This window comes from Callospermophilus lateralis, chromosome 7, assembly GCF_048772815.1.
Source record: "Callospermophilus lateralis isolate mCalLat2 chromosome 7, mCalLat2.hap1, whole genome shotgun sequence".
NCBI lineage: Eukaryota > Metazoa > Chordata > Mammalia > Rodentia > Sciuridae > Callospermophilus > Callospermophilus lateralis.
The window spans coordinates 2,057,348-2,167,678 of NC_135311.1; the positions used below are offsets into that span (position 1 = coordinate 2,057,348).

At 40.3% G+C, this 110,331-nt stretch overlaps 2 protein-coding genes across 3 annotated transcripts; both read left to right on the forward strand.

Annotated features, from left to right (window-relative positions):
• Window positions 1–10,754: 10,754 nt before the first annotated feature.
• On the forward strand, window positions 10,755–71,730 carry Vps45 (vacuolar protein sorting 45 homolog). 2 transcript variants are annotated; one of them, XM_076861728.1, is made up of 15 exons: window positions 10,755–10,962; window positions 11,551–11,685; window positions 14,319–14,379; window positions 18,953–19,032; window positions 20,850–20,918; window positions 21,033–21,170; window positions 21,619–21,729; window positions 24,175–24,309; window positions 24,707–24,820; window positions 25,456–25,623; window positions 35,159–35,317; window positions 35,530–35,637; window positions 36,652–36,773; window positions 47,078–47,209; window positions 71,098–71,730. In XM_076861728.1, the coding sequence occupies exons 1-15, from the start codon at window positions 10,870–10,872 to the stop codon at window positions 71,183–71,185; spliced, it is 1,713 nt and encodes a 570-aa protein (XP_076717843.1). In that variant the 5' UTR covers window positions 10,755–10,869; the 3' UTR covers window positions 71,186–71,730. The 2 variants fall into 2 exon arrangements, with proteins under 2 accessions (XP_076717843.1, XP_076717844.1); XM_076861729.1 differs by lacking the exon at window positions 25,456–25,623.
• Window positions 71,731–76,034: 4,304 nt separating this feature from the next.
• Window positions 76,035–83,806, forward strand: Plekho1 (pleckstrin homology domain containing O1). Its single transcript, XM_076861730.1, has 6 exons — window positions 76,035–76,187; window positions 76,674–76,820; window positions 80,254–80,394; window positions 81,040–81,144; window positions 81,493–81,594; window positions 82,976–83,806. The coding sequence occupies exons 1-6, from the start codon at window positions 76,158–76,160 to the stop codon at window positions 83,678–83,680; spliced, it is 1,230 nt and encodes a 409-aa protein (XP_076717845.1). The 5' UTR covers window positions 76,035–76,157; the 3' UTR covers window positions 83,681–83,806.
• The last annotated feature ends 26,525 nt before the right edge of the window (window positions 83,807–110,331 follow it).

Here is a 110,331-nt window from a genome sequence, read left to right on the forward strand (position 1 = left end):
TGTGAAGAGAGAGCCTACAGAATGGGAGAAAATCTGGTAAATGCATCTCAGATGGAGCATTAATCTCCAGAACTCAAAAAACTCAACACCAAAAAATCAAAATATCCCAATCAATAAATGGGCTAAGGAACTGAACAGACACTTCACAGCAGAAGAAACACAATCAATAAATATATGAAAAAAATGCTCAACATCTCTAGCAATTAGAGAAATGCAAACCAAAACTATTCTAAGATTTCATCTCACTCCAGTCAGAATGGTAATTATCAAGAATACAAGCAACATGGGGCTGGATTTGTGGCTCAGTGGTAAAGTGCTCGCCTAGCATGCATGAGGCACTGGGTTCAATCCTCAGCACCACATAAATGTAAAATAAAGATATTGTGTCCACTTAAACCTAAAAAATAAATATTAAAAAAAAAGAATATAAGCAACAATAAATGTTGGCTAGGATGTGGGGAGAAAGGTACACTCATACACTGCTGGTGGTGCAACCATTATGGAAAGCAGTCCTTAGAAAACTTGGAATGGGGGCTGGGGATGTGGCTCAAGCGGTAGCGCGCTTGCCTGGCATGCATGAAGCCCGGGTTGGATCCTCAACACCACATACAAACAAAGATGTTGTGTCCGCCGAAAACTAAAAAATAAAATATTAAAATTTCTCTCTCTCTCTCCTCTCTCTCTCTTAAAAAAAAAAAAAAAAGAAAGAAAGAAAACTTGGAATAGAACCACCATTTTACCCAGCTAGCCCACTCCTAGGTTTATACCCAAAGGACTTAAAAATCAGCATACAACAGTGACACAGCCACATAAATGTTTATAGCAGTTCCCTTCACAATAGCTAAACTATGGAACCAACCTAGGTGCCCTTCAACAGATGAATGGATAAAGAAAATGTGGTATAGATACACAATGGAATATTATGCAGCCTTAAAGATGAATGAAATAGTGTTTGCCAGTAAATAGATGGAGCTGGAGACTATCATGCTAAGCAAAATAAGCCAATCCCAAAGAACCAAAGGCCAAATGTTTTCACTGTTGTGTGGATGCTAATTCACAATAAGTGGGAGGGTTAGAGAAGAATAGAGGTACTTTGGATTAGACAGTCAGGAGCGAAGGGAGGGGAGGCGATATAGGGGTAGGAAGCATGAATCAGACATTATGACCCTATGTGCATATATGATTATGCGACCAATGGAATCCTACATCAGGTACAACCAGAAGAATGGGAAGTTATACTCCATTTATGTATGATGCATTCTATTGTCATGTACAACTAATTAGAACAAATTAAAAAAATTTTCATTTGCTTCAAGTGGGAAGATATATAAATAATTTGCAACTTTTTATAATATTAAATATTCTTTCTAGTGAATAAAAAGTGATCTTGATCAAACATTTGATTGAGTTGATATTAAGTTATTTCTTTTTTTAATATTTTTTAGTTGCTGATAGATCTTAATTTTTTTAATAAGTGGTGCTGAGAATCGAACCCAATGCCTCACACATACCAGGCACGTGCGCTACCACTGAGCCACAGCCCCAGCCCCAATAAGAAGTCATTTCTAATGGAATAATTTCTTTAAAAAAAAACTTTTTTTGTAGTTGTAAATGGATAGAATGCCTTTTATTTTGTTTATTTTTATGAGGTAAGGATTGAACCCAGTGCCTCACATGTGCTGGGCTCTGCCATTGAGCTACAGACCCAGCCCTAATGGAATAATTCAATATGAAATATATCACACTCTAGACTGCTTTATCCCTAATGAGATTTAAGGAGATATTAGAATATGAACTTTCTTATACTTAAGTCATATGACTTTCCTGGTCCCTTGAAACATTACCTAAGATTTTAAAAATAATTTAATCACGTTTATGGTTCTTTACATATCTAACACCACGGAGCAGCCCAACGACAGAATCATGATTCTAGCAATAATCAAACTTGATACATTTTAAGAAATTAGGAACTGAGAAATTCTTAGCATCCACCTACACATTGGAGTGTTAACCTTATGCTTTCTGGATTTGCATTGAACAGGACTTATACTTCCCCAAATCACTAACATGAAGTCATTGTGTTCTGCAAAGTTTTGCTGATCACTGAGGATAAAGATTGTTAGTGGCTCAGAAAAAAAGCAGGCCAGCCTTTCCCAGTACGGCTCACCAGGACACATTCCTACTGTCATCTCTAGACAATGCTGAATTGATGAACTAGCAACGGATGAGCCATCCTTGAAGGCTGGGATGAGTCATGACATGAACTGCCGCCTTTGTAGATGATTCTAGGGGTTGCTCTCAGCAAGCAGCGAGTCTCTGCCTCCTCTGCCCTCGGCTGCTTCTCCTTAGGGTTAGATCTCTGCCTCAGTTTCCCTCTGGTTCCCTGATAAGGCTGGATTTTCCTCCTTGAGTGGCTGAATAAAGTCCAAAGAACTTGCTGATCACTCTTCAGATTCTGCAATCAGGAGTCCACCAGTCTTCACGCAGACCCTTCTTGGCAACATGCAAAATATCAAGGCCTGTGGGAAAGGGGATGTGTGTCCTTCTCTCCTGCCGACCTCTTGATCTGGATAAGTCAGTTCTGACCCTGATCCCACCTCTCCACTGGCAATTTCATTCTTTTCTTTTTCACCCTCTGCCGCTGTCTGGCTGGGCACAAGATCACAAGCCACTCAAACAGGAACAAACTTTATTTTTGAAACAACCGCCAAATACCACGTTTGTGTCCAGGAAGAATCCTGATCCACCCACGCGGCGTTCCGCCGGTCCCTTCCCGGACCCCCAGCGCCAAAACTTCCCCCGGAATTCCCTCCTACTGCACTTTCCCAACCAATGGGAACTCTCCAGGAGTCCCGCAGCAGGCCCAGGTAAACAGCAGGAGTCCGGTATCCATATGAATGTAATTTTTAACATAATCATATCATCTCAATGGCTAGCTGGCGTCACCTTTCAATCAAAAATGCCATGCATCATATTAATTGGCTGTGGCTCCCAGCAACCCTCCACAACTTTAGTTTGGATCATAAGTACTGCTATTTCACAGCTGCAGCCGTGGGCTGTGTTTCCACCCTGACCTTTGTTCTCCTTGCTCTGTTGTGTTCTGAATTCATGTTGGAGTTTTCTCTGTTCATAGTCCCTCTTTACTCCAATGTTATTCTCCTCCTGAATGTGGTTTTCTCCATCATGGGTCAGTGCTGGACATTTGTTTCCTGAATTATCAAGATGTACTGAAGTATCCAAAAAGGACTTTACCCAAAAAATATAAGAGAATGACTGGGATGGTATGTCGGCCTTCCTTCTGACTTCAGATATTGCTTACCACCTGGGGTCTGACACTACCCATCTGGATCTACTTTAGGCTATCTTTCCTGGTTTTAACCTCTGCTGGAATCGGGGCTTTCATTTAATGTTACAATAAAGCATCTTTGAGCGGTTGTGGATTATGGCCCTTAGAGAAGTGAAAATTATTCTGATTTTTTTTCTTTCTGAGAAAATGATAGAGTCACATTTCTCTTCTCCCATTGAAGTTCAGCATGTGACTTATTTTACCCAATAAAATGAAGCAGATGTGATGATTGCTACTCCATGAATGAAACCTGGGCTCATCCCCTGCAGTGATAATGTAAGCCCATACAGAGGAAGGGTCTCTGTTGCCTAGGTACCTGAAAGATCACATATTATGAAAGAGAAACATCATTGTTTGAATTAAGAAGTGAAAAGTGGGATTACTTGTTTTGGCAGCACAACCTTGCCTACCCTTATGGATTCAGTGAACTGAAATGGATCATACCCTGTCTCTGGGCTATACTTGATTCACTTGTAAAAGGAATAGTTGGATTAAACTATCATTTATGTTTATCTCGTCTCTTTGTGACATTCAAAGACTCTAAGTCTTGCCTGACAGCATCCAGGCAAGATAGTAGACTCATCATTTGTTCCCCTTGGAATCTTTCCACAGCACTCAGGAATGATTAAGATGTATGTCCAGATAACACCCAGCAGCAAGAGAAGGAGACAGCTGGCTAAACAATTGTAAACCATAACCAGGGTGTGTACTCCAGATGCTCAAATATTATTGTTAAATGTCCAAATAAATGCCCATCAGTATTTGGAAAAAAAAAAAAAGAAATTAGAACTTATTATGAGTCTCCTTAACATTATAAGGCATTTTAAAATTTATTTCATGGATTTTTCATAATTCCTCAGGAAAGCAAGAATATAACAAATGCTTTATATTTAGTTTGTAGATGAGGAAACATAGCAAAACTAAGCATGGTATAAAACATTTGCTAAGAAAAATTAAAGCTAGGCCAAAGACTGTATGTATTATCTCAATTCTCACACTAACCACAGTAGCTGTTATTTTCTCCTTTCAAAAATGAGAAAACTAAGGCAGAGAGAGGTTATGTAACTTGCCAAATTCACACAGAAGAATTTAATCCAGGTTGGTTTATTCCAGAGTCTGGAACTTTAATCTCTATCTTATGTTCTATTACTTAAAAATAATAGTTTTCTTAAAAATTTATGTGTCCGACACCAGTATGTGATTGAATAAATAAATTCTTCTTTACAGAAGAGTTTCAATTTATTTATTTATTTGTTTCTTTGTTTATTTACTTATTTATGGTACTAGGGACTGAACCCAGAGGCACTTAAACACTGAGCCACATCCTCAGCCATTTCTGTATTTTTTAGAGAGACAGGGTCTCACCTCGCTGAGTTGCTGGGGCTGGCTTTGAATTCATGATCCTCCTGTCTCAGCCTCCAGAGCCACTGGGATTATAGACATGCGCCACCGTGCCCAGCAAGAAATTCAATTTATAAGTGTAGAAGAAATAAGGAAAATAATCCCTGTTATGTAAACATTGGTTGTTTGAGGCAAGACCTATTAATGGATTGCTGATAAGATTAAACAGCGAAAAATATGAGAAACAAGATCTTTTCATCATTTTATTAAGTACATTTGTCTACATGATAAATACTTATTACAAGGAGATAAGTAGTTTACAGTGGAGAAACCTAGCAGATACCATCTAACCCAAGTGATCAAAGTTAGCATCATCAATAATAAGAAATAAACATTATGCTCTTCCTGTATTGAAAGTACATAATTTCTGTGATGATTCTGCCAGAACAACCTTACTCTAATAATGAGAAAACATTTGATAAATCTATACTGATATTTTACAAAACAACTGACCTTTGACTCTCCAGCAGTGCCATGAAAGGCTGAAAAACTGTCACTGATTGGAGAAAACTAGAACATGACGACTAAATGCAGCATGGGATTCTGGACTGGTTCCTGGACCAGAAAAACCTTAGTTGGAAACTGTTGAATTTGAATAAAGTTTTTAATTTAGTTCATGGTGTTTTGTTGATGTTAATTTCCTGGTTTTGATCTCTGCGCTATATACAAAAATCTTTGTAATATATTAATTTTAGGAAAGATTGGCAAAGGTTATAAGGGAATACTATTTTTGCAACTTTTTTCTAAGTCTTATTTCAAAATAAAAAATTGAAAGAGAAACAATTTTCTTAAAATTCATGATTCAACCTTTACTAATTTATCTTCCTCTGTCTCCTCAGAGAGTCCAAATTGGTAAATTCTTCCGTGAGGTGACTAGTGTCACTGGGAGAGGAGCTAAGAAGAATTATCCAAGGATCAAACCTGTCCTTCATGTACTATATGCTTCTTAATGAGACTGGATGATGACATTATCCAATAAACTTGTATATATAAATTGTAAAACCAAACATTTCAAAACTAAAGATCTGCTGGGTACAGAGGCACAAGGAATCTGAGATAGGACGATTGTGAGTTCAAAGCCAGCCTCAGCAACAGCAAGGTGCTAAGCAACTCAGTGAGACTCTGTCTCTAAAAACAACAACAACAACAAATCCAAAGATCTCTTTCCTAGATTAGTATCCATAAGTCTCCAACCATGAAATAAAATCATTGCTTATGATTCTGAAATTTTGTGTTTTAATATAAGACATTATACAGTGAAATAACACTGTTAAGCTTTGCTTAATAAAGTACATTTCATTATCAATATGCTTTATACATGTTAACTCAGTAATATTTACTGTAAGAATGTAGAAATAACTGTGTAAGGCCCATAAACGTGAATAAACAAATTTATAGTTATCTAACATTATAGCTACACCCAAAATGTATTAACCAAATCCAAAGAAGAAAAGTAAGTGTGAAAGCACTTCCCTCAGGTCCTTAGAGTATCATTATGAGTCCATTTCATGAGCAGATACTAGCAGAAATGGACCAAGGATTATGAAGCAGAAGGTTTAGGGGAATGTAATAGTATTATTAGTATTATTATTATAGTTGTAGATGGACAGCACTCCTTTATTTATTTTAATGCGGTGCTAAGGATTTAACCCAGTGCCTCTCACATGCCAGGTGAGCACTCTGCCTCTGAGCTACAGCCCCAGCCCAGTTGTTATGGTTATTATTATACCAGGGATTGAAGCCAGGGGCACTTTACCGCTGAGCCACATCCCAGGTCTTTTATTTTTTATTTTGAGACAGGGTCTCACTTAGTAGCTTAAGTCCTCAATAAATTGCTGAGGCTAGCTTTGAGCTTGTGATCCTTACCTCAACTTCCCAAGTAGCTGGGATTATAGGTATGGACCCAGCGTTTATTCTCTTTCTTTAATGCTCAATCTAGTTAGGGGAAAACAAACATTCACTATGTTTATCAGCGTAAACTTAAGCTTAACTACACAACATAAACACAAATGATTGAACTAAAAGTGGGAGGGATCAATATGGATTGCGTGATCAGTTTTATCTATTTGACATTTCCAAAAGAGCAACAACAGGAAAAAAAAAACTGCCTTTTTTTGTCTTTTGCTATTGTGTATTTTCAGTATTCTCAACCATTTTATAAAGTACAAGTAAGGAAAAAATCAAAGGATAGACGTAGGGCTGCACATTCTTATTTAAGATTTAAGTATAGAAATACCACATAAGCAGTGGCTCCTTCGGAGTTTCAATGCTTTTTTCCACATATATTTTTTTTTTCCTATAGGTATCATCCAGGGCTGAAGGACTTACTCAGCAATAAACACCTATTAGGGGATGAACTGTATCCCTTTCAAAATTTATATGTTGAAGTCCTAATGTCCAGTATCTCAGAATGCAACATATGTAGACAGGCTCTTTAAAGAAACAATTAAATTTAAATAAGGTCATTGGGGTAGGCCCTAATGCAACAGACTAGTATTCTTCTTATTATTTATTTTTTTTTTAGTTTTTGGTGGACACAACATCTTTGTTTGTATGTGGTGCTGAGGATCGAACCCGGGCCGCACGCATGCTAGGCGAGCGCGCTACCGCTTGAGCCATATCCCCAGCCCCCAGACTGGTATTCTTATAAAATGAGGAGATTAGCAGACATACACATTGGGAAAGATCACCCAAACACTGGGAGAAGATCACTATCTATAAAAGACCTCAGATGCCTTCATCTTGGACTTCTAGCCTCCAGAAATGTGAGAAAATACACTTCTGTTGTTTAAGCCACTCAGTCTGTGGTATTTTATTACAGCAACCCTAGCAACTTAATATAGCAACTAAAAAAGTATGCAATAGATATTTATTTAAGGAATGAATGTTGTATTTTTTTCGGCACTTAATTCTGCTCAAAGCTGAGGCTGGTGGCTGACTTTCCACCAGTAAGGCTGAGGAAACATTTTTAATGAAATAAAACATGTTGAGAGCCACAACCAAGTCAAGATGGCGCCTGGCATTTTGCCAGAAGGAATGGTTGAGAAGTAACGCCAGCGAGCCATTAAGATGATGATAATTAAGTTAAGCTGTGTATAATTATTAAGATAATGACTGATTGCTATAACTGGATGATGCTAAATTGAAACAAGCTGTGTATTCAGTTGTGTATATAAACCTCTGCTGTCCAGCAATAAGGCGGCTCCTGTTACCTCGGGCGCCCACTACTTTTGAGTTCCCGTTGAGTTCTCACAGATATTGTGTCCATCTACAGCTAAAAAAATATTTAAAAAAATATAGTATCAGTATTATAATTGAAGGACTCTGTTCCGATCGCCAGTTGTCACCCTCTTGCTCCCACTTTAGACACAACCACTAATTTGAATTTGGTTATAATTTGCATGCAGCATTTCTTTGTACATTTTTCTACAGGCCTCTAGTCCTAATCAATATGCTACTGCTTTTTGCTTGCTTCCCAATGTTATGTAAATAACACCATATTCTACAAAGACTGTGTATGCTGCCTTTATCCCCCTAGCATTTTTTTTGAGATTCGACCACAAGGATGCCCTTAACTCTGGTTCATTTAAAACCACTGAATATAGTATTTTATTATGAAACTACTATTTGTTATAAATAGGATTTATTTATTCATTCTTCTATTGATGGACATTTATTTTCAATTTAGGTTACTTTCAACTTTTTTACTATTATTAGAAATACCGGTAAGGACATTTTTGTACATGTCTTATAAACATGTAAGAAATCCTATAATCCCAACAATTTGGGAGGCTGAGACAGGCGAGGGTTTGCAAGTTCAAGGCCAGCCTGGGTAACCCAATGAGACCTGGTCTGAAAACTTATAAAATAAACAAATACAAAAGGCTAGGGATGTAGCTTGTGTGGGTGTGGGGAGAGTCCCTGAGTTCAATCCCAGGTACTGAAAACACACGAGAATTCTCAAGAGCAGTGAAATTTCTTTTGTGACTATACACACTGGGAAAACACAGGTAAAGGACTAGGGCTGTTCAGACAGTGGAGACCTGCTCAGGGACTCTAGTTGACTCAAGTCCTGCTTGGCCACTTTTGACATAACATTAAGGAAGGAAAGCTCTGTTCTAGATGTGTACCAAGAGTAGAATTTTTGAGCCCAAGAGTGCATTGTCAGCTTTTTAAGATATTTCCACTTGCTCTTCAAGACATCACACCAATGTTTACACTCCTCCTGGCAATACATTGTTTTCTACATTTTCTCCAAACTTCTGTCCAAGAAAATTTTTCTTACTCTGAGCAAGTGTTCTTTTCTACCTATGTTGGCTAGGATCCTCTCTGGAACAATAAAGTACATTCTATATTATATATTAGAATTACTTACAAAACTACCATGGTCCACAGTCTACATCTTGAAAACTGCTAACCTATACAATAGAATTGGTTAAAAAGTGAACAAGAAAACATGAATTACATTCACAATAATTCCAAATCCATAGAATCAAAATTTCACTCAGACTAGATCATTTCAGCCCTGGTAATGCAAAGGCCTTATTTAAAGGAATTTTAGTTACTTGGCTCTTTCAAAATATTGATGGTGTTTCTGTGGATAGGAATGGTTCTTGCTGTGGGCTTGTTCCCACACAGAAATTCAGCTTCTTTGGTAATCTCAAAATCTCAAAAATAAATAAATAAGCAAGCAAGCCTGATGCAGTGGTGCACTCCTGTAATCCCAGAAGCTTGGGAGGCTAAGTCAGGATTTCAAGTTCAAAGCCAGTCTCAGCAAAAGCAAAGTGCTAAGCAAATCAGCAAGACCCTGTCTCTAAATAAAATACAAAATAGGGCTGGGGATTTGGCTCAGTGGTTGAGTGCCCCTGAATTCAACTCCCAGTACCAAGAAAAAAGAAAAAAAAAAAAAAAAAAAAAAAAAAAACACAAACGAATTTATTTGTAATCAAAACTATGAATTCAGGATTATTACTTGAAAAAAAGCCTGCACGGATTCCACAGATGGTTGGCCGTCATGCTATACAAACTCAGCTAAGCAATACAACCACTCACTAGGACTATTATCAATTAACTTACCCAGAAAGCTGGAGTTATTGATTGTGCAGAAAGAACTCTTTATGCAAATAATTTTTACTTAATGATTGGAAGGTATTAATACTTTCACTGAGCCAACTGGGATGAAAATTTTACAAATTATTTGATTCTAAACCTTTAAAATCAGTTGAAGCACAATTTTTTCCCAAGTTTTGCCTTCATAAAAATTGCATGCTTTACAAATTATGATGGAGTGGGCCAAATCCTCCCATGCATATTTCTATTATTGTAATAAAACATTCAACTTCCAGTAGAAAAACCCGAAAAGAATGCATTCTTCAAAATTTCGGCGATGACAAAAGTTTCCAGTTTCCAGTGACTTCTGGTGTGCTCTCGAGGATCTGGAAATTGGATATGCTGTACAGTATCAGCCCGATTAAGGCCCTATCTTAATTGACTACTTCTTACGATAAACTGAAATAACTTACTCGTTAATGCTGGATACACTGATTAAACCCATCCCCAAACGCTGGCCACTGTCTTAGTGGAAATACTCAGGAGCATCCATAGTCCATCCACAACGCGCGGGGCCGGCCGCGGGCCGGGGAGGCCTGCCGGCAGCACCGGGCCCCTCCGCTCGCCCCGTCCCCGCCGCGCCCGAGAAGGCGCGCAGGCACGCGGCGACCACGGCCACGCTCGGTCCTTCTCGCCTCCGAGCCGGCCTCAGAGTGAGGCGCCATCCTCTACCCGCGCGGGAGAGGTTCGGGCCGAGGCCCGGGTAAGGCACCCACTGCCCGGAGGGGTCTGAGAGCCCAGGCTGCCGACCCCTCCGGGCGGAAGGAAGCTCGCGCGTCAAGCCCGAGCGCCGCACCTCCCGCGCTCTCACCGTGTTTTCCCACCCCGCGGAGAGGCTTCCCCGCCAGGACTCTACAGCGGAACTACAACTCCCAACGCGGTGGCCGCCCGGACTCCCGGAAGCCGAGGCCTGGCTTAGCGGAAGCCGCTGCGACCCCGCCAACAGGCCGGGTGTTAATTCAGCTAGAAAAAGGGGGCGGGAAGGGCTGCGGGGCACCTGTCAGCTCGCCACCATGAACGTGGTTTTCGCTGTTAAGCAGTATGTCTCCAAAATGATAGAGGACAGCGGGCCCGGGATGAAAGTGCTTCTCATGGACAGAGAGACGGTGAGTTTGCTTTCGCTCGGTGTTTGTGTGTGAAGGAACCCTCCTTTCACAGAGGGTTTAGTATTTAATGCAGATCCCAAGGCTCGGTTCTGCGTGGGACTGAAAAGTTGCATAAAGCTTCGCAGTGGGTTTCCAGTTAAAGGGCTTTCACTGCTGCCCGCAGACTTTTGTACCTGGAACCGCGTCTCTGCCAAGAAGTCATTCCTGGAAGAGCATTGGGAACCTTCGGGGTGCCTGGCATTTCCGCTCAACCTTGCACTTTTAAAATAAAGCTGTCGGAGGCTCAAGTTGATGCCTCAGGGTTTTTTTTGTTGGCCACAGATTTAAAAAAAAAAAAAAAAGAAGAAAAAAAAAAAGAACTCTAAGGCTACGGAGAAATTATTTTTGGAAATTTATGGATTGTTTGTGTTCAGAGAGATCGTGTTTTTCATTCTGATACATTACTATACTTTTTGGATGTTCCGTAGATGTTATTCCGTATGTTAATGTGTAAATTACCCTAAGTACTAGTGGGAAAAAAAGATATAATATTGATGCTTGTTTTTATTATTCTGAGCTAGCATAATCTTAGTTCATTCTTCTTTGCAGACTGGCATAGTGAGTATGGTATACACACAATCTGAGATTCTTCAGAAGGAAGTGTACCTTTTTGAACGCATTGATTCTCAAAATCGAGAGATCATGAAACACCTGAAGGCAATTTGTTTTCTTCGACCTACGAAGGTACTATGTAAATCGACCTGCTGTCTGCTTAGGCAAATGCAGAACTCTCTGTTCTGAAAGCCAAGAAGGCAAAATAAATTTGTATTATCATCATTTGTGGCATCATAATTTTCATGGTTTGTCAAGAGTTATAACCTTCATTGTTCTCATTTCCATAGCTCAGTTTACCCCTTACAGCCACTTCTTATTTCAAGATATCGTTTAGGTTCACGATTATTCCCAAAGTCATAAGCAACTCTAAGAACCACATCACTTTATTCCTGGACCGACCTCCATACTTACTACTGAACACCATTTCCACTTAGTCTTATACACAACTATTAGTTTCTTGAGCTGTTACCATTTCATTTACGTCTATGTTCAGGAAACGATAATGGCTCAATTTGATTTCCATGATTAGTAGTTTAGCAAAGTTCTTCCTTCAGCTGGTTTGGTCTTCCCTTACTTATCCTACCTTTCTATGTACTGATTTTCTTCCTCCACTCGAACCAACTAGGCCTTTTTATCATCCCTAGACATGGTCATTCCTGTCCCTTCTTTCTTTGTTTTCCCCTAATCAAAGGATCTTTAGCCATTTGTCAGTTTTTGTTCATCAGCTTCTAAATCTAGCTTGAGTATCTCCTTTAAAAATTCTTTCCTATTTCAATCCCAGTTTGTACATTCTCTTGCCTCATTCATATTCTTAAATTCTAATGCACTTTTATCACATTTGTATTTTCCAAAATGCAAATCTGATCATGTCATCCCTATTTTAAATCTTTGAATGACTTATTATTGCTTTTATGATAAAGCAAAACTTCTTTCTTTTTTTCTACAAGGCCCAATATAGGTCTAAATCCTACACGGTCTCCAGTCTCATTTCAAATCATTTCCCTTTTTACACCCTGTACCTTAGCCACACTAATCTTTTAGTTCACACTATTCTCCTTGTTTCATCAGGCCAGAGGACCTTTGCATAGTCTCTTCTCATCCCTAAACAAACCTTTCCTGGCCTTCCTGACCAAGTAAAACCCCTTTTATAAGCACTTCCAGCACCCATCTTCCTCTCTCATCACTTGTCATGATAGAAGTTGTGAGGTATAAATGATTACTTAATATCTGTCTCACCTACTAGCAGTAAGCTCCATGACAGCAGAGATGTTATCTGTTTTTCTGACTTATATGTCCCTCATACCAGACACTCGATAAATAGCTGCTGAATTAATGAATACATATTGAGTTATGGTGGTTTCCAATTGTTTCACATTTGTACTCACGAAACTTTGGCTTGAGAGGGATCTTAGAGATCATTTAGTTCATTATTTCCTACATTTTTAATGAGAAAATATCATTCACAGTTATATATTTTCTCTCAAACTCTCAGGCTTTGTTATTTTTATCTAGCATACTATGAGGAAGTAATATTAAGTTTAAAATATTTTTATTAAGAACAGTTTGTTCTTAAGATTATATCATAAAATTAATTTTTAATTTATTTTAAGTCTAAATGATAGTTAAGCTTGTTTCCATTTAATAAGCAATGTTCATTTCTTTTTTGTTTTGCAGTACTGGAGATTGAACTCACAGCTCTTTACCACTGAGCTACATTCTCCAATCTACAGTCTTTTTTTTTTTTTAGTTGTAGATGGATACAATACCTTTATCTTATTTATTTATTTTTATGTGGTACTGAGGATCCAACCCAGAGCCTCACACTTGCTAGGCAAACGCTCTACCACTGAGCCACAACCTCAGCTCCTACAACCTCAGCTCTTTTTTTTTTTTTGGAGACAAGATCTCACTGAATTTCTGAGGTTGGCTTCAAATCCTGCTTCGGCCTCCTGAGCAGATGCAATTACAGATGTACACCACTGTTCCCAGCTAAAATGTGCATTTCTTAAACTAATTTTAATACTGTATATTCATGTGATATTTTTTAAAAATTCAGGAATTATATATCATGTTTACTTTGGAGGCCCAATTTATAGTGAAATTTAACTATGGGTACTACAAAAAAAAACATGCAATTTGATATTATGTAATTGGAATTCTCATATTTCAACCACATAAAAATAACTCATTTTTTTGCTTGTAACACTCATTTTATTTTAAAATAATACAATTATAGAAAAGGTCTTTGCCTGATGTTGCAAATATTTACAAATATTGCTGTTGTTCAGACTCTTAGGTCCAATAAGTTAAAAGCCGAAGTGAATATAATTAACTATATTTTCTCTTGAATGTTGTTGAAGGACCAGATGCATTTTGATGTTTGGGGTGGAAATTTTTTCATCAGATGAATATAATTTATAGACAAGCAACTTGAGGCAAATTTGAAGAAATATTACTAATTTTATGTTGTATTTCAATATGTGGCCTTTATATATTTAACTTAATTTGGCCAGGATAATTCAGCTAATTAATATTTTACATTAATTAATATTACCTGTTTCCTATTAAATCATGTGTATGATTCTGATCATTATGTTTAATGTAGCTCTTTTTTTGTCCCCAGTCCTCACTGCCCAACATACACACAGTCTCAACCTCAGCATACAGTAGGCTCTCAGAAAATCAATGAATGAATGGATAATACTTGTTATTTTTTTATTTAAGCAACTCCCCTCATAATTTGTTTGCTCTTTATTTTCTAGGAGAATGTGGATTATCTAATTCAGGAGCTTCGAAGACCTAAATACAGTATATATTTTATTTGTAAGTATGTTAATTCACTTTTTCAATCATATACTTATATCCCCCTACTATGTTCCACTGAACACTTCATATCAAGTTCATTGAATTCATCACCATAAAAGTCTAGTTTAGTTAGTGTTCAATCAAAGTATTATAAGTATTGTGACCAGCATTCTCTTTCAGAGAACTAAATATGGTTTTCATTCATTGATTGCCTTGATTTTAAAAATTTAAGTGTTTTTGTGACTTTATCTTATTTATTTATTTTTATGTGGTGAGAATCGAACCCAGTGCCTCATACATGCTAGGCAAGCACTCTACCACTGAGCCCCAATCACAGCCCCTAAAAATTTTAAGTTTTATTTGCCTTTCAAGATGCTTCATAAGTCAAAAGTTGTAAGTAGCCAAATTTTATATCCCACCTCCATCAAAACAAAGTCTATATTTATTCCTATTTTTCACTTATGAATTGAGGTATATAAACTGATTTATTTATTTGGGAGAGGATATACTTGAGTTTGTGGGAAAACCAGAGGTTTCTTTATGTACCAGATGAAAACATCCCAATTCTCTTTGCCACTTTATCTAATTCATGAAAGTATAAACCATCAGGAAGTTATCTCTTATGTGTATACCTTTTTTAGGTAGAGGGTGCATAGGGAAACTATAGAAGTAAACTAAATTTATGTTTGCTATACAATTTATATGGATTTTTCTGATCTAATACATTCTGCTATGGAAATTACATCTGTTCTCCTCTAGATGTCATTATTGATCTTTGTAGGAAAGCTATAACCTATTTGGTAATGTTTCCAAAACCAAGAACAAAACATAACACTCACTTAACTTACTTAATAGTAAGCAGGGCATTTGAGAGGTTTTAAAAATAACTTAAAGGCTTTAGAATTTTAGGGTTTAGACTATAAGGCATACATATTTTCTTTAATGATATCCAGGGGGCCAGGGTTGTGGCTCAGTGGTAGAGTGCTTGCCTAGCATGCCTGAAGCACTGAGTTCGATCTCTGTCACCACATAAAAATAAAAACAAATAAAATAGAGTTATATCATTTTATTTCATTTGGCTCTTTGCAACATTCCAAGAGGTAAAAATAGGTTATTTTATTTGTCTCTCATCCTAGGTTTTGTTTAGGGCTAATAGTCACAGGTTTTCCTTCTTTCTTCCTTTCTTCCTCTTTCTTTCTAATTTTCCTTCTTTCTTCTTTATTTGCAGTACTGATGATTGAACCTAGGGCCTTACCAATGCTAAACAAGTTTTCTGCCATTGAGCTATATCCCCAACAGACAATTTTACTTTTGAGATGGTCTTGCTAAGTTGCCCAGGCTAGCCTTCAACTTGAAATGCTCCTGCCTCCGCTTTCCCAGTTTCTGGGATTACAGCCATGGGCCATTGCCCTGCAGCTTTCCTTTTTTAATTAAACTTTTTATTTTGAAATAATTGTAGAGTTACATGTGCTATGGTTTGAATATGATTTATCCCCTCTAAAACTCATGTTGAAATTTAATCGCTGTAGTAGGATATTAAAAGGTAGGAAAATTTAAGAAGCAATTGATATAAACTTTAAGAGGTTATTGATCCATTTATGTGATTGAAGTGTTAATGTGTTATTTGAATGGATCTGCTTTAAAAGCTTAGATGGACTAGGTCTCTCCGTCTTACCATGTGATGCCTTGCACTGCCTCAGGACTATACCAGCAGGAAGGCCATCCACAGATGCTGCCCTAATCTTTGGACCAGAACCATGAGCCAAAATAAATTTCTTTTCCTTATAACTTACCCAGTTTGAGGTATTGTGTTATTAGCAGCTGAAAACTGACAAAGATAACATGCAGTTGTTAAAAATAATACAGAAATCTCATATCTTTTACCCATTTCCCCCTAATGTAGCATCTTACATGACAATATTGTGTACAAAATCACAACCAGCATATTAACATTGATACATTCAGGTTACAGAACATTTCTGTCTCCACAAGGTTCTCATATTGGGCTTTTATGAGCCATGTCCACTTCTTTCCTACCTTAACCCATCATTAACCCTGGGAACTATTGTTCTGTTCTCCATTCTGTAATTTTGTCATTTCAAAAGTATGGAATAAATGGAATCATACAATATGTAACCTTTTGGGATTGGCTTTTTTCACTTAGCATAGTTCTCTGAAGATTCATCCAGGTTGTTGTGTATATCAGCAGTTTGTTTCTTTTTATTGCTGAGTAGTATTTCATTGTAAATTTTATTTAACTATTCCCTGTTTCCAGTTTTGACTACTACAAATAAAACTACTTTAAATATCTTTATATAGGTTTTTATGTGAACATAGTCTTTATTTATTCAGATAAATAAAGCTTAGGAATGCAATTGCTGGGTCATGTGGTAGTTATTTGTGTTTAGTGTTTTAAGAAACTGCCAAATATTTTCCAGAATAACTACAACATTTTACATGTCCACTAGCAATATACTGGTGATCTGGTTTCTTTGCATCTTCTCAGGCATTTGGTATTATCTCTGTATTTTATTTTAGCATTTTTTAGTCTTATCACAAGCTAGGTCCTCTGTTAATATATATAAATAAAATATCAACATATATTCATGTATGTATGGGTGTGTAATATACATGTATATATTTGGCAGCATAGAGAATATCTATACATATTCATATATGTATATAGAGAATATCTATACATATTCATATTCTCTATGCTGCCAAATTTAATTGGATATATAATATAAATACTGTTTTACTAAGACTCTACTAAAAATTGAAGGGGGTCATGTGACAAAAGACCATTTTATCCTGTAAAGAGAGTTCTTTCATGCAACAATTGAGATTAAGGATAGTAATGATAATTAAGAGTATTTACTGGGCTGGGATTGTGGCTCAGTGTTAGAGCGCTCACCTAGCATGGGCGGGACCCAGGTTCGATCCTCAGCATTACATAAAAGTAAAGGCATTGTGTTGTGTCCATCTACACCTAAAAAATTAAAAAAATAATAAAAAATTTAAAAAGAGTATTTACTCTTCTGCTTCTAAAGATTGCTTAATTCAAGACATAACTATGAAGTGGAAGAAAAAAATTATATTAGTTAATACTAAATCTATGAAAAATAGATTTGTTAAAGTAAACTAAAATATGTTTTTTATACTAATTTTGTGGGGCAAGGTACCAGGCAATGAACTCACAGGCACTCGGCCACTGCGCCATATCCCCAAGTCCTTTTTCTATTTTATTTAGAGACAGGGTCTCACTTATTGCTTTTTGCTAAGGGTGGCTTTGAACTCCTGATCCTCCTACCTCAGCCTCCTGAGCTGCTGCGAATACAGACGTGTGCCACATAGGCAGCTATTGGAATTTTATGCATTATAAATTTTTAGCACAATTTATATTGACACTAAACTGTCTTTTGTTTATCTTTTTTCTTATCATTTTTTGGCATGTTTTAGGCCTACTAAATTGGTTATATAACCAGCTCTTGCTCTTATTAAAAAACTTTTTATTATGAAAATTTTCAAATGTATAACAATATAACAAATCTCAGAGTACCCATCACCCAAGTTCAACAATTATTGAGCCATGCCCAATCTTGTTTTAGCTATGTTGACACCTTCTCCTCCATCAATATTATTTTGAAGCAAATCTAAGACATCATACATTTCATCCATAAGTATTTCAATATGCCTCTCTAAAAGATAGATTAATTTTTATAAATACTAGTATTTTAGACAAATAAAAAATGAAAAATAATTCCTTAATATTTTCAAATACCCATTCAGTGTTCAAATTTCAAATTCTCTAATGTCTTTTTTTTCATTGTTTGTTTGAATCAGGATCAAAATAAAGTTCACATATTGCTATTGGTCAATATGTTGAATTTCTTTAATCTTCTATAGGTCCCTCTCTTCCATTCAATTTATTTATTGAAGAAACTAATTTTTCCTCAGCCTGAATCTTGCTGATTGTATTCCTGCGGGGGTAGTTGTACATGTTCCTTGAAATTCAAAATATTCTTCTTTCCTTGTACCTATAAATTTGTAGGTCGATATGGAGCCTTATTTAGATGTCTCAGTTTCCTTTTGGAAAGAATAATTAAGTGATGTGGTATAGTTTCATTGGATATTTCTTCTTGTGATACTAGCAGCTGTAGATAAACAATGCTTAGATCCATCTACTGATTCATTAGGGGCTGGAAAAATTGATGAAATTCTAATTATTAACATTCTTTCTTTGTTTTTTAGATGGAATATTTCCATAAAGAAAATCTTTTCTAGTTTCTTTTTTGGTTCAATGTCTATATATAATAGAGGATAAGAGCTTCTTTCTTTCCCTTTAGTTGTTATTTTCAATGTAATAACTTGGTTCCCTGATATCCACCAGTCATAGCCCCCCTTTTTCAGTCCTGTTATTAATTTATGCATTTAAACACCTTTATGCTTCTCATTCCAATTTGAAGCAGTGTGGTTTGGCATATACCACAATATGTATCAAACATTGCTTGTTCCTTAGGCTTTAACTCTCAGGCCCATTTATGTCTTATTGCAGCAGAGATGATCTTGCACACTCATGTGTCTGTTTCAGATTTCAGTAATGTGATCAGCAAGAGTGATGTGAAGTCATTAGCTGAAGCTGATGAACAGGAAGTTGTGGCTGAGGTTCAGGTAAACATGTTGGTCCTGTAACACTGTCTTATTTGGCCCTTTTAAAAGATCTTAGTCTAAAAATAAGGTGAGCTGGAGTTGTAGCCTAGAGGTTGAGCGCTTGCCTAGCAAGTGGTTGTGCGCTTGTGAGGCACTGGGTTCAATCCTCAGCTCCACACCAATAAATAAAGATAGTGTGTCCATCTACAACTAAAAAACTTTTTAAAAATAAATAAATAAAAATAAGGAAGGTGCTATCTCAATTTAGGACGCTATTGACTAGATGGAATAACTATGCCAGACTACTTATATTCAGAAAGTTTGGAAGAGGTATCAAATTGGATAAGAACAATTAAAGGAATAAGTAAAAAGGAGAGAGGGCTAATGAATTGATAGGAAGAGTTTCACTGGGTTGAGGACAGTCAAGTATGTCCTATGTTAGTTTTATGAACCACACTATAAAAATGTTCATCAACAGGACTATACTTAATGGGAAGAGAATAACAAGAATGGTTGTGAATGACATTTCTTAAAGTTCTATTTGTGGTTATTATTCTTTGGGAGGTAATGGATGACTTTTGTCATTAGGTTAAAACTTGGAAACTCCTAAACATTCATTCTGCATGCTATATAATACAGCACTAAAAAACCAGGACATATTATATTACCTTTCCTTCTTGAATACTGTAGTATTCTTAAATACATTTATCACAAAAGTGTGAATATATTTATCACGTAAGTGAAAAATATTGTCTTCAGGGGCAGCAAATAAATTAGTTTTGAATTTTTTAGAAGAACTGCTAGGTGAATTGTTATTTTTTTATATTTTTGGTACTGGGAATTTAACCCAAAGGTACTTTACCATGGAGCTACATCCCCAGTCCTTTTTATTTTTCATTTTAAGGCAGGGTCTCACTAAGTTGCTGAGAGCCTCACTAAATTGCTAAAGCTGTACTCAAACTTGCAATCCTCCTGACTCAGCCTCCCAAGTTGCTGAGATTATAGGCAAGCAACACTATGCCTGGCTGATAAATGAATTTTTCAAATGACCAATTTTTTTTTTTTTTTTTTTTGGATACTGGGGATTGAACTCAGGGGCACTTGACCACTGAGCCATCCCCAGCCCTATTTTGTATTTTATTTAGAGTTGCTTAGTGCCTCACTTTTGCTGAGGCTGGTTTTGAACTTGTAATCCTTCTGCCTCAGCCTCCCAAGCTGCTGGGATTATAGGTGTGTGCCACTGTGCCCAGCTAAATGACCTATTTTAAATCATATTCTTCCTCATGAGAATGTATTAGCCGGGTGGAGTGGCCCTCGGCTATAATCCTAGCAGCTTGGTAGGCTGAGTCAGGAAGATCGAAGGCTCAAAGCCAGCCTCAGCAACTTGGGGAGGCCCTAAGCAATTTAGTAAGACCCTGCCTTACAATAAAAAGGGCTGGGAATGTGACTCAGTTTTTAAGGGCCCCTGGATTCAATCCCTAGTACCAAAAAAAAAAAAAAGGGATACATTAGATAGCAAAGCTCTTTTTAATCTGAGTGTAACTTTGTGTATCCTATAGCAGTGTTTTATTTTTACTAATTGATATGTGTATAGAGGTCTCCTGAAATATAATGTGTATACTGCTATGACTTTTGTTTTTTTTAAATTCATCATTATTGCTGGTGGTTTATAATTATTTTAATTCTACCACACTATTGTTACTCAATTTTTATTTGAACATTTCATATTTCTTTATACCTGTGTCTTACCATTTGTTTATATCCTAGTATTTTATCACATATAATACTTGTGCTTTATAGAATTCATGGAATGACTAATCTTGATGCTTTATTTACAGGAATTTTATGGTGATTACATTGCTGTGAATCCACATTTGTTTTCCCTCAATATTTTGGGTTGCTGTCAGGTATGAAGTGAAAGGATTTAAAAAATAATTTATTGGGTGGAGTTAATTCAGCAATAAATTGGACTTGTAAGAGAAATAAAATATTTTCTCTGAATGTATGTTTTTAACACAAAGGGTCGAAATTGGGATCCAGCTCAACTATCCAGAACAACTCAAGGTCTGACAGCTCTTCTTTTATCTCTGAAGAAGTGTCCCATGATTCGTTATCAGCTTTCATCAGAGGCAGCAAAGAGACTGGCAGAATGTGTAAAGGTATGGCATTCCCTGTGCCTGGCTCCAAATCATCAAGGCCATTTATTTCCCTTTTGTATTTTAGAAACCATCAGGAATATTTTCTCTACAGCCAAGGGGAGGTTGATATGTTAGGTTTACTGGCAAAGAAGAATGTCTATATATAATTCAAAACAAAAAAAGCAACAAATTAGAGCTAAGTTTGGATCTAACCTAACAAACATTCACAAGCTTTTTGGATAAACGACTGGTAGAGTTTCAAGTCTTAAGCTTTTACATAGTATGCTGCAAAACTTGTAAAGTTTAAAAAAAAAAAAAAAAACTTGTAACGTTTTAAAATCCTTTTATGGAAGGCCTATGAGGGTATGAAGAATGGCTGAAAGTGATTTTATTTATCAATTTTCTATTTTTACCATCTCTATCTACAGCTAATTAGTTGTTCAAACCTTCTCTCTCTCTTACCCTACAGCAAGTAATAACTAAAGAATATGAGCTGTTTGAATTCCGTCGGACAGAGGTTCCTCCATTGCTACTTATTTTAGATCGCTGCGATGACGCCATCACTCCATTGCTCAACCAGGTGTAGAACCCTTTGTTAGCATGATATAAGGATGATTTTAAGTGACATTCATCCAACTGCAGACATAGTCCCTTCACTTGCCTCCTTTTCCCCTCTGTTCTTGTTTCTTTGCCTAGTATTTCTTGGTGTTTTGGTATCACTATTTTTCCAACCACAGTCACGGTCACTCCCTCTTCCGCCTCTTCCTTCCTATCCCTTTCTGCCACTACTCCCACCCCTAATCAAGGATTCTTGTTTGTTTGTTTGTTTGTTTGTTTCTTTGTTGTTGCTTTTGTTAGAGCATTATAATTATATGTAGTATTTAGTTTAATTTTGACAAAACCACGCATGTAAGGAATTTGATTTTAATCCCCATTCCCCCTCCCTCTTCTTTCCCTCCTACCTCCTCTTATTTTCTCTCTTCTCCTCTATTGATCTTTCTTTCTTTATTTATTTTTGCCTAATCATGGGTTCTCATTTCCAGTGTTTAATTCTATATGCTCTTTTCCATTATTATTGTATTGCCTTAGTGTAGACCCTAATCTCTTATAGAAACACTGCAATAGTCACCTGTTTGGTTCCTTTCTTTTAATTTCTTTTCACTCGAATATATTCCACAAACACGATGTTATTGAATTATTTTTCCTAAGCCCAATTCCAATCCTATTATTTCTGGCCTAAAACTCTTCATTGGTTCCCATCTGCCTGCTGGGTTAAAACACAACACACGCACCCCTGACTTTGGCATACCGGCTTCTTAACAGTGTGTACTAAACCTCATATAAAACTGATAGCTCACTGCTACATAGACGCCACATGTTTTCTTGACATCTTGCTTTTGCTGTGACCACTGTCTAAACTCTGAAATGTTGGAATACCTTCTCTTCCCATCTTTATTTATCAAAATTTTCTCCCTTAAAACCACTCATAAGTCACATAACATCTTCTTGAAGACTGTGTCCTTTTATTCAGATAGGTTCTTTTATCCCTAAAATCACTGTGGAACTGTGTCTCCACTGTATCTGGACCTGCACTGAGTTCTGTCTTTGGTTGTTTTTACCCTTCCCTGGATTACATGATCTGTTCAGGCAAACTGTGTCTCACCAGTGTTTATTTTCTTTCAAGTAAAAGCACAGTTCCTTGCACTTAGTAGGTGCTTGATGGCTCTCCATGAATAATGACTTTGGATTTATAAGGAAAAGCAGAATCTGTTTCAGTTTCTGCCCAGCTTATAATGTTGATGCTAAGAGAAATCTGTAGCTGTGGAAACTTCTTTATTGTATAAGATAATCCTGTATTTCTAAAATTGAAAGTAACATATGTTTACTAAAGAAATCTTTGATAATATAAAAAGTTAGAAAAATAATTGCCTATAATTCTGTCTCACAAAGTAAAGCAACCATTTGTTCAACAATTTTCACTAAGAATCTATTATGTGCCACACACTAAACTAAGTACTAGAGATAAAAGGTCAGGAGATGCAGTCTTTGCCTTCAAAAAACTCAATGGCCCAATGCGGAAAACAGAAAACACATGGCTTTATTACAGCGTAAAGTGGTGTGGTAGAGCCAAGTACAAAATATGACATTATACTTATTTTAAATGCCCTAATGGAACTTGTTTTATTAAAGGTTCCTTTGGCAAATGTTTTAGGAAATAAAGCACCTTCTTTTGTTAATTTATAAGTTATTTATTAATAAATCTAGTTTGTTTGAACTAAAATATATTTATATAAAAATTTTAGCATTTGAATTCTAGATTTAAAAGATAACATGCTGGAAATATTTAGTTTTATGTAATGGACTTATGACAGAAGTAATCCATTCTCCATTAGTGGTGAGAAGGCAAAATTTGGAAGTGTTTTCTTTTCAGTTTTACCAGATGAATTTACATTTGAGTACCAATCTTCTTTGTAATTTGTACTAGGTAAAAATATAAAACAAAGTGGATTGAGAGGCAAGTTTTCTGAATATGCCAGTGTTTTGACCAACTCACAAGGTTTCTTCTGATAATATTAGTGTTCCCAGGATAAATATAGCATCTCTCAGATCTGCAAGAACACACTTCTCATGCTGCAGAAAACCACAGAAGCGTACAGGAAATGGCACAGCTTGTCACTGCAGTACCGATATAGCCCTGTCTGTGAAGCCAAAAATATACTCAATTCACAGGCGAAAATTAGAGCTAATGATAAATATAATTTGTTTTCTTTCTATCAAGAATATTAATCTTGTTGTCTTTCTTCCAAAAGTGTGAAATCTAAAAGTATTTTGACTTTTGGGTGTTTAACCAATTAAAATGATAATATTAATGCTTATTATAGCATAAACTATTAATAAAATTTGAACAAAATAGAGAATCTTCATGTAAGCAGACTAGTTATCAATTTTACTTATTTTCCTGAATATGTACTATATCCATGTTTTGTTAATAACCAATTTTTTTTTGTCTTAATTCTTTATTTAGTGGACATATCAGGCCATGGTTCATGAACTACTAGGCATAAACAACAATCGGATTGATCTTTCCAGAGTGCCGGGGATTAGTAAAGACTTAAGAGAGGTGGTTCTGTCTGCTGAAAATGATGAATTCTATGCTAATGTAGGTGGTGTTAAATTTTTAAAATTTTGTTTGTTTTTATGTAACAAGGTCAATATTGACTTGTTAGAATGGGGACAGGTATGGGATTTCATGTAAAAAAAATGATAGAAGCATACCACAGATAGGTTGCATCTCAAAGGAATGCAAAAGACTTGGATTCTGATCCTCTAAAATAATTTTTTTCCATAGATATCACATAGTTATTTACTTCCCTCCCTTCCAGTGGCTCTTTGTGAGAATAATAATGGTATTCATCACTGGTGTCCTGGCTAATGTCCAAATTTGGTAATTAAAATGGAATTTTCCCTTCAATTCTGTATTCAGGATTCTTTTTCACTTCTTTTAAATTATCTGAAAGACTAGTTCATGAACTGTCTTCCAACTTCCTTTTTCACAGAATATGTACCTGAACTTTGCAGAGATTGGCAGCAATATAAAGAATCTCATGGAAGACTTCCAGAAGAAGAAACCAAAAGAACAGCAAAAACTAGAATCAATAGCAGACATGAAGGTAAATTGAATACACACGTGATTGACTTACATGTGACACTTTGGAATTATTCATGTAAACAAGATTCTTGGAATTTCTGGACCTGATTTCTATCTTGGTTCATCTGGTTTTGTTGAGACATTTTCTGTAATGTGTCTCTTTAGAAAAAAATATCGTGAGAAGTTCATAATAAGCCTTGTGCTTCTCTCTGTTGTTTAGTCATATTTGTATTCTTTAAAGACTTAGTCTATGGGCTGGGGATGTGGCTCAAGCGGTAGCGCGCTCGCCTGGCATGCGTGCAGCCCGGGTTCGATCCTCAGCACCACATACTAACAAAGATGTTGTGTCCGCCAATAACTAAAAAATAAAATATTAAAAAATTCTCTCTCTCTCTCTCTCTCTCTCTCTCTGTCTCTCTCTCTCTCGCTCTCGCTCTTCTCTCTATCTTTAAAAAAAAAAAAGACTTAGTCTATTGCCATATATCAGTTTTTCTCTCAAGCATCACAAAATGCTGTATGATAGAGAGCTGTAGGTGCCTTAGCCTGTGCAGAAAAACAACTCCTGGATTTTTTAATTATTATTATTCCTTCTTCATATATGTCTATTCTCAGTCAAAAAATAACAGAACCTTTCCCATTGATGTTTTATCATGGCAGGCCTTTGTTGAGAATTACCCACAGTTCAAAAAGATGTCTGGGACTGTATCAAAGCATGTGACAGTGGTTGGAGAACTGTCTCGGTTGGTCAGTGAGCGGAATCTGCTGGAGGTTTCAGAGGTTGAGCAAGAACTGGCCTGTCAAAATGACCATTCTAGTGCTCTTCAGGTCAGTCCAATTTGATGAGCACCCACTATGTGTAAGACACTGTGCCAGGCAGAGCAAGAGATGCAAAGGCAAGTACCTTCTTCATCAACGTGGAATTCCATTTATCAAGAAGTTAAGACAAGGACATAAATGAACACCATTAAGATATTAAGATAGATATTATAAGAGCTACAGAAGAAGTATAAAGTGCAGTCCCCAAGGTTCAGTCAGTTAATTATTTATGAGAGCAGCCTCATTAACTAGAAAGAGCAGTAGACTAGAATTAAGTTCTGGATATTAGTGTTTGGTTTACAACTTACTGGCTTTGTGACCTGGAGCTATTGACTTAATCTCTGAGCCAGTTTTCTCATTTGTGAAATGGATATAATAATACTTGTTTCACAGGGTTGTTAAGAAGACCTTGACAGATAAAATGCATTATCTAAGTTTTTAAAAAATTATTGAAGATTGCTTTTCATTCCACAACATGTGAATGCCTCTTATATGCACATACTGCTCTGAGGATCTAGGAGTACAGAGATGAATAGATACCATCCCCTTCTTCAATATGCTCACATTATGGGAGGTAAGGAACTATAATACCATGCAGTAAGTGCTATAATAGTGGTATTTCCAAAAGAGTTTGGAAATACAGAGGAAAGACAAGGGTGAGGCTTGTTAAAACTTCCTAGAGAAATGTGACATGAAAACTGGGTCTGGACAGCTAAATAACTAGGAGTGCACAAGGCCGAGCAAAGGGAGAAAAACATTCTCAGCAAAGAGTATGCAAACATGGAGGGGTGTGTGTATGAACAGAGAGTAGTTCAGTGTAACTAGTGTAGGAATAGAAGCTGAGGAGAGGTTTTAGATAAGCTAGAAAGACATATTAGGGTTAATTATGGCCATTGAAATGAGGTTGAGCTTTAATTTTAAAATGATGAGAGCTACCAGAGGATTTTAGAAGAAAAGTGACATAATCATACCCTGACCTCAAGAAAGTTATAGTCTATTATAAAACTAAATTTATAGTCTACTATAAAACTAAACTAAAGCAAAAGAAATAAATAATGTTTATTATTAAATTAGACAAAACTAAAGCACAAGAAATAAATATTGTTTCAAGATAATATTTAATTAAGTTAAACTTATGATACTAACTATAATAGGATTTTAGGTTATTAGGAAGACTTTCTTAGTGAGGGCAATATGAAGATGAATCAAAAGAATGAATAGAATTCAGAGGAGGATTTCAGTCAGGAATAACAACAAAAGAAAAGATGCATAAGTATGCAGGGAATAATACATAGCTTCACTGTTGAGAGTGGGCGTGAAAGAGAAGATGAAGTTGGACTGATAAACAGGAATCAGTTTATAAAGAAGCGAGTAAGAGGAGTTTTTTATTTGCTGAGATAGGCGAGAGATCCAGTGCAGATCTTATGTAGAAAGTTGATGGTATGAAGCCAGTGTTTTAACCTAGTGAGGATGCATTACGGTGAAAAAACTGAGAGGCTGTAGACTTATCGTGATATTAATGACAATGTATAATAAGGGGAAATCTAAGAGACATTACAAAGGGAGAAAACAATTAAATGACAGATTGGATGTAAGGATTGAAAAAACAAATCAGACGTAATTCTAAGGTTCATGAGTAAAAAAAAAAAAAAAAAAAAAAAAAAATGTGTTGTCCCCAACAATTAATTTAGGAGTGAGTCCTTTGGGAGATAATAATTTCTAAGCCACCTGTAAGAAGCACATTTCCTCAATAATAGGATTTTATATGCTAAAACTTAGTTTTACTTTCCCCACTGCAATTCTACTTGATTTCATAAAATTATGGGTTAATAAACCCAGTCTGGTATATCGGAAACATCACAGGCTTTGGAGCCAGGCTGTCCTGGCTGGTATCTTATCTCTACTTGCCAAAGTTTTTTGGGAAAAATTCCTTACTTTGTCCAAGCATTAAAGATAGTGATTTCAAACTTTCAGATTGTTATAAAGAATCAGTGTGATAATAAAATCTTTCATATATGATAGGTGCTTTGTAAATATTATTTCCCTTCCTCTAAGCATAATATTTTTTGCATGGTATAATCAAAAGAAGGAAACCCGCCTATGGGTACTCTGTTATATCAAGATCTTTATTGAGATTTTTAGTTTTTAGTTTTAAATTTTTAAAATGTTTATCAGGATTTCTCAGAAAACACCTTCATTTTGAAAATTATAAAGTTGCTATTTGCTTTATATTTTATTTTTATGTAAAGTGCTTCTCTATCATTGTTTTATTTTGTACCCGTGTTTCTAAATCTTCACAAAGGACTCTGTTCTTTAGACTGACATTATTTTAATAGTGTATTAACTTTTAACTCTTAAATAGATGATATAAGTATTTGGTAAAAGAGGTGCATAGTGAAAACTGAGTCTGTTTTATATGTATCCTTTCAGTTCTCCATGTATATGCAAGGCTTGGTGTGTGTGTGTGTGTTTTAATTAAAATGTTACCATACTAGACACAGAATTCTGCATTTTTTAAAAATATTTTTTTAGTTGTTGATGGACCTTTATTTTATTTGCTTACTTAAATGTGGTGCTGGGAATCGAACCTACTGCCTCACACATATGAGGCAAGCGCTGTACTGCTGAGCTACAACTATAGTGCCCTACAGTTTTGTGTTTTTTTTAACTTTGTATTTCAGAGACTGTTTTATATCAGAACCTAAAGTCTCCTTCATTTTAATCACTAAATAGTATCTTTTATAAAAATGTATTAAAATCTATTTTACCAGGGCTAGGGTTGTGGCTCAGTGGTAGAGCGCTCACTTCTCACGTGTAAGGCACTAGGTCAGATCCTCAGCACCACATAAAAATAAAGTAAAGGTACTGTGTCCACCTACAAACAAAAAATATTTTTTAAAAAATCTGTTTAACTTTGCCAATTTATTTTAAACAACCCTACTAATAGTTTTTAGTTGTTTTGTAGGCCTAACAGAAATGTTCCTATCTTTATCTCAATAAAATGAGTTTTCTGCCTCTTATTAAATAAAAACAAAACTTTTTCCAATAACCAAATACAATTTTTCTTATGTTTATCACTTGATTTTTCCTTTTAAAAGGATAGAACCAAATTTAGCCAGGTGTAATGGTACATATGTGTAATCCTAGCACCTTGGAAGCTGAGTTAGGAGGATTGGAAGTTCCAAATCAGCCTGAGCATCTTAAGGAGACCAGTCTCAAGATAAAATTTTAAAAGGGCTGGAGATATAACTCAGAGGTAGAGCATGTCTGGGTTCAGTCCTCAGTGTGGAAAGGAAAAAAAATATCAAAGCTTTATCACTAGCCAATTTCAGTGTCTTTATTTGTATCTCTCTATCATATGGAAAGCAGTTAGAAAAATTATTGTAATTCCTTCTTTGAAACTTTGTTCACTTTAAAAGTAAATATTTAAAAATGTGAACCTGATTTCTGATCTACTTTTTATTTCTAAAACTTATCTTTTGAAGACTTTCTTGTCCAGGGTTTTGGGGTTTTACAGTAAGCAGTAGATTCGGACTCTCCCACCATAAAGGATTTCTTTGGCAACATGATTTAAATAGTCTATAAAGGGAACTTTTGTTTGATAGTAAGTAGATGCCAGGGGCCTGATCCCTAAATGGCTATAGCATTCCTTGGCTTGACCTTAGAGAATAATACGTCATGAAGCAATGAATTGAGGTTTTGAGTAGAGATGGGTTGTTTTATTAGTAGTAAGTATATCTTGGTTAGAAAAAGAAAAGCTCATACATTGCTAAAAATTAACCTATAAATTGCTGCTTCTTCTATCCTACAGGTTAACAAAAATATGATTTATAAAGAATTTTATCAGAACCAAAGTGCAATGTACTACTATTGAAGCACATTCATATTCTCAAAAAAAGAGATTGATTTGATTAGTAATGAAGATTTTTTCATATCATTAAGAGAAACATCTGCAGAAAGTGAGCAATCCCCACCCTACTCCCACAGTCCCGCCCATGTTGTCATATCACAACTTTTTATTTGGGAGGAGGAACTGGTCTATTTTATATCCTTTTTTCCTGATCTTGCATGAAAGATCTTAAATCATACTGTTAATGACACATGGTAAAAACTCAATAAATATTTATTAGAAAAATGAGGAGAATGAATCCTTTTTGAAGCAATATAGAATGGTGGCTTAAAGCTTGGACTTTTGATGACTTGAGTTTGGAAATGATTCTTAACTACCCTGAACCCCCGTCTTTATCTCTAAATGTGGGGAAATAACAGTACTTAATTCAAAGATTGTGGTGAGGATATAATGTGCTAATACATGTAAACACTTAATATGTACCAGGTACGCAAAATTCTCAACAAATATTGTCACCACTAATCATAATATTATTTGATGGTACATTCTATTTTCATTCTGGGATTGAGAACATGTTTTTTTAATCCACAGGTGACTTTGGATCACTCCCCACTTTCAGAAAGGTTTTTCTGTAAAGTTATAATAAAACTGCTTGGAACACATTGGACCATTTTATTTTAATCAATTAAGAGTAAAAATCACCCTTTTTTCTCTAAACCACCACTTAACCAGTATTTCAGAAATAATGTTGACCCTCAGGAGATCTACTAGAAAGCTAAATTTTATGTTAGCTAGTCATTAAGAAAAATAATAATACTGACTCACATGTATTTATCAGTCAGTAGTATTGGGTTCTGACTACTTTCTATTATTTTTCCTAAATAAGCTCTTTATTGTTCTACAACACTGCTAGATCAGACTCATTTTTATCAAGATCAACATATTGAATACCTCTGCCAATTTCATCTTCATATCCTAATCTCTTATTATTATTATTATGATTATTATTATAATACCAGGGATTGAACTCAGGGGCACTTGACCACTGAGCCACATCCCCAGCCCTATTTTGTATTTTATTTAGAGAGGGTCTCACTGAGTGCGCAATGCCTCGTTTTTGCTGAGGCTGGCTTTGAACTTGTGATCCTCCTGCCTCAGCCTTCCAAGCAGCTGTGATTACAGGTACACCACGGCACCTGGCCCTAATCTATTACTTTAATTACTTATTCATTAACTGTTTACTACATTATTGTGATGGTAGTTAGCAAGGAAGGAATCCTGTTCTTTAGGTTAAACTAAAGTGGCGAGTGTCGGGGAAGGAGATTCTTTCATTACTGAGTACTCTGTAATTTGTATAATGTATGTATGTCATACAAAATTTTTTTCTTTTTCTGTGCTGATTCATCAGTTTTAATAGAAGAAAACAAAAAGCAGTCAGCTAGAAACAATGAAAGAATCTCTAAATATTAGAAAATAATTGTTTTCTCATTACATGTGGATGTTAGTGCCTTTTGGAAACTTTACCTCTAAAGACAGTATTTTTGCTTTTCTTTTCCTGTTTCTTGATTAGACCTATACAAAGTTTGTGAATCCTATCTTCTTAAGTAGACACTCGTTTTCTGTTTTGATCTATTGTCATTATGAGGCAGTGTCCTTTTCTCTCTTGGTAGTTTCAAGGCTTGTAGAAATTTTATCTATCGGTAGTAGGAATTGAACTCAGGGGTCCTCTACTACTGACCTGCATCCCCAGGCCCTTTCATTTTTATTTTTGAGACAGGGTCTCCCTAAGTTACCCAGGCTGGCCTCAACTTGCAATCCTCCTGCCTCTGCCCTAACCACCCCAACCCTGTTTCCCCACCACTACTCAACACTGCACCCCAACCAATAGCTGGGATTATAGGCATGCACCACCACACATAGCAGCTTATGGAAATTTTATTGAGAAATTAGAAATTTTAAAATTTATTATAGAATTCAGTTATATTTCCAACATATAAATACTACCATATGGCACATACCAGGTCTGTAGTTAAAAGTCTCTCTAATTATTTTTCCTCCTCTTCTCTGGTTAGTACTCTGGAATCTCAATATAACATATGCCATTGTCAGTCAAGTTGATGAGTCAAGTAGCCATAGGGAGATAGTTTAAAATCAAAAGATAACATGGGATCAAGTCAGACAAAAAAAGCCCTGCTTTTTCAAGGACTGACATTGCTGAAGGAGAAGAAAGAACTCAACTTGTACCTACAGGTTTCTTCTCATGAGGAAATAGGTAAGTCTAGCCAGATCATGGATCTGAGCCCTGAGTTGGGTTCTAAGAACTCAAAAGTAGGCAAACTAATCTACTCAAAGTAATCCTAGGTCAGAGCTGGTCAAAGTCAGGGAATCTACATACCAGTACCATATCTCAAGAAAATAGGAGTGGATTCTTTTATATTTTTTAATCTGTTCTAATTAGTTATACAGGACAGTAGAATGCATTTTGATACATTGTACACAAATGGAGGAGTGGATTCTTTTTTTTTTCTTTTTTTTTTATTGATTATTCAAAACATTACAAAGATTGCAGAATCACATCGGTTACACATCCACATTTTTACATAATGCCATAATAGTAACTGTTGTATTCTGCTACCTTTCCTATCCTCTACTATCCCCCCTCCCCTCCCCTCCCATCTTCTCTCTCTACCCCATCTACTGTAATTCATTTCTCTCCTTATTTTTTTCCCATTCCCCTCACAACCTCTTATATGTAATTTTGTATAACAATGAGGGTCTCCTTCCATTTCCATGCAATTTCCCTTTTCTCTCCCTTTCCCTCCGACCTCATGACTCAGTTTAATGTTAATCTTTGAGGAGTGGATTCTTAAATGGGAAACAGAACCCAGAGTCAAGATCCAAGTGAAGGTAATTAGGAAGGAAGCAAGCAGGAAGGGTATTAACTGATTGCTGCAAATAGTCTTTAACTTTTTGATGCCAGTTATCTGGGTTTATAGTTACATGGGTATCTCATCTCAGATTTGTTTTCAAGTATAGAGACAGGTCAGCCAGAAATTGAGCAGATTATATATGAAAGAGTGCAAGGGCAGGAAATGAAACATTGTGCCTGAAAGAAAAGTGACAATAGAGATTCCAAGGTGGGATTTCTTAATGTTTTAAATTTATGCCCAATTGATTAAAATATATGTGAAGTTGTACATAAATACTTGAAGAATAAACTGTACCCTATCATGTCTTTATATTATGATAGAAAATAGTAGAACACTTGAGCACGTATTTTAAATAAGCTATATTCCATGGTTGCTCTGTGGAAAACATACAACAAAGGGAGAAAAAATTAAATTTTCTTATGACTGTGGGTCTAAAGGAGAAATTTCTTCCTTTTTTAGTCTCTTAAGGATGATGATAATGAAATATTAACCAGAAAAGCCACAACAGGAGTCCCTCTCAGAGAACTTTCCACTTGAGAGCTCCTGGGGAGGCTCCCATTATCATCCTCGTCGCTACTCGTTATGTACAGAGAGATTCTTAGACGTTGGACATGGTTGTTGTGGGACACCAAAATGTGTCTGACAGCATCGTATACATTATAAAGTGCCACACAGACGGGGTTGTCATGTCCTCGGAAGCCGGTGCCCTCCCAGTTGCTTGCCACTCTCACCTTCTTTCCTCTGCTTTCACATTCCTGTTCGGGATGACACTGCTTTCATTCCTTTGTACCAATTCCAGCTGTTACTGATTCTTTTGCAGATGTCACCTCCGTTGTGAAGTCTTTCCTGTTTCCTTAACAATCAGATGTACTTTATTTTTGTCTTTTCTCCCCTCCCCATGGCACTGATTTTCAGCCTGTTTTCTATACATATATGTCTGTTACAACGCCACATATTTGTTCCTGAAAACTCTTATTTTCTACAAAACCATGCATTAAAAATAAACAGATTGTGGGAAAATACAGTTATAAGCAGACCACTTAAAAATCTAAAAAAAATAAATCTATATAACTTTATAATCAGAGCACTAATAAAAATAGTGACAATCCTAATAAAAATACTAGCAAAGGAAATCTCCACTGGAATTTGCACATAGAAATTGAGCCAGTCCACATTCGCAGCCTTATTCCTGAGGTTCCTGTTTTCTTTAAGATCCAAGGTCTTGCTGGGTGCAGTGGCACATGCCTATAATCCCAGCAGCTCTGGAGGCTGAAGCAGGAGGATTGTGAGTTCAAAGCCAGCCTCAGCAAAAGTGAGTCACTTAGCAACTCAGTGAGACCCTGTCTATAAATAAAATGCAAAATAGGGTGCTGGGGATGTGGCTCAAGCGGTAGCGCGCTCACCTGGCATGCGTGCGGCCCTGGTTCCATCCTCAGCACCACATACAAAGATGTTGTGTCTGCCGAGAACTAAAATAAATGAATATTTTTTAAAAATGCAAAATAGGACTGGGGATGTGGCTCAGTGGTGGAGTGCCCCTGAGTTCAATCCCCTGTAAACCCCCACCCCCACCACCAACAGATCCAAGGTCTTAAAGACATTTGCCTCTCATGGAGACTAATTTCATCAAAATTGAAAATACCATTTGAGGTAGCCTTCTTCATTCATCAATTTTTGCTCATCATTTTGTTTTGTTTTGATTTTTAACAGTGAAATGTCTTTGAATCCTTTCCATTCGCACTTGCTTCTTCTCCAGATAGTTTAACAGAGGAAAGTGCAGCAACTCCTAAAACCAGATCCTTCCTGTAGAAAATATTTTTGTAGCATTGTCATCTTTTTTTTTTTTCTCTTAAAATTTTGATAAAGCTTCTTCTTTAATCATCAGGAAGCCTGTCCATGCTGTAAAAATTACATGTGACTCAACATGCCTTCTGATATACCATTTTTACTGTTCTCGTAAAGCTGAAGTACATTAACTAGACATGCTTTGTAACAGAATGGATTGTACTCATTTCACCTCTCTTTACCCCATTGTCTGTGTACTCGCTGAGGACAGAAATTGGCTCTAAATCTGTGTTTCCCTAACAATGCCTGGCATAGTGCCTGATGGGACTTAAAAAGTTGTGGTTTTTTTTGTTTTTTTTTTTTGTTTTGTTTTTTTTGCTTAAATGGAATTATTTGTTCTGTATAATAAATATAAATCTGTACCATATGGAAGACCCTTAATGTGAGAATGGAAAAATCTAAACATGTTTTCTTTTGGCTCCTTTTGCTGTCTGTATCTGTACTTTAAGATCATAAATACTCAATTTAGAGATTGCATGCTTTACCATCTTGAGACATATTGTTACTTCTGATGTTTCTTGGGGATTAAGTTTAGTCCTATGTAAAATTCTATCAACTTGTCTCAGTGTTTAATCAAAGCAAAGAGAAAACAGTAGAGTTGCAAGTCAACTGCTCAGTTCTATGTGCCGTATTGACTAAAGTGGTGGAAAATAGTATCTGTTCTTATTTCAGCAAGGAAATGATAACTTGGGTTATTAGAAAACAGGAACAATCCAGTATTAAATTCATTTTTTCTAAAGCAATTATAATGGGAATATATTTCCTTATTTAATTCTTATCATGAGACCTGGGCATTGTCATCATCGCCATCTCATGAATTCAGATGTATCACTATCACTCAATAATTATTAACTCTAAACCATTATACAAGAGATCACTCATGTGAAAGGGGATAAATATCAGTTCCTTCTTCCTTCAGAATGTAAAGAGGCTCCTACAGAACCCCAAAGTGACAGAGTTTGATGCTGCTCGCCTGGTGATGCTCTATGCTCTACACTATGAGCGGCACAGCAGCAACAGCCTGCCAGGACTAATAGTGGACCTCAGGAACAAAGGTGTTTCTGAAAAGTATCGAAAGGTAACCAATTTTACATGTTGAGCCCAATAAGTAGGAACCAGTTCTGTCATATTCTTAGCACCAACCAATGATAAATCATACCATTTTTATTTATAGAACTGTATAATTCTGTCTTGTCATGTCTTCATTTCCTTAATAAAGGTATTTTTTATTAAATGGGCTTGCTGATTCCTAAGCAATAAAAGATAATTTCTATTTTCTTCTTTCTATAGCTCGTGTCTGCGGTCGTTGAATATGGTGGTAAACGGGTTAGAGGAAGTGACCTTTTTAGCCCCAAAGATGCTGTGGCTATTACCAAACAGTTCCTCAAAGGATTGAAGGTATAGACATCTCTTCTGTGCTGAGAAACAGTCAAAGCCCCTAAGGCAGAAAGTACATGAACATGATCTTCAAATTAACTTCAGGAGTGCTGCTGGTTTAGTACTAGATCAGTTAAATGAAATTATATCAGCCATCTCTTGAAAGCTTTTTCTTTCAGTGCTTTCTTGTATTGGAGTAGTATCAGCACTGGCTCAAATAGCCAAGCAGGAAATAGCTGAAGATATTTCCAGGAAGTACTCAAGAATAAAAAGACAAACAATTCTGTTAGTTACAGCTATTTTTCATATTCATTTGTTTATAATCTGGGATTTAGATAGTTTCTCTTTGAAGGACATTAAAGAGAAAGCAAACAATTTTGATCTTTTAAAAATACTAACCAAATTTTTTTAATGGTCAAAAATTAGTTTTAATTTGCTAGCCTTTCTCTTATTTCCTGAAGTTTCTTTCTTTTTTCTTCCATGTTTACAGTCTCCTTTTCTACAGTTCTTTCACAACAAAATGAGCAAGACTCATTAAAGACATGATAAAAGATTTAAGCAACTCCAGTTTTAAAATTCTTTTATAATAGTTAGCATTAATTTTAGTATTTTTATGAGATTAGAACATTTCTGATTAAATTTTTGAGTAAAATATTTTTCTTTCTTTTTTTTTTTTTTTTTTTTTGGTACCAGGGATAGAACCCAGGGACACTTAATCACTCAGCCACATCCCCAGCCTTTTTTATATTTTATTTAGACAGGGTAGCGATCAGTTGCTTAGGGCCTCGCTAAGTTGCTGAGGTTGGCTTTGAACTCACGATCCTCCTGCCTCAGCCTCCCAAGCCTGTGGGATTACTGGCATGTGCCAATGCACCCAAAGAAATAAAATAATTTTTAAAATATCATAAAATTCCTATTTGAATCTATCCCAGGAAATATCTATTGAGTATATGTCCTTTTCTAATGTGAGTATTATAAGCTGTTGTATTGCTAGTTTTCCCAAAATGACCTAAGAACCATTTTCCCCTGTTTTAGGGAGTAGAAAATGTATATACTCAGCATCAGCCTTTCCTGCATGAGACCCTGGACCATCTCATCAAAGGAAAGCTTAAGGAAAACCTCTATCCTTATTTAGGCCCCAGCACACTCAGAGACAGGTAAGGTAACAAATATATTAATAATAAAAACCAGAAACACTCTGAGAATAGGACATTTAGAGTAATGATAGGAACAGACACCAAAGTTATGTCATGTCCACCTTCCTCTGCTTGAGTTCAAATATTCTTTTTGTTTTACATATGTGAATATTAGATATGAATTCCCCTGGTAAGCCTGAAACATTTATGTACTTGGGAATAAAGAGACAGGTGTTTTGGAGGGTCTCGATCCTTAATATTCTGTGTTTTAGTAGCAGACTAGTTTACTTATGCCATGTAAGGTTCAGTTCTATGGCATCTGGCATTTGGAGTTTCAAACATTAAAGCCAAAAATAGATCTGGGCTTGATTGCCATCAGCAGGTTGTTACTATTTTTGGTGAGGACTGGACTTTGCCAAATGTGGCCAGCACACAACCTGAGAGACCTAATTAACAAAAGCCATGTGTTACAAAGGAGAAAGAGATAGGCTCTCTTTTAGTTGTAATTTCAATCCAGTAGGTAATAAATTTTAATAAATATAAAAAATATGTCCAGAACAATTTACTAATATCAGCCTGAAATTTTAAATATACACAAATTCTACTAGTTAAAAATACATTCCTATATTTGTTATTTGGACCGCATGTTATACAGGACCTACTATATATAGCTGAACTCTATCGGGCAGTTTAATGTGAAAATTTTATACTCGTAGTATAATTCTTCTGTAAGAATTATACTAATTATACTAATTATTATTATAACTAATAATCTAAGAGTCTTGGGCGGGGTAGTATTTTTAAAAATGAATTTCTGAAAAGGGAAAATGTTTTGAGGTTCAGAAATGACTCTTTTATATGATGAAATATATTTCTTCACTCTGTCCCTTTAAAAAAAATCTCTATAATTTGATACAAAACAGAAAAAAGATCATCTTTTTAAAATCCAAGGTTGAAAGGCAATGTTAAATTAAGAGAGTACATTCATTCAAATAAATGTTTAAGGTCCTTGGCATCAAGATTCAGAAATGTCAACTAAGTGGGAAGAATGAAAACCAATCCAAGATATTTGTCTGAGAGGATTTTCAAAAAAATGTAACTATTGTTGAGACTTTTAATTAATTTGAATAAAGGAAAAATATTAATTTGCTTATGATATTTATATAAGAATTGCTGAAGAAGAAATCAGCTACTCATTGCTAGAGGGAAACCATAGGCTGGAAGAATACATTGTGTATGATTAGTGCACAACAACAAACCTTTCTAAGTTTCATGGTTCATGCCCAAACAAAGCTCAAAATAATGCTCTTCATCCAAAATACACATTTATCAATTGTTGGCAACTGTTAGCGTGTCACTATAGTCTAAATATGTGTATAGTTAATAATTCAATCACTTCACTCTTTTATACAGATGCTTATTTAATGCCTTCAATATGTTAACTGTTTTAGATGCTAGGGATACAGAAGTGGCAGGAAAGAAAAGATACCTGCCCTCAAGGAACTAAAATGAAGGAGACAGAGTAAATAAGTAAAAAAACCTAAGTGCTATTAGGATGTAAATAGGATAATAAACTGCAAAGTATCTGTGGAACTACTATAGATGGAGAGAGCCTCTCTGAGGAAGTGATACTTAAAATGAGTTTTGAATCACAACAAAGCCAGTCACATAGTGATTAGGAGAAAGAGCATCCCAAGCAGAGGCAACACCAGATCACAGTCTTTGAAGAAAGGGAGAACTTGGCAGGTAGGTAGGCCAGAAGGAAGCCCTGTGTGGCTAGAGTAGAGTAAGGAAGGAGGAAATTGAAGAAGAAATTGAAAAGATAAATAAGAGCTGGATCACAGAGGGCCTTGTAGGCCCTGGTTAAAAGTTTTTGTTTGATTTTTTATTTTAATATAATATAGGAAACCATTGAAAAACTTGAGGAAAGAAGCAATGTGAACTGAATTATGTTTTAAAAGTTCACTTTGTGGAGCAAATGAATTCTTGAAGGCAAAAAATAGAAGGAAGAGATGTCTATAAAAGTCAGAAATCAAAGTGGGTTGGATAGGAGGCTGAGGAAGAAAATAGAATCCATAGATTTATTTAGTGGTATAGATTGATGGAACAAAGGTAAAAGAAGCCAAGAATAATGCTCAGGTCTTGTTAATTGGAGATGCCTATTAACCAAATAGAAATATCATGCTGAATTGAGAGTTAACAAGATATTAGTGATACCTAAGCCACAGGATTAGATAAGATTACTTAAGGAGAAAGCATAGAGAGAGAGGAGAAGGTCAGTGGGGTCACACACTGTCTGGAGAGGAGGAGCCAGAGTGGTAGAAGGGAGTCCAGGAGAACATGGTCAGAAAGGCATTGAGTGAGCAGGGAATGTAAGAAGGTGAAGGAAGTAAAGAACCTATCAAGGTGGCAATATAAAGAAGGTCTTTGATGTTCTTATTCCTACGTTTCAGTGAGGTTAGAAGCCAAATTAGGTTTACAGGATATAAAATAAAATGGAGACATTTATATGTAACACTTTTTAAGAAGTTTTGCATAAAGGAGACAGAGAAGTAGGATGGTATCTAAGAGATTGTGAGTTCAAAAGACAGATTCCAGAGCATGTTTGTAATCTGTTGAGAGTTATCCAATAGAGGAGGAGAAATAGATGATGAGGAAGAGCTGCAGAAGTAAAATCCTTAGCATAACTAGAGCACAAAGGAATTGCCTTTGATAGTGGCAAAGGTACTTTCATTTTAACAGGAGAGAAAACAATGTGTATAGTTACACCAGGTTTGTAGTTCATTTTTTGTTTGTTTGGTATCAGGGATTGAACCCAAGGGCACTCAACCACTGAACGACATCCCCAGCCCTTTTTATGTTTTATTTTGAAACAGGTCTCACTTAAGTTGCTTAGGGCTTTACTAAATTGCTGAGGCTGGCTTTGAACTGTGATCCTCCTGCCTCAGCCTCCTGAGTTGTTAGGATTGTAGGCATGTGCCACCATACCTAGCCACCTTAGGTTTATAGTTCTGTTCATGAGAACATGGGCTCATCCTGTCTGATTTTCTCTGTAAAATATGATGGTCAGATTATCAGCTAAGGGAGGGGGTGAAAACAGAAAACATTGTGAAGTTGTCATCTTGCAGGCTAGGAATCAGACTTGTCAGGGGAATGTTAAGTAGACCTTCTGGGCAAGGTAGAGTGCCTATTAGTGGTCACTAATTTAAAATAGTGAGCCTGGTTGTGTGGTTTTATCCAGCAACTTTTAGATACTCTGGGTTAAATGTAAAGAAGGGAGACAGTTTGGTTTAGCCAGCATTTTGGAAAATGGAAACAGAAAGATGGTACTGGATAGTGAAAAAAGTATCAGTGATGAAGTCACAGAGTTATTATATTAGGGCATTTTTGTAGTTGAGTTAAAAATTGAGAGGTGGTTATTAGACAAAGAGGTGTTAAATTGAAGATTCTTGTAATGAAGAGTTGGTTGTAATCAAGAATGTAGGTGATTGATTACAGGGGATGGAATAAAAAAATCAATGTGAGGGAGGAGACCAGGATGTGAGACGAGTAATCTACCTTGATGTCAGAGTCACCGAATATCTTGAAAAGAGAAGGAATAAAAAGGAGGACAGTAAGCCAGAGCTAAATACTTTAGAGAGTAAGAGTGACCAGGAAAGGAGGTCAGGAGGAAACAGTGGGACTGAATCACAAGCTTCTGAAATTGGAGAGATTTTGGAGGAATACAGAGAAATGTTTATGAAACTATAACTATCTACACCACCTCCTGGTTCTGCTTCATAGAAATAAGACTGCAGAAGACTTGAAGAGACTCCTTCCTGATAATTTCACTTCTAAAAGTTCACCCTACAAATATACTTGCACAGGTATACAAAAATATGTTTACAAGGTTGTTCACTAAAACATTATTTGTAATAGCAAAATCTAGGAACAAGTTACATGCCCACTAATAAAGGACTGCTTATCTAAATTACAGTATATTACTCTGCATTCTTGTTTTAAAATGGCATAATGCTTTGTGAGGTGATATGCAAAATTTTTTTTATTATATAGAAAGAAAGATGCTGTCATATCCCTTTTAAAAATATGTGAGCATAAATGTGACTGTGTGTGTATAAAATAAGTATATGCTTGAAAATAAATATGTATGCAATATATATGTATAATACATATACAAACATATATGTATGCATACAGTAACCTTTTTTTGGTACCAGGGATTGAACCCAGGGGCACTTAACCTTATTCAGCCACATCCCCAGCTCTTTTTTTATATTTTATTTAGAGACAGGGTCTTGCTGATTTGCTCAGGGCCTCGCTAAGTTGCTGAGGCTGGCTTTGAACTTGAAATCCTCTGCCTCAGCCTCCTGAGCCACTGGGATTACAAGCTTGAACTACTGTTCCCTACAGTAACTATTTCTATTTTTTTTCTTTTTCCTTTTTTTTTTTTTTTTAGTTGTTGGTGGACCTTTATTTTATTTATTTGTATGTGGTGCTGAGAATCGCATCCAGTGCCTCACACATGCTAGGCAAGTGCTCTACCACTGAACTACAGCCCCAGGCCCCCTACAGTAACTATTTCTAAAAGAATAAATAAGAAATTATTGGTAGTCCTTATCTCTGGATATTGAGACAGTAGTTAATTGTAATATACATATCTATCCTTTCTATTAGCTACTATGTTAAGTATTATAATATTGAAATAAGAATTATGTTTTATTAATCTTTGAGGTTTTCACAACAGTTAACATGATACTTTTCAAATAATAAGTATGCAATACTTGTTCAGTAAATCATGTAGACATGTATAGCAGTTGATTTGCCAAGATTCGTGTTTGGAAAATTTAAACCAAAGGATAAATTTAGTTGATGCTACAGAAGATTTAGATTTTTGCAGGTTGCTATTAACTCTACATAATATTTTAGCTTTGCAACTACTTGGCCCCAGTGTCAGTTCTGTCTACTTTCTTGGCCCTGGTACATCACATTGAGAAAAGTTATTGATTTTGGTCATCTTTATAATGATTTAAATCTCATGGTAGAACATCTTGGTTTTATTGGTGTTGTAATATTGGAAAATGTCAGAGGAGATGTAGCAGGAATATAACTTTATAAAGCCAGAACACTTGTAGAAATTTCCTAGCCCTTAGCTATTAAATTAGTGGTTAACCTGTTTGGCAGCATAGTCACTTCCATAAATTGGGTTTGATCTTTATCCTACAGATGGGATTACCACATGTAATATTATTAGGCTAATTTTTTTCTCTCCAGAATTGCTAATTTCCCTGATTTAAAAAACAATAATAAGTGCCCTCTTCACTTGGTGGTAAACGGAGCTGTGTGATCATGCATTCCAGAGTCAAAGAGTTCAAGGAGATGCCTCCGTGTTTTATGATTTTAACAGACTCTTATCACAGCCACTTGCTTTTGTTTCTATAAAGGCAGAAGTCCTTTTTACTGGCTTTTTTTTTTCCTGCAGTAAATGCTCATAAGAATTTTACCATCTGCAAGTATTTTAAAAATTTGAATTTTAGACATAAATGTAAAGGTTCACAAATTAGACAAAATATTGCCTTTTGGAGTTTGTTTTTCTAACTTATTCACATATAGGAATAATTATTTGCAGAAATACTGTACATGAAAAATTTTAAATTTTTCTAACAAAGTAAGATACAAATTGGGTTCTTAGGATGTCCTTGTATAGCTGGCTACAGTATAAACTGGCTGCTGTTTTCCAGTGTTTGCTGTCTGCGTTAATTAATGCCTTTGGTTGCTATGGTGAATTAAAGAGCACAAGAAGATGTACACAAAGAATTGAACTTGTATTTTCCACTTAACTTTGACCATCATATAAAACATTTTGCTGTATATTTTACCATTGGCTTCATCAGAACATCTGCTTTTAAAATTCACCGTGGAAAGGAAAAACATCAGAGAGATTAAAAACCCTTTTTCATAGATACTCTTCTGTAGACCAGATTGAATACGTAGAGGAGGCTTATTTGTGTTTCCATGATCAGATGCAGCGAGGTCATCTTTGTTAGGTACGCAGTTGAGCCTAGCACTCAGTCCCTATCCTAGTATTTACGTTTTGTCCACACATCTGTATAACCTGCACCCACAGATAACTATCCATGACATTTTCTTCCCTCTTTAAAAATACCCTGGCACCCTGCAATTATCAACTAAAGGACAACATTCTAGAAGTCTGCTTGAGTTATTCTCTCCCAGTTCTCATTTTTCTTTCCCATAACAAACAGCTGTTTTCTTGAGGTAGATTGAGGTAGATTAGTTGTAGTTGTCAGTACCTTTATTTTTTTATGTGGTGCTGAGGATTGAACCCAGGGCCTCACATGCGCTAGGCAAGTGCTCTACTGCTCAGCCCCAGCCCTAGCCCCAGCCCAACAATCTGTGTAATTCATCAGTGTTCAAATAAACCCATATGATGGACCTCAGTAGTGTTGTCCCTCACCATAAGGGACATTGCACATGGAATCTTACTGTTACAAAACACTCAATTGGTAGAGTGCTTGCCTCGAATGCACAAGGCCCTGGGTTCAATCCCCAGCACCACCACCAAAAAAAAAAAAAAATACTCCTCCAGGTGTGGTGGTAATCCCAAAGACTTGAGGCTGAGGCAGCAGAATTGTGAATTTAAGTTTAGCCTCAGCAACTTAGCAAGACTGTAAGCAACTCAACGAGACCCTGTCTCTAAGTAAAATATCAAAAAGGGCTGGGGATATAGCTTAGAGGTTAAGTGCCCCTGGGTTCAATCCCTAGTACCAAAAAAATAAATAAATAAATAACTCCTTTTCTGATAATATATTGTCTGTATTCTCTGGTCTCTCTTCTTTCTTCTTACTTAGCCACCAGTATTCAGTCATGGGAGTCCACCCTGATAACTTTATCTAACTCTAATCAGCTCCCAGAGGTCCTGCTTCTAAATGCCATAGCCCCCTCACCAAGGGAATTAAATTTCAGGATATGAACCCTTGGGGGACACCCTCAAATAATATCTAAACCCTAGCAGGTAGCCACTAGCTACATGTGGCTATTGAACACTTGAAATGTGTCTAAAGGTACTGAGGAGCTGAACATTTTTATTTTATTTTGTTTTAATTAAGTTAAATTTGAATAACCATATGTAGCTAGTAGACACACTATTAGAGCAGATCTAGGGAGTATGTTAGGTTAGGAAGGAAGAAGAACCAATGACTGGACTCTGGGCACTATATCATTAAGAGATTAGGGAGATGAAATAGAGTCATCAAGAGATACTGAAAAGTAACAGCCAATGGAGTAGGGAGAAAACAAAGAAGGTGTGTCCTGGGAACTAAGTCAAGAAACTGTCCAGGAGGAACAGTGATCAACTTAGTCAAAAGTTGCTGACAACTGGACATGATGGCCCAGGCCTGGAATCCCAGCTACTCAGGAGACTAAGGCAGGAAGGTCACAAATTCAAGGCCACTCTGGGCAACTTAGGAAGACCCTACCTCAAAATTAAAATAAATAAATAAAAAGGGCTGAGGTTGTAGCTCAGTGGGAGAGCACCCCTAGGTTCAATCCCTAATACCAAAAGAAAAAATATTTAAGGAAAATAACTGAAATGAGAAAGGACCTTATTTTTCAGTGTAGCCTTTTGTATTTTATACTATGTGCATGCATTTATTCTTTCAAAATCAATTATTTTTTAAAAAAACAAACATGATTTTAGATAGATACACAGCAGTCTAACTTTTTAAGTGATATGGTGCTAGTCTATTGTTTCAGGTGGGTAGTCTTGAATGATGTTATTTTGTCTTAAACAGTAAACAGTCCTGTCAGTGCCACATACCCATAATCCCAGTAACTCAGGAGGCTGAAGCAGAAGATTGCAAATTTGAGGCCAGTCTCAGCAAGTTAGTGAGGCCTTAAGCAATTTAGCAAGACCCTGTCTCAAAATAAAAAATAAATGGGCTAGGATATAGGTCAGTGGTAAAGGACCCCTGAGTTCAATACTCAGTACAAAAAAAAAAAATGCAAATTTGGAAGTTGGGTACAGTGACACACATTTATAATTCCCACTACTTTGGAGACTGAGACAAGAGGATTACAATTCAGTTCTTTTGTGTCTCATGGTTTTAAGTCCCATCCATATAGAAATGTAATAATTGACTCTACTTTGTTGATTGCATTTCTTCATAATTGGGAAATTTCTGCAATGTGAAGACTATCTGAACATCCTTAAATAGCTACAGTACCTGATTCTGTTCTGTGAAGTTCCACTAAAACAAATACCCTCTACATTAATTAATTAATTCCTTCCAGGTGTCTTAGAAAGAGAGAGACAAACAGAAAGGAAATGTAGTGTTGGAGTTTTATTTGAGATTTATACATAAGCATGTGTATCTCTTAATTAAAGATGTTTCTGGTTGAGTATTACGTTATAACCTCCAAAATGGGTGCTTCTGCTTGATGTAGTTTTAAATGGTGTCCAATGAGTAATTTAATAAAATCACTTTCCTTCTAAGATAAGGTAGTTTTATCTTTCTGATGGCACAAGGAAAAGAAAACAAGACAAATAATAGCTTTAAAAAATAAGATGAGGGAGCTGGCTCTGAGTTGGAGCCCAGAGCGCTTGCCTCATACATGTGAGGCACTGAGTTCCATCCTCAACACTACATAAAAATAAATAAACAAAATAAAGATATTGTGTCCATGTGTGTGGTGAGCCGCTTCTGCAGATTATGGTCGCCATTGCAGGATGGCGCTGGCTCCACTGTGGTCTGTGACAAACAACTCCTTGTTTGGGAGAGTTGGTGCATGGTTTTTCAGCACCCTATGAGAAAGTTCCACGTGGCAGCTTCGCATTGGGGCTTGGGATGCTTTATTAAGGCTGGGAGGGGCATCCGACCAGGAATTAGAAGAAATATCAAGGGCCTGAATAAACTGCTGAAAGAAGATTCCTGAGTTGCGTCTTCCTTGCGGGCAAGGGGTCGCGACACATGTGTAATTAAAAAAATATTTAAAGAAAACAACATAAGGGGCTAGGGTTATAGCTCAGTGGGATAAAACACTTGCCTAGTCTGGTGAGGCACTGGGTTCCATTCTTAGCACCACATATAAATAAGAAAAACTTAAAGAATTAGAAGTTTAAAAAATAATAATATGAGGGACTGGAGTTGTGGCTCAGTGGTAGAGCATAGCATGTGTGAGGCACTGGGTTCAATTCTCAGCCCTGCATATAAATAAATAAATGAAATAAAGATCCATTGGCCAGGTTTGGTGGCCCATACCTGTAATCACAGTGGCTTAGGAGGCTGAGACAGGAGTATCAGTTCAAAGCCAGTCTAGCAGCAGTGAGGTACAAGGCAATTCAGTGAGACCCTGTCTCTAAATAAATACAAAATAGGGCTAAGGATGTGGCTCAGTGGTCAAGTGCCCCTGAGTTCAATCCCCAGTGCCCTCCTTCCCCCCAAAATCCATCAACAATTAAAAAAAAAAACTTTTTTTTTTTTAAATAGTAATGAGTTTGTTGATATCTACAAAAGAAGCTCATAGGAGAATCATTCATTTATTATGAAGCCATTTTAATAGATTGAAACACAGTAAAACAACCTAGTGTCCCCAAATTAAGCTAGTGGCTGAGCTGATATGTGATATGTCAAGATGTCCAGTATCAAAATTACACCCACTTTTTGTTGTTGTTATTGTTTCCATGGTTTCTTTTTCTTGCTTTACCAAAGGATTCCAAAACAAAAAATTTAAGAAGAGGTGGAGTTCTTGGAAGTGCTATTAATTTATGTGTTACATTCTTTTTCTGTACTCAAAATACTAAATGTTTCTAGTTCGAGTGTTATGGATATCCAAATATACTATTACTTTCCGAAATGCTTTGAGGTCCTTGGACAGAAACCATTGTAATAACACTGTACCAACTATTTGACACAAGGTATACATGAAAGGAGATTCATGATACAAGTCCAAATTAGTGCTGATATCATGTCACAGTATGGTATTCTGCAGCCTCTTGATTATGAAAGATTATTTCTACATTTGGTTCCAGCAAACACTATTGTGCTATTCTGAAATCCACAGCACAAAAATTATAAGACATCCGCTCATACACAGAAAGCAAATCACTATTCAGCATTTCCTGCTCTGTTTCCTGCCAATTTCAGATAATTAAAACTTTTTTTAAACCTTTTATTCTATTCTGCTTTAATTCTGCTTCCTCCACCAAAAAAGAAAGATTAAGAAATTAAAACTCTATATAATAACAACAACAAATCTTTGCCCTAGTTTTTTCTTATCCTGTGACATTATCTCTGTCTAAATTTTCTCAGACCTCAAGATATCATTGTATTTGTAATTGGAGGAGCCACCTATGAGGAGGCTCTAACAGTTTACAACCTGAACCGGACCACTCCTGGAGTGAGGATCGTCCTGGGAGGAACCACGGTGCACAACACAAAAAGGTAAAAGACAACAACCATCCCTGCGGCTCTCTCCCTTTTCCCAGAGAATAAAGCTTAAATTCCCTGTAGGTTGGAGAGATTGGTCAGTGATGACCAAACTCCTATTAACCAAATGCTCTGTGTATGCAGCATCAGTTCATAGAATAATTGATCACTTGTGAGATGAAGGTTCTATAGTCCCTTAGTTCATCGGTCACTTTATTAGGTCAAAGACCTGGAGAACCATCCTATGCTGTCAACAATTTGTGTGTTCTGTGTTCAAATAAAGAGAAACCCAGTAGTCATAGGCTGGCATTTTAAAAATAGCTAAGCATAATGGCATTGAATTGACAGTTTTTCTATTTTGTCATTAAGTACATTGTTTAATAAGTATTTAGTAAGAAGACTACAAAGACAAACTGAAGATCTTGTCTCAAGTTAGTCTTTGTCTATTAGGAAAGACAGAACAAAAAAGTAAAAAAATAAGTGCCTGGAGAGACAGAGAAAAGACTCATGGATTCTTAAGAGTGGCTATAGGAAAACAGCAAACGTTTCATGGAAAAGACAGTATGAAAACTATGCCTTAGGCAGAAAACTGGCATATGGAAAGAGAGTATATTCTAGGTAGAGCTAACCACAAGGACAATTTGTGAAAGCTGTAGACAACAAACATACACAAAGAACAGCAAGTAGTCAACTATCTGGAAGGAGTGTTAAAGTAAAAAGATTGTTATAATTATGGAAGGGCTTAGATGCTAGGCTAAGTAAGGAATTTGTACTTTTTTATGTAGAAAACTAGAAAATATTAAAGGTTTTTAAGCAATGAAATTTTAAAAGGGTCACAGTACTTGAGGAAGATTCATTTGTCAGCAAAGGGTAGAGGAAAGAGAAACTGGAGAATTGTGGCAAGATGATTAAATTTAGTGATTGGGGCCTGAGAGAGCAATGCATGGATAACTGGGAATCATTAAAGATATTCGTGTATTTTTCTTTGTATGTTATTGTTTGGTTTTAAAAAAATACAACTTTCACCTTTACTATGATATAATATATGCTTATTCTGAAATTTGTGTTTGTTTTTTAATTCAGGAAGCATATAGAAAATAAAACCTACTATAATCTAACCACTGTTACATTTTGATCTTTTCAGACTTCTTCTAAGCCTGTATAGCCATTTGTGTTGAGTGTATGGGCAGAAATAGTTCTCATTGTACAGTCTGCCTTATGAGTTTCATTTCACAGTTTGATAGAAACACCTTTAGTGTTATATATGTATATGTTTTTCCCCCACTCAGGTAAATTACCCAATATCTTTGTCAGTGTCCAGAGCTCATTGACCATTTGTATATTTTTTGGGTGAATTACCCATTCATATTCTCTACCCATTGCCAGGTATTTTTTCATTTTTATGAATAATTTTTCAAAAATTCTGTATATATAATTAAAAATTTTGTCCATTCACATTGTATTTTACAAATCTTTTTCTTCTATTTGATGTTTTTATTTTATTCAGTGTTTTGCAATATGAAGGTTTTCTTGTTATTGTGTTCATTTTATTTAGCCAAAACGACCAGCGATTTCTGCCTTTGGTATTATGCTTGGAAAGTTCCTTCTCAATCAAGATTATACTAACCATACTAACATCCATTTTTCCATTGCTTTTAGAACTCATATTTAAATTTATATCTTCATAATCTATCAGAATTTTATTTTGGTTTAAACTGTTCTGTAGAGTTTTCTTTTAAAACTTTGAAAGAACTATTTCTTCTTACTAAAGCATATCCTGTAGTAATTCTTTCAGCTACTGGTCAACCTGGTATTTTTGTCTAAAAATGTCTTAGTTTAGCTAAGTTTAGAATTCTAGGTTGATAATTTTCTCTCAACACTTAAAATCAAGATGAAAATGGACTATTAACTGTTGCCATTAAGAAGTTTGCTCTCAATATCATTATTTTCCTTTTGTAGATAATCATCTATGATTCATTTTTAATATTAGTCTTTAATATTTTGGCTTTAATATTCTGTATCTAAATGTTTATATATTTTTATTTATGTTACTTGATATGAAAATTTGTGTTTGGCATATTTTTGAAAGTTTTCCAGTCACATTTCTTTGAGTATCGCCACTCTTCCATTTCCTCTTATCTCTCCTTCTAGAACCTCTTATGAGATATATATTGGACATTCTTCTGTTCTTCGGGCTTCTTAACCTTTCATTTATATCACCTATCTGTTTTCTCTATTTGCTGCCTTCTGTATAATTTTTTCAGATCAGTATTCCAATGCAGTTAAACTCTCTCCAGCTGTATCTAATTTACATTTAATTAAATTTTAATTTAAAATAGTTACATTTTTTACCTATAAGTTCTATTTGCTTCTCATTCAGATTTGCCTGATATTTTTAATACTGTCTTTTTTTTAATTAATTTTTATTGTAGGTTGTTCAAAACATTACATAGTTCTTGATATATCATATTTCACACTTTGATTCAAGTGGGATATGAGCTCCCATTTTTACCCCATATACAGATTGCAGAATCACATCAGTTGCACAACCATTGATTTACATATTGCCATTCTGGTGTCTGTTGTATTCTGCTGCCTTTCCTATCCTCTACTATCCCCCCTCCCCCCTCCCCTCCCCTCTTCTCTCTCTACCCCCTCTACTGTAATTCATTTCTCCCCCTTATATTTTTCCTCCTTTCCCCTCACTTCCTCTTGTATGTAATTTTGTATACCCCTGAGGGTCTCCTTCCATTTACATGCAATTTCCCTTCTCTCTCCCTTTCCCTCTCACCTCTCATCCCTGTTTAATGTTAATCTTCTTCTCATGCTCTTCGTCCCTACTCTGTTCTTAGTTACTCTCCTTATATCAAAGAAGACATTTGGCATTTGTTTTTAAGGGATTGGCTAGCTTCACTTAGCATAATCTGCTCTAATGCCATCCATTTCCCTCCAAATTCTATGATTTTGTCATTTCTTAATGCAGAGTAATACTCCATTGTGTATAAATGCCACATTTTTTTTTTATCCATTCGTCTATTGAAGGGCATCTAGGTTGGTTCCACAGTCTTGCTATTGTGAATTGTGCTGCTATGAACATGGATGTAGCAGTGTCCCTATAGTGTGCTCTTTTTAGGTCTTTAGGGAATAGACCGAGTAGGGGAATAGCTGGATCAAATGGTGGTTCCATTCCGAGCTTTCCAAGAAATCTCCATACTGCTTTCCAAATTTTCCAATTTGCAGTCCCACCAGCAATGTACAAGAGTACCCTTTTCCCCACATCCTCGCCAGCACTTGTTGTTGTTTGACTTCCTAATGGCTGCCAATCTTACTGGAGTGAGATGGTATCTTAGGGTGGTTTTGATTTGCATTTCTCTGACTGCTAGAGATGGTGAGCATTTTTTCATATACTTGTTGATTGATTGTATGTCCTCCTCTGAGAAATTTCTGTTCAGGTCCTTGGCCCATTTGTTGATTGGGTTATTTGTTATCTCATTGTCTAATTTTTTTAGTTCTTTGTATATTCTGGATATTAGGGCTCTGTCTGAAGTGTGAGGAGTAAAGATTTGTTCCCAGGACGTAGGCTCCCTATTTACCTCTCTTATTGTTTCTTTTGCTGAGAAAAAACTTTTTAGTTTGAGTAAGTCCCATTTGTTGATTCTAGTTATTAACTGTTGTGCAATGGGTGTCCTATTGAGGAATTTGGAGCCCTACCCCACAGTATGTAGATCATAGCCAACTTTTTCTTCTATCAGACGCCATGTCTCTGATTTGATATCAAGTTCCTTGATCCACTTTGAGTTAACTTTTGTGCATGGCGAGAGAAAGGGATTCAGTTTCATTTTGTTGCATATGGATTTCCAGTTTTCCCAACACCATTTGTTGAAGATGCTATCCTTCTTCCATTGCATGCTTTTAGCCCCTTTATCGAATATAAGATAGTTGTAGTTTTGTGGATTGGTTTCTGTGTCCTCTATTCTGTACCATTGGTCCACCCGCCTGTTTTGGTACCAGTACCATGCTGTTTTTGTTACTATTGCTCTGTAGTATAGTTTGAAGTCTAGTATAGCTATACCGCCTGATTCACACTTCCTGCTTAGCATTGTTTTTGCTATTCTAGGTCTTTTATTTTTCCATATGAATTTCATGATTGCTTTCTCTATTTCTACAAGAAATGCCCTTGGGATTTTGATTGGCATTGCATTAAACCTATAGAGAACTTTTGGTAATATCGCCATTTTGATGATGTTAGTTCTACCTATCCATGAACAGGGTATATTTTTCCATCTTCTAAGATCTTCTTCTATTTCTCTCTTTAGGGTTCTGTAGTTTTCATTGTATAAGTCTTTCACCTCTTTTGTTAGGTTGATTCCCAGGTATTTTATTTTTTTTGAGGATATTGTGAATGGGGTGGTTGTCCTCATTTCCATTTCAGAGGATTTGTCGCTGATATACAGGAATGCCTTTGATTTATGCGTGTTGATTTTATATCCTGCCACTTTGCTGAATTCATTTATTAGCTCTAATAGTTTCTTTGTAGACCCTTTTGGGTCTGCTAGGTATAGAATCATGTCATCTGCAAATAGTGATAATTTGAGTTCTTCTTTTCCTGTTTTTATGCCTTTAATTTCTTTCGTCTGTCTAATTGCTCTGGCCAGTTATTCGAGAACTATGTTGAACAGAAGTGGTGAGAGAGGGCATCCCTGTCTTGTTCCAGATTTTAGAGGGAATGCCTTCAGTTTTTCTCCATTCAGAATGATGCTAGCCTGAGGCTTAGCATAGATTGCTTTTACAATATTGAGGTATGTTCCTGTTATCCCTAGTTTTTCTAGAGTTTTGAACATAAAGGGATGCTGTACTTTGTCGAATGCTTTTTCCGCATCTATCGAGATGATCATATGGTTCTTATTTTTAAGCCTATTGATGTGGTGAATAACATTTATTGATTTCCGTATATTGAACCAACCTTGCATCCCAGGGATAAATCCTACCTGATCATGGTGCACAATTTTTTTGATATGTTTTTGTATCCGGTTCGCCAGAAGTTTATTGAGGATTTTTGCATCTAGGTTCATTAGAGATATTGGTCTGTAGTTTTCTTTCTTTGAAGTGTCTTTGTCTGATTTAGGAATCAGGGTGATGTTGGCCTCATAGAATGAATTTGGAAGTTCTCCCTCTTTTTCTATTTCCTGAAATAGCTTGAAAAGTATTGGTATTAGTTCCTCTTTAAAGGTTTTGTAAAACTCTGCTGTATACCCATCTGGTCCTGGGCTTTTCTTAGTTGCTAGTTTTTTGATGGTATCTTCTATTTCCTCAATTGATATTGGTCTGTTTAGGTTGTCAATATCCTCCTGACTCAATCTGGGCAAATCATATGACTTAAGAAATTTATCGATGCCTTCACTATCTTCTATTTTATTGGAGTATAAGGATTCAAAATAATTTCTGATAATCTTCTGTATTTCTGAAGTGTCTGTTGTGATATTGCCTTTTTCATCCCGTATGCTGGTAATTTGAGTTCTCTCTCTTCTTCTCTTCGTTAGCGTGGCTAAGGGTCTGTCGATTTTATTTATTTTTTCAAAGAACCAACTTTTAGTTTTGTCAATTTTTTCAATTGTTTCTTTCATTTCGATTTCATTAATTTCAGCTCTGATTTTAATTATTTCTTGTCTTCTACTTCTTTTGCTGTTGTTTTGCTCTTCTTTTTCCAGGATTTTGAGTTGAAGTATTAGATCATTTATTTGTTGGTTTTTTCTTTTTTTAAGGAATGAACTCCAAGCAATAAATTTTCCTCTTAGAACTGCTTTCAATGTGTCCCATAGATTCCGATATGTTGTGTTTGTGTTTTCATTTATCTCTAAGAATTTTTTAATTTCCTCCTTGATGTCTTCTATAACCCATTGATCATTCAGTAACCTATTGTTCATTCTCCAAGTGATGCATGATTTTTCCTTACTTCTTTTATCGTTAATTTTCAATTTCATTCCATTATGATCAGATAAGATGCATGGTATTATCTCTACTCCTTTATATTGTCTAAGAGTTGCCCTGTGACATAATATATGATCTATTTTTGAGAAGGATCCATGTGCTGCTGAGAAAAAAGTGTAACTGCTTGATGTTGGGTGGTATATTCTATATATGTCAATTAAGTCTAGGTTATTAATTATGTTATTGAGCTCTATAGTTTCCTTATTCAACTTTTGTTTGGAAGATCTGTCCAGTGGTGAGAGAGGTGTGTTGAAGTCTCCCATGATTATTGTATGGTGGTCTATTAGACTCTTGAACTTGAGAAGAGTTTGTTTGATGAACATAGCTGCACCATTGTTTGGGGCATATATATTTATGATTGTTATGTCTTGTTGGTGTATGGTTCCCTTGAGAAGTATGTAGTGTCCCTCTTCATCCCTTTTGATTAACTTTGGCTTGAAATCTATTTTATTTGATATGAGTATGGACACTCCTGCTTGTTTCCAAAGTCCATATGAGTGATATGATTTTTCCCAACCTTTCACCTTCAGTCTATGTATGTCTTTTCCTATCAAATGCGTCTCCTGAAGGCAGCATATTGTTGGGTCTTGTTTTGTGATCCATTCTACTATCCTGTGTCTCTTAATTGGTGAGTTTAAGCCATTAACATTTAGGGTTATTATTGAGATATGGGTTGTTCTTCCAGCCATATTTGTTTATTTATGTTACTAAACATGGTTTGTTTTCCTCTTTGATTATTTCCCCCCCCCTTTACTGTACTACCTCCCGCTGTTGGTTTTCATTGATATTTTCCATTTCCTCTTCCTGTAATATTTTGCCGAGGATGTTTTGAAGAGATGGTTTTCTAGCTGCAAATTCTTTTAACTTTTGTTTATCATGGAATGTTTTAATTTCATCTTCCATCCTGAAGCTTAATTTCGCGGGATACACAATTCTTGGTTGGAACCCATTTTCTTTCAGTGTTTGAAATATGTTATTCCAGGATCTTCTAGCTTTCAGAGTCTGTGTTGAAAGATCAGCTGTTATCCTGATTGGTTTACCCCTAAATGTAATCTGCTTCCTTTCTCTTGTAGCTTTTAAAATTCTCTCCTTATTCTGTATGTTGGGCATCTTCATTATAATGTGTCTAGGTGTGGATCTCTTATGATTTTGCACATTCGGCGTCCTGTAGGCTTCTAGGATTTGGGATTCTGTCTCATTCTTCAAGTCTGGGAAGTTTTCTCGTATTATTTCGTTGAATAGATTGCTCATTCCTTTGGTTTGGACCTCAATACCTTCCTGTATCCCAATGACTCTTAAGTTTGGTCTCTTTATGTTATCCCATATTTCTTGAATGTTCTGCTCATGGTTTCTTAACAGCTTTGCTGAGCTGTCTATGTTCTTCTCCAGTTGAAATACTTTGTCTTCATTGTCTGATGTTCTATCTTCTAAGTGTTCTACTCTGCTGGTAGTATTCTCAATTGAGTTTTTAAGTTGGTTTATTGTTTCCTGCATTTCCAGGATTTCTGTTTGTTTGTTTTTTATAACCTCTATCTCCCTGTATAATTGATCTTTTGCTTCTTGGATTTGTTTATGTAATTCATTGTCGAAGTGGTCGAAGTGGTCTTTCATTGTCTGATTTTGCTGTCTAATGTCTTCCTTGAGACTCCAGATCATCTGAAGCATGTATATCCTGAATTCTTTATCTGACATTCCATCTGCTGCAGATATTACCTCTTCTAAAGTTGAGTTGACCTGCATTGCTTGTGGTCCTTTCTTTCCTTGTCTTTTCATACTGATCGCGTTTCTTTCTGCTTGGTGAAACTGTTGTGTTATTGATTTTTCCCCCTATATATTTATATTGCTCTTGTATAGTTGCAAAGTCTCCCTCGCAGGCTTTGGCGGTGGTTTTGCCCCTCCTCCAATTGAGGCAATGTGCCTACCACGCCGGAAGGCCGCTGTGCCTGTACTTTCGATGGGCCTGTTCTTTCGGTGGTCACAGGTCCGCCTACCTTGTAGGCGTGAGCAGCGGCTTTGCCCCTCCGCTGGCCGCTAGGCCTGTTCTGTCTGTCGGTTGCAGGTCTGTCTGCCTAAAAGGCGCTGGTGGCGGCTCTGCCCCTCCCCCAACCGGGGCGATGTGTCTGGCGGGCCACTGGGCCTGTTTTGTTGGTGGTCACGGTTCCGCCTACCTTGCACGCGCGTGGAGCAGCTGTGTCCCTCCGAGAGTTTCTGGGCCTGACCTGCCGGTGGGTGGCAAATGCACCTACCTTGCAGGTGCGGCGGTGGCTCTGCCGCTCCTCGGTTGCTGGGCCTGATCTGCTGGTGAGTCCTTAATACTGTCTTTTTTTGTGTTTTCAACTCCTTCATCATCTTTCAAAGCCCATAATTTTTCTTTAGAAATTACAGGAGTACCTACAGAAGTTAAGTACCTCTATAATCTAAAGTACTTGGAGGTGTGATACTAGTATTGTATCTGCTAACATTAGCTCACAACGAGTCATTTCCACATGTTCTATTAGTTTGAACCATAAGTCATTTTAAGCAGAGTTTTATTTATGGGACCCAAGAGGCCTAAGTTGAAGATATATTTCTCCTGCATAGTTTTCCATTCACTTTGGCTAGGTATATCAAGAACATTATCAGTCTGGAATCATTTTTATGTTTATTTCTATATAGTACTTGATGTTTCCTGCACTGTTCAAAACAGTGCCAATTTAGGTTCAAACTTCCTTATTATCTCTCTGTACAGATAGATTTTTTGTAAATCTGCTTTTTTAGTATGGTCCTCTACGTTATATGGGAGTCTTGATTCTAATTCCTCTTCGTATTGAAGGGTATGCCTTGTTTCCTGACCCCATGTGGCTTTTAAAACACAATGCCCTTGTTTAATAACACTAGCACACGTCTATCAGGTAGCCATAGCATTGGCTCATACTTACCAACTAGGTTCTGACTCCGTTTTTGTGATGACTCTGGAGACTTCGTTTCTCCTTAAGAGGTTAGATATTCCAGAGACTAGTTATTTTAAAGGGAAAGGAAGGAAGGTGAATGTATTCGCCAACAGGTCCTGAGACCACCTGAACAATCACCTGTCCTGCAGTTTAGCACTTCTTAAGACATTTGGGGGTTTTTTTGTTGTTGCTGTTTTACATTTTTTTAAAGTTGTAGATGGACTTACTACCTTTATTTATTTATGTTTTTGTGGTGCTGAAAATTGAACCCAAGCGCTCCACCATTGAGCCACAACCCCAGCCCCTTCTTAAGACTAGATGACCCCAAATCAGCAATCCTCTTACTCCCAGATTTAGGTCAGTAATAATGACTGCACGTTATAGGTTCGCTATATTCAATTAAAATTGAATTAGATTCAATTAGGCCCTCATTAGCTTTAAATCTGCAAAATAATTAATAATCCTCTCTTCAATTATTTTCCCTTTAACTAGCAAAGTTGTATAGTGCCTATAGACATTCCCCTACCACCACCAAGTAAATAATTCCTTCTGATTCTAAAAAATAAATAAAACTGTTTTTGTTTGTTTTCAAGACTGAGCATTGACTCCAGGAGTGCTCTGTCACTAAGCTACACCCCCAAAGTTTTTTCCTTCTTTCTCTTTTTCCTCTTCCTTTTTTTTTTTGTTATTGTTAGTTGCCCAGGCTAGCCTCCAACTTGTAATCCTCCTATCTCAGCCTCCCAAGACACTGGGATTCCACGCATGCACTGCAACACCTGACCTTTAGGATGTGAGGATGTGTCTTTAACCATTGTCATATAAATGATTCTCAAAAAACACTGTATATATTAGAAGTCCCTGACACCATCCCTGATTATTTCCTTATGATAAATCTGCAGTGAGGCAATCTCAAATATGGCTAGTAGAAATGTAAATTGGCATAACTTCTCTGGAGAACATTTGGCATTATGTATTCAGAGGGGTAGCATTACCTTTAAGGCTCTTGTTTTTGTTGGATTTTATTGGTTGTTGGATTTTGTTGGTTAGAAGTGTCTTTATCTTAACTGAGGAAGTGGTGATGTAGCTGGAATGTTAGTCAAATTCATCAAATGATACCTCTACCATGGGGCCAGCGCAATGGTTTCATTAATGAGGTTCTTGGCATAAAAGTTAGCTAGTGAGATCGAAATAAACACACAGACTCAGTTACCTTTTTCTATGACCAGGTCCGAGACGGCTCCCCTCTCTGGTTCCCTCCTCTAACCGCCCGGCAGGGCAGCAAGGATTACTCAGGGCTAGCAGGAGAGAGAGAGAGCGAGCACGCCAGGGAGTAGCCTTTTATTGGGGAGCAAGAAACTCAGGGGATAATTCCATCCAATGAAGGTTGAAGGGGGCGCCACACTCCAAGGTCAGGGTCAGTGATTGGGCCTCCAGGGTCAGTGGTCAGTTACACCCCCACACGGACAGGTTCTCTCAACAGGAGAGGGCCGGGAAAGCTCCGACACAGCCAGAGCGCCTCAGACCCTAACCGGGAGTCACCCAGTCACATGTGAGAATGGCTCCCGACAGATACCCCTTAAAGTCAGTGAATTTTATTGAATTTTATTGTCAATAAAAATATTAAAATGTAAAAAAGCAAAGCACCATAGTACCAAACTGATACTTTCTCCTTGACACAATCAGAAAGATGGAAAAACAATTTTTAAAAGAAATGGTTTTCTGCCAGGCACAGTGGCACATGCCTGTAATCCCAGCAGCTCGGGAGGCTGAGGCAAAAGCCTGGCGAGTTCAAAGCCAGCCTCAGCAAAAGCAAGATGTAAGCAACTCAGTGAGACCCTGTCTCTAAATAAAATACTAAATAGGGCTGGGGGTGTGGCCCAATGGTTGAGTGCCCCTGAATTAAATCCCTGGTACCCACCCACCCCCCCAAAAAAAGAAAGAAATGGTTTTCTTACTGCATGATTCAGTGTTATTTAATGCCATGTTCCAGAAACCCGATGTCAGCTGGTATTCTGAGGAACACACTTTGAGGAATACTGGTCTGTAGCAATCTAGACAGGTTGTGATGACAATGAGAACTAAAATGTACTGAGAACATATCATGTGCTAGTGTTCCTCTGTACTTTATACATATGCTGTCCAGTGATGTAGCCTCTTAGCAATATGGAGCTACTGAGAACATGAAATGTGGTTATTTTGTAAGTGCGCCACAAGTATAAAATATTTCTGTTTTCAAGACTTAGTACCAAAAAAAAATCCTTAATAATTCCAAGTCAATTACATGCTAAAATGATATTTTTGATATGAGGTATATAAAATATGCTATTAAAGTTAATTTTATTCAGCGGTTCAGGAGACTGAGTCAGGAGGATTGCGAGTTCAAAGCCAGCCAACTCAGTGACACCCTGTCTCTAACTAAATATGACCCAGTGGTCAAGTTCCCCTGAGTTCAATCCTCAGTACCTCCCCAAAAATTAATTTTACATGTTTCATTTTTCTTTTTAAATGTGGCTACCAGGCCTGGAATGGTGGCATACACCTGTAATCCCAGCAACTTGGGAGGTTGAGGCAGGAGGATTACAAGTTCCAAGACTGCATGGGCAACTATCTGAACAGCCAAGACCCTCTCAAAATAAAAAATAAAAATGGCTGGAGTTGTAATGTGGTGGTAGAGCGCCCCTGGGTTTGGTCCCCAGTGACACACACACACACACAGATGAAGAATGAGATTTAAGTGACCATGTTATTCTTTGAATAAAAGTGATTAACTTGATAACTAGTAACAGCTGGTATTTTAATGACTATCTGAAATGATGCCTAAGTCTTGATAATGATTTAACTGTGACAGTAAATCAGTGATATTAATCTTTTTTTGTAGAGAACACAATTAAGAGCTTAGAAAACAGTTGATTAAATTTGAAGCCGGAAAGGGGCCAATTCATGTTATCAAGAAGTACTTTATAGATTTCTGCCTAAACCAGTAACACTAGAAACTTGGACCTTCTCCTGTAACCACAAGTTGGTTGATCTCTGAATTATTTACAGAAAAATTAGGATACCATGACAGAATTTGCATTTCAAAGAGAAAAGAATCCAGAGAGCTCTCTTCTTCACTTATTGGCATTTCAAGTTCCTGTTTGAAACTGTTGAAACCATTACCTTCTTTGTAAAGATTTTCTTGGGAGTTTCTTTTCCTCCTGTGACCAAAGTATGAAACATTGCAGAAGTCATAATGGAGTGCACTGCCTGCACCGACAGGCGATTATTGAATACTGATTGCATGTCAGGTTCTGTTCAAGGTCAGAAAGATGAAGGCATGTTCTACACCTGCAACATCTTAATGTCTAATGGGAAAATAAACATAAATGTGATCTAATAAGATCCTTCTTTTAAAGTTGAGTTTAACTGAAGACTCAAATCTAGGTATGTTTCCTGATTCCAGTTTATTTATGTACATAACATTTTTAAATTAAAAATAGCTTTTCATTACAAAATCAATACATAATCCTTGTATGAAGAAAAATTAAATGTAGCTAAGCAAAAACCAAAAAAAGATAGTAGAGGGCCTGGGGTTGTGGCTCAGTGGTAGAGCGCTTGCCTAGCATGTGAGGCACTGGGTTCAATTCTCAACACTGCATATAAGTAAATGAATAAATAAAGGTCCATCAGCAACTAAAGACAGATTTTAAAAAATAAAATAAGAAGATAATAGGAGTTGGGAATTTAGCTCAGTGGGCAGAGTGCGTGCCACCCAGCAAGCACAAGGCTCTGAGTTCTGTCCTTGGCCCTGGGGAAAAAAAAAAAGAAGAAGATAATAAAAGTGTCCATATTGCCACCATCCCATCATGGGGAATGTTGTCAGCACCCTAATGCATACACTTTTAGACTTTTTAAATAAAAAGAAGTATACGAACATGTGTTTTAAATGAAAATACTCATCTATGTCATTTCTAATGACTGAGTCACATTCCATTGGATTAAGCCACAATTTGTCAGTCCTCAGTTTTTTGTTCATTCAACAAATACTTATTGTGCACCAAGTTCCAAGAGCTATCTTGAGACTGAACATATATTGAAGAACAACAACAACAAAAAATTTGATATTAAATTTTTGTAATTTTTCTATAATAAACATCACTTTATATACATCTTTATAGACATATCCAGTTGTTCACTCAAGATATGCTATATGCCAGACTACTTAATTCACTGTGTATATTATCTTATTTAATCTTCATGATTCAAGAAGTAAGATTATTCTCATCACAATTTTATTTATTTATTTATTTGTTTGTTTGTTTATTTTGGTACCAGGGATTGAACTCAAAGGCACCCAACCACTGAGCCACATCCCTAGCTCTATTTTGAATTTTATTTAGAGACCAGGGTCTCACAGAGATTCTTAGCACCTTGCTGTTGCTGAGGCTGGCTTTGAATTCTCGATCCTCCTATCTCAGCCTCCCAAGCCACTGGGATTACAGGTGTGTGCCACCGCTCCCAGCAGATGTAAGCATTTTTAAGATGCTAAATTACTAAATTTACAGCCAGGAAAGTCTTCTATACCTTTATAATCTAAATACCTAAAAGTGTATGTATATTTTCACATCATGCCTTGCTAGCACTGAGGTTAGCTGCTGATGATTCTTAAACTTAAATTTTTAAATCAGCCAACCTGGCTAAAAACCAGTTTACTTCAACCCAGATGCAAAGAAAAATGAACTAGATTAATACTGTAAAGCTTAAAGAATGAAACAAGAATCAGAGGGGTAGATGCTCTCTGGTTCTAAAGCAGTCTTCCAACTCATCACTCTCCGCTCCACCTCCAATGCCATACGATAAACACTTTTCTTTTGCTTGAGCTAATTTGGATGAGTTCCTGTTTCTTGCAACCAGAATGTGCCTTGTATTCTCTCTCATAAGTTTGTAAGAAATGCCTTTTTGTATAGTGTGTAAAATTCAATACAGCGTTTGCGTATTTCTTCCAGGATTTGTTGGGTAAAATAATAAAAAGTTAAAATGGAAGAAAAAGTCCAAACATGCTAGCTCTGTATAGTGGGTCACTTCATTCCTCTGCCAAAACTGTACTGCTTATTTTAAGAACCCTTACTTTAACATAATTCAGGGGCAGGGCAGGATTGTATTATTATTACAAGTAGAAATATACCAAGGCAATGATAAAACTTACTGTGGAGGTAGTCCAGAGGCCACATGACCTTCGTGTTCTGAGAGGAGAAAAACCTTGTAGTTCCATTTCCATTTGTGCTCACTTAAAATTTCCCCTTGGAAGCCCCCAGCATCAGTACCTCTATAATTAAAGACTTACAAAGAGTCTTCAGCCTCCACGGCTGCTACAGCTGGGTTATTTGGGGCTTTGTTTCCTATTTTTTTAATAGTAGGCATGATTCTTCTGCTGCCGTTGTGGTTGCTCTGACAGATCGACGTGGTCTTGAATGTCCCCGTGGTGGGAAAGCACATCTATAGCTCTTTTCTTTCTCAGATGGTGACCTCCTTTCAGACTTGCGTGAATGATATTATAGGCATTTCTGTCTCCAAGGAATCCATCTCTTACCCCGTGGGATCGGAGGGCAATTCCTTCCTTTCTCTTCACATGGTATTCTAAGGAATAAAACATGCACAATGCTGGATGCGTGTAGAATTCCATTGTTTTCTCTTTTGTCCTATGGAACTAAAAATAGGATCAGGGACTCCATTTTTCCTTTGTTTTATTTTACTTAGTTTGTTTTTCATAAGTCAGGTATCCTGTAAAAAGGTGGGACTTGGGAAGGAGTAGCTATATTTTTTAATAGGCAATTACATCTTTTGGAAGAAAGTATCTCAGGTGAAGTAACCTCAGTGGAACTGGTTATAATCAAGGAAATATTTTATACCTTAATTGTTTCCCAAGGTCCACTCTATAGAAAATTTGGAGAGATATTGATAGTTTTTCCATATTTTAAAAAAAGATTTTGTAGTCAACCGAGTTCAGAAAATGCTGTTTCCCTTTCTTGGAAAAATTGCAGATCATATTTGCATGTTAAAGATTCTGAGAAAATCTAGAGTAAAGAACCTCACTCTGAGGCTGGAATTGTGGCTCAGTGGCAGAGCGTTTGCTTAGCACCTGTGAGGCCCTAGGTTCAATCCTCAGCACCACATAAAAGGATAAGTAAATAAAATAAAGGCATTGTGTTCATTCTACAATTAAATATATGTATATATATATTTTTAAAAAGGAGAATCTCACAAATTAAATTTTTTTAAAAAATCAAAAAAAGAAAAAAAGAGAATCTCACTCTGGCTGGGCACATTTGGCACACGCCGTAATCCCAGCAACCTGAGAAGCTGAGGTAGGAGGATCACAAGTTTAAGGCCAGCCTCAGCAATTTAGCAGTGTCCTAAACAACTTAGTGAGACTCTGTCTCAAAATAAAAAATAAACAGTGTTGAGGATGTATGTGGATGTGGCTCAGTGGTAAAGCATTTCTGGGTTCAATCCCTAGTACCAAAGGAAAGAATCTTGCTTAGCACTCAGGTTTTGTGGTTTTTATTGTATTTTAATATAACATTTGATAATTGTAAAACAAGATATATAACACGTGAGTTAGAAGGCATAATTATATAATAAATGTCCTTGAACTGTTTGTTCACTTAACTCAAGAGAGAACTAGAAAATTGGCAGTAACAGATCTATCCATGTGTTCCTCTTCAGTTACATCTCTCATCTTCCCACAACAAGCAAGCACTCTCCTAAATTTTGTGTTTAATTCCCTTGCTTTGGTGGAGAAAGGTTGTATTTTTGTCACTTATCTATGTATTTCTAAATAACATGTTTATGTTTTTGAGCTTTATAAAAATGATATTATACTTTTTTCAGTAAATATTGTTTCTAAGAGTTGTCAGTATTATTGCATGTAACCTTGTTCATTCATTTTGCAGTGTTGTATAAGATTTTATTGTGTGGATATACCACAGTCAACTTCTTCGTTTTTTATTTTGTTTTTTACTATCTCTGTTGCTTCTCTCAGGAACAGAAGAAATATGAACAAAGAGTATTGACAGAATATTATTATATTACTTGAGAGCAGTGGGGAGACTATTTATGGAGTGGCTATAAGCTACTATTCAAGGATGAAGCTAAAATACAAAAATAAATAGGATGTGCCTATCTTTCATGAGCCAGTGGGGGGAATCAAACAAATCTAAAATTAGAATATTATCAGTCCTAGGGACACATAAAGGCACAAAATAAACATGACACATCTTTTGGAGTATCCATTTTCTTATATTTTGGAGGGATATGTGGGGGAGAATTAAATAATTTAACTGAAAGTGCCTTAAAATATGTTTATGCCAAAATTTAAAAGGTCAATTTATGAAAAATAGTAAAATCATACATTTTTAAAACACTAGTCAAACTCAAAGAAAGGTGTAAACTGGTCTGCCAATCCAGTCTACCCCTCTAAGACCAAAACATTTTTTTCCAAGACCAAAAAATTCTGCTATTAGGGGTTCTTAGGTCTGATAAAAATTTGAAAAATGTCAATGAATATAAATAAAGTGTGTCCCACCTAGAAATAACTAATTCTGACTGAGTACTCCGGAAGTGCTTCACATAAAGAGTGAGCAGGATCTCCGCAGGGCCTGAGCAGTCGGGGTGAGAAAGCATGACTAAGAGCAGGAGGGAGAGCAGGAGGAGAAAAGCAGACAGGAGTTCTCTATGGTGGAGCACATGTCCAGGGAGGAGCAGGGTGATCTGAGTGTGAGACTCCTGCTGTGCACACCTAGATGCTGAGTGCCAGCCTCCTCTTTTGCTCCCGCTACAACTGCTGTTGGGTATTCAAAAAAAGTTTGTATAGTAGGCGACATCTGTACCGCGAGGCCTTGACGCATTTAAAACTTGTATCTATTCATGTATTCATTCAGCAAACCGTGCAGTATTTACTTACACGAAGACGGTAATGCTGAGGGTGTACACCAGTTGTAAGAGAAACCATGACGAAAGAGCATCACAAGGGGCGCAGCTGGTAGGGGGCTCGCCCCGCATGCCAGGGACCTGGGTTCATCCCCAGCACCACAAGAAAAAATTTTAAAAAATGGAGGAGACCTCACAGCTCCACCACCACTGCTTCTTGCCGCCTTCCACCTTCCACGCTGGGTGGATGCTCTTGGCGAAAGCCAGCCCTTCTAAAATGTGGGCACCAGATCCCTCCTGCCCACCTCCTCCAGAGCACACTCCACACTTGCCCCCCTTTCTTTACGAATCACTTCCCCCACCACCCTATCAGGTCATTCAAGAAGCATAGAAACACGCTGCTGTCTCCTTAAAACCCTCTCTTTAGCCTCCTTTTTCTCTCAGGGCTTTCTTGGATGTCCTCTCCCTCACCTCCTCCCTTACCCTCCTCCCTCGCCTCCTCCCTTACCCTTCTCCCTCACCTCCTCCCTCACCCCCTCCCTTACCCTCCTCCCTCACCTCCTCCCTCACCTCCTCCCTTACCCTCCTCCCTCACCTCCTCCCTTACCTCCTCCCTTACCCTCCTCCCTTACCCTCCTCCCTCACCTCCTCCCTTACCCTCCTTCCTCACCTCCTCCCTTACCCTCCTCCCTCACCTCCTCCCTCACCCTCTCCCTTACCCTCCCCCCTTACCCTCCTCCCTTACCCTCCTCCCTCACCTCCTCCCTTACCCTCCTCCCTCACCTCCTCCCTCACCTCCTCCCTTACCCTCCTCCCTCACCTCCTCCCTTACCCTAACCCTTGGGCGGGGAATTGAGCCCAGGGCTTATGCTTGGTCAATACATGCTCTGCACATGAGCTGTGCCCCAGCCCCTCTGAGGCTTTTACAGCAAGATACTCCAAGATGTTGGCACTCCTCTCTTAATTCCTCCCCTCATCTAGTCTCTTCAACCCACGTTCTCCTAAACCACTCCACTTATTCCCCAGATTGCCCTTGTCATGGTCCCCAGGAACCTCCATATGGCTAAATCCAGAGTGAACGTACTCCTCATTGTCTTGTCCTATGGGTAGCATTTGACACATTTAGTCAGTTCTTTTTACTTTTTCCCTCCCCCGTGGTTCTGGGGATGGAACCCAGGGCCTTACACATGCTCCAGTGCTTACCACTGAGCCTCACACTCACCCTGAAACATTCTTCTTCACTCAGCTTCCAGGAAATGTGCTGTTCTGCCTTCCTACTTCAGTGGCCATTCCTTCTGTCTCTCGTGCTGGTTCTTCCCACTTGGGGGATTTCTGGGACACAGGCCTTAGACCGTCTCTTACCTCTACACCTGCTGCCTTGACAATCTTATCTGGTCTCCTGGCTTTAAAGTCTCTATCCACTTCTGACTCCCAAATTTATATTTTTAGTCCAAAGTTTCTTAACCTTAACTCTAATATTTTGAACCAGATAATTTTTGTTGTAGGGAAATGTCCTTTGCATTGTAGAATTTTCAACAATATCCCTGGCCTCTATGCACTAGATGCCAATTATTACAATGAAAAATGTGGCCAGAAATTGCCAGCTATCCCCCTGAAAGTAAAATACCACACTTCCATTGAAACCCTGTTTCTAGTCTGAACTTCTTCCCCAAACTCCAGACTTCTGTGCCCATCCTCCCCCCATACTGTCATTTCTACTTGAATGTCTATAAGCATCCATATTTAATGAGATCAGAAACAAACCTCTGGGGCTTGGGATATAAGCCAAGGGTCAGAGTGTGTGTCTGGCATGTGTAGGTTCTGGGTTCCCTTCTCAGGACTGATTAAAACACACATACATCCTCTTCCCTCCTCCACCTGATCCCCCTCAGACTTCCCACTGCAGCATTTCCACTCTTTGAGTTACTTAGGTGAAAGACCTTGGCGTTTTCTTGACTCCCCTGTTTCTCTCACATCTGTGTCCTGATTCATCGGTGAATCCTGTGAGCCTTACCTTCAAAATCAGTCCAGAACCTCATGTCCTCTGGCTATCATACTGCCTCACCCTTGTCCCCCCAAACCTCTTCTCAATATAGGAGTAGTCATGTGAAAATATGTGATCTGGGATATGTCACTTTGTGGAAAACCCTCCAGATATCCCTCGTTTTACCCAAAAATCAAAAATCCTTACAACCATCAGCAGGTCTTCCGCGACCTCCTCTTCACACTCCCTCCATCCCCTCCTCTGATCTGTCGGATCTCATCCTTGCTACCTCACACCTATTCACACCAGCCACACCAGCCTCCTTTCTGCTCCGTGAACACCCAAGCCTTGGCTCCTTTGCACATGCTCTTCCCCCAGGTAAATGCTCTACCACCTCGTGCAGGTCTTGATTAAATGTCCGTTTATCATTGAGGCCCTCCAGGAGCACTGAATTTAAAACCTCACACCACTGACAGTGTCTCCAGTTCTTCTTTCAACAGGCTTTATTTTTCTCCATAACATGTTCTTCATCTAGCATTGCATCATAGTCAGGAGAACAAACTCTGAAACTAGAATGTCTAGTACTGTAAGATAAAAGACCTTGACTTTTCTGTGCCTCATTTTCTTTGTCTGAAGTGGCATAGTTTCTACCTTCTTCCTGTTCTGTGTTATATATCTATTTTTTTTACCCATTAATTACTTTTATCTTTCTTACTCCCCCATTGGAATAGAAATTCCATGAGTCCAGAGTTGGTTTTTTTATGTTCTTTCTTGCTTCTAGCACAGTGCTGGGCACATAGTATGTGCTCAATAAAATATTTGTTGATCAGATCTGTTGTTATCTTTGAAAAGAGTAATGGGAAGAAGAGTCAAGGAAGACATGAGATTTTATGTGTGCTATTTAAAACTTTTACAGTATTTGTGTATCACTTGTGCCCTCAAAAATTCACAGGCTTACATGAAAAGTAGACATGTAGACAAATTACACACAGTGTAGGATTCAGAGAAACAAGTAGGTGACTGACTGTTTAGGGGAAGGCAGTACAGGAAAGGACAGCTTCCTGGGAGAGATCATGTGAGAGGTGTGTTTTAAAAGAGGCATAGTTCCACTAGACAAAGTGTGAGGCAGAAGGAATATCATGTGTAAAAGTAAAGGCACATGAAAACCTAATAGTGTCTCTGAAAACTGGGAGGAAAGGGAAGAGGAGCTTTCATTGTTTTAAGATATTAAAAATTCCATCCTATTAGTCTCCCTCACCAACTCCCATACTCAGATATTTCCAGCCAAGTGTTTGGCTTAATTAGAAGCTTACTTCTGCTTAAAGCTAATATCTTGGCAAGGCGCAGTGGTGCACACCTGTAATCCCAGCAGCTCGGGAGACTGAGGCAGAAGGATTGTGAGTTCAAAACCAGCCTCAGCAAAAGCGAGGTGCTAAGCAACTCAGTGAGACCCTGTCTCTAAAAAGAGCTGTAGATGTGACTTAGTGGTCAAGTGCCCCCAAGCCTGTACCAAACAAAAAACAAAACTAATATCTTGGGGTTTTCTCATTTTAAAAAAAATATTATTTAGTTGTCAATGGACATGTATTTCATCTATTTCTATGTGGTGCTGAGGATCAAACCCAGTGCCTCACACATGCTAGGCACTCTCTACCACTGAGCCACAACCCCAGCCCCGGTTTTCTCATTAAAATATATATATATATGGTTGTAGACAGACAGAATACCTTTATTTTGTTTATTTTTATGTGGTGCTGGCATCGAACCCAGGGCCTCACCCATGCTCAGTAAGCACTCTGCCTCTGAGCCCCAGCCCTGCCTGGTTTCCTCATGTTTTTGAAAGTCTTTTTCTATTTTCCTGTTCCCTACAAGTTCTTTTTTTTTTTTTTTTTCATCATACCATTCTTCAGATTTTAGGTTCCCTTGTTGTCTTGGTTACAAGAAACTAATATGTAATTTTTTTTATTTGAAATTTATTTTTCAATGATACCTAAAAACAAAAATACATATTTATGGGGTATCATATGACATTTCAAAAACATATTTTCCAGTGATTAAATCAGGATAAACATATCTGTCTTCTCAAATATTTCTCATTTCTTTATGGTAGAAACATTTAAAATCCTTTCTTCTGGCTTTTTAAAATACAAAGTGCATTACTGTCATCTACAGTCACCTCTTGACAGTAGCAGCCCGGGACTTCTTCCTCCTATCTGCCTGCAGCTCAGTTCACACTGACCCACCTTCCCCATGGCTCCCGCTCCGTCACTTCTGATTTCTGTCTGTAGGTTACAGTGGGGAAGGAGGAGCACATACTTTAAATGTACACCATACACATATGTCGTTTTGTGATGTTACGTAGCTAGTTTAGGGATATAGTGATGAGCTGAATTACATTTGTCATTAAAATTTTTAATTCTGTAAGTGTTGGTCCCTAGATCTTTACCAGAGACTTAGACAGTGAAGACCCTTGTTTATTGATGTGTGACTCAGGACTTTTTAAAATCTGGGTGGAGGATTCTGCTTTTCCCACCCACCTTCCTCTATCTATAGAGTGGGGAAAGCACCCTTGATGGCGGTACAAACCAAGAAGAGCAGCAGTGTCAACTCACCGGCGACTTAGTGAGTCTCTGGTCTTATCCCTGTTGACACCATGTCTCGCAGTGAGCTGTGATTGGGACCGTCTCTGAGAGCCCCTGAAGATAAGAATCCTAACAGGTGTTCATTCACACTCCTAGTTCAATGCCTGGTTCACAGTGGACACTCAGTAAACATTCATTAAATTGAATTAAACTGAATTGAATTGGATTATAGCACCACAGGAGATGGGGATTTTTGAGTTTGCATTTTAAGTGAGATTGATTTAAAACAAATCTAGAAAGAAAAATTATTCTTTTTGTTTTGTTTTTAAACATAGACTAAATTTAGGATACAGCTAGCTACCAGTATGTTCACTGCCCATAATCTTTTAAGCATTCTGTGCAATGACTCACCGAAGTCCCCAAATAGATTTTTTTTTTAAGTCACAATGGCCATAAGAAGCAAAATAAGGTTTGGAAAATATAGTGTTTCCTTTTTGCAGTCAGCAGTGTAGGGTCTTGTTGATATACAGAGGAGGATCTTTCAAGTATAATTTTAGCAAAGTTATTTTTTCCTTTGTTTCTGTGTTGAAATGAAACACAGATCACCTGATAAGTTCCTTTAGGGCTTCTCACTTGTTTCATTTTTACTAGAAGTCACTCATCAAAGACCTGGGATGTTCGCTTTCAGAAAAGCAGCACCACCTCGTTTCCTAACACTTGTCTTCTGACCTCCAAGCGTTCCACTCCAGCTGGCCAACAGACCAAGCCACCCAGAGATGCCTGTATTTCAGGAGAGTAAATGAATTCAACTTACTCCTTTCCCTCTACTTAACTATTTTTTTTTTCTTTTGCAAAGGAGTTTGGAATTTAAATCCTTCAAACCCAGAATCTTCCAGGTCTGAAACTATGAAACAATAATAATAAATTACCTGGTCATTCTTTCAACCCTTTGTCTTCTATAGATCTGTCTCCTTCTGAGAAAGTCCTGAGCATACTTATAAATACCATCCAAATAATCCCTGTGTATATAGAAAAGGTTCTTTTGCCAATGGGTTGCTATTTTAATTAATGCATTTCTTCAGCATACCTTTACTGGGTGCCTTTGCTAAGCCCTGGAGAAACAAGCTGAGTAAAAGGTATTCCCACCCTGAGGAGTTCATGCCATGTTAATAATACAGTACTAAAATAGCCCTAGGACTAAGTGATAATAGTAGTAGAAGTGACAGTTCAGCATGGGGGGTTTGTGAAGGCTTTGCAGGAAAGGTGATTTTTGATTCTTAGCCTTAAAGATAAAAAGGATTTCGGCAGAGAGAGAAGGGTTACCTTACATCTCAGACACAGAGCACAGTAAGAGCAAAAGTATGGAGGTGTGAATGTTTGTGACATGTTTAGGGAAGAGTGGGTGCTGTTGGGCATGGATGGCAGGGACTACCCTGTGGGACATTGACCTAGACAAGTGAGGGGCAGCCTTAAAATTCAAATCATGCTGAAGGACACGGTCTCTAGTCCATGGGTTTGAATCCCAGCTAAGCCACTCACTAGCTATTGTGACACTGGCAAATCACTTTACCTCTCTATAACTTTTTTCATTTTTTCAAATAAAGATAATAGGAGCTGCTATTTCATAGGGCTTCTTGTATATATATTCACACGTACGTGTGTAAAACAGTTCTCTGAACAAAATAAATACAATGTATTATCAGGCCACAGTAAATGTAAATACTAGTTATTATCAGGCTACAGTATGAAGGGCTTGAAACTTTATATACATTTTTCTGTAAGTAAAAGATTTTAAAGAAGAGGTGAGAGTATGCAATATGATATAATCTGTATTTTAGAAAAGTTACTCTGGTGTGTCTTTGGAGAGTAGATAAAATAAGGAAGAAACTCAGGCACAATAAAAGTTCTGAGACAATTTCAAGAGTATAGATAGAAGATGCTGATGTAACATGGTCCTGAGTTAATATAGGAGCCTTGCCCTTTAAAATTCTGGTTTCCTACCTAGAAATTTCAAACTTAAAATCTCTCAATCTCTCCCTCCCTCTCTCTCTCTCTCTCTCTCTCTCTCTCTCTCTCTCTCAGTACTAGCAACTGAACCCAGGGATGCTTTACCATTGAGCCACATCCCCAGTCCTTTGTATTCATTTTGAGACAGGGTCTCATCAAGTTGCCAAGGCTGGCCTTGAACTTAGAATCCTCCTGCCTCAGTTTCCTGAGTCACTGGGATCACAGGCATGTGCCACCTCACTCAGCATAATATTAATCTTAACAGACGCTACAAATTTAATCTGAAAAACACAGTGAGGACACTGGGGAAGAACACAAAGGGACTTTCCTTATAGTTTGGCTGTGTTAAGGCTCAACTGATAACTTGTATTTTCACAAACTATCAGACCAGTGCTTTTGCATCCTGTTCATATCTGTCTATGTAGTTCAGTGTCATGAGCAAGATATTCTATTTTTGATGATACTTTTGCTTTTCCTCTAAGTAACCTCAAGTCTTCTTGTCAGCTTCCTAGAGGAAATTCTGGCTTCTGGACTGCACAGCCGGAGCAAGGAGAGCTCTCAAGTCCCTTCCAGGCCAGCAAGCAGGAGATGAGATGATGGTGGAGAACGTGGAGAACGGCACAGCTTCCCCCTGGCCCCCCCACAGCCTCCCACTGACCCGAGGGCTGGGAGAGGGTCTTGTGCTCTTGTTAGAATTCATCTCCTGGTACCTGTGGTTCCTGAACTGCTAGCACAGACACCAAGACTCCCAGAGATGCGCTCGCTGAGAATAAGTCTGAACCCTTCCCAACCTACTTTTCTTGTGGTTTCTTTATCGAGTAAATGTATTCCTTGTGTATTTGATAGTACAATCACTTCAGTTTATGGTGGATTTTGTTGGGATCTTACTTGGGAAAAGAGTTATCAGAGCCCAGGGGGTTTAAAAGTAATCATGTACGTACATGCCACCTTCCTCGATTTCCTCTCTTCCCTTAACCCTTTTTTTCTTTCTATTAACCACATGCCTGCACAACTCAGTTCTGAGAACTTACCATGTTTCTTTCGAGAGCCATCCAAAAATTGTTTGTCCCTACCCTGGAACTTTCTGTGGCACTGAGAAACCATGTGTGACCACAATAAAAAATTCATTTTGTGAAATGATACGAGTGATTTCATTTTATTTCTTTAGGCTTCCTTTGTGGAAATTCATAAAGTGAGGCTTGAGATGACTTTTTTCTTTTAAACATTTTTTAGTTTAATTTTTTTTTTTTTTTTTTTTTTAATGTGGTGCTGAGGATGGAACCCAGGGCCTCACACATGCTAGGCAAGCGCTCTACCACTAAGCCACAGCCACAGCCCTTGAGATGACTTTATACCAAACAACTCAGGCATTGCCTCTACCCAAGGATATTTAAAGTACACCAAAGCAAGAATTATCCTGGTATCAATTTGCATCTCTGGAAAGCAGAAGAAAATGATGGCATCAATGATGCCAGGAAATTAAGGCACTCTCAGATCATCATAGCAAAAACACCACAGTTCAATCTCTCCTTTAGTCTTTTGAGGCTCAGTTTCCTTATTTATGGTATGGGAGTAATACTGGTACCTTCCTCCTAGGATTGTTAAGGGTTAAATGAGAGAATACCTGTGAAGTACTTAGAACATTGTCTGCACTGATAAAGGTAAATAAAATGGATTCCTTTCTCTAAGTTGGGGAATACAGGATTACTATGCAAAGTCACTGGATTCCTGTGAATGCTTCCAGTGCAGGGAAAGAAACGGAGAAGCTGAAAGATGGGTCCCTCTCCATTTTCTCCACTCCTCAACTCTCAGTGTTGTTTCCTTACATTCACTCATGGGAAGCCATCAGGATTCTGTTCACAGTACACATAAGATCAAAGGGTTTTTTAGATGATTTTTTAAAAATTCTTCAGTTTTTAAGTTTTCAAGACACTTTGCACTTGGGGAGGCAGTATGTTAAATGCAGCATTCTACAAGTTATATAGTCTTGCTTCCCTTCCTCTTGACAAAATAACTCTGGAATTAAAAAAAAAAAAAAAAGACTTATATCATTCTCTTCATTATTTGCTTGCTTCCATTGTGGCTGTTAATCTAACAATATCTAGAAATCTTAGAAATGAACACTACCCACAAGGAGTTTTTTTAACAGCACTGTCAAAAAAAAAAAATGGCATTTCTTTGGTAACAATGACTCATTTTTATATCATTTACAGAACTGAATCCCTTATTTCTGGTCCTTAATTTTCCCTTTTAAAAACATCATTTTGATTAAGGTCTTTTATGCTTTTTTTAACAGTCATTGCACATTTTATGCTTTTAATAACCCCCTCCCCTAAGAGATTGAAACACCCTAGTCAAAACCTGTGTCCCATTTACAAAAGCCAAGGATTTTTTTTTTTTGAGAGAGAGAGAGAATTTTAATATTTATCTTTAAGATTTCAGCGGATACAACATCTTTGTTTGTATGTGGTGCTGAGGATCGAACCCTGGCTGCATGCTTGCCAGGCAAGCGCACTACCATTTGAGCCACATCCCCAACCCCAATGATATTTGTTTTTAAACAACTGTTTGGTTAACTGTTTTTGCTCAGTAAATTTGCAGGCAGTAAATCACATGTTTTTACCTCTGGTAGTCTTCTTTTTCCCATAAGTGGAGTTACTTATAAAATATTCAATTGAATAATTACTGGCACTTATCTTAAGAATGGACATAATTAGGGAGGTAACCCCATCATAAGTCCTCCCAGTATCTCATCTTCACCAAAGATGAGATAAAAATTGGCTTGAGCAATATTTTTGTAGTTTGTATATATGGTAGTGTCAAGTTCATTGAAGAGATAGTGCTATAAAAATGTGTAAAGAAACCCAAGAGTGCTTATTCCAACTTCTTAAGCTTTTGGAAAACAGTCCCCCATAGATCTAAAATCAGGTGCTATGAGGTTCACCTGGTAAAAGAGAAATCAGCTTTAAGAACAGGTCAGGGGAAGAGCATGACATGTGGAAAGAGGGGTGGCTGCCATGAGAAAGGGAGAGAGTGTGAGGGATCATAAGGGCAGTGTGATAGGAAGAAACAGTACAACAGTTCAGGTTAATGAGAGAGAGAGAGAGAGAGAGAGAGAGAGAGAGAGAGAGAGAGAGAGAGCCAGCCAGAGATTTATGTAACATCTTAAGGAGCAGACAGGCAGAGAAGGTTCTGCAGCCCACATGCATCTGCTCTAAAATCTGAAAATTACTTTGGAGGGTTACTTTTTATGGGTCCCTCGGCCTGATGTTTCACAAAGCTGTAGCTCCTATGTGATGCAGTGACAAGAAGCCCTGTACCTTGCCTTTAGAAGGGACTCAGGTATTTGTTGACTTAAAGAGTTACTGTGAAGGGAGGAAGATAGGGCAAGTCATTGATTCTTTCTTTCTCATAAGCCAGAATCTACTTGAACTTTACTTTTTTTTTTCCCTCCAAGTGCTGGAGATGAATAAAACCGGGGGCTTTGTGCATGCTAGGCAAGCATTCTACCACTGAGCCACACCCCCAACCCCTATTTAAACTACTAATCCAAACCATTCCAATCTGCCTGGCTAAGAAGCCCTCAAAAAATCATGCAGGCTGATTTCTTCACCACTGTCCTAATATTGGTACATTTTGCTTCCTCTTACTTATGTAGCCAGGATTTTTTATTCTTTTTTCCATCACTTTTTAAACTGGATGGGAAATAGAGACAGGAGGAAGGAGAAGATGGTTTGAGAAATGTGTTCTCTTGGGGGGGGGGGGGGGTGTGCGCGCACACGCGCGTGCACAAAATCAAATCCATTTAGCCAGTAACGTGTAAATTTGGGCAAGTCAGTAGATTTGCCATGCCATCTCCTCATTTCCCAAGTGGGGATATTAATACTTTTCTATATGCCTCACAAGGTGGCACTAAAGATTTAATGAAATGATGAGTATTTTTAAAGGATCAAGTTCTGTATCCGGCTAAAATAAAGGAACGAGATAGGATGGTTATTATTGAGAGGAGTATTACTGGGTTAGGAGGAAAGGCGGGTCTGTGAACAGAAATGGCATCCCCCTTAAATGTGACAGATACCAGAAAAATAAAAAAACATCCTCAGCCCCTCAATCCGCAAATTTAACCAACGTTTTATCTTGAGACATCTCCGGAAAAAGAATTTTTGCTTTTTTCCTACTCTTCCGTGCCAGGGATATTTAATTCATTTTGTGGTTATTGTGTGCCTCCCATATGCCAGGCAATGTGTTTATTAGCTCACTGTCAGCTCGGGATTAGCCCAGAGAACAATACTTCTATTTTCGAAGGACTTTCCCGGGTCATCTCCTAGACTCCTCTTTCTGCTGATGGAAGTGGCAGTCCATCCCTCACCATTTAATATGTTGAGGACCAGAGGCTTAAAGAAATGCAGTGACTTGATAAAGGCCACTGAGCTGTGTTGAAGCCAGTGGTCAACGTGGCTTTCCGACCACCCCCCTCCCGTCTACACGAGCTGAAAGACGGGAAGTTGCCAAGGTGTGTCCTGCACGCTCTGGGGCAGCCCCGGGCAAGAGGGGTCAGCAGAGGTTCCCCTCGTCAGAGCATCCTCCGGGCCCTGGGCCCTTCCCTGGCCTGGACTCCAGTGTAGACAGGGGTTACAGAGCGGGGCAGGGGGACGGGCCCCCAGGAAGTCTGCGCCCCACCCAGAGCTCACATTCCACGTCCCCTGGCATAACGGATCATGGCTTTGGGGACAGGGCTCTCTGGCCAGCACTGGGCCGCTGCGTCTGGATATCCTCGTCTTCCGAGTCTCAGCGTCTCTCTGTGAAGCGGGGCTCACAGACCCGCCTCCAGTTTGGGGCTACTCCGCGGCCCCAGAGGCCCGAGGCTTTGTCACTGGGGAGTCGCGCGGCTCCGCAGCCCCCTCGTGCCGCGGCCAGCTCGGCCCCTTGGAGGCATGAAACTTTTCCCCGACCCCGGACCTGCCCGGTCACTCTGGGCCCGGGGAGGGGCTCTCCTGTTTTTGTCTGGGGCTCGGAGGGCGGTGGAGCGGGGCATCTCGTCTCCCAGCCCGTGCGTCTCCGGGGTCCCCTCGGCCCGCGCGACGGAGCCCCGGCGGCCGGGCGGCTGTGCTGGAGGCGCCCCCCTCGCCGGGGCGTCGGGCGGGGTCCCGGCGGGGTCCCGGCCGGCTCCCTCGCCCTCCGCGAGCCAGAAACAAAGGCGGGAGCGCACTCGCGGCGGCCCCGCGCTTCCCGGCATTCGGAGCCCGCAACGTCAGCGGCCGCGGATGGAGCCGCGGGGCGCGGGCTGGGCCGGCCCCTGCGCGCCGGGCAGCGCGGGTGGGCGGCGGGGGCGCCGGGCGGCGGGGCGCCGGGGGGCGGGCGCGGGCGTGCGCGAGTGCGAGTGCGAGGGAGGCCGGCCTTCCGTGTAACCGGAGCGACAAAGGCAGAGTCCGGGGGCGGGCGCGGGCGCGGGGGCGGAGCGGCGGCGCCGGGACCTCGCCGCCAGCCTCCCGCTGGGCAGGCGCCCCTGCGAGCCGCCCCGACCCCCTCGCGGGGCGCACTCGGCCCGCGCCCGCGCCCTCGGGATGATGAAGAAGAACAATTCCTCCAAGAGGGTGAGTGCGCGCCGACCGGCGTCGGGGCTGCGGGCTGGGCCGGCGGGGCGGCCTGCGCGAGCCCCCCGCCCGCCTGGCCGCGCCCGCGCCCGCGCCCGTCCCCGCGGCCGGCCCGGGGCGCCGGGCGCCGGGGCTTTGTCTGTTGACTGGCGTCGGGGGCTGAACTTGGCTGAGTTTCCGCCGACCCGCACCTCCTCCTCCCCGCCCGGCCGCCGCTGGCTCTGCTCCGCGGGGCCGGGAGCACAATGAGAAATAAAAGGAGACGCCGCTAGTCCCGGCGCTGCCCGGAGGCCGGGGGGCGCGAGGCCGGCGGTCGGGGCCCGCGGAGGCCGCCCCCTCCTCCCGCAGTCTCGGGGTCTCTGGGGAGGGGGAGTCGCTCGGAGCCAAGACCTGGCCCAAGGGGGCAGCGGACCTTGGCTTCCAGGCTTAGAAGCGAGCGAGCCGGGGTCCCCTCATGGTCTGGTCCTTATCTTGTCCCTCGGACAGGGGCCTCAGGATGGGAATCATCAGTCTACCCCGCCAGAGAAGGTCGGCTGGGTCCGGAAATTCTGCGGGAAAGGGATTTTCAGGGAGATTTGGAAGAACCGCTACGTGGTGCTGAAAGGGGACCAGCTCTTCATCTCTGAGAAGGAGGTAGGTGCCCTGTACCTCTAACTTGGCCCTGCTCCCTCGGCTTCCCCCTGCCCACGGGGTCTCCAAGCAGAACCGTGGTGGCATTAGTCTGTACCGCGTCCTGTTCTGCAGAGAAAGGTCACCCCTTAGCGAGAAGACCTGAGTAGGAATTAGAAGTTGAGTTGCTTCGTGTAAGTGTTTTTCTTTGCAAATACAGCAGCGATAGCCCCCTCCTAACACGTCCCCTAAGTTCTAAGCGTCCCCTGCTGTGCCTCCCACCTGTCCTGGCCTCCGAAAATGTGGACTATTTTCCCCCTTTGCTATTGTTGCTGGGACACAATGTTCAGCTTCCCCCTGTCCGGCCCGCCACCCTGACCCGGCTTCCTTTCCTATCTGCACTAGGGTTATCAGTAGCACAGCCATCCTGAATCATAGACCCAGGGCTGCTATCTTTTGACTCCAGGAGTGGATCTGTGAGTGCCAGATAGTTACGTTTGTAGAAGTCACTGTTCCTAACCGGTATGCTTTGTGTAGCTCACCACTCCAGTTTAAAAAGAGGGGGCATTTAACTCATGTCCTGCCCCCTTCCTGCCTACCCCTATTTGTATGAGAGGGGATAAAAATGGAAGCATGAATCCCTATATGTCTCTGCATGGTTTTAGCTGTGTAGTTAAGCATGAAAACATAGGCCACATTTGGGCAGAACCTGCATCCAGATCATTAAATCCAAGCTCTTCTCCCTTTTGTCCCCAATGCTTGGGATGGATACCACGGTATCATACCGGAAAACTGGAATTGCTATTCTGTGACTATGTCCTGTACTCCCCAGGCTAGCCGGGAAGCCCTCTGTGAGTCTAACCTCTTCTGCTTTTGGCAGTAGGCACTCTTGTTCAGTAGATTATATGTAGGTAAATAAATCCTTTTATGGTATTGAAACAGACACATGTTCAGCCCAGGAGAAAGTACTCATCTGGAAACAGTATCTACTGAGGCAGCTAGGGAAGGGCAAAGCCATGCCAGGGCAGAAGCGGCCCCTCTGCGGGGTGTCTGAACCTAGCTACTCACTCTTAACTTGGGAACTTGCTGGTGGAGAGTCTTAGGGGGGAGGTAAGGGAAGACTTTCACAGGAGGATTTATTTTTAAGGGTCACCTCTGCCAATCACAAATCCTACAGAAAGTTTTTTCCACAATTTTCTGGCTTTCCAGTTTAAAAAGAGGGAGAAAGAGTCAAAGTGTCTCTCCTGTCTTTCCCGAACTTGATAATAGCAGGAAACTCTAGTGAGCAATCGAGAGAACTTCCTACACGTCAAAGGGGGAACTAGAGAACAGTGAAAGGGTAGGAGAAACAAGTCATTTTTTTCTTGTTTATTTGTCCAAACAGCAGAGTTTGGGTTGAAGGAACATGGTTGAGCCTGGTGTGTGGAGAATGGGATACAGAGCCAGGGAAAGGATGGAATGATCTCAGCATGGTGTCCTATGAGTCAGGAGCATCTGATTAGTCCTGAGGCCAACTGACCCCCTGTGGGGCAGGGTATAGCAAAAGAGGGAACAGCATATTGATGTTACTTTTCTTGAGAGCCTGTTTGCATTCTACTGTGGGCCTGAGTTAAATGTGAAATTGACCCAGGAATCCAAGTTTTATTCCGTTCACTTCCCAAAAGCTCCAGAACCAACAGATTCAAGATTTAAACAACAACAAAAGCATAGTATATTTGTAATTTATGTTTTAATACAAAAAAAAAAAATTCCTAACCCTTTTTCCCAGAGTTTACAGCAATCGTTTTTTGTTCTTTCCTCCTAAAAAGGCAGGGTCTCCAACGATTACTTCCACCATAGAATTCCTTCTGTGTTTGTTGTGGATCATTTTCCTCATTTTCAAAGGGTGCTCTTTCTCAGGGCTGGGGCATCTTCTGAGCTGGATCTTAGGAAACCTCATGGTAGAGGAAGTTAGGTTCTAGACAATTCTTAGCAAACGTGAAAAATTCCTTCTTATGGGCAATGGGTGAAGAATCAGAGGAAAGGAAATGTTAATTTGGAAGATGAATAAATATAAATGAGATCTTGAGAATTAGCTGGGGGAAAAAACCGAATACAGTGGAGAACAAGGCTCCCAGGAGTGTCCATCTTTTCTGGGCATTAGAATATACTTGTTCTACTGCTTGTCTAACCTCGCTCGGCTCCTACCCCTGCCCTACAGTGGCAACCTCTGTCAGTGTCTCCTGTTCCCCGAGCTCCTTATCAGCTTGTGTCCCAGCCAGAACTCCTTGCCCTTCCCTCTCCCTAAGGAAAACAGAACAAGCTACTCTCTTCCCCTGGCTGCATACACACACCCAGCGCTTTCCTCTCCAAGGTTTCTGGCTTCTGCTGATAGTCTGACTCTGGGGAGGAGGGAGGGGAGGATGATGCGTCATCCTGCATCCTGGCCCTGTGTTTCTGGGAATTGTTCTTGGGTGACCCTGGCAACACCTTGTCTCACCTCCACCCATAATCCTTCAGGCTTCTGGTCACTTCCAGCCCAAAGCCAGGGATGGCTGGGAAGGGGTAGCCCTGGAGGAGCCAAGCCTTGCCAAAACGAAGGGAGCTGTGTGACCATCTGTCCTCACCATCATCACCCCCTGGTCCAGGACAATTTAGAAGGATGGACAGACCCACTCCACCACCATGTAGTCCCACAACATCATGCCAGAATTTGGGAAGCGGGGCTCCTTTGTGAAGTAGTTCCAGGCAGGGAGGTATATGTCTTCCAGGGAAGAATAGAGGCTACTTTTGTTTTTTTAAACATGTTTGCTTAATTTTATCAGAACAAGTACTGGTGGTCTGTACTTTTCATCCTAGGAAACATGGCCAACTCATTCCCGAGGTGTTCCTAACTGAGCAGAAGAGGGTGGACAGGCTGCCCAGTCTGGATGAGTCTCTTCATAGGAGTATATGTTAGAGGAGAGCAGGTTGGGGACAAGAAAGTCACCGTGTAAACTTAAGAGGCCAGAGGCAGCCCTTCATTCCCTCCAGACATCCTGACACTAGGGCTGTTTTGAGAATTTGCTGGGGGTGGAAAAACAGCTCCCTCCTCTGAACCGCTGAGGGCCACCAGGTCTTCCTTACTTGGGAATGATCAGATCCGTCCACTCATCATGTCCCTTTAAGGGCTTGAGCCTTTTCTGCGTCCTTCAGTGGATTCATGGTGAAGAGAGGCTCTGGAAGCGGTAGCTCAGCTGAAGAGAGTAGGGTTGATGGTCTAAAGAGAAATCTGCCTGAGGACGTAGGACTCGGAGGCTGCCCGTCTGGAGCCCCGAGATGTAGAGCCTCTGTGTGGCATGGGTCGGGTGGCCCTGTCCCGTTGTCCTTCCCTCTCCTCAGGCACGGTCAGGTCCCCAAGGCCTAGCTACACTGATTATTGGGGGGAGGGGCTAAGTATTTTTATCCTCCTCACCCCCCCCTTGGGTTTCTCCCCCAGGTAAAAGATGAGAAAAATATTCAAGAGGTTTTTGACCTGAGTGACTATGAGAAGTGTGAAGAGCTCCGGAAATCCAAGAGCAGGAGCAAGAAAAATCATAGCAAGTTTACTCTTGCGCACTCCAAACAACCCGGCAACACAGTAGGTACCTCCGCATCCTGGACACCAGGGCACGGAGGGGCTGGGAGAGGCAGAAGGGAGACCTCCTCCTTCAGATTCTCCATCTCAGCATCTTGGCTCTGGGGTCCTGAGCTGCTCTCCTGCTGGCTTTTATTATTTAACCAGAGAATATTGTGGCCCTTTCCTTCTCTCCGGGCCTTTAACCTGTTCAGCCCCAGCAGCCCCCATTCCTCTCCCCTACTCTAACCCTGGCACACAACTACACACACACATCCCCTGGGAGGAAATCACTGGTCTCTGTGCCCTGGAAGGTGATTAGGGTTCTGACTCTAATTCCCCCTATCTAAGGAAACCAGGGAAGCCATTTCTGTCGCCATCTGCTTCCTCAGACATATAAAGATCTCAAATATCTGTCCTTCATCAAACCTCCTCTCGTTCTCTCCAGTGCCACCTACCCTGCTTAACTCCTCCTTAGTCATTTCTGAAACAGAGTCCAAGCCGTGGTGACTGGCAGGAGCAGAAGCTGGGTTTCCTTGAGTTAGGGATGACTCTGGAAGCAGAATCTCTCTCCTTCCAGAGAATGAGATTATGATTTCCTGTTTCTTCACTGTCGAGGTGAGGCGCCGACTCTAACACCCAGGCTGAAACGAGACTCTCCCCTCACAGGCACCCAACCTGATCTTCCTGGCCGTGAGTCCAGAGGAAAAGGAGTCCTGGATCAACGCCCTCAACTCCGCCATCACCAGAGCCAAGAACCGCGTCTTGGATGAGGTCAGGGGCTCACTGTGGGGAGAAGGATGCTGGTTCGGAGGGAGAAGGATGATTATCCGGGGCCCTACTCACCTGCTCCTCCGCCAACCCTTCTTTTTTCTCTCCCTTTTGAAATCCTTGTTCTCCTTTACCTTCCAAGTCTGTTCTGCCAACTCCTCTTCCCCAACATCACGATGCATGAGCCGGTCTTGGGGAACCCCCTCACATCCAGTAAATCTCTTTGCCTGTGATTGCTCAAAAGTGGTTTATGGGGTGCGCGTATTTCCCAGTCCAAGCACCCTCGGGCCTTGGGGGATGCTGGGTGGGACAAACAGTCTGAAGAACACGGATGACAGTACTTCCCTTCAGGTCACTGTTGAAGAGGACAGCTATCTCGCCCACCCCACCCGAGACAGAGCGAAAATCCAGCACTCCCGCCGCCCCCCAACTCGGGGACACCTCATGGCTGTGGTATGTGAGCCTAAAGAAGTAAACATTATCGAAGGGCTAATTCGGGGTCAGTCTGTTCAGACAGAACTGTATACCACCACAGGCATTTGAGGAAGACCTTGATAACAAGATCAATACTCCGCATTCTTCCTGATTCCTCTGAATCAGAAATATTTATTCAGCAATAACATCCTGAAAGACAGACACAAGCTGCTGCCATTTCCTTCTCCCGGTGCCTTCTCTGGGAGACCTCTCCGCCCTACGCGAGCCCTTCTACTTAACTTGCTATTTCTTAATTTCTTTGATGGTGATTCGAACGTTTTATCTTTCTGTGACTTAATTTCTCCTACTTGTTTCCCAGATTCTCCCCTTTCACCTACCAAGAGCTAAGACATCTCTGCTCTCAGTAATTTTATTGTCTTTGGGGGGGAAATGAGATATACCACCCAGGAAAATTAAAAATAGAGGAGCTGAATACCAATACAAGATGACGTAAACTTGTGTGCGGTGGGTAGCTGTCTTGATGAATGACCATGTTAAGATCTGCATGGGGGCTGGGGATATAGCTCAGTTGGTAGAGTGCTTGCCTTGCAAGCACAAGGCACTGGGTTCAATCCCTGGCATGCCCCCCCCCAAAAAAATAAAAAAGAACTACATGCATTCAGAGGAGGAAGGATCACAGCAAACCCTTGTACCATACACTCAATGGTTTCTTTCATTGATCTGAGCTCCAAGTTTCTAGGAAGTAGTAGCAGGAATGTAGACTTTGGAGTCGGGCAGAACATAACTTTGCAGTTAACTATGTGGTTCCTTGGAACTGCATATCTGTAAAATGGGGCAGTGGAATATCCTTACCACTTTTTAAAAATCACTGTATCCTGGAACGAAGAACAAGGTTTGGCTGGGCCTGTGGTGCACACCGGTAATCCCAGTGACTTGGGGGCTGAGGAAGGAGAGTTGCAAAGTCATGCCCTGCCTTGGGAATGTATCCAGACCCCGTTGGTTGGCTGGAAGGTAGCCTGGTGGCTGAGGTGTGGCTCAGAGGACGCAGGTAGAAAAGGACTGTGCCAAGTGGAGCGTCCCGCGGGTGCCAAGCCCAGTACTGTGCTTGGAGCCTCCAGTACAGAGGAAGTAGACACCCCTCGGGAAGCTTGTAGCTAAGGGGAGAATCTGGGTAACCAGCAGGAGAAATTAAGTCGCAGAAAGATAAAAAGTTCGAATCACAGTCAAAGGAACTAAGAAAAGGCAAGTTAAGTAGAAGGGCTCAGCCTCGGGCGGAGAGGTCTCCCAGAGAAGCACCGGGAGAAGGGGATGGCAGCAGCTTGCGTCTGTCTTTCAGATGTCACTGCTGAAATCCCTACTGGTGACGTTTACCGCCCTGATTCCCACACCTTCTCCCCAGGCTTCCACCTCTACCTCAGATGGGATGCTGACCTTGGACCTGATCCAAGAGGAAGACCCCTCCCCTGAGGAGCCAGCCTCTTGTGCTGAGAGCTTTCGGGTGGACCTGGACAAGTCTGTGGCCCAGCTGGCAGGGAGTCGGCGGAGAGCAGACTCTGACCGGATCCAGTCTTCCTCAGACCGGGCAACCAGCCTCCCTCGACCTTGGGAAAAGCCAGACAAGGGGGCCACCTACACCCCCCAGGCACCCAAGAAGTTGACCCCCACAGAGAAAGGCCGCTGTGCCTCCCTGGAGGAAATCCTGTCTCAGCGGGACCCTGCCCCAGCCCGCACCCTCCAGCTGCGGGCTGAGGCATCTCCAGCCCCCAGCCCACCCCACCCTGGCCAGCTGTCCCGGATCCAGGACCTGGTAGCAAGGAAACTCGAGAAGACTCAGGAGCTGCTGGCAGAAGTTCAGGGACTGGGGGATGGCAAACGCAAGGCCAAGGACCCCCCACAGTCTCCACCGGACTCGGAGTCTGAGCAGCTGCTGCTGGAGACCGAGCGGCTGCTAGGAGAGGCGTCCTCCAACTGGAGCCAGGCAAAGAGAGTGCTGCAGGAAGTCAGCGAGTTGAGGGACCTGTACAGACAGATGGACCTGCAGACCCCCGACTCCCACCCCAGACAGACCTCCCAGCACAGTCAATATCGGAAGAGCCTGATGTGAAGGACAGAACGAGGTCTGGAACTTGGTGGGGGGCTTATAGATTCTTATCTCCAAGTGTTGCAGGATAAAGTTTTTTATTTACCTCAGTCAAAAAAAAAAAAAAAAAAAAAAACACCATTGAACTCACTGCTCTTGCTGGTGCCTGACCCCCTAAGCCTTTGTCCCCCTACCCACTTTCCTTACTCAACTCCCGCTCCTACTTGGCCCCTGTAACAGTAATAAGGAGCTTTCCCTGCACAGAGAAGGACACAGTCTGCTCCTTTTACACACCCCTCCCACCCCCCAGCGGTGGGGAGTTGTGGAGCACAGGCACGGCCTTCTGAGTTCAGAGGGAGCTGCGGAAGAGGGGTTTCTCGGATGTCCCATCCCAGGTTCTATCTGAGGGTGAAATTTCAGCTGCCCAACTTCAGTTCCAGGAATGTGGAGGATAGTGCCACCTGTCCATGCCATAGGAGAAGTGAAATGCACCCCAGCCCTGAGGAGGATCTGTGGGATTTCAGTCTCCCTGCCCAACACTGGCTCCTCACCCACAGTAGTCAGTCTCTGGTTGAGATTGAACTGTGTGGGGCTGGGGCTGTAGCTCAGAGGTGGAGCACCTGCCTCTGGTGCCTGAGGACCCGAGTCCAACCCCAGTGTCGTGAAGCGAGACTGAGCTGCTAGGAGGTGCTTTCTCCATCTCCCAAGCCCTTCCAGGCATGGAGTCAAAGATACGCCTTTGGATGGTGGGACTGGTTTGGTCATTTGACTAGGGGGTGACTAACATAGGGGAACGGGGACAGCTGACCCCATGGAAGAATGAAACTGATTTGCAATGCAGGCTGGGTCGGAAAAGGGGAAGAACCAAACCTGGGCCTGGCTTCCTCTTTCTGCCAAGTGAGGGTTTCCTGTTGCCTCTTCCTGTCCTTCCTCAGGCTGCTCCCACCACCATTGTGCCTGACTGCCTCACAGGCTTCTCTGTGGTCCATCCCACACAACTCATTTTGTTTGCTGCTTCTCACTGAAATTTTTTGTTGGCTTTTACAGTACTAGGGCCTGAGCCAGGAGTGCTGTACTACTGAGGTACACCCCCAGCCCCTATTTTATTTTTTTATTCTGGGTCGGGGTCTTTCCAAGTTGCCAAGGCTAGCCTCAAACTTGCAATCTTCCTGCCCTAGCCTCCTGAGTCACTGAGGTCACAGGCATGTACCACCACATCCAGCTCTCCAGCGTTTCTAAGATCTGTTAGTAACAGTGCTGAGAAGAAAGTTGTGAAGGCAAGATATGAGTGATTTGGGGAAAGAAGGGGTCAGAGAGCATCTGAATCAAGTGAATAAGGGATTAAAAACACATAGGTCCCTTGTGAGGACGTTTCTTGATCGTTGTCCCTAGGTCTCTTCTCACAACCAAGAGCCAAGCCCTAGAGCTTCACTGGGGGAAAAGGGAGGGGAGATAGGGACAACCTGCATATAGATACTAGCCACGAGCCTGTTGGGTGTTAGGAAGGAGAGAGGAAATAGGCCCCCACCACTCACTGTCCTGAAAGTTTTCTGTAGACGCGGCCTATAGTTATCTAGTCTCTTCATGGAGGAAAAAGTATTTTGCTGGATTCAGGGAAAGTGCACTTACTGTCATGACCAGCATCTTCTGGGGGATGAGATGAGGGAACCTAGTTCCTCAGGTTTCCTGTCCTCCCAACAGACTTCACTCTCCAAAATTCTAAACCTGGTCATCAGCGTCACCCAGGGCCACAGAGAGTGAAAGTCTGAGTTAAATTTTTATTTTCTCTTTATGAGTCTCCATTTTTGTATTAATTTTATTTTACCAGCATTTTTCCTTTCTCTCCTCCTTGTCACTCCCACATAATGAGAAAAAAGACAAAAGCAAGAATAACATAGTGTGTCCCAACATGCCAATCATCTGTGGTTCCCAGGGGAACCGGGAAATGAAGGGAGACCTGGAGAGGGAATGGCAGGTGAGGAAGAGCAAAGGACGGAGGTCAGAGAGGAGACCTGGGCACTGGGTCCTGGGGTTTTCAGTCCCCAGAATTGGCAGCTTCCAGTTCTCCAGCAAGTGTCAAAATATCCACATCACAAAATTGGGGACATGAAACCAGACGGATCTGGATTCAAGTTCTCTGTCTCTCTTTAGTTATGAGGTCCTGGGCAAGACTCAAGCTTTCCGAGTGTCAGTTTTCTCATCTGCAAACCGCAGAACTGTTAACTGGGTGAGGACAATGGATGGAGGGAAATGCATGTCCGTCAGTAAGTGGCTGCTATGCCTGCTATTATCCGTGGGGCCCAGTGGGCAATGGACAGGAAGTCCCCGTGGCTAGACCCAGGTTGAGAGTCAGTGAGCTAACTCATTATCACTTCGTTTTAGTCCACACACTTGATCAGGCCACACGCTGTGCCCATACCTCTTACCTCTTCAAAGGAAAGAGTGTGCCCGCTGCAAAGCGGGGGGGGGCGGGGGGGCACACTATCCCCAGGCTTCAAGGACTTCAGAACTTAGCACAAAGCCAGGCTTCCCACTAGAGAATCACAGAGTGCCTTTGTGGTGGGCTACTAGCAAGATTTCTGGTCTGGGGTTTGGCTCAGTTGGTTCATTGGCCTACCCTGTGGAAGACCCTGGGTTCAACCCCCACACCAGCAAATAAAGACAATTTTGTTAATGTCCACTGTGTGTGTGAGCTCAGGCACCCTGACAGGCTCAGGAAGCATTCCTCTGATTTCCCCTCCTCCTAGCACCTCTCTTCCCTCCCTCCTTCACTCCAAACCATTTTCCTGCAACAACATTTCTCTTATTTCCTCCAAATAACTGTGTTATGCAGTAAATGGGTGGATTGAGTCAAGAGAGGCTCCGTGGCTACCTGGGGCAGCTTCCCTATTACTCAGCTGCCAGAGGGCATTTCCCAGGACGTCTGGAGTTTCCTCCCTTCCTCTCCCCCAACAACTTTGCTGTAGGCTTTTTCTTAGCCAAATCAACTGGAAAGGGGAACACCTTTGGGTGGCCCCAGGGAGCAGAGTCGAGACACAGTGATAGATACAGACGGGTAAAGAGCATCTTCCTCTGTCCTCCCGGCCTCTGCCTTAAACTGTGGAGAGGTTGGGGGAGTGGATACAAGCCCAGGCCTGACCTTCCTCCGTTAGGAAGAGTGTCTGAGAGTCGGCCGGCACGCTGATGAGGCCATCTGCATGCAGTTTCCACCACCTAGCTGTAGGTCGTCTAGGGTGAGAAGAAAAGGAGAAAGAAAGGAAAAAGGCACATGTTTCTCCAACCCCTGCTCCAACCCTCACAAACGCCATGCTAGGCTTCGACTCCAACCCCAGGGAAATAGCTCTTGCCTCCCTCCTCACCCACTATCCCAACCCCGGAGCCAACAGCAAATTTACCTCCTTCTCCCCAGAAACCAGCCCCAGAGAACCTCTCCCCTGTCTGCACCTCACAGGCAAGCAGACCAGCCCCACTCTACAGCCCTCAAACTGGGCTCCACACCCTCCCCCAACACACACACACACACAGCCCTCTCACTCCCGCCCTAAGCTTGGTTCTTTCTTTTTCTGCTATCCTTCTACCTCCCGGTCTCCCAACAGCAGCCAATCCCCAGCCTGCTCTAGAGCCACACCATATATGGAGAGGTTGGAAGGAAACCCGAGTAAAAGCAGGAGCGAACACACACACACACTCTCTCTCTCTCTCAGACACACACACACACACACAGAGTTTAAGTGCATTTCTGCACATGATCTTTGTCTGTGTGTATCACGAGTTCCACTGTCCCCGGTTCATCCCACCCACAGAATGAGGAACCTGTTTGCTATTCCCCACTTTTATTCATGCCCCAGGAGAACATCACTCCAGTGGCTGCCTCTGACCTAGATTCCCTGCACTAATTACAAGCCTAACGAGATCTAACAAACACCCAACTTAGCACAGCTGAGACCCTCGAGGTCAATTAGTGCAGCCCAGCTCCACTCAGGAAATGAGAGGTGGAGCCTGGAAGTCGCCTACAGGCCTTACCCAACCCCACTGCAACCCTGGGGTTTGGAAGCAAGAATGGGGAGAACGCAAAAATTAGCAGGACCAGTTTAAAAATAGGATCTTGGAGAAGTGTGGGGAGAAGTGTGTTAAGGTTGGGGAGCAGTTGGACGATCACAGACTCCCACCGCCTCCTAACTGACCATAGCATAGAGGCTGATAGCATTCAACAAGGATGGACACAGGGAATTTTCCTAAGGACTTAATATGAGGAACCGTAACTCACAGAAAAGCAGGCGCAGGAACTCTGATTCTGAGTCATGACCTTCAGCTCTGCACTCCTCTTCCTCTTAGCTTCCAGCTGGCTTGGGCTAGCCCGGAAATCACCCCTTTCTTTCAGAATACTAGACTCAACTTCATTTTCCCTTTTCCTTCCTACAAATATTAAAACCATGACAGCAAACGTCCCCTTCCTCCTAATACTCTGTGCGTAAGCGCATTCCAACTGGAACCCAGGACCTCAAGCAAGCACTCGACCACTGAACTACATCTGCAGCCCTTCCTATTGTATTTTGTTTTGAGTTAAGGTCTTGCTAAATTGGCCAGGCTGGCCTTGAACTTGCAATCCTCCTGCCTTAGCCTCCAAGTCCCTGGGATAAAAGTGTGTGGTCTGGCTCTCAGGGTTCCTTTCCTTAGGCACAAAGCAACACAATGGAACAGCTTCTCTAGCCCAGAGTCCTAACCTCCGTCCCTAATGTGAACTCCTACAGAGGTGTAAGCGGGAGGCAGGGAGAGGGCTGGTGGACTGCTTTATATGCCAGAGGAGAAGTGAACTTACAGCCACCTCGGAAACAGAATGCTCCTGCCAGGGGCAGGCTGTCATCCCAGCAGCTCAGGAGGCGGAGACAGAAGGAGTTCAAAGCCAGCCTCAGCAATGGTGAGGCGCTAAGCAACTCAGTGAGACCCTGCCTCTAAAAAAAATAGAAAATAGGGCTGGGGTGTGGCTCAGTGGTTGAGGGCCACTGAGTTCAATCCTTGGCGCGCACACACACGAGAAAAACAAAACCAATGCTCCTCTCCAACCCCCCCAGGCTCCACCAGCCCTAGCTACAGAGGGCAGAGGGCAGAGGGCAGAGGGCAGCACTCTGCTAGACTATGCCGCCTTGTTCACAACTCAGACTTATGCAGTAACCAAGAACCCAGAGAGCAGGACGATTCACATAATGGGCCACATCTCTATGGTGGTGACTCCTGAATACAAAGTCCTCATAGCCAAGTGCCTATCTGATACCTCTACCTGTCTAAAAGGAGCCTTAAACATCATAAATGGGACGGATCGTTAATGATCCTCAGCCAGGGGCAGTGGTGCAGGCCTGTCATGGCAGCAGCTCAGGAGCCTGAGACAGGAGGATCACAAGCAGAAATTTAGCAAGGCCCAAGCACGTTAGTGAGACCCTGTCTCAATTTTGTTTTGTTTTTTTGGTCAGGGATTGACCCCAGGTGCTCTTAACCACTGAGCCACATCCCCAGACCGCCCCCCCCACACACACACACACACTTTTAAAATAATTTATTTAGTGACAGAGTCACACTAACTTGCTGAGGTCCTTGCTAAGTTGTTGAGGCTGACTCTGAACTCATGATCCTCCTGCCTTAGCCTCTGGAGCTGGTGGGATTACAGGTGTGTGCCGCCATGCCCAGCCCACAAAAAAAAAAAAAAGAAATTAAAAGAACTAGAGATGTGACTAAGTGATTAATTGCTCCTGGGTTCGATTCCCAGTGCCAAAAAAGGAAAAAGAAAAAGAAAAAGTCCTCAATCAACCTCCCACGTACTCTTTTACTATGTGAGTTTACTGTTCTTCCGATTCAAGAGGCATTGCTATTTTTCCAACTGTTCCTCAAATCTTGTGACTTGGCTTTGACCAATAATAGAACATGCCATATGTGTAAGTTCCAGAGCTTAGGCCTTAAGGAAATGTGTAGTTTCCACCCTGGTCCTCTTAAAATTCAGCTGCAGGTCTAGTATCCTTGATGGGACACCATGTGGTGAAGAAGGCCCCCAAACCACATGGTTCCATCCCAACACCTAAGCCTACTGCCCAACCCAACCGAAGGCTGTGAACTAGAGGACCAGCTGCCCAGCTGACCCCCTGAATTCTGAGGAAATCACAAAGCACTGTGGACTTAAGACAGTTTGGGGATGCTTTTTCTTTAAATATTTATTTTTCAGTTTTCGGTGGATACAACATCTTTATTTTATTTTTAATATTTATTTTATTTTAGTTTTCGGCGAACACAACATCTTTGTTTGTATGTGGTGCTGAGGATCGAACCCCGGCCGCACGCGTGCCAGGCGAGCGCGCTACCGCTGGAGCCACATCCCCAGCCCAGTTGGGGGATGCTTTGTTACTCAGCAATGTATACCAAAACAAAAACTGGCTCTTGGAAGTAGGATGTTGCCATAGTTAAAACCTAAAACGTGTGATGTTGACTTTGGGACCAGCTACAGAGGCAGCATGGACGTGCCAGTACAGGCTGGATGGTCAGGAAGAAATAGCCATGGGGACTAGGGAAAGGCCCTGCCGTGTTTTATAGTGATCCATGTCACCTGCGGAAGTGGAATGTTCCTGGGAAGCCCACTAGAGATGGCCAGGGTGATGTCCAGGCATAATGGTGAACGTACCAATGAGGTAGGACTGATGGACTATCACAAGAAAGATGAAGTAAAAGGAACTTTTCAGTTTGTAAGGAAAACAGAGGGCTGGAACAGTCTCCAGCTTAAAAAAATAAAAATGAATCAACTTTCACCAGTGGGAATGTAAGAAAATGAGCTAAGAAGTCACTTTGGCCAGTGGGGGAAAAAATGGGACATTTGAAAAGTTCAGCAGTACAATGCATACAGGGACAGTGGAAATGGCTGGTTGACACTGAACTGCCTTCGTATCTTGGAGAGATAAGGGAAAGCAGCTAACACACAATTGAAACTGTCTGTGAAGGCCTCTGTCTCCCAGGTAGGAGGAGAGTGTAAGATAGACTCTGAGCTTGATAGATGTGGAACTTCCAGAACTACCCTCAGCAGGCAGACCTGTCCTGCCAAGGTCTGGGCTCTGCTTGAGAATCCAGGACTGGAACCCTGACACGTTAGTGGGGACATTTGGTGCCAAACTAAGATTTTTTTAAAAAAAAATCTTTGTTTTATTTATTTATTTTATGTGGTGCTGAGGATCGAGCCCAGTGCCCTCATGCATGGAAGGCAAGTGCGCAACCAGTAAGCTACAGCCCCCCAACCAAAGATGTTTGATTTCCAGTTTCCTCTCAACCCTCATAGTCTTCAAAAGTACCCCCCCCCCACTAACAGCCAACACCAGGGGCTGGGATGAAGCTCAGCGGGTAGAGGGCTTGCCTCACATGCACAAGGCCCTGTGTGCAGTCCCCAGCACCACACACACACACACACACACACACACACACACGCCAACATCACCTACCACTCAAGAAAAACATACAGAGGTCTTTTCTTTCACAGTAACGGGAGTGCCCCTCCAGATCTGCCGCATCCCCTCTCCTGGCTGCCAGAATGATAACTGGGGCCAGTCACAGCACAATTCAGCCAAGAACACGCTGGACCTCATTAGGGAGGAAAGAAAATAAGACCCAACATGTACCAACAGGAGCTGGGAGGTTCCCGTGGGTCTGGAGATATATATATATATATTTTCCCCCACCCTTGGTGACACTGAAGATTGAGCCCAGAGCCTTGTGCATGCTAGACAGGTGCTCTATCACTGAGCTACATCCCCAACCCTGGATCTAGATTTTGATGATACAAGAATATAACAGTGAGTAAGAAAGAGTTTTTCAATTGGAGGGAACCCTCTTAGGATACAGGATTTACACTTCAGCAAGGACCACAGGAGATGGTTTAGATGTGCTATTAGGGTACCTCTGGAATCCTAGAACAAGTGATGCTCTACACTGAGCAAAGTTGAAATTCATGAATTTGCCATATCAGCGGTAAAGGAAGGAATTTAGAAGCTTGGGGAAGGAGACATGAAATGGATCTATTATCTGAGACTCAGCATGGGGTTATGTTTCACGGAAGATCCTGAGACAACATTCACCACAATTGCGTGAAGCTCAGTAGATGACGGTTCTCTTCTGCAAGCCAGGCATGAAGGTGGAGAGGGAGTAACAGAGCTGGGATTCTTGATAGCAACAGAAACAAGACTCCCAATCCCACTGCCAAGCCAGCAGACCAGGGGCAGCAGTGGATCCCAGGCAGCCCAATCATCTCAATGACAGCAAAGTTACACAGCGGGTCAAGGGGACTTAATAAAAGTTTATAACCCCAGGGGCAAAACAGAAGGGCGACCAACCAGGACACTGCTCAATATACATAATGAAATTTAATATATATAATAGATGAGCAAGAGCTTGATCGCAGTTGCCCCAATGCCAAGTCAAAAAGTCCCGGAGTAGAGAAAACCCGTGTGCACTGTGGGTGAGGGTGTAAATGGTGTAACCACTATGGAAAGGTGTTTGGTAGTTCCTCGAAAAACTAAAAAGGGAATTGCCATATGACCCAGCAGCCTCACTCCTGGGTATATATCCAAAAGAATTAAAAGATGAAGCTCAAGGAAATATCTTCATAACCATGTTCATGGAAGCATTATTCACAGTAGCCGAGAGGTGGAAGCAATTTAAGAGTCCATCTATGGATTAATGGATAATAAAATATGGTATAAACATATAATATAATATTATTCACCCTTAGAAAAGACGGAAATATTGTCACATACTACAACATGGATGAACCTTGAGGAAATTATGCTAAGTGAAATAAACCAGTTACAAAAAGACAAACACTGCGTGATTCCACTTATGCGAGGTATGATCGCCTCCATAGGAAGAGGAAGTAGACTGCAGATTGCCAGGGGCTGGGGGGATGAGGAGGTATTGGAATGGCTCTGGAATTTCACTATTACAAAACGAAAAAGTTCCAGGGCTCAGTTGCACAATATTGTGAATATGCTTAACACTGCTGAACTGCACACTTGATGATTAAGATTATAAATTTTATGCTATTTACCACAATCTAAAAATGTTTTAAATATTCAAAAAAAAAGTCATAATCCCTGGCCCATTTCCTAGATCTGAAGCAGTTTTCAGACTTGATATCTATTAAATAAAAAAAGCAGCCAGGTTCCCAGGAGAAAGGACCCTTCAGCATCACAACAAGTGTATTCTGTAATAATTCTACCAGTCCTTCTTCCAGAAGAGGGAATTAGATATTTTCTCAGGCAACTGGGGACTAGGGAAAGGGGGGTATCGACATGTTTTGAATTCAGGGCACAGGCTCAGAAGTGACCCTGATATTCAGAAACCTGAGATATCATTTGTAGATCCCCGTTAGTGACAGGAGCATCTGAGCAGCTGGAGACTACTCAAAGGGAAGAGGCGAAGGAGTCCTCTGAAATCCAGCTTAGAGTAGGTCCACTGGATCCATGACCCCACTTGTCCCTGAACTTGTGACAGATGAATAAACCTGGCAGGTGGAGAAGCCCCCGCAGTGGGCCCTTGGTCTATGATATAAGAATATCACAGGGGACAGGTCGAATGGGAGCCTCTGAAATGGTGCCCTTCTCTCCATTTCCTGAGGACAAGATAATAAATTTAAAACAATGTCCCATTTTGGAAGAAAAATAGGAACCAGTGTCCCCTTAAGGATCTCCAGGAAGCCGAGAAAGTGGCCTCCATTGCCTGTAGTTAATTCACCAAGCAGGCTCCTGCAGAATGGTCCTGGAGAGCACCACAGACTGCGCCGCCCACTCAAGTCCTGATGGAGGCCATGGGGCTGGATCTGACCTCATGCGAGAACTGCAGGTACGGGACACTGTGTCGGCTGCTCCGGCAGATGCACTCTCCTTTATTTTAATAATGAAAGAGTCAGAAGCAGTATTTTCAGGGGCTGCACAATAGTCATTTGGTTTTTCCTTACCCCCAAGACTGGTGACTCTCCCAGTCTGGGTCAGGATATATTCAGAAAGGGTCTCGGCCAACTGGACTTCCCACGGAACACTGACCCACTGCACCAGTGGACGACATGTTGACTGGGGAAACTGAGCAAGGCACATGCACTTTAGAAAGTGGGACATGAACTCTATAAATACACTGGCACCTGCCCTTTCAGTAAGATTTTCTGGTGTCCCATGGTCAGGGGTGTGCTAGCACAGCACGGCTAGAGGAAGACAAACCACTCCCTCTCTCCCTCTTGCATGCACAACGGTGGGAACACAGTGCCGGACAGCCTCTTTGAGTTCCAAAGGCAACACATTCCACACTCGGGAACCCTGCTTCAGCACTTAGGCTGAATGGCATGCAAGGCTGAGGGGATTTTGTTTTTTTTATTTTTTGGTTTTGTTTTGGGTACTGGGGATTGAACTCAGGAGCACTCTACCACTGAGCCACATCCCCAGCCCTATTTTGTATTTTATTTAGAGACAGGGTCTCACTGAGTTGCTTAGCACCTTGCTGATGTTGGCTTTGAACTCGAGATCTTCCTGCCTCAGCCTCCCAAGCCGCTGGGATTACAGGCGTGGGACACCGCACCCAGCAAGGCTGAAGTTTTGGGGTTTTTTGTTTTTTAAGAGAGAGAGAGAGAGAGAGAGTTAGTTTTAATATTTATTTTTTGGCTTTCAGCGGACACAACATCTTTGTATGTGGTGCTGAGGATCGAACCCGGGCTGCACGCATGCCAGGCGAGCACGCTACCGCTTGAGCCACATCCGCAGCCCCAAGGCTGAAGTTTTGAGTCGGGGCTGGGGAAGGAATACTGAGCCTGATTAGCAAAAGGAGTTAGAAGTGTGGTTGTGCAATAGGACAAGAATATGTGTGGAACTCAGATGATCAACCTGGGCACCTTGACACCATCTTCAGGACCTATTGTGGCGTCAACAGCAAGTGCAGCCCAGCCTGTGGATGGCTGGTGTTATCAGGGACGCCTAGCCCCTTGAGAATAAGGGTTTATGTGTACTACCAGGTAAGACCAGCCGAGATGATAATGGTGTCATCTCTAGCAGAGAGCAAGAATGGAATGTAGAATGGATGATAGAAGAAGGAGAGAAGGTACCAGTTACAACCCCAAAACCTGTGGTTATCCCACTGATCTCCCTCTTTTAAGTCTCTTTAAGAGCCAACTGGAAGTCCAAAAGAGCAGCTCCTGATGTGAATTGGCAACATGCATCCACATGGAGTAAGAGGAAGCGTCCCACCCGGGTCTGCCTGAGAAGCCTGCCTTTCAAACAGCAGAGGCACTTAGCCAGCCGCCTGCTCTTACTGCCTTCGGGACCTGACTCACATTTCCGCCAAGGATCACTCCTCCCAAGGCAGCCCCTGGCCAGTCGCTGAGCAGCGTGGAGGGGTTACCAGGCTGCACATTTCTGCCCAGTAGGAACTCTTCTCTGAGACACCTTTGCTCTGGAGTCCCCCATGAGTTGCCCAAGAATTGATCTGTGTTTCAGTACCCATTGCTCATCCTGCTTCCTCTCCCCTTTCCTCTGTGTGTGTGTGTGTGTGTGTGTGAGTGTGTTATTAAGGATTGGATCCAGGAATGCTCTACCACTGAGCTTTTTATTTTTTATTTTGAGACAGTGTCTAACAGGCTGGCCTCAAACTTTTGATCCTCCTGCCTCAGCCTCCTGAGCCACTGGGATTACAGGCATGTCACTGCGCCCAGCACCTTATTTAATTTTTGATCATTATAATTAACCTTGTGAAGAAAATAAAACAGAATTACCCCCAGATTAAGGATTTAAAAAATTGAAGCTGAGGGAAGTCATCAAACCAGCAAGTATCAAACTCTAAATCTAAGTGCAATGATGCCTGACATTAGTTACCCAGAGTCAGGCCAGACCTACAGGGTAAGAGGCCAGCCTCCCACAGGATGCCAGTCACAAATCGGGGTTTCCTACTAGCCCCTCTGGCTTGATAATTTGCCTGAATGAGTCACACAACTCAAAAAAGCACAATATTTACAATTAAAGTTTTATTTAGCGAAAGGATACAAATGAGCCACAGAAAGAGACACAGGAGGCAGGATCTGGGAGGGGCCAAAGCTACACTTCCGTGTTCTCCATGGAGTCCCAGACGTGCCCCTGGCCACCCTGACACGGGGCAGTGCTCAGCAGGACTGCAGCCAGGGGAGCCCTGAGTGTTTGCTGTCAGGGTTTTCCCTGGGCCTTGCCCACAAGGCTGACCTTCAGAAGTGATGGGCATGTTCCCGAGCCCCCAGTACCAATCCACTGTTCAGCCGTGATGTGGCCAACCTCCCAGGCGAACAGAGGCAGGCCCAGGGGGTAGACCTTCCAGGGCCCAGAGATCACGGCTCAGTGTGGACAGTCGAGGCCAGACTTTCTTTGGGTACAATTAATTCTTCACCATACACCGGAGTTTTACTCTTTGTTTTAATTTCAAATCTAGGCTCCCAACACACTATCCTGTTTAACCTTCGATCTCTGTTTTGTCCCATTTTTCCACTTTTAGGTCCCGCCTCAGGACCACTGGAAGGACAAACAGACCAACAACCAGCCATGACCTGAAAAGAGCCAGAGCTCAGAAGTCAGCAAAGCCCTTACCATCAAACAAGAGACGCGCTGTTTATAAAAGAAATGACTTCAATTCTTCTTTTTTACATGAAATAAAAATGTTCTAATGAATGCAAGTGTTAGTAAGAAAAAGACCAAAACAATGCTGGGCATGACATCAGAGCCACATAATACTGTGATCTACGTGACATTCTCTGATGAGACACTACAACTCGGCAGACTGTGATTCCTGCAGATTCACAGGCCAAGGAAATGCCAGCCACTGACTGAGCTGAGGATCCGGTGCTTCCCCTGGGGGTGGGGTGGCTGCGCAGTGTCGTGGGGGTGCAGGATTGCCGTCCTTCTCCCACTTTTTGCACAATGTGATGGCGGTTATTAACTCTGAAGTAAAACTGTCATCATGCTGTCATTATAAACACTTGTTAAGGCTCCACGTTGCAAAGTACGTTTGGTCTTCAAGTGCAACCACGAGTTTATTCACCTTTCTCCCAATTAGATGGTGAGCAGTTCACACAGGTGCTCAGGGAATGTTTTGAATGATATCTACAAGAACTTAACTGGTTTGAATTTTTAAAAAAAAATTACAGAACACAATGAAAACATAACAAAAGTATAGCAACAACAATACTGAAAGCATAAGAAGGCGCTGAAGTTGCCTGTGGAAGGCCAGGCTTCCAGTTTGGCCCCGTTCCTTCCTGCTGGTTGATACTGGACAGGTGTCACTTCCTAAATCTATTTCCTCATCTGAAAAACTCACTTTCTCTACTCCCCCCTTGGGATACTTGTAACGAATCAATGGATTTTAAGGCGTCCTGCAAACTGTAACGTACCTTGCTGATGTTATTATTTCAACAACAACAACAAAAGGGATTCTAGAAGTGGCCTGCATTTCCCTAGGAAGCAAAATGATGGGAGAAACACACTCAGGAATCTCAGGCCCAGGCAGAGTGAGATCAGGAAGCCACATCTTCCCTGAGCCTCCTGGAGGACAAACAGTCCCCAGCGGATAATAGTTCAGCTTAGAACTTGTCAACTCTATTACGGCACAAAAGCAATATGCATTCAGTAGAAATCAGACCTCATGCATCAGATGCTCTCTCCGTGCTGGGCAGTGGCCGTGAGTCACAGTCCCGGACTCCCACAGTCGACGGTGGGGGCTGGGGAGGGAACTGACTACCCTGGAGGTGTGCTGTGCGGCCAAGCTGCTTGGTGGATTAGGTGGATTAAACGCATTTCGGTTCATGATTTTTTTTTCAACTGTTGGGACATGACTCATCACAAGTGGAAGAGCATTTGAAATCCAGAAGTGAATTTTTTCTAGCTCCAACTATTTATGTGTCTACTCTGAAATTCAATTTCTTTCTATCAATCCCTCCAACCTCAGTTCTATCATCTGTTACACTGAAACAAAACATGCCTTATCTCAGAAGGTTTGTTAGTGGGTTCAAATTAGATAATTGTTGCTAAAGTGCCTCTGGCAACCATAAAGCACTAACAGAAATATAAAGAAATCTATTAAGAAAGCCCTGAATGTAGGGAACGTTCAGCAAGAGTTTCGACAAAGCACACGAGGTGTGGGGGGCTCACCGGGGCAGCCACATCCCAGGAGAGAAGAGAATATGCTTCTATGCTTCTGTCTATCGTCTTGGGTCAGATAACGCACTGACTTACAAACACAGACCCTTTCCCCTCCATCCCTGGGTTCCTTAAACCTGCCCGACACTTACGCCAGCTGGGAATTACGCCCACTTTACTGATGGGGGAACTGAAGCTTGGAGATGTTACCCAAGATTAGGCAACTGGGAAATGGCTGCATCTAAAACTGATTCTCCCGACATCAGCAGACAGAGGACCAAGTGTGCTTAAATTAAAAGGGGGAAGTCACAGGAGGTGGCCTTCAACAAGTGGCTCATTTCTCATTTCTCTCTGATACCACTTCCTGTTCAAGCCAGTGAGCCTATTTTGTGTCTTTCACAAATTATGGATTTCCTACAGATTAACACGCCATCTTCTTCATATTTCTTCATATTTCCCCTTCTGGCAAGGCCCAGGGAAACGACACTGCTAGTAGGTCAATTTAGGATTCAACAGGGTGACCGCTGTGGATGGGCAAGAATGTGCTTCTGCTAGAAGGGAGTATGGTCAACACTCCCATCAGTGACAGCCTCCTCCCCTGAAGATCTTTAACTAGTGAAGGACAGTTTGGGCCAGCTTTAATCCATCCCTGTAAGAAATGCCCGGCTGGGTGTGGTGGCCCATGCCGGGAATCTCAGTGGCTCAGGAGGCTGAGGCAGGAGGATCACAAATTTGAGGCCAGCCTGAGCAATTGAGCAAGGCCCTAAACAACTTAGCGAGACCCTGTCCCAAAATTTAAAAAATTAAAAAGTCTAGGGATGTAGCTCAGGGGTAGAATGCATCTGGGTTCAGTCCCCAGTGCCGGGAGGAGGGGGAGAGAAAAAGAAGAAAAGAGAGAAAAAAAGAAAAGAAAAAGATATAAGCTTACAAAGGCACACACACACACAAAAAAAAAAAAAAACTAAAGAATACACAAAAAAAAAACATTAACAGTGTTGACTTTCAATAAAGAGATTTACTTTTCATTGTTTATCTTCAGTACTCTTCCGATTTTGCTATAGCATGTGCTCCTGTTTCAATTAAAAAAAAAAAAAACAAACGTAAAACTAACTTAAATCTTTTCCTTCCAAAGTTCTACTCACACATTGAACTTCCTCAGTGTGCCCCAGATGGGGTCGTCTGCCTCCTGTGCCTCTGCCCCAGCTTCACCATGGAGACTGAATATGCTTTGACCTTCAACAAGGAAATCGAAAGGAGACAGTGTCACTGTTGTTGTTTTCTTACATGATTATCTTAAAAGAACAGCACCTGCTTATCCAGAATACATGATTAAATTTAAAGCTATTGATGGGAGAAAAATTCTGAGATGTCCTAAATTTAATTACAAGAGGCAGAGAACAAAAAAGTTAATCCGCTAACATCTTCTGTCCAAACCACCCAAGGAACGGTTTCACACTCCTAAAGGGTGTTGAAACCTGGTCTCACACCCCCAAGGGCTGGGTCTGTGGCTCAGAGGCAGAGGGCTTGCCTGGCATGTGTTGTAAGTGCTTGCCCATCTCTAGCACTGCACGCGCGCACGCACACACACACACACACACACATGTGTGGGGGGGGGACACCCAGGAAGTCAGACATCAATTGCATCATCACGTTCTGCTACAACACCAATTAAGAAGCAGAAAGTACTTCTTATAGTCTGCCCCCCACCCAGAACCTTACCTGCTTTCTCTTAGCCCTCCTTGTGTCTGAGGTAACTAAGTCATCTGTGCTTTCTCTCCCCCAACATTTTCATTGTAAAACACTCTGACTTTTTACATCCAGCAGACACTTGTCCCACCACTACCTAGCCTTGCCACTGGGGACTCTGGGGACTCTTCCAGGACCTGTGCTTTCTTTCTGACGCCATCTGTAACAGTTCAATAAGCTTTTTTCCCCCCAGAGATCTCTCAGTCTTGAGAGTCTTGGTTTAACACTATCAAGAGACACATTAGCAGTCACCCCAGTTTGCAGGCCAGTTCTTGAATTGCAGAGTTCTCTGAAGGTCAGTTTTGAGCTGTCTGCCCCGAGTAGCAAAACTGCTCTTCAAGGTTGTGCCTCCACTGGTCCAGGCCGGCAACCCCTCTCTTCACTGCTACAAAGTATTCTCATTAATCTCACTGACTCTACTATTTCTCATCTTCCCTCTTCCATGATCCACACTGCAATCAAATTGACCTAAAAATTAAAATCTGATACTTATATTCCCCCTTGCCATGAATTAAAGCTCAGTGTCTTCAACACAGCTCCCGAGGAGTCGGCTCCTCCTGTCCCTGTCACCCTCCCTCTTCAGTCCTTTTGTGGATACCCTAGGGCCACCCTCTGCTCTGAGCTCCGGCCACACTGCTGGGGACTCCCCTTTCTGTTCCTACACCTCCTGTTCTCTGGCTTCAGACATCGGCACGTGCGGCTTGCTCTTCAGGGACAGCCTCCACCCCTAACAGGACCGCTGAGCAGTGACCAGGCACATTCCCCCGGAGGCCAAAGAGGCCTGCTTCCCTGGTGTGCGTGCCCTTCTCCTGTTAGAACAAGACCCCAGCGCCAGATGGGGACAAGGGTCACTTTAGCTTTCAGCAATAGAGAAGACGACACAGGGCAGAGAGGTAAGAAGACTCCAACATCAAGACCAACAACTAACTCTGCCACAGCCACGCAGAAAGAAGTTAGGAGAGGCCACCGTGGCCACCAAGAGCCCTGCTGTCAGAAGTCAAAGCCCCAGCAACCTAGGTGCGTCCTCACAGGTGTGTGGCCTTTGCGAGTTTACTCAGAAACCTGAGAACCACTTGGGTTCCACTTCCCGCCCACCCCAGACTCCCAAACCCTCCTGGCTTCAATTTTGATTGGGAAAAGTGTGAGTTTTCATCATAATGTGTCGCTCTCCCTGTCCACCTGCTGGATGCTCTGCAGTGGCGCTTCGTGGACACTCACTCGCCGGCAGAGGACATGTTGAAAGACTTCTTTATACTTGAAGAACTGACTCCTTCAAGACATGTGTGATCTCCTCATGGATGTCCCCAAACAGCACAGACCAAAGGCCAGATTTTCTGGTTCTTTTGTAATGTCCACAGGATTTTTGTTCTTGAAAATCCATCACACTTGCAGACAATTCCAGTTAATAGTGAACTCTCCCTGGGTGCAATGGCAATCGATTGTTAATTGAACACTTTCTGTATACTGTCTTGAATTGACCTCTAACAACTACAGGGTGATTTCAACGACAGTAGACGACAGATACCACCTGGAGAGAAAAAAGGTCTGGCTTTTCATTAAGAGTCTGCCACTGGGCTAGGCTGGGGCTCAGAGGTAGAGCACTTGCCTGGCACGTGGGAGGCCCTGGCATACAAACAAAATAAAGGTCATTTGACAACTAAAAAAATACATATATATATGTGAAGTTTTAAAAAAGAGTCTGCCACTAATTTCAACAAATAACCTTCAACAAACCACCTTTCTGGGCTTAGTTCTCCTTGAAGAGAGAGAGGGAAGCACCGCTGGCCTCTAGGGATCTTCCACAGCTCAGTCCTGGGGACTGAACCCAGGTGGGCTCCATCACTGAGCTACAATGACCCCAAGCCCCCCACCCTTTTTTTCTGTACTGGAAACTGAAAAACAAAAAAAAACCCCAACAACAACAAAAACAGGGTGCTCTACCACTGAGCTATATACCCAGCCCTGTTTTCCTTTTGAGACAGGGTCTCACTAAGTTGCCAAGGCTGGCCTTGAACTGAAATCTTCCTGGTTCAGCCCCCAGAGTTGCTAGGATCACAGGAATGCACTACTACACCCAGCTCCTAGGAGCTCTATTAAATACTTGAATGAAAACCATTGAGGAAAAATTGCCTGGCCCTGGACTTTCTCTAGCAAACCAATATGCCACAGAAAATTTGCATTTTTCCTGGGAGGAACCCTCTCAAAATCTACAAGTGATTTTACAACTTCACTGATACAAATTTAATAACTTCAATATCTTGGAAAGGCCATTTTTTAGTGTAAATTTAAATCTCTACCACTTAACCTTCAAGAAAACTAAGAAATTGCTGAGCTGAAGGTGCACCCTATAATCCCAGTGGCTTGGGAGGCTGAGGCAGAAGGATTGCAAGTTCAAAGCCAGCTTCAGCAAATTTAGTGAGGCCCTGAGCTACTTAGTGAGACCCTATCTCAAAAGTAAAAAAAAAAAAAAAAAAATTAAAAAGGGCTGGGGATGTGGCTCAGTGGTTAAGTGCTCCTGAGTTCAAACCCTGGCACCAAAAAAAAAAAAAAAAACCTACAAAACTAAGAAACCAGGGGTAATGATTTAAATTGTCAGCCTCAAATTTGCCTCATTTCTCCTACCGCAGCAATTCCTTTTGCAGTAGCACTTGGATCTTGGTTCAAAAAACAAACAAACTAGTGCTGTACCACGGATTTGCCCAGGAAACTGCAGCTCTCCCACCCAGATCCCCAGGGTTCCACCAAGTAAGCCCAGTGCCCGTTGGAGCCATTGCCCGACATCCACAGGCAAAAGAAACAAAATCCCTTTCAGGAATTTCACTTGGAAAACCAAGTATGATGGAGGGCCCTAATATTTGAAGTTTGGGGGCCATTGGGGGGTATGGAAATCTTGAAGCTGGCTTCCGAAGGCACCACACAGACCATGTGCTGCAAGAGGCCCGGCTGTCTGTGGGTGAATGAAGCCTTTCAGGCCTCCACACTGCCTCACTTGTTCCCCTAAAGTAGCACTTTCTGGAAGCTGAACTCTCAGCTGGCCAGAACGTGAACCCTGGGCCATTTGTCTATCAGCTTCTTCAAGAACAGCCTCCTGTACAGCTGTCTTGCTTTGTGTTTTCTATTCTGTCCTTTAGTGCACTAATGACAAACAGAGGAGGCAAGGGACTCTTAAAACCACGAAGAAAGAAGAAATCTAAAAGTGGCCAGAAGTCTTTGCTTTCAGCTACTACAGAAAAGTTTGCATCCATAGAAACCAGACCTAACTTTAAAAAAAAAAAAAAAAAACTAACTTAAAAAAAAAAACCTAACTTAAAAAAAAAAACCTAACTTTAAAAAAAAAAAAAACTAACTTAAAAAAAAAAAAAACCTAACTTTAAAAAAAAAAAAAAAAACCTAACTTTAAAAAAAAAAAAAACCTAACTTAAAAAAAATATTGGGGGGAGCATCAAAAAAATTAAATATAAAAAACAAGCCGGGTGCAGTGGTGCACGCCTGCAATGCCAGCGGCTCAGGAGACTAGGGCAGGAGGATCTCGGAGTTCAAAGCCAGCGTCAGCAATGTCAAGGCCCTAAGCAACTCAGTGAGACCTGTCTCTAAACAAAATACAAAAAGGGCTGGGGGTGTGGCTCCGTGGTCGAGTGCCCCTGAGTTCAATCCCCAGTACCAAAAATAAAAAAAAAAAAAAACAATAATAAATAAATAAATAATGAACATGCATAACCTATTCCGTCTTTCAAAATCAAACTATCACTCTCCATATTTTAATCATAAAAATGTTTTCACATGACTTTCACCTTAACTTTTTTTTTTTCTGTGCTGAGGTTGAACACAGGGCTTCATACAGGCCAGTCAAGAGTTCTACCACTGAGCCCCAGCCCCAGCCCCAACAAATTAATTTTTAAAGAATTTTTTCACATTCACACTCTGTTGGTACCATTAAGAAAATAGTTGATCCAGATACTCCAAAGTAATAAGTATTCTCAAAAAAGCATTTTACTGTATTCTGGTGTACTCTATATAGATTTTGCATAAGATTTATCTTCATAATTTTATTTTTCTTTAAACGCTGCTTAGTAAAAAGTAGTTTTACCAGGTTCCATGGCCCATGTCTGTAATCCCAGCAGCTTGGGAGGCTGAGGCAGGAGGATTGTGAGTTCAAAGCCAGCCTTGGCCACTTAGCAAGGCTCTAAGCAACTTGTGGAGACCTGTCTCTAAACAAATGTACATGCATGAAGGGCTGAGAATGTGGCTCACAGGTTAAGTGCCCAGGGGTTCAATTCCCAGTACAAAAAAAAAGAAAGAAAGAAAGAAAAATGTAGTTTACACTTCTTGAACATATATCTACTAACAGCACAGAAAGTGATCCAAAAAAGTGCATAAAAAGAGCCAGGGGTGGGCTGCGCTGGGCTCCATCCTCAGCACCACATTAAAAAATAAATAAATAAAATAAGGGTATTGTGTCCATTTATAACTAAAAATATTAGAGAGAGAGAGAGAGAGAGAGAGAGAGAGAGCGCGAGCGAAAGAGAGAGAGCGAAAGAGCACCAGGGGCAATAGCCATCTCTACTACTCAGGAGGCAGAGGATCAAGTTTGAGGCCAGCCTGGACGACTTAGTGAGATCCTGTCTCAAGATAAAAATAATAAAAAGAACTGGGGATGTAACTCAGTGGCAAGTCCTCCTGGGTTCAATCCTCAGTCCACTACGAGAAGAAAAAGAAGAAAAAGAAAGGACTAAACAGAACTTAAACTGGGTGTTTTTCACAAACAAGATACCAAAAGAAAAGAAAAAAAATAATGTTGAAAACCAGCATCTCAGGAAGATTATCTTAAAAGAACTATTCACAATGTTCATTTAAAAAAAAAAAAAACAGATAATGTTTTGATACATAAAGAACTCCAAGTAACTGATAAAAATTGAAGAAAAAGTAAATAGTGATGATATAAATAAATAGGGAATTACCATAAATATGGTGAAATATTCATAGTAATAGTAATCAAGACTTTATAGTATAACAATTAAACAAACATTTTTGTCTCCAATTTGGCATTAAAAAGCAAAGGAGACTGCCTTGTGCTGGTGACAGTCATTAAATGGGTCCTGTCCTACTGTGGAAAGAATGCAAATAGGGAAACAATCTTTCAGTAAGCAATTTGTCAAAATGTATCAAGAACCTTAAATTGTTTATACTCTTCAGCTTGGCAGCTCCAACTCCAGAATCAGATCCAAGAGAAAAATCCTGACTATGAAAAAGAGTTACACCCAAGGACAGTCACTGAAGATGGAATATGGGAAAACGGAAAAAATGTCTGAACTTGGGAGAGTTGAACAAATTGTGGATGCTATTGTCACGTAGGCGGGGTTTTTGTTTGTTTGTTTGTTTTTGTTTTGTTTTGTTTTTTGGTACAGGGATTGAACCCAGGACCCAGGGGCACTTAACCACTAAGCCACATCCCCAGCACTTGCAGTTGGACACAATACCTTTATTTTATTTATTTATTTCTATGTGGTGCTGAGGATTGAGCACAGCGCCTTACGCGTCCTAGGCGTGCGCTCTCCCACTGAGCCACGACCCCAGCCCCTCCCCAGCCCTTTAAAAAATCATTGTTATTTTTCATTTTGAAACAAGGTCCCACTGAGTTGCTTAGGGCCTTGCTAAATTGCGGAGTCCAGACTCAAACTTGCAATACTCCTGCCTCAGTCTCCTGAACCACTGGGATTACAGACATGTGCCACTGAACTTGGCTCATGTAAGCATTTTTAATGATATTTGTGAACACTAAAACAAATGCTTACGTCATAATTTTAAGAGACTAAAAAGCAAGATAAAAACCATAATGTGGGCTGGGGTTGTGGCTCAGTGAAAGAGTGCTTGCCTAACATGTGTGAGACACTGGGTTCAATTCTCAGTAGCACACAAAATAAATAAAATATAAAGGTCCATTGACAACTAAAAATATATATATTCAAAAAAAATTTTTTGTAGTTATAGATGGACAGAATGCCTTTATTTTATTTGTATATGATGCTAAGGATGGAACCCAGTGCCTCATGCATGCTAGGCAAGCGCTCTGCCACTGAGCTACAGCCCTAGCCCTAAAAAATGTTTTTTAAAAAACTATAGCCTATAAGCTCAAATATTTTAAAAATGTTTTCAAAGTTCTTGGAAGGAAATATACAGAAATGTTTGTCTTTAGGAGTATTAATTAATTTTTTTCAAGGGTCATTTTCAAAATAGGAAAAAAACAGATTTAAAACCTCTGCTTCTGCCAGGCATGGTGGCACTCACCTGTAATCCCAGTGGTTTGGGAGGCAGAGGAGAATTGAGAGTTCAAAGCCAGCCTCAGCACCTGCAAGGTGCTAAGCAACTCAGTGAGACCCTGTCTCTAAATGAAATACAAAATAGGGCTGGGGATGGGGCTCAATGGTTGAGTACCCCTGAGTTCAATCCCCAGTACCAAAACAAAAAACAAACAAACAAAAAACCTGTTGCTTCTATAATGTGCAAATACTCTTAATTTACTAGAATTAAAATGAAATTCTTTTGAAAGAACCAGATATTTCATTTTAACTCGGAATCTACAATGATCTCTCTCTCTTTTCCTTCTGCATTTCTGAACCATAAATTGAGCCTTTTCAGTATTTAACATGTTAGGTCTACAGTTTAAAGATTATACTAAATTTCTCTACTAATATTACTTTCCCAATAGATTTCAAGCTGATTGAGAGTCATAATCATATAGTTTATTTGTGTAGCAAATCTATATCTCCATATCTAAACCCTTCTGCACATATTAGAACTTCTCATGACTGGGCCTATAATTGATAAAGAACTAGTAACTGAATAGTATGGCTAGAGAAACGATCAAACATAATTGACAACAGGATCTTCCATTGCCCTAGGTATATTTACTTCTTTTGCCATTTTAAGCAGGCAATAATGCATGATGAATACATGAATGAGTAACTAAGTAAAAATTACTTCAGAATGTAAACAACTAACTTATTTTTTAAATATTTTTAGTTGTAAATGGATCTTTTATTTATTTTTTTTTTTATTTATATGCGATGCTGAGGATCAAACCCAGGGCTTCACACATGTCAGGCAAGTGCTCTACCACTGCGTCACAGCCACAGCCCCACAACTAAGGTCTTGATCACTAAAACCAACCTTCTTAGCAGTGCTAGGAGATCTCACACCACCCTGTATATTTAAGGGTCTGCCCTAGTCCAAGTAGTTTTAGAAACTCTCATTTACCATCAACCATACTATTACCACTCCCCTCCCACCACCGCCAACACCCACCCCTAGAATCAAGATTTTTACCTAGACCCGTGAATCACCCAACTAATTGCATGGCTTAGATCAAATTATGTGCTTTCAAGGTTTGGATTCCTTCTATAATTTAGAACTACATTGTTCAGCTACAGGGGCTACTAGCTTCATGCGGCTATTGATTATTCAAAATGTACGTTCTGGGCTGGGGTTGTAGCTCAGTGGTAGAGCACTTGCCTTGCATGAATAAGACCCTGGGTTCAATTCCCAGCATCATGAAAAACAGAAATTGTGCCTTCTGCAAATTCAGATGTGCTGCATTTGTAAAATATACATATTATTTTAAATACTTAAAATGAAAAAAACAATGTAAATGATGATACTTTTATAAACTGCTTTAAATTGTTAATTCAAAGTAACTTCATCTATTTAAAAGAATTTTTATGTGGCTACTAAAAACTCTTCATGCAAAATCACCAGACATAATGGTACATGCCTGTAATCCTAGCAACTGGGGAGATACAAGCCAGAAGAATCACTAGCTGCAGGCCAGCCTCGGCAATTTACCAAGGCCCTTAGCAACTTGTGAGACGCTATTTCAAAATAAAAAGGAGTGGAGATGCTGGAGTTGTGGCTCAGTGGTAGAGTGCTTGCCTAGTATGTGTGAGGCTCTGGGTTCAATTCTCAGCACCACATTAAAAAATAAGGATATCATGTCTAAAAGTATTTTTTAAATTTAAAAAAAAAAAGGACTGGGGATGTAGCTCAGTGGTAAAGTGGTGAAGTGTTCAGTCCACAGTACCAAAAGAAGAAAGAAAATAGTCTATTATGTTTCTATTGCATAGCTTGACTTAAAGGATTAGACTGAAAGACTTCACCGGCTTAAACAAAAAATAAAATTCTTCCAAATGGTTTGGCTTCAAATCTCTGCTCTGCCATTGACTAGCTTTGTAACCATGTGCAAATAATAATAATAATAATAATTATTATTATTATTATTAGAAAATACCAAACTTTATTTGCACCTGGTTCAGTTCAGAGCCATCAGACAGGTAGCAACTGGGAGCAGCACAGACCCTGGATCATTACAAGCTTGTGCAAATTATTTAATCTCTCTGTTTAGTTTCCTCATTCATAAAATATCTACATGAAAACAAGAAAGGTCTTACATAACTCCAAATATAGGGTTGCTTAATATTAAGTGATTTGTTTTAAATATCCAGATAGTTCAGTGAAATGCAAGTTCTCATTCAGCTGGATGGTGTTCTTTATATTTATTCATTCAACCAATAAATATTCCTTGAGCATCTACTATATGCTAGGCATTTCTACATGCGTAGTATAAACAAAAGTAGACTAAAAGTGCTATCTTCATGGAGTTTACATTTTAGTAGAGGGCAATATAGCTATGACTAAAAAAGTCAGTCTGAATGATGTGAGGTTTTTAGATGACTTATTGTTGAATATTTAAAAGTGACTTTAAACTGGGCACAATGGCACACACCTGTAATCTCAGCAGCTTTGGGAAGCTAAGGCAGGAGGATCATGAGTTCAGTAATTTAACGAGATTCTATCTGAAAATAAAATTTAAAAAGCCTCATTAGGTAAACCAAATAAGAGCATAATATCCAGAGAATTATTTTTATATTTGTTCCATAGTTTTAGAACACAATCTTATGCAATAAATTGTAGGATTTTACATTTTTTTAGTTATGTAAACTTTTATGGATAATCAATTTTAACATGTACATGTTTTCTTATATTTTAAACATTTATTAGCAGATGCTTATGAATATGATTACATGTAGTTTATCATAAAAAATACTACCAAAATGGATTTTCTTTAGAATTCTATTCAATAAATTCATTACACATTTTACACCTGGTTACATATTATTCCCAATTAATTTGTAAATATTATCTATTTGTCCAGGCATGGTGGCGCACCCTTGTAATTTCAGCTGATCCAGAGGCTGAGGAAGGAGGATTGCGGGTTTTACATTTTTAAAACTTAAATTTAATGATAAAACAGCAAAAAATGAATACGTGCAACCCAGCATTTTCATTCCATGAATATACTAGAGCAGGAATCAGCAAACTTTTCCTTTAAAGGGTCAAACAGTAAATATTTTAGGCTTTTCAGACCTAAATGCCTCTATTACAACTACTCATTAGGTCCCAAACAATCATAGACAATAAATAAAAACATGAGTATGGTTGTTCAAATAAAAATCTTATTTTTGGACACTGAAAACTAATTTTTAAAAATTCAGAAATATATTGGGGCTGGGAATGTGGCTCAAGAGGTAGCGCGCTCACCTGGCATGCGTGCGGCCCGGGTTCGATCCTCAGCACCATATAAAAACAAAGATGTTGTGTCCGCCCATAACTAAAAAATAAGTATTATAAATATTAAAAAATTCTCTCTCTCTCTCTCTCTCTCTCTCTCTAAAAAAAAAAAAAAAAATTCAGAAATATAGGGCTAGGGCTGGGGCTCAGTTGCAGAGCACTTGCCTAGAATGTGCGAGGCACTGGGTTTGATCCTTAGCACCACGTAAAATAAACAAATAATATAAAGGCATGCTGTCCATCTACAACTACCAAAAAAAAAAAGAAAAAGAAATCAGAAACGTAGAAACCCCTTTAGCTTGAGGGTCATACCAAAAAAAAAAAAAAAAAAAAAAAAACCAACAGGTGGAGGGCCGATGAACCAAGCTAACTTGGTTTGCTAACTCCTGCCCTAAAGAATTCGTACGCAGGAACGATCTCAGGGACATGTGAAAAGTTTATAATGTCATTATTTGCATTAGCAAATATGCAAATACCAAAGATGTTGGTATCCTAAAACTGGAGCTACACGTATCATTGTGGATAAATCTTACAAACCTAATATTTAAGGGTAAACCAAAATTGCAGAAGAAAAATGATGATACCAATTATATAAAATAAAAAATGTGCAGAAATCATATATAAGTGTGCATATTTAACATAAGTAAGACAAGTAGGAAGGAATACATGGAAATGCTCAGCTTCAGACTCATCCCCCCATGAGGCAGGCTGGAGGCAGAAGACGGCAATTGGAGACGTGGATGGACACAGGGCTTCAGCTGCATTGTGGAGATTTTTTTTTTTTTTTAAGCTGAGTGTCAGATTCACATATGTCTATTATCTGAACCTTGTCATACACCTTCTTTAATAATTAAAAAAAAGGAAAGTGTACATTTAATATGCATTTAGCAAGTAATTTGTCCTATTTGGGGGAAAGGGGAACCAACTGTTACTAAATAATCCAAAACAGGTTTGAGCCTGGATCTCTGATGCTTAAAAGGAAAAACAATTGTTTCCTTTCTAAGTTTGGACAGAACCTTAGGAGAAAGTTGCATTGCATTCTTGCATAGTTAGCTAATGTAAATAGCTTCAAGCAACAAATGGGTTATTATTAATCTGTTTCAGAGAATCAAAGAGCTGAGTCCAGGGTGAAATGTGAACCGGCTCGAT

What these genes read in the sequence shown, in the direction of transcription:
- Vps45 (XM_076861728.1), top strand. Translation starts at nt 10,870, where the DNA reads ATGAACGTGGTTTTCGCTGTTAAGCAGTATGTCTCCAAAATGATAGAG. An exon ending in GACTGGCAGAATGTGTAAAG is followed by an intron (nt 21,171 to 21,618) that starts GTATGGCATTCC and finishes CTTACCCTACAG; the next exon opens with CAAGTAATAACTAAAGAATA. An exon ending in ATGATGAATTCTATGCTAAT is followed by an intron (nt 24,310 to 24,706) that starts GTAGGTGGTGTT and finishes CCTTTTTCACAG; the next exon opens with AATATGTACCTGAACTTTGC.
- Plekho1 (XM_076861730.1), top strand. Translation starts at nt 76,158, where the DNA reads ATGATGAAGAAGAACAATTCCTCCAAGAGG. An exon ending in AGAACAATTCCTCCAAGAGG is followed by an intron (nt 76,188 to 76,673) that starts GTGAGTGCGCGC and finishes TCCCTCGGACAG; the next exon opens with GGGCCTCAGGATGGGAATCA. An exon ending in CCAAACAACCCGGCAACACA is followed by an intron (nt 80,395 to 81,039) that starts GTAGGTACCTCC and finishes CTCCCCTCACAG; the next exon opens with GCACCCAACCTGATCTTCCT.